At 49.8% G+C, this 114,284-nt stretch overlaps 3 protein-coding genes across 3 annotated transcripts; all 3 read left to right on the top strand.

Moving 5' to 3' along the window:
- Positions 1-1,711: 1,711 nt before the first annotated feature.
- LOC145348107 (class I histocompatibility antigen, F10 alpha chain-like) lies at positions 1,712-44,145 on the top strand. The gene is made up of 6 exons (XM_080196253.1): positions 1,712-1,879; positions 11,828-12,088; positions 41,720-41,995; positions 42,114-42,392; positions 42,748-42,867; positions 43,274-44,145. Exons 1-6 carry the CDS (start codon positions 1,828-1,830, stop codon positions 43,315-43,317), a joined length of 1,032 nt encoding a protein of 343 aa, XP_080052379.1. The 5' UTR covers positions 1,712-1,827; the 3' UTR covers positions 43,318-44,145.
- A 3,763-nt stretch (positions 44,146-47,908) lies between these two features.
- Positions 47,909-87,587, top strand: LOC145348099 (class I histocompatibility antigen, F10 alpha chain-like). Its single transcript, XM_080196243.1, has 6 exons — positions 47,909-48,011; positions 63,765-64,025; positions 85,165-85,440; positions 85,558-85,836; positions 86,187-86,306; positions 86,713-87,587. The coding sequence occupies exons 1-6, from the start codon at positions 47,960-47,962 to the stop codon at positions 86,754-86,756; spliced, it is 1,032 nt and encodes a 343-aa protein (XP_080052369.1). The 5' UTR covers positions 47,909-47,959; the 3' UTR covers positions 86,757-87,587.
- An 11,743-nt stretch (positions 87,588-99,330) lies between these two features.
- LOC145348101 (class I histocompatibility antigen, F10 alpha chain-like) lies at positions 99,331-113,547 on the top strand. The gene is made up of 6 exons (XM_080196244.1): positions 99,331-99,489; positions 109,907-110,167; positions 111,128-111,403; positions 111,521-111,799; positions 112,151-112,270; positions 112,677-113,547. The coding sequence occupies exons 1-6, from the start codon at positions 99,438-99,440 to the stop codon at positions 112,718-112,720; spliced, it is 1,032 nt and encodes a 343-aa protein (XP_080052370.1). The 5' UTR covers positions 99,331-99,437; the 3' UTR covers positions 112,721-113,547.
- The last annotated feature ends 737 nt before the right edge of the window (positions 113,548-114,284 follow it).

Genomic DNA, 114,284 nt, shown 5'->3' with positions numbered 1-114,284 from the left:
AATGCAATGAAGTTATTGTGAAAAATCCCGAGTCATCACACTCCGGTGCCTGTTCGGGTATACTGAGGGAGAATTTAGCATGGCCAATGCACCCAACCAGCAAATCTTTCGGACTGTGGGAAGAAACTAGAGCACCGGAGGAAACCCACACAGACACGTGGAGAACGTGCAAACTCCACACAGACAGTGACCCAAACCGGGAATCAAACCCAGGTCCCTGGCTCTGTGAGGCAGCAGTGCTACCGACTGTGCCAAATATTCAAAGCTTCTACTGCCTTGGAGGAGGAGTTTCAGACCTTTGTGACTCTCAGAGAAAACATTTTTCCTCATCTCTGTCTTAAACAGGAGCCCCCTTATTTTAAACACTGACCCCGATTTCTAGATTCTCCCACAAGAGGATACATCCTCTCCACATCCATCCTGTCAATATCCCTCAGGCTCTTACAGCTCACACCATGAACACTCACACTGAGCTCTGTGTTCCTGGGTACCCCTGTGCTCACTGACCTGTAAGTTCCCAGTCAAGCAACCTATATAACCAGAAGATATAGGATCAAGTGGAGTCCATTCAGCCCATCGGGTCACCTCCACCATTCAATGAGATCATGATAGACCCTGAAGTGATAATCCTCAGCTCCACTTTCCCACTTTATCCCCATAACCCTCCATTCCCGAACTCACTAACAATCTGTCTATCTCAGGCATGAACATACTTAATGGTACAGCCTCTACTGTCATCTGCGGTAAAGAATTGCAAAGAGACGCCACACACTGAGAGAAGAAATTCCTCCACATCTCTGTTTTAAATGGGTGACATCTTACTCTGAGGTTTTGCCATCCGATTCTAGACTCTCCCACAGGAGGAAACACCCTCTCAGCATCTACCCTGTCAAACCCCCTGAGAATCCGATATGTTTCAATAAGGTCACATCTCATTCTTCTAAACTCCAGTGAGTATAGGACCAACCTACTCAACCTCTCCTCATAATAAAATCCCTCCATCCCCAGGATCAACCTGGTGAACTTTCTCTGGACTGCTTTCAAAGCCAGTATATTTTCTCTTAGATAAGGGGACTAAAACTGATCACAGTTTTCCAGATGTGGTCTAACTGGTGCCTTGTATAGTTTTAGCAAGCTTTCCCTACTTTTATATTCCATTCTCTTTGAATTAAAGGCACCATTCCCCCTGTCCTGTGTTTTAAAATTGAAATCTCTCCATGTCCTCACCCCTTCCTATTTCTGTAATCCCCTCCAGTTTCACAAACTCTGTGAGATCTCTGTGTTCCTCTCATTCTGACATCTCCAGTATCAGGGATTAGAATCTCCCCCACACTGGGGGCTGTGCCTTCAGTAACCTCAGTCCTTCACTCTGTAATCCCCTCCCTCCACCTCTCTGCAGCCTCTCTTTAAAACACTCCTTTAACCCTGGAATTTGGAGACAGTTTTTGTGCACTGAGCTGTGTGTGTCTCTGGGTCAATCTTTGTTTTATAAAGCTGTCCTTGGGGAGGTTTCACTTTGTGAAAGGCACTGGGTAAAGTTTAGATTTTTTTCAGCCTGAAACTGAACCTGTCTGAGTTTGATCTCCCTGGTAACGAGGAATAGACTGACTGTTGATCTCTTTAAGGGGATAATTTTCCGAGACGAACCAATCAGACATCCTCTGGTTCTGCAATAAGGAAATGAGCAAAGTCCGATTTTGATGGGAAAATGGAGTCTGGATAAAGTTTTTGTTTTTTCGTGTTTTCCCCCGAGTTTATAAAGTTGTTTTATCCTCAGAGTGTTTAATTCCCAGTCACTGATTGGAATTGGGACAGTGGATTCCCAGAATGTTGCTGATCCTTTTCTCCATCTCCCTGTGTTTTTCCTGGGTCTCTCCCGGTAAGTACAGAATTCCCTCTTCCATTCTCACTCTCTCTGTCTCTGGGGTGAATTTGAATCTTTTGGTGAGAGTTTGAAATGGGTGATATTTGCTCAGACATTATTGTGTATCTGTCAGATATAAATGTGAGATAACATCATGACTGACAAGGGAGTGAAAGTGTCCAGGGAGATAGAGAGGAAAGTAGAGTTCAGATCACAATCACATCACCACAGAATGGCAGAGCAGATTCGAGGGGCCGAATGGCCTACTCCTGCTCCATGTTTGTATGTTCAAAACACCCAGATCAGAGAAGCTTGGAGCAATGAAAGTGGAAAGGTCCAGAAACAGAGGGAAGAATGGAGGAACAGAAAGATTAAATTGCGATAAAGGACATGGGGAAAATGTGCAGGTAATATAAAGACTAATGGTAAAAGTTTATAGAAATATATTAACAGTAAATGAGTGACTCTGTGAGATATGGAACCATTAAAGATTGACAGGCAGAGCTGTAGATAACACGGGAGATTTATTACCCAAGTACTTTGTAATACCATAGAGGAAACAATAAAATATTAGCAGCAGAGAACAAGATCAGAAGATTCCAGGTTCGGCTCCTGGCCGGCTCACTGTTATATTTTTCCTGCACAGAGTGCTGTCTGACTGAGAGAAGTGCTTTCGGAGTTGGATGAACACGGAGTTAGGTGAAACAGGCAGCAGAGGCTACAAACGAGAGTGCAGATTGGGAAATATATTTTTCTTTTTGCTCTTGGCACTGTAGTTGTTGTACACTATTATCGTGTTTCTGTGTAATTTCTGTGGTTTATAGTTTGAAAAGGTTATACTCGGTAGTAACAAGGAGCAGGAAGGAAAGAAAATTGTATATCTCTGAAACAAAACATCTTTCAAAAGTTTAATTGAAAGGGGTAAGACATGACAGGAGAGCTCCAAGCAGTGGTTTACTCCTCTTGCTCCATGTGACAGACTGGGGACAGTTCCAGTCTCCTGGGTCAGCAGGTCTACAGGAAGTCTCTCCAGCTACAGCTCAAAGTTACCGATGTATTTTGACAAAAGGTGTGAGAGAGAAAGCAGATACAGAAAGACTTCACAACACCAGGATGCACCAAAGCTCTTTCCAGCCAATGAAATACCTTTTCTAGTCTCCTCACTGTTATGGTGCAGGAAACTCTGATTAGACACTCTACATGAATGATGTTGCCTCAGGAATCAGTATTGATCCAGTTTATGATCATCCTGCTCTGTCCCGGGATCTATTACATTAATCTGTGAGGAAAGTGACCCAAGCCGGGAATTGAACCTGGGTCCTTGATACTGTGATCTTTCCACCCTGCTGCACTGGTTGGTTGGTGTATCAGGGGAGGGAAATGGGCCGCGAGCCGAACAATCGAATTTGCGCCTGGTGTCAGGTGGTTCGGGATTCTCCCAGGCCATTTTTTCCGGCGGGATGTCAATTTCCATGCATTTGAATAGGTTTACATATCATTAGAGTTTGGCCCAGCCCTTTTCCCCCTCCCGTACCTTCCCCTCCTCTCCAGCGTGACGTCACTCCAGCATGAATCACAGATAGTTTATAAAAGTCTGGGCCTGGGGCAGCAATAGTGAAGGAGAGTGAGGAGGTAATTCCCATTGAGCGGCAGCCCCCGGAGTTCAGGGGGAGGGGGCACCGGATACTCAGGTGCTGGGATGGGGTGGGGGGCTTTTTGATTTGTCCATGGGATGTGGGTGTCAGTGGCTGGGCCAGCATTTATTACCCATTCCTCAGAGCATTTAAGACTCAACCACATTGCTGTGGGTCTGGAGTCACATGTAGGCCAGACCAGGTAAAGATGGGAGATTTTCTTTCCTAAAGGACATTAGTGAACAAGATGGGTATTTGTGACAATAGATTACAGTTTCATGGTCACCAATAGATTTTTAATTCCAGACTTCTATTGAATTCAAATTTCACCATCGCCATGGTGGGATTCGAATCCAGGTACCCAGAGTATTCCCCTGGGTCTCTGGATTAGTCCAGCAGCAATGCCACTACACCAGCACCTCCCCTGGGGGGACCAGTGCTGGGAGTCACCACTTGCAGCAGGTTCATGGTGCACACATTGCCCCTGGCTACACAGAGACCCCCGAAGGGTGTCACATGATGTTCATCACCAACCCACAAATATTAACCTGTTTGTTTTACTGTCTGTCTGCTGGACAGACACTGCGGCTGACACCAGACCTTGTATCCCAGGCCCCACTAACAGTAACAGACAGCAGCTCTGTCAGCTGCTGCTCCAAGCACGGGAGCTGTGCAGTTGTTAACACGGCTCTTCACACTGCCTGGACTCTGCACTGCTGCCTGCGATGGGAACCCATCCTGTGATAGTCACGAGGCTGCCCCTCCCCCCGTCTGTCTGTAATACCTGGAAGGCACTGCGGTGATAGCACTCATACCCAAGCTTCAAGGGTCCGCAATGGGTAGCTTGGCATCCCATTCCTGTGCCCTCCCTGCGTGCCAGAAGGCAGAAGCCACAGCAGGAGGGCAGGGGGCTGCCGGTCAGCGCCAGGACATGGCAGCACATCCTGCCACAGGGGAGGGGGGCAGGGGAAGGAGGAGGTGGAGGCTCAGGGCGTACAGGAGTTGTAGATGTTTTGCAGGGATGATGGGAGCCACACGATGCTGCTGGCTCTGTCTAAGTAAGGAGACAGTGTGGCACCTGTTTCAGCTCCTCAGACCTGGTAACTCGAGGCACAGGAGGACACCCACTCCCGGTGGCAGTGATGGTCACGGTGCCCTCAACTTCTACACCACCAGGTCCTTCCAGGAATCCAGCCAATTACATCCACTTCAACATGGGCCAGACCCAACAGGAAGCCCGGACTGCAGCTTCACCACCATCACTGCACTGCCCCATGTGCAGAGGGCTGTAGATGGCATTCACGTTATCCAGTGGATCCCACATGATCAGGGACTGCGCTTCATCAATAGGAAGGGGTTCCACTTCCTGAATGTGCAGATTGTCCGTGACCACAGGCTGAATATCATGCACTGTGTGTACAACACCCAGGGAGTGTGCACAACAGCTCCATCCTCCAGAGTTCGGACATCCCCGGACTCTTTCAGGACCAGTTCAGGCTGCCGGGATGGCTGGAGGGGGACAAGGGTCCAAATGGCATCAGACCAGGGTGATGGGAGTGGGCTGGGCATGCTAGCGAGTCCTTGGTTCAGTCAGGAGGGTGGTGATGACTCACTCTGTGGCACACTGTGATGCTGCCCTGGTGCCACACAAGTCTGAATCCTACCAAGAACAAAGAACAACACATCACGGGAAACAGGCCCTTCGGCCCAACGAGCCTGTGCTGCCATTTTAACATTGCGCCTTTCCTCTTCCACCCTTGACCCATGTCTATGCTTATGGCACCCACAGTGAAACCAGATTGAGGGGAGAATAATTTTGGGGCAATTTGTTACACCAATCAGCCTAACAGCACATCTTTGGGGTGTGGGAGGAAACCGGAGCACCCGCAGGAAACCCACACAACCACGGGGAGAATGCACAAACTCCCACAGACACTGGCCCAAATCCATGTATCTGCACAGCAATCAGTGATAGTCACTGAGCTGTCGTGGTGCCCATCAGCTGGTCCAGTTTAAGCGTACACAAACGACGTGAAGTACTAGGCTACTCTCGAAACATCCAAGAGCAGCCCACGCACGACCCACCGTGTGTATGCCCATCGTTAGACAACAAGGTGGACCGACACACCTGTGGATTCAAAGAGAAAAACATCAACAACATGTAGCATTAGATTTCCAGAAACGTCCCGAGTATCTGACCCTTACTTAAAACAGTCTCCTATTTCTCTCCATCCTTATTTTGCTCATGTGTCTATCTAAGTGTACCTTAAACAAGTTTAGCGTGCCTGCCTCCACCACCTTACTTGGCAGTGCATTCCATACCCCCACAACCCTCTGTGTGAAAAACCTCCCTCTAGCATCCAAATTATACCTCTCCCCCCTCATCCTAAGCCCGTGGCCCCTCGTGATATTTGTCTCCAATCTAGGAAAAAGCCTGCCACTGTATCTATCTATCTATACCCTTCATAATCTTATACACCTCTATTAGATCCCCCCTCAATCTTCCTCTTTCTAAGGAAAACAGCCCCAATTTACCCAATCTTTCCTCATAACCCAGTCCTTCCATACCAGGCAGCATCCTGGTAAACCTCCTCTGCACTCTCTCCAGGGTCTCCACGTCCTTCCGGTAGTAAGGTGACCAGAACTGGATGCAGTACTCCAAATGCAGTCTAACCAACGTTCTGTACAACCGTAGCATTAGACGCCAGCTCTTGTACTCTATACCCCTTCCTATAAAGGCGAGCATACCATAAGCTTCCTTCACAACCTTCTCCACCTGTGTTGCCACCTTCAAAGACTTGTGCACTTGCACCCCCAGGTCCCTCTGTATTTCTATACTCTTAATAGGTCTATCCTTTATCATATAACTCCCCTCTACATTATTCCTTCCAAAATGTATCACCTCGCATTTATCAGGATTAAATTCCATCTGCCATTTGTCTGTCCAATATACCAGCCTATCTATATCCTGCTGTGTCACCTGACACTCCTCCTCACTGTCCGCCAAACCTGCCATCTTTGTGTCATCTGCAAACTTGCAGATCACCTACTACCTGCCCTCTCTGTCTACACTGGCACCTAGGCACACATATGAGTGTGGGTCTCGCACATAAACGTGCAGGCAATGGGCTGTGTGGGGTTAAGGGGGGAACAGAACCCTGTGGGGCGTGGATGTTGCCACAGGGTGCGGTGGGTGTTGGAGATACCAGGGCAGGCGGTCTGTGCCTACTGGCCAAAGGGCCTCTGTCACACAGCATGACGTTCTGTGCCTCTTTGTGTGCGGTCAGGATACGGTCATCCCTGTAGGGCAGGAATCACAGAAAGATTAGTCACAGCTGGGGGTGCAGTAATATTTCTCGGTGAAACTAACAGTGCAAATAGCATGAAAGGATGATATTTAATGGTGCGATATAACAGGTGTATGTCATTCTAAACAGTATCTCGTGTCCTTTTTTTGACTAGTGCAAACCTTAACTTCTGCCCTCCTGATGACACTGGAACTTCTGAATTTTTTGTGGCCTTTTACTGCACCTGGGTGACCCCCCAGGATGCACATTGGATGGGGAGGCACCCTGCTGCGTTCCACACCCCGGGGACTGTGATCCCCTTGGTGGGAGACCCCTGGGGGGCTGAGACCTACAGGTCTCTGGCTGACTTGCGGATGACACTGGTGTAGCCGTGCCACCCTGTTCATCCCGCTGCCCGTGAGATGCTCCGGTGTCAGGAAAGAGTGGGAGGGGGTGGAACCAGAAGGTTTAGGGATGTCTGGTGTCTCCTGGCATGGGCTCCAAGCCTTCCTCCTCCCTCAGGGTGCCCATATGTACCGGGGACACTCAATGGGACAGTGGGCCAGCCTCAGCATCACCTGGCTCTGTCAGTCCTGGAATCCCAACTACATCTGCCCCATGCTGTGCAAGCCCTCAGCGATGCCCCCTGAGACCGGACCAAGTTTGAGGCTCGCAGTCATGGCCGTGTCTCCAGGATGGTCTACATCCTGTCAGCCATGGTGACCAATCCTTGCCCCAGGCTTTCCACTGTGGATGTGACCCTTGCAGTGTTAGCCTGAGTGCCACACTGTACCGGTACCACCTCCTGTGACAGAAATCTGTTCGACTCCTCCAAAAGCCTCACAGTTGATGCAGTGTTGCTGACAGCCCCTCCACCATTGCTGCTGATGTATCTCCAGCAGTTTCGGGATGACTGATCCCAGAGGCCTAGCACTTGGCTTGGGGCCGGATGCATCCTGAGCCCCAGAAGAACTCCGTGTGCCCGAACCCTCGATGTTCCCGCCTTCACCCGATGTAGATCAAAGGCTGTGTGGTGCCCACCAGTAAGTGACCCAGAAGCCTCAGCACGAACTTGTCCCACTGAGGTGATCGTGTCTGCTCTGAGGGATTGTGTGGTGGAAGCTGGTGTCGATTGACAAATGCTAAGCTTGGTTCTTTCCTCAGGGCTTTCCTCCGAGGTTTTCTTCCAGCTGCCGTTCTGCATCTTAGGAGGAGCAGAGTGGGGGGGGTTTAATGCATCTGGATCATTTCCTGTAACAGATAACAAAAGGTTCAGTGCAAGAGAACAAAGAACAAAGAAAATTACAGCACAGGAACAGGCCCTTCGGCCCTCCAAGCCTGCACCGACCATGCTGCCCGACTGAACTAAAACCCCCGACCCTACCAGGACCATATCCCTCTATTTCTATCCTTTTCATGTATTTGTCATGATGCCCGTTAAAAGTTACTACCGTATCTGCTTCCACTACCTCCCCCGGCAATGGGTTCCAGGTACCCACTACTCTCTGTGTAAAAAAATCTGCCTCGTACATCTCCTTTAAACATTGCCCCTTGCACCTTAAACCTGTGCCCTCTAGTAATTGACTCTTCCACCCTGGGAAAAAGCTCCTGACTATCCACTCTGTCCATTCATCTCATAATCTTGTAGACTTCTATCAGGTCTCCCCTCAACCTTTGTGTTTCCAGTGAGAACAAACCAAGTTTCTCCAACCTCTGATAGCTAATGGTCTCCATACCAGGCAACATCCTGGTAAATCTTTTCTGTTCCATCTCCTAAGCTTCCACATCCTTCTGGTAGTGTGGCGACCAGAATTGAACACTGTATTCCAAGTGCGGCCTAACTAATGTTCTATAAAGCGTCAACATGACTTGCCAATTTTTAAACTCAATGCCCCGTCCGATGAAGGCAACCATGTCATTTGTCTTCCTGACCACCTTCTCTACTTATGTTGCCACTTTCAGTGAGTGACCTGTGTACCTGTACATCCAGATCCCTTTGCCTATCACTCCTCTTCACGGTTCTGCCAATTACTGTATATTTCCTATCCGTATTAGACCTTCCAAAATGCATGACCTCACATCTGTCTGGATTAAACTCCATCTGCCTTTTCTCCGTGCAATTCTCCAACTGAACTGTATCCTGCTGTATCCTCTGATGGCCCTCATCGCTATCCTCAAAACCACCAACATTTGTGTCATCTGCAAACTTTCTAATTGAATCAGTTACATTTTCCTCCAAATCATTTATATATATTACAAACAGCAAAGGTCCCAGCACTGATCCCTGAGGAATGCCACTTGTCTCAGCCCTCCATTCAGAAACACATCCTTCCACTGCTACCCTCTGTCTTCTTTGACCGAGCCAGTTTTGTATCCACCTTGCCAGCTCACCTCTGATCCCATGCAACTCCACCTTCTGCACCAGTCTGCTATGAGGGACCTTGTCAAAGGCCTTACTGAAGTCCATGCAAAGAGCATCCACTGCCCTACCCTCATCAATCATCTTCGACACTTCCTCAAAAAACTCGATCAAGTTAGTGAGACATGACCTCCCCTTCACAAAACCATGTTGCCTCTCACTAATACGTCTACTTGTTTCCAAGCAGGAATAAATCCTGTCTCGAAGAATCCTCTCCAATAATTTCCCTCCACTGATGATCCAGCCAATAGTTACCTGGATTATTCTTGCTCCCCTTCCTAAACAAAGGAACAACATTGGCTATTCTCCAATCCTTTGGGACCTCTCCTGTAGTCTGTGAGGATACAAAGATTTCTCTCAAGGCCCCAGCCATTTCCTCCTTGCCTAACTCAGTATTCTGGGGGATATCCCATCAGGCCCTGGGGACATGTCTACCATAATACCTCTCAGGAACCCAATAGCTCCTCCTTTTTGATCTCAACATGACTCAAACTATCTACACATCCTTTCCCAGACTCATCATCCCTGAAGTCGTTCTCTTTGTTGAACACTGATAGAAAGTATTCATTAATATCTCATCCAATTCCCCTGGATCCCCACATAGATTCCATCCCTTGTCCTTGAGTGGGCCAACCCTTTCCATGGCGACCCTCTTGCTCTTTACATACGTGTAAAAAGCCTTGGGATTTTCCTTAATCCTGCCGGCCAGTGCTTTACGTGACCCCTTTTAGCTGTCCTTATTCCTTGCTTAAGTTTCTTTCTAATTTTTAAAGTAGAAAAGGACAAGTGTCTGGGCAGTTTGCCACTTACCTGGAATGAGTCATGTGAACTCAGGTTTTGGGAATGCTCACTTCCATGGTGAACCCTGACCTGACCGTCAGTGACCATTCCCTCTTCACCCTTCCCTGCTAGCCCCATAGTGCTCCTCAGAGGTATTGAGGAGATGCAGCTCGGAGACCCCACCTCCAGTCTTGGCATTCTCCCACAGGAGGAAACACCCTCTCAGCACCTACCCTGTCAAAGACCCTGAGAATCCGATATGTCTCAATAAGGTTGCCTCTCTTTCTGCTCAACTCCAATGAGTACAGGCCCAATCTACTCAACATCTCAAAAGAAAATCCCTTCATACCTGGGATCAACCTGGTGAACTTTCTCTGGACTGCTTCCAATGCCAGTATATTTTCCCTTTGATAAGGGGACTAAAATTGTTCACAGTTTTCCAGATGTGGTCTAACTGGTGCCTTGTATAGTTTTAGCAAGGTTTCCCTACTTTTATATTCCATTCTCTTTGAAATAAAAGCACCATTCCCTCCTCACCTTTCCCTGCTAGCTCCATAGGACACCTCAAAGGTAGTGAGGAGATGCAGCTTGGAGACCCCACCCCCAGTCTTGACATGTTCCTGGTGGTTATGGGCCCTCTTATCCTATGGGGATAAAGGAGGGATTGAAAATCTGATGGCTGTGAGGACACAGGGTGTAGGGGGTGGGGGTGATAGGGTGGGGTTTATCGGGGCTGTGCCTTGGCAGTCTGTGGTTGTGACTGGGGCGGGGACAGAGGGATTGGAGGAATATCCTTGGAGGCCGGGTGCTGGGAGGCTGCAGAGTGTCAGGCGGGTGGCTCGACATTGCAGGTACGACAGACGGGACCGATATCAGGATGGGATGGACACTGACCCTTCCTGCCTGACAACCGCTTACACAGCCTCCAGACCATATTACTGGCCCGTTCGGGGTGGTGTTCGGGGGGTGGCTGTGATGGTGATTGGGAGGAGGGGATGGTGATTGCGGGGGGTGGTTATCGGGGAGAGACGGTGTGGTGACTGGGAGGAGGAGGAGGAGGGGATGGTCATTGGGAGGTAGGGGTAGTGAACGGGGGGGGATGGTGATCGGGGAGTGGGTAGTAATTAAGAGGGAGGGTGGTGATCGGGGCGAGGGTTTGGTGATTGGGGGAGAGGGTGGTGATCGGGGGAGGGGGTGGTGATCGGGGAAGGGGATGGTGATCGGGGGAGGGGGTGGTGATCGGGGAAGGGGGTGGTGATCGGGGGAGGGGGTGGTGATCGGGGAAGGGGATGGTGATCGGGGGAGGGGGTGGTGATCGGGGAAGGGGGTGGTGATCGGGGGAGGGGGTGGTGATCGGGGAAGGGGATGGTGATCGGGGGAGGGGGTGGTGATCGGGGGAGGGGGTGGTGATCGGGGGAGGGGGGTGGTGATCGGGGGAGGGGGGTGGTGATCGGGGGAGGGGGGTGGTGATCGGGGGAGGGGGGTGGTGATCGGGGGAGGGGGGTGGCGATCGGGGGAAGGGGTGGCGATCGGGGGAGGGGATGGTGATCGGGGGAGGGGGTGGTGATCGGGGAAGGGGGTGGTGATCGGGGGAGGGGGTGGTGATCGGGGGAGGGGGTGGTGATCGGGGAAGGGGGTGGTGATCGGGGAAGGGGGTGGTGATCGGGGGAGGGGGTGGTGATCGGGGAAGGGGATGGTGATCGGGAGTAGGGGATTGTATATGGGGGGCTCTGTCGGGGGGGTGATTGGGGACGTGGGGAGAGGGGATGGTGAAGGCCAGTGAGATTGTTCTGATGATCAGATGGTGTTCATTGGCCAATCCCTTTAACTGTTTCTTTTACAGACACGAACACACTCACGGTGATGCGAACTGTTGTCTCTGGGACAGAAGATTTTCCTGAGATCACGAGCACTGCAATGGTCAATGGTGTCCAAACAGGGTATTATGACAGTAATATCCGTCGCTGCATTCCCAGGCAGAGGTTCATGGCTGAAAATATCGACTCTGAATTCTGGGATTATATCACAGAACTGGTGAACTCACACTCAGACATGGCAAAGGAGAATCTGAATACAGTCCTGAAGATGACAAACCAGACATCCGGTAAGATCAGGCAGAGAGAATCCGCGTGTCAATGTACAACCTTACAGTAAACTCAGTCCCCCAGCACTGACCCCTGGGACACTGAACTCAGTCCCCCAGCACTGACCCCTGGGACACTGAACTCAGTCCCCCAGCACTGACCCCTGGGACACTGAACTCAGTCCCTCAGCACTGACCCCTGGGACACTGAACTCAGTCCCCCAGCACTGACCCCTGGGACACTGAACTCAGTCCCCCAGCACTGACCCCTGGGACACTGAACTCAGTCCCCCAGCACTGACCCCGGGACACTGAACTCAGTCCCCCAGCACTGACCCCTGGGACACTGAACTCAGTTGCCCAGCACTGACTCCTGGGACACTGAACTCAGTCCATCTCCAAGCACTTGACCCCTGGGACACTGAACTCAGTCCCCCAGCACTGACCCCTGGGTCACTGAACTCAGTCCCCCAGCACTGACCCCTGGGACACTGAACTCAGTCCCCCAGCACTGACCCCTGGGTCACTGAACTCAGTCCCCCAGCACTGACCCCTGGGACACTGAACTCAGTCCCCCAGCACTGACCCCTGGGACACTGAACTCAGTCCCCCAGCACTGACCCCTGGGTCACTGAACTCAGTCCCCCAGCACTGACCCCTGGGACACTGAACTCAGTCCCCCAGCACTGACCCCTGGGACACTGAACTCAGTCCCCCAGCACTGACCCCTGGGACACTGAACTCAGTCCCCCAGCACTGACCCCTGGGTCACTGAACTCCGTCCCCCAGCACTGACCCCTGGGTCACTGAACTCAGTCCCCCAGCACTGACCCCTGGGACACTGAACTCAGTCCCCCAGCACTGACCCCTGGGTCACTGGACTCAGTCCCCCAGCACTGACCCCTGGGACACTGAACTCAGTCACCCAGCACTGACCCCTGGGACACTGAACTCAGTTGCCTAGCACTGACTCCTGGGACACTGAACTCAGTCCAAGTCCCAGCACTGACCCCTGGGACACTGAACTCGGTCCCTCAGCACTGACCCCTGGGACACTGAACTCCGTCCCCCAGCACTGACCCCTGGGACACTGAACTCAGTCCCCCAGCACTGACCCCTGAGACACTGGACTCAGTCCCCCAGCACTGACCCCTGGGACACTGAACTCAGTCCCCCAGCACTGACCCCGGGACACTGAACTCAGTCCCCCAGCACTGACCCCTGGGACACTGAACTCAGTCCCCCAGCACTGACCCCTGGGACACTGAAGTCCGTCCCCCAGCACTGACCCCTGGGACACGGAACTCGGTCCCTCAGCACTGACCCCTGGGACACTGAACTCAGTCACCCAGCACTGACCCCTGGGACACTGAACTCCATCCCCCAGCACTGACCCCTGGGACACTGAACTCAGTCCCCCAGCACTGACCCCTGGGACACTGAACTCAGTCCCCCAACACTGACCCCTGGGAGACTGAACTCAGTCCCCCAGCACTGACCCCTGGGACACTGAACTCAGTCCCCCAGCACTGACCCCTGGGTCGCTGAATCAGTCCCCCAGCACTGACCCCTGGGTCACTGGACTCAGTCCCCCAGCACTGACCCCTGGGACACTGAACTCAGTCCCCCAGCACTGACCCCTGGGACACTGAACTCAGTCCATCTCCCAGCACTGACCCCTGGGACACTGAACGCGGTCCCTCAGCACTGACCCCTGGGACACTGAACTCAGTTGCCCAGCACTGACTCCTGGGACACTGAACTCAGTCCATCTCCCAGCACTGACCCCTGGGACACTGAACTCGGTCCCTCAGCACTGACCCCTGGGACACTGAACTCCGTCCCCCAGCACTGACCCCTGGGACACTGAACTCAGTCCCCCAGCACTGACCCCTGAGACACTGGACTCAGTCCCCCAGCACTGACCCCTGGGACACTGAACTCAGTCCCCCAGCACTGACCCCTGGGACACTGAACTCACTCCCCCAGCACTGACCCCTGGGACACTGAACTCAGTCCCCCAGCACTGACCCCTGGGACACTGAACTCAGTCCCCCAGCACTGACCCCTGGGACACTGAAGTCCGTCCCCCAGCACTGACCCCTGGGACACTGAACTCGGTCCCTCAGCACTGACCCCTGGGACACTGAACTCAGTCCCCCAGCACTGACCCCTGAGACACTGGACTCAGTCCCCCAGCACTGACCCCTGGGACACTGAACTCAGTCCCCCAGCACTGTAATCCCCTCCAGTTTCACAAACTCTGTGAGATCTCTGTGTTCCTCTCATTCTGACATCTCCAGTATCAGGGATTCGAATCTCCCCCACACTGGGGACTGTGCCTTCAGTAACCTCAGTCCTTCACTCTGTAATCCCCTCCCTACACCTCTCTGCAGCCTCTCTTTAAAACACTCCTTTAACCCTGGAATTTGGAGACAGTTTTTGTGCACTGAGCTGTGTGTGTCTCTGGGTCAATCTTTGTTTTATAAAGTTGTCCTTGGGGAACATAGAACATAGAACACTACAGCACAAACAGGCCCTTCGGCCCACAAGTTGCGCCGATCACATCATCACCTACCAACCTACAGACCTATCTATAACCCTCAATCTCATTAAACCCCATATACTCATCCAGAAGTCTTTTAAAAGACCCCAGCGAGTTCGCCTCCACCACCACTGACGGCAGCCGATTCCATTCACTCACCACCCTCTGAGTGAAAAACTTACCCCTAACATCACTTCTGAACCTCCCTCCCCGCACCTTAAATCTGTGTCCTCTCGTAGCGACCATTTCAAACCGGGGAAATAGCCTCTGAGAGTCCACCCTATCTATTCCTCTCAACATTTTGTAAACTTCTATCAGGTCGCCTCTCAACCTTCGTCTCTCCAGGGAAAAGAGTCCCAGCTCCCTCAACCTAACTTCATAAGGCATGCCTCCCAGTCCAGGCAACATCCTTGTAAATCTCCTCTGCACCCTTTCAATAGCTTCTACATCCTTCCTATAGTGAGGCGACCAGAACTGCGCACAATACTCCAAATGAGGCCTGACAAGGGTCTTATAAAGTTCCAGCATTACCTCCCGACTCCTAAACTCACTCCCTCGATTAATGAAGGCCAGTACACCATACGCCTTCTTAACCACCTCCTCCACCTGCGAGGCCGATTTAAGAGTCCTGTGGACCCGGACCCCAAGATCCTTCTGCTCCTCAACACTACTCAGACTTCTGCCCTTGATAGTGTACTCGTTCATCCCGTTGGTTCTGCCAAAATGGACGACTATACATTTATCCGCATTGAAGTCCATCTGCCACTTCTCCGCCCAGTCCTGCATCCTATCTATGTCCCGCTGCAACTTTTGCCATCCTTCCAGATCATCCACAACACCACCGACCTTCGTGTCATCAGCAAACTTACTTACCCATCCCTCCACTTCCTCATCCAGGTCATTTATGAAAATGACAAACAACAAGGGTCCCAGAACAGATCCTTGAGGCACTCCGCTGGGAGGTTTCACTTTGTGAAAGGCACTGGGTAAAGATTAGATTTTTATCAGCCTGAATCTGAACCTGTCTGAGTTTGATCTTCCTGGTAACTAGTGACAGGCTGGCTGTTTATCTCTTTCATTGGTTAATTTTCTGAGACAAACCAATCAGACATCCTCTGGTTCTGCAAGAAGGAAATGCTCGATACAGACAGGAAAATGGAGTTTGGATAAGGTTTTGGGTTTTTATTTCATGTTTTCCCCCAGTTTATAAAGTTGTTTCATCCTCAGAGTGTTTAATTCCCAGTCACTGATTGGAATCGGGACAGTGGATTCCCAGAATGTTGCTGATCCTTTTCTCCATCTCCCTGTGTTTTTCCTGGGTCTCTCCCGGTAAGTACAGAATTCCCTCCTCCATTCTCACTCTCTCTCTCTCCGGGGTGAATTTGAATCTTTTGGTGAGAGTTTGAAATGGGTGATATTTGCTGAGACATTATTATGTATCTGTCAGATATAAATGTGAGATAACATCATGACTGACAAGGGAGTGAAAGTGTCCAGGGAGATAGAGAGGAAAGTAGAGTTCAGATCACAATCACATCACCACAGAATGGCAGAGCAGATTCGAGGGGCCGAATGGCCTACTCCTGCTCCATGTTTGTATGTTCAAAACACCCAGATCAGAGAAGCTTGGAGCAATGAAAGTGGAAAGGTCCAGAAACAGAGGGAAGAATGGAGGAACTGAAGGATTAAATTGCGATAAAGGACATGGGGAAAATGTGCAGGTAATATAAAGGTTCGTTCGTCAGGTGAATGGAGAGTTCTCCACTCAGAACTCTGCAATCACCTGACGAAGGAACAGCTTTCCAAAAGCTAGTGACGTTTACTATCAAATAAACCCGTTGGACTTTAATCTGGTGTTGTGAGATTTCTTACTGTGTTTACCCCAGTCGAACACCGGCATCTCCACATCATATTTTTCCTGCACAGAGTGCTGTCTGACTGAGAGAAGTGCTTTGGGAGTTGGATGAACACAGGGAGTAGGTGAAACAGGCAGCAGAGGCTACAAACGAGAGTGCAGATTGGGAAATATATTTTCTTTTTGCTCTTGGCATTGTAGTTGTTGGACACTACTGTAGTGTTTCTGTGTAATTTCTGTGGTTTATAGTTTGAAAATGTTATACTCGGTAGTAACAAGGAGCAGGAAAGAAAGAAAATTGTATATATCTGAAACAAAACATCTTTCAAAAGTTTAATTGAAAGGGGTAAGACATGACAGGAGAGCTCCAAGCAGTGGTTTACTCCTCTTGCTCCATGTGACAGTCTGGGGACAGTTCCAGTCTCCTGGGTCAGCATGTGTACAGGAAGTGTCTCCAGCTACAGCTCCTGGAAGCTCGAGTTTCAGAACTGGAGCGGCGGCTGGAGACACTGTGGAGCATCCACGAGTCAGAGAGTATTGTGGATAGCATGTATAGAGAGTTGGTCACACCGCAGGCTCAGACTCCACAGGCAGGAAGAGAATGGCATGAGAGACAGGCAGGTAGTGCAGGAATCTCCAGTGACCATTCCCCTGCAAAACAGATATACCGCTTTGGATACTGTTGGGGGGAATGATCTCTCGAGGGAAAGCAGCAGCAGCTAAACTTTTACACCTAGGTTGGTTCTGTTGCAAAGGGGAAGGGTTAAAAGTGTGTCAGTGGAATAGTTATAGGGGATTCAATTGTAAGGAGAATAGACAGGCGTTTCTGTGGCTGCAGACAAGACTCCAGGATAGTATGTTGCCTCCCTGGTGTTAGGGTCAAGGATGTCTCGTAGCACCTGCAGGACATTGTGAAGGGGGAGGGTGAACAGCCCATGGTTATATTACATGTTGGTACAAGCGACATAGGTTAAAAAAGGGATAAGGTCCTGAAAGCAGAATATAGGGAGCGAGGAAAAAAGATAAGAAATTGGATCTTAAAGGTAGTGATTTCAGGATTACTAGCGGTGCCACGCGTTAGTCAGAGTAGAAATGAGAAGAGATATCAGATAAATACGTGGCTGAAGAGATGGTATCAGGGAAAGGGTTTCATATTCCTGGGGCATTGGGACCGGTTCTGGGGGAGGTGGGACCTGTACAAATTGGATGGGTTACACCTGGACAGGACTGGGACTGATGTCCGAGGGGGAGTGTTTGCCCGAGCGGTTGGGGAGGGTTTAAACTAATAATGCCAAGGGGATGGGAACCTATGTAAGGAGTTCGAGAAGGAGGGAGCAAGGAGAAAAGAAGAAGGGGAGAAGGTTCCAACTACGTCAAAAATCAGGAGAAAAATTAAAAGGAAGGAGAACGGAGGAGATGTTATTAATGGAAGTGTTAGAATTCAAAAAGAAGGTACAAAAACTAGCGTAAGGCCGCTTTATCTGAATACTAGCAGCATTTGAACCAAGGTAAATGAGTTGACACCACAAATCATTGTGAACGAGTATGATTTGGTGGCCATTACAGAGACAGAGTTGCAGGATGGTCACGGCTGGGAGTTGAACATCCAGGGGTATCAAACTGTTCAGAGGGACAGACAGGAAGGTAACGGAGGTTAGTGTAACTCTGATATTTAAGGATGATATCACGGCAGTAGTGAAAGATGTTCTCGGTTCTATGGAAAAAAGGTTGAATCCATTTGGGTGGAAATTAGTAATAGTAAGGAGAAAAATCACTGACTGGTGTAGACCAGCAAATAATAACATCATGGTGGGGTGAGAAATAAACAAAGAAATAACTGATGCATGTAAAAATGGTATAGCAATTATCATGGGGGATTTTAATCTACATATCAATTGGTCAAACCAGGTCAGTCAAGGCAGCCTTGAGAAGGAGTTCATAGAATGTTTCCCTGACAGCTTCCTTGAACAGTATGTAATGGAACCGATAAGGGAGCAAGTTCTCCTAGATGTGGTCCTGTGAAATGAGTCGGGAATAATTAATGATCTTGTAGTTGGGGATCTTCTCGGAAGAAGCGATCACAGTATGGTTGAATTTAAAATATAGATGGAGCGTGAGGAGGACTTTCAAAGCGATCTTTCACAGTGCTCAGCAAAAGTATATACCAGTGATAAGGAAGGACTGTAGAAAAAGAGATAATCAGCCATGGATATCTAAGGAGATAAAGGACAGTATCAAATTGAAAGAAAATGCATACAAAGTGGCAAAAATTAATGGGAACCTAGAGGATTGAGAAATCTTTAAAGGTCAGCAGAAAGCCATGAGAAAAGCTAAAGAAAGGTAAGATGGAGAATGAGAGTAAACTAGCTCAGAATATTAAAAACAGAGAGCAAAAGTTTCTACAAATATAAAAACGAAAAAGAGTGGCGAAAGTAAACATGAGTCCTTTCGAGGGCGAGAAGGGAGATGTAATAACTGGAAATGAGAAAATGGCTGAGGCATAGAGCAGATATTTTGTGTGGGTCTTCACAGTGGAAGACACAAATAACACGCCAAAAATTGATGACAGGAAGGCTGTGGCAGGTGAGAACCGAGAAACTATCATTAACACGAAAGAGATGGTGTTGGGCAAGTTAATGGGGCTAAAAGTAGACAAGTCTCCTGATCCTGATGGAATGCATCCCAGGGTACTAAAAGAGATGGCAAGAGAAATAGCAAGTGCACTAGTCGTAATTTACCAAAATTCACTGGACTCTGGGATGGAACAGCAAATGTGACGCCATTGTTCAAAAAGGGAGTAGACAAAAGGCAGGTAACTATCAGCCGGTAAGCTTAACTTCCGTAGGACGAAAAATGCTTGATCTTGCTTGAATCTATCATCAAGGAAGAAATAGCAAGACATCTGGATATAAATGGTCCCACTGGTGAGACACAGCATGGGTTCATGAAGAGCAGGTCATGTTTGACTAATTTGGTGGAATTCTTTGAGAACATTACATGTGCAGTGGACAATGGGGAACTCGTGGATGTGATGATCTGCATTTCCAGAAGGCATTTGATAAGGTGCCGCACCAAAGACTGCTACGCCAGATAAAGGTGCACGGTGTTACGGGTATTAGCATGGATAGAGGATTGCTTAACTAACAGAAAGCAAAGAGTGGGGGTAAATGGGTGTTTTTCTGGTGATCAGTGTCTAGTAGTGTGCCTCAGGGATCAGTGTTGCGACTGCAATTGTTTACAATTCACATAGATGATTTGGATGATTTGACACTAAGATGGGTGGAAGAGCAAAGTGTGCAGAGGATGCTGAAAGTCTGCAAAGGGATATAGATAATCTCAGTGAGTGGGCAAGGGTCTGGCAGATGGAGGACAATGTTGGTAAATGTGAGGTCAGCCATTTTGGTGGAATAACAGCAAAATGGACTGTTATTTAGATGGTAAAAAATTGCAACATGCTGTTGTACAGAGGGACCTGGGTGTCCTTGTGCAGGAATCTCAAGTTGGTTTGCAGGGAATTAAAAAGGTAAATGGAATTTTGTCTTTCATTGCTGGAGGGATGGAGGTTAAAAATGGGGAGATTGCATTGCAGCTGTATAAGGTGCTGGTGAGGCCACATCTGGAGTACGGTGTATAGTTTTGGTCTCCTTACTTGAGAAAGGATATACTGGCACTGGAAGGGGGTACAGAGGAGATTCACTAGGTTGATTCCAGATTTGAGAGGGTTGGCTTATGAGGAGAGACTGAGTAGACTGGGGCTCTACTCGCTGGAGTTCAGAAGAATGAGGGGAGATCAGAGAGAAACATATAAGATTATGAAGGGAATAGATAAGATAGAAGCAGGGAAGTTGTTTCCACTGGCAGGTGAAACTAGAACTAGGAGGCGTAACCTCAAAATAAGGGGAAGCAGATTTAGGATTGAGTTGAGGAGGAACTTCTTCACACAAAGGGTTGTGAATCTGTGGAATTCCCTGCCCAGTGAAGCAGTTGAGACTACCTCATTGAATGTTTTTAAGACAATGATAGATAAATTTTTGAACAGGAAAGGAATTAAGGGTTATGGTGAGCGGGCGGGTAAGTGGAGCTGAGTCCACAAGAAGATTGGCCATGATCTCATTGAATGGCGGAACAGGCCTGAGGGACCAGATGGCCAACTCCTGCTCCTGGTTCTCATGTTCTCAACAAATTAAAATCCGTACTTTGATTTGGGAGCAGTGATGTTAGATTGCAAAGTTACCGATGTATTTTGAGAAAAGGTGTGAGAGAGAAAGCAGATACAGAAAGACTTCACAACACCAGGATGCACCAAAGCTCTTTCCAGCCAATGAAATACCTTTTCTAGTCTCCTCACTGTTATGGTACAGGAAACTCTGATTAGACAATCTACATGAATGATGTTGCCTCAGGAATCAGTATTGATCCAGTTTATGATCATCCTGCTCTGTCCCGGGATCTATTACATTAATCTGTGAGGAAAGTTCTCCCTCAGGACTGATCCTCTGACAGTGCAGCATTCTGTCAGTAATACACTGTGTGTGCAGCCCAGTCTCTGGAATGGGAGCTTCAATCCGGAACATTCTGAGTCAGAGGTGAGAGTGTTTCCAGGCAGCTACAGCTGGGAGTGAAATTTAAATCGGAATATTCCTGCCTGGTGATTCCTAGACTTTTCCAAACTGAGGGTATACTCGTGACCATGTATAAAGGGGGATTAAAAAGCTCTGTGAAGTTCAGTGGAGATCCTGCTCTGGATTATCCATCTCCCTCATAGAATCATAGAATCCCTACAGTGTAGAGGGAGGCCATTCAGCTCATCAAGTCTACACTGATCACAGTCCACACAGGCCCTATCCCCATAACCCCATGCATTTACCCTGGTGAGTACCCCTGACACTAAAGGGCAATTTACCATGGCCATTCACTAACCCGCACATTTCGGTCTGTGGGAGGAAACCGGAGCACCCGGAGGAAACCCACACACACCCGAGGAGAACATGCAAATTCCACACAGACAGTGACCCAAGCCGGGAATTGAACCTGGGTCCTTGATACTGTGATCTTTCCACCCTGCTGCACTGGTTGGTTGGTGTATCAGGGGAGGGAAATAGGCCGCGAGCCAAACAATCGAATTTGCGCCTGGTGTCAGGTGGTTCGGGATTCTCCCAGGCCATTTTTTCCAGCGGGATGTCAATTTCCATGCATTTGAATAGGTTTACATATCATTAGAGTTTGGCCCGGCCCTTTTCCCCCTCCCGTACCTTCCCCTCCTCTCCAGCGTGACGTCACTCCAGCATGAATCACAGATAGTTTATAAAAGTCTGGGCCTGGGGCAGCAATAGTGAAGGAGGGTGAGGAGGTAATTCCCATTGAGCGGCAGCCCCCGGAGTTCAGGGGGAGGGGGCACCGGATACTCAGGTGCTGGGATGGGGTGGGGGGCTTTTTGATTTGTCCATGGGATGTGGGTGTCAGTGGCTGGGCCAGCATTTATTACCCATTCCTCAGAGCATTTAAGACTCAACCACATTGCTGTGGGTCTGGAGTCACATGTAGGCCAGACCAGGTAAAGATGGGAGATTTTCTTTCCTAAAGGACATTAGTGAACAAGATGGGTATTTGTGACAATAGATTGCAGTTTCATGGTCACCAATAGATTTTTAATTCCAGACTTCTATTGAATTCAAATTTCACCATCACCATGGTGGGATTCGAATCCAGGTACCCAGAGTATTCCCCTGGGTCTCGGGATTAATCCAGCAGCAATGCCACTACACCAGCACCTCCCCTGGGGGGACCAGTGCTGGGAGTCACCACTTGCAGCAGGTTCATGGTGCACACATTGCCCCTGGCTACACAGAGACCCCCGAAGGGTGTCACATGATGTTCATCACCAACCCACAAATATTAACCTGTTTGTTTTACTGTCTGTCTGCTGGACAGACACTGCGGCTGACACCAGACCTTGTATCCCAGGCCCCACTAACAGTAACAGACAGCAGCTCTGTCAGCTGCTGCTCCAAGCACGGGAGCTGTGCAGTTGTTAACACGGCTCTTCACACTGCCTGGACTCTGCACTGCTGCCTGCGATGGGAACCCATCCTGTGATAGACACGAGGCTGCCCCTCCCCCCGTCTGTCTGTAATACCTGGAAGGCACTGCGGTGATAGCACTCATACCCAAGCTTCAAGGGTCCGCAATGGGTAGCTTGGCAAACCCACTCCTGTGCCCTCTCTGCGTGCCGTGGCCAGGATGTCAACGGTAGGCAACCCATTTCGATGACACATGGCACTGTGTTGAGTTGCCAGCGCCCAGACCCATGGGGATGCTGGTTACTGGGAGGGGGTGGGGGGGCCTGGGGTGGATAACTGTACTAAATATTTCTATCTCCCTGTCACTGTACAACTTGACCCCCCACCCCGCAGCGCAGTGCAGATATGGATTTTGGATTGGCAGCGATAGAAATGGCCATCATTGTAGCGGCCACTGAGGAGGGAGGAGGAGGGAAATGTCCAACCACTCAAGGCCAAACAGAGCCAGAAGCCACAGCAGGAGGGCAGGGGGCTGCCGGTCAGCGCCAGGACATGGCAGCACATCCTGCCACAGGGGAGGGGGGCAGGGGAAGGAGGAGGTGGAGGCTCAGGGCGTACAGGAGTTGTAGATGTTTTGCAGGGATGATGGGAGCCACACGATGCTGCTGGCTCTGTCTAAGTAAGGAGACAGTGTGGCACCTGTTTCAGCTCCTCAGACCTGGTAACTCGAGGCACAGGAGGACACCCACTCCCGGTGGCAGTGATGGTCACGGTGCCCTCAACTTCTACACCACCAGGTCCTTCCAGGAATCCAGCCAATTACATCCACTTCAACATGGGCCAGACCCAACAGGAAGCCCGGACTGCAGCTTCACCACCATCACTGCACTGCCCCATGTGCAGAGGGCTGTAGATGGCATTCACGTTATCCAGTGGATCCCACATGATCAGGGACTGCGCTTCATCAATAGGAAGGGGTTCCACTTCCTGAATGTGCAGATTGTCCGTGACCACAGGCTGAATATCATGCACTGTGTGTACAACATCCAGGGAGTGTGCACAACAGCTACATACTCCGGAGTTCGGACATCCCCGGACTCTTTCAGGACCAGTTCAGGCTGCCGGGATGGCTGGAGGGGGACAAGGGTCCAAATGGCATCAGACCAGGGTGATGGGAGTGGGCTGGGCATGCCAGTGAGTCCTTGGTCCAGGCAGGAGGGTGGTGATGACTCATTCTGTGGCACACTGTGATGCTGCCCTGGTGCCACACAAGTCTGAATCCTACCAAGAACAAAGAACAACACAGCACGGGAAACAGGCCCTTCGGCCCAACGAGCCCGCGCCGTCATTTGAACATTGTGCCTTTCCTCCTCCACCCTTGACCCATGTCTATGCTTACGGCACCCACAGTGAAACCAGATTGAGGGAAGAATACTTTTGGGACAATTTGTTACACCAATCAGCCTAACAGCACATCTTTGGGGTGTGGGAGGAAACCAGAGCACCCGGAGAAAACCCACGCAAGCACAGGGAGAATGCACAAACTCCCACAGACACCGGCCCAAATCCATGTATCTGCACAGCAATCAGTGATAGTCACTGAGCTGTCATGGTGCCCATCAGCTGGTCCAGTTTAAGCGTACACAAACGACGTGAAGTACTAAGCTACTCTCGAAACATCCAAGAGCAGCCCAGGCACGACCCACCGTGTGTATGCCCCTCGTTAGGCAACAAGGTGGACCAACGCACTTGTGAAGAAAAAGAGAAAAACATCAACAACATGTAACAGTTGATTTCCAGGAACGTCCCGAGTCTCTGACCCTTACTTAAAACAGTCTCCTATTTCTCTCCATCCCTATTTCGCTCATGTGTCTATCTAAGTAAACCTTAAACAAGTCCAGTGTGCCTGCCTCCACCACCTTACTTGGCAGTGCATTCCATACCCCCACAACCTTCTGTGTGAAAAACCTCCCTCTAGCATCCAAATTATACTTCTCCCCCCTCACCCTAAGCTCGTGGCCCCTCGTGATATTTGTCTCCAATCTAGGAAAAAGCCTGCCACTGTCTACTCTATCTATACCCTTCATAATCTTATATACCTCTATTAGATCCCCCGTCAATCTTCCTCTTTCTAAGGAAAACAGCCCCAATTTACCCAATCTTTCCTCATACCCCAGTCCTTCCATACCAGGCAGCATCCTGGTAAACCTCCTCTGCAGTCTCTCCAGGGTCTCCACGTCCTTCCGGTAGTAAGGTGACCAGAACTGGACGCAGTACTCCAAATGCAGTCTAACCAACATTCTGTACAACTGCAGCATTAGACACCAGCTCTTGTACTCTATACCCCTTGCTATAAAGGCTAGCATACCATAAGCTTCCTTCACAACCTTCTCCACCTGTGTTGCCACCTTCAAAGACTTGTGCACTTGCACCCCCAGGTCCCCCTGCATTTCTATACTCTTAATAGGTCTACCCTTTATCATATAACTCCCCTCTATTCCTTCCAAAATGTATCACCTCGCATTTATCAGGATTAAATTCCATCTGCCATTTATCTGCCCAAAATACCAGCCTATCTATATCCTGTTGCCTGACACTCCTCCTCACTGTCCGCCAATCCTGCCATCTTTGTGTCGTCTGCAAACTTGCTGATCACCTACTACCTGCCCTCTCTGTCTACACTGGCACCTGGACACACGTATAAGTGTGGGTCTCGCACATAAACATGCAGGCAATGGGCTGTGTGGGGTTAAGGGGGGAACAGAACCCTGTGGGGCGTGGATGTTGCCACAGGGTGCGGTGGGTGTTGGAGATACCAGGGCAGGCGGTCTGTGCCTACTGGCCGAAGGGCCTCTGTCACACAGCATGACGTTCTGTGCCTCTTTGTGTGCGGTCAGGATACGGTCATCCCTGTAGGGCAGGAATCACAGAAAGATTAGTCACAGCTGGGGGTGCAGTAATATTTCTCGGTGAAACTAACAGTGCAAATAGCATGAAGGGATGATATTTAATGGTGTGATATAACAGGTGTATGTCATTCTAAACAGTATCTCGTGTCCTTTTTCCGACTAGTGCAAACCTTAACTTCTGCCCTCCTGATGATACTGGAACTTCTGAATTTTACGTGGCCTTTTACTGCACGTGGGTGACCCCCCAGGATGCACATTGGATGGGGAGGCACCCTACTGCGTTCCACACCCCGGGGCCTGTGATCCCCTTGGTGGGAGACCCCTGGGGGGCTGTGACCTACAGGTCTCTGGCTGACTTGCGGATGACACTGGTGTAACCGTGCCACCCTGTTCATCCCGCTGGCCGTGAGATGCTGCGGTGTCAGGAAAGGGTGGGAGGGGGTGGAACCAGAAGGTTTAGGGATGTCTGGTGTCTCCTGGCTGGAAGGTCCCAGCATGGGCTCCAAGCCTTCCTCCTCCCTCAGGGTGCCCATATGTACCGGGGATACTCCATGGGACAGTGGGCCAGCCTCAGCATCACCTGGCTCTGTCAGTCCTGGAATCCCAACTACATCTGCCCCATGCTGTGCAAGCCCTCAGCGATGCCCCCTGAGACTGGATCAAGTTTGAGGATCGCAGTCATGGCCGTGTCTCCAGGATGGTCTGCATCCTGTCAGCCATGGTGACCAATCCTTGCCCCAGGCTTTCCACTGTGGACGTGACCCTTGCAGTGTTAGCCTGAGTGCCACACTGTACCGGTACCACCTCCTGTGACAGAAATCTGTTCGACTCCTCCAAAAGCCTCACAGTTGATGCAGTGTTGCTGACAGCCCCTCCACCATTGCTGCTGATGTATCTCCAGCAGTTTCGGGATGACTGATCCCAGAGGCCTAGCACTTGGCTTGGGGCCAGATGCATCCTGAGCCCCAGAAGAACCCCATGTGCCCGAACCCTCGATGTTCCTGCCTTCACCCGATGTAGATCAAAGGCTGTGTGGTGCCCACCAGTAAGTGACCCAGAAGCCTCAGCACGAACTTGTCCCACTGAGGTGATCGTGTCTGCTCTGAGGCATTGTGTGGTGGAAGCTGGTGTCGATTGACAAATGCTAAGCTTGGTTATTTCCTCAGGGCTTTCCTCCGAGGTTTTCTTCCAGCTGCCGTTCTGCATCTTAGGAGGAGTGGAGTGGGGGGGGTTTAATGCATCTGGATCATTTCCTGTAACAGATGACAAAAGGTTCAGAGCAAGAGAATAAAGAACAAAGAAAATTACAGCACAGGAACAGGCCCTTCGGCCCTCCAAGCCTGCACCAACCATGCTGCCCGACTAAACTAAAACCCCCTCCCCTTCCGGGACCATATCCCTCTATTTCTATCCTCTTCATGTATTTGTCATGATGCCCGTTAAAAGTTACTACCGTATCTGCTTCCACTACCTCCCCCGGCAATGGGTTCCAGGCACCCACTGCTCTCTGTGTAAAAATATCTGCCTCGTACATCTCCTTTAAACATTGCCCCTTGCATCTTAAACCTGTGCCCTCTAGTAATTGACTCTTCCACCCTGGGAAAAAGCTCCTGACTGTCCACTCTGTCCATTCATCTCATAATCTTGTAGACTTCTATCAGGTCTCCCCTCAACCTTTGTGATTCCAGTGAGAACAAACCAAGTTTCTCCAACCTCTGATAGCTAATGGTCTCCATACCAGGCAACATCCTGGTAAATCTTTTCTGTTCCATCTCCTAAGCTTCCACATCCTTCTGGTTGTGTGGCGACCAGAATTGAACACTGTATTCCAAGTGCGGCCTAACTAAGGTTCTATAAAGAATCAACATGACTTGCAAATTTTTAAACTCACTGCCCCGTCCGATGAAGGCAACCATGTCATTTGCCTTCCTGACCACCTTCTCTACTTATATTGCCACTTTCAGTGAGTGACCTGTGTACCTGTACATCCAGATCCCTTTGCCTACCACTACTCTTAAGGGTTCTGCCATTTACTGTATATTTCCTATCCATATTAGACCTTCCAAAATGCAATACCTCTCATCTGTCTGGATTAAACTCCAAATGCCTTTTCTCCGTGCAATTCTCCAACTGATCTATATCCTGCTGTATCCTCTGATGGCCCTCATCGCTATCCTCAAAACCACCAACATTTGTGTCATCTGCAAACTTTCTAATCGAATCAGTTACATTTTCCTCCAAATCATTTATATATATTACAAACAGCAAATGTCCCAGCTCGGATCCCTGAGGAACAGCACTTGTCACAGCCCTCCATTCAGAAACGCACCCTTCCACTGCTACTCTCGGTCTTCTTTGAGCCAGTTTTGTATCCACCTTGCCAGCTCACCTCTGATCCCATGCAAGTTCACCTTCTGCACCAGTCTGCCATGAGAGACCTTGTCAAAGGCCTGACTGAAGTCCATATAGACAACATCCACTGCCCTACCCTCATCAATCATCTTCGACACTTCCTCGAAAAACTCGATCAAGTTAGTGAGACATGACCTCCCCTTCACAAAACCATGTTGCCTCTCACTAATACGTCCACTTATTTCCAAGCAGGAATAAATCCTGTCTCGAAGAATCCTCTCCAATAATTTCCCTCCACTGATGATCCAGCCTATAGTTACCTGGATTATTCTTGCTCCCCTTCCTAAACAAAGGAACAACATTGGCTACTCTCCAATCCTTTGGGATCTCCCCTGTAGTCAGTGAGGATACAAAGATTTCTCTCAAGGCCCCAGCCATTTCCTCCTTGCCTAACTCAGCATCCTGGGGTATATCCCATCAGGCCCTGGGGACATGTCTACCGTAATACCTCTCAAGAACCCAATAGCTCCTCCTTTTTGATCTCAACATGACTCAAGCTATCTACACATCCTTTCCCAGACTCATCATCCCTGAAGTCATTCTCTTTGTTGAACACTGATAGAAAGTATTCATTAATATCTCATCCAATTCCTCTGGATCCCCACATTGATTCCATCCCTTGTCCCTGAGTGGGCCAACCCTTTCCATGGCGACCCTCTTGCTCTTTACATACATATAAAAAGCCTTGGGATTTTCCTTAATCCTGCCGGCCAGTGCTTTACGTGACCCCTTTTAGCTGTCCTTATTCCTTGCTTGAGTTTCTTTCTAATTTTTAAAGTAGAAAAGGACAAGTCTCTGGGCAGTTTGCCACTTACCTGGAATGAGTCATGTGAACTCAGGTTTTGGGAATGCTCACTTCCATGGTGAACTCTGACCTGACCGTCAGTGACCATTCCCTCTTCACCCTTCCCTGCTAGCCCCATAGCGCTTCTCAGAGGTATTGAGGAGATGCAGCTTGGAGACCCCACCTCCAGTCTTGGCATTCTCCCACAGGGGGAAACACCCTCTCAGCACCTACCCTGTCAAAGACCCTGAGAATCCGATATGTCTCGATAAGGTCGCCTCTCTTTCTGCTCAACTCCAATGAGTACAGGCCCAATCTACTCAACATCTCCTCATAAGAAAATCCCTTTATACCCGGGATCAACCTGGTGAACTTTCTCTGGACTGCTTCCAATGCCAGTATATTTTCCCTTTGATAAGGGGACTAAAATTGTTCACAGTTTTCCAGATGTGGTCTAACTGGTGCCTTGTATAGTTTTAGCAAGGTTTCCCTACTTTTATATTCCATTCTCTTTGAAATAAAAGCACCATTCCCTCCTCACCTTTCCCTGCTAGCTCCATAGGACACCTCAAAGGTAGTGAGGAGATGCAGCTTGGAGACCCCACCCCCAGTCTTGACATGTTCCTGGTGGTTATGGGCCCTCTTACCCTATGGAGATAAAGGAGGGATTGAAAATCTGATGGCTGTGAGGACACAGGGTGTAGGGGGTGGGGGTGATAGGGTGGGGTTTATCGGGGCTGTGCCTCGGCAGTCTGTGGTTGTGACGGGGGCGGGGACAGAGGGGTTGGAGGAATATCCTTGGAGGCCGGGTGCTGGGAGGCTGCAGAGTGTCAGGCGGGTGGCTCGACATTGCAGGTACGACAGACGGGACCGATATCAGGATGGGATGGACACTGACCCTTCCTGCCTGACAACCGCTTACACAGCCTCCCAGACCATATTACTGGCCCATTCGGGGTGGTGTTCGGGGGGTGGCTCTGATGGTGATTGGGAGGAGGGGATGGTGATTGCGGGGGGTGGTTATCGGGGAGAGAGGGTGTGGTGACTGGGAGGAGGAGGAGGAAGGGATGGTTATTGGGAGGTAGGGGTAGTGATCGGGGGGGGAATGGTGATCGGGGAGTGGGTAGTAATTAAGAGGGAGGGTGGTGATCGGGGGAGGGGATGGTGATCGGGGGAAGGGGTGAAAATCAGGGGAGGGGGTGGTGATCGGTGATCGGGGAGAAGATGGTGATCAGGAGTAGGGGATTGTATATGGGGGGCTCTGTCGGGGTGGTGATTGGGGACGTGGGGAGAGGGGATGGTGAAGTCCAGTGAGATTGTTCTGATGATCAGATGGTGTTTAGTGACCAATCCCTTTAACTGTTTCTTTTACAGACACTGACATACACATGGTGATGCATACTGTTGTCTCTGGGATAGAAGATTTTCCTGAGACCACGAGCACTGCAGTGGTCAATGGTGTCCAAACAGGGTATCATGACAGTAATATCCGTCGCTGCATTCCCAGGCAGAGGTTCATGGCTGAAAATATCGACTCTGAATTCTGGGATTCTATCACAGAACTGGTGAACTCACGCTCAGACATGTTAAAGGAGAATCTGAATACAGTCCTGAAGATCACAAACCAGACATCAGGTAAGATCAGGCAGAGAGAATCAGCGTGTCGATGTACAACCTTACAGTGAACTCAGTCCCCCAGCACTGACCCCAGGGACACTGAACTCAGTCCCCCCAGCACTGACCCTGGGACACTGAACTCAGTCCCCCAGCACTGACCCCTGGGACACTGAACTCAGTCCCCCAGCACTGACCCTGGGACACTGAACTCAGTCCCCCAGCACTGACACCTGGGACACTGAACTCAGTCCCCCAGCACTGACCCCTGGGACACTGAACTCAGTCCCCCAGCACTGACCCCTGGGACACTGAACTCAGTCCCCCAGCACTGACCCCTGGGACACTGAACTCAGTCCCCCAGCACTGACCCCTGGGACACTGAACTGTCCCCCAGCACTGACCCCTGGTACACTGAACTCAGTCCCCCAGCACTAACCCCTGGAACACTGAACTCAGTCCCCCAGCACTGACCCCTGGGACACTGAACTCAGTCCCCCGGCACTGACCCCTGGGACACTGAACTCCGTCCCCCAGCACTGACCCCTGGGACACTGAAATCAGTCCCCCAGCACTGACCCCTGGGACACTAAACTCAATCCCTCAGCACTGACCCCTGGGACACTGAACTCAGTCTCCCAGCACTGACCCCTGGGACACTGAACTCAGTCCATCTCCCAGCACTGACCCCTGGGACACTGAACTCAGACCCCCAGCACTGACCCCTGGGACACTGAACTCCGTCCCCCAGCACTGACCCCTGGGACACTGAACTCCGTCCCCCAGCACTGACCCCTGGGTCACTGAACTCAGTCCCCCAGCACTGACCCCTGGGACACTGAACTCCGTCCCCCAGCACTGACCCCTGGGTCACGGAACTCAGTCACCCAGCACTGACCCCTGGGACACTGAACTCAGTCCCCCAGCACTGACCCCTTGGACACTGAACTCAGTCTCTCAGCACTGACCCCTGGGTCACTGAACTCCGTCCCCCAGCACTGACCCCGGGACACTGAACTCAGTCCATCTCCCAGCACTGACCCCTGGGACACTGAACTCAGACGGCCAGCACTGACCCCTGGGACACTGAACTCAGTCCCCCAGCACTGACCCCTGGGACACTGAACTCAGTCACCCAGCACTGACCCCTGGGACACTGAACTCAGTCACCCAGCACTGACCCCTGGGACACGGAACTCAGTCCCTCAGCACTGACCCCTGAGACACTGAACTCAGTCACTCAGCACTGACCCCTGGGACACTGAACTCAGTCCCCCAGCACTGACCCCTGGGACACTGAACTCAGTCACTCAGCACTGACCCCTGGGACACTGAACTCAGTCCCCCGGCACTGACCCCTGGGACACTGAACTCAGTCCCCCAGCACTGACCCCTGGGACACTGAACTCAGTCCCCCAGCACTGACCCCTGGGACACTGAACTCAGTCCCCCAGCACTGACCCCTGGGACACTGAACTCAGTCCCCCAGCACTAACTCCTGGGACACTGAACTCAGTCCCCCGGCACTGACCCCTGGGACACTGAACTCAGTCCCCCAGCACTGACCCCTGGGACACTGAACTCAGTCCCCCAGCACTGACCCCTGGGACACTGAACTGTCCCCCAGCACTGACCCCTGGGACACTGAACTCAGTCCCCCAGCACTAACCCCTGGGACACTGAACTCAGTCCCCCAGCACTGACCCCTGGGACACTGAACTCAGTCCCCCGGCACTGACCCCTGGGTCACTGAACTCAGTCCCCCAGCACTGACCCCTGGGACACTGAACTCAGTCCCCCGGCACTGACCCCTGGGACACTGAACTCAGACCCCCAGCACTGACCCCTGGTACACTGAACTCAGTCCCCCGGCACTGACGCCTGGGACACTGAACTCAGTCCATCAGCACTGACCCCTGGGACACGGAACTCAGTCCCCCAGCACTGACCCCTGGGACACTGAACTCAGTCTCCCAGCACTGACCCCTGGGGCACTGAACTCAGACCCCCAGCACTGACCCCTGGGACACTGAACTCAGTCCCCCAGCACTGACCCCTGGGTCACTGAACTCCGTCCCCCAGCACTGACCCCTGGGACACTGAACTCAGTCCCCCAGCACTGACCCCTGGGACACTGAACTCAATCCCTCAGCACTGACCCCTGGGACACTGAACTCAGTCTCCCAGCACTGACCCCTGGGACACTGAACTCAGTCTCCCAGCACTGACCCCTGGGACACTGAACTCAGTCCATCTCCCAGCACTGACCCCTGGGACACTGAACTCAGACCCCCAGCACTGACCCCTGGGACACTGAACTCCGTCCCCCAGCACTGACCCCTGGGACACTGAACTCCGTCCCCCCGCACTGACCCCTGGGTCACTGAACTCAGTCCCCCAGCACTGACCCCTGGGACACTGAACTCCGTCCCCCAGCACTGACCCCTGGGTCACTGAACTCAGTCACCCAGCACTGACCCCTGGGACACTGAACTCAGTCCCCCAGCACTGACCCCTGGGACACTGAACTCAGTCACTCAGCACTGACCCCTGGGTCACTGAACTCCGTCCCCCAGCACTGACCCCGGGACACTGAACTCAGTCCATCTCCCAGCACTGACCCCTGGGACACTGAACTCAGACCGCAAGCACTGACCCCTGGGACACTGAACTCAGTCCCCCAGCACTGACCCCTGGGACACTGAACTCAGTCACCCAGCACTGACCCCTGGGACACGGAACTCAGTCCCTCAGCACTGACCCCTGGGACACTCAACTCAGTCCCCCAGCACTGACCCCTGGGACACTGAACTCAGTCCCCCAGCACTGACCCCTGGGACACTGAACTCAGTCCCCCAGCACTGATCCCTGGGACACTGAACTCAGACCCCCAGCACTGACCCCTGGGATACTGAACTCGGTCCCTCAGCACTGACCCCTGGGACACTGAACTCCGTCCCCCAGCACTGACCCCTGGGACACTGAACTTAGTCACTCAGCACTGACCCCTGGGACACTGAACTCAGTCCCCCAGCACTGACCCCTGGGAGACTGAACTCAGTCCCCCAGCACTGACCCCTGGGACACTGAACTCAGTCCCCCAGCACTGACCCCTGGGGCACTGAACTCAGTCCCCCAGCACTGACCCCTGGGACACTGAACTCAGTCCCCCAGCACTGATCCCTGGGACACTGAACTCAGTCCCCCAGCACTGACCCCTGGAATACTGAACTCGGTCCCTCAGCACTGACCCCTGGGACACTGAACTCCGTCCCCCAGCACTGACCCCTGGGAGACTGAACTCAGTTCCCCAGCACTAACCCCTGGGACACTGAACTCAGTCCCCCAGCACTGACCCCTGGGACACTGAACTCAGTCCCCCAGCACTGACCCCTGGGACACTGAACTCAGTCCCCCAGCACTGACCCCTGGGACACTGAACTCAGTCCCCCAGCACTAACCCCTGGGACACTGAACTCAGTCCCCCAGCACTGACCCCTGGGACACTGAACTCAGTCCCCCGGCACTGACCCCTGGGACACTGAACTCAGTCCCCCGGCACTGACCCCTGGGGCACTGAACTCAGTCCCCCAGCACTGACCCCTGGGACACTGAATTCAGTCCCCCAGCACTGACTCCTGGGACACTGAACTCAGTCCCCCAGCACTGACCCCTGGGACACTGAACTCAGTCCCCCAGCACTGACCCCTGGGACACTGAACTCAGTCCCCCAGCACTAACTCCTGGGACACTGAACTCAGTCCCCCGGCACTGACCCCTGGGACTCTGAACTCAGTCCCCCAGCACTGACCCCTGGGACAGTGAACTCAGTCCCCCAGCACTGACCCCTGGGACACTGAACTGTCCCCCAGCACTGACCCCTGGGACACTGAACTCAGTCCCCCAGCACTAACTCCTGGGACACTGAACTCAGTCCCCAGCACTGACCCCTGGGACACTGAACTCAGTCCCCCAGCACTGACCCCTGGGACACTGAACTCAGTCCCCCAGCACTAACCCCTGGGACAGTGAACTCAGTCCCCCAGCACTGACCCCTGGGACACTGAACTCAGTCCCCCAGCACTGACCCCTGGGTCACTGAACTCAGTCCCCCAGCACTGACCCCTGGGACACTGAACTCAGTCCCCCGGCACTGACCCCTGGGACACTGAACTCAGACCCCCAGCACTGACCCCTGTTACACTGAACTCAGTCCCCCGGCACTGACGCCTGGGACACTGAACTCAGTCCATCAGCACTGACCCCTGGGACACGGAACTCAGTCCCCCAGCACTGACCCCTGGGACACTGAACTCAGTCTCCCAGCACTGACCCCTGGGGCACTGAACTCAGACCCCCAGCACTGACCCCTGGGACACTGAACTCAGTCCCCCAGCACTGACCCCTGGGTCACTGAACTCCGTCCCCCAGCACTGACCCCTGGGACACTGAACTCAGTCCCCCAGCACTGACCCCTGGGACACTGAACTCAATCCCTCAGCACTGACCCCTGGGACACTGAACTCAGTCTCCCAGCACTGACCCCTGGGACACTGAACTCAGTCTCCCAGCACTGACCCCTGGGACGCTGAACTCAGTCCATCTCCCAGCACTGACCCCTGGGACACTGAACTCAGACCCCCAGCACTGACCCCTGTGACACTGAACTCCGTCCCCCAGCACTGACCCCTGGGACACTGAACTCCGTCCCCCAGCACTGACCCCTGGGTCACTGAACTCAGTCCCCCAGCACTGACCCCTGGGACACTGAACTCCGTCCCCCAGCACTGACCCCTGGGTCACTGAACTCAGTCACCCAGCACTGACCCCTGGGACACTGAACTCAGTCCCCCAGCACTGACCCCTGGGACACTGAACTCAGTCTCTCAGCACTGACCCCTGGGTCACTGAACTCCGTCCCCCAGCACTGACCCCGGGACACTGAACTCAGTCCATCTCCCAGCACTGACCCCTGGGACACTGAACTCAGACCGCAAGCACTGACCCCTGGGACACTGAACTCAGTCCCCCAGCACTGACCCCTGGGACACTGAACTCAGTCACCCAGCACTGACCCCTGGGACACGGAACTCAGTCCCTCAGCACTGACCCCTGGGACACTGAACTCAGTCCCCCAGCACTGACCCCTGGGACACTGAACTCAGTCCCCCAGCACTGACCCCTGGGACACTGAACTCAGTCCCCCAGCACTGATCCCTGGGACACTGAACTCAGACCCCCAGCACTGACCCCTGGAATACTGAACTCGGTCCCTCAGCACTGACCCCTGGGACACTGAACTCCGTCCCCCAGCACTGACCCCTGGGACACTGAACTTAGTCACTCAGCACTGACCCCTGGGACACTGAACTCAGTCCCCCAGCACTGACCCCTGGGAGACTGAACTCAGTCCCCCAGCACTGACCCCTGGGACACTGAACTCAGTCCCCCAGCACTGACCCCTGGGGCACTGAACTCAGTCCCCCAGCACTGATCCCTGGGACACTGAACTCAGTCCCCCAGCACTGACCCCTGGAATACTGAACTCGGTCCCTCAGCACTGACCCCTGGGACACTGAACTCCGTCCCCCAGCACTGACCCCTGGGAGACTGAACTCAGTTCCCCAGCACTAACCCCTGGGACACTGAACTCAGTCCCCCAGCACTGACCCCTGGGACACTGAACTCAGTCCCCCAGCACTGACCCCTGGGACACTGAACTCAGTCCCCCAGCACTGACCCCTGGGACACTGAACTCAGTCCCCCAGCACTAACCCCTGGGACACTGAACTCAGTCCCCCAGCACTGACCCCTGGGACACTGAACTCAGTCCCCCGGCACTGACCCCTGGGACACTGAACTCAGTCCCCCGGCACTGACCCCTGGGGCACTGAACTCAGTCCCCCAGCACTGACCCCTGGGACACTGAACTCAGTCCCCCAGCACTGACCCCTGGGACACTGAACTCAGTCCCCCGGCACTGACCCCTGGGACACTGAACTCAGTCCCCCAGCACTGACCCCTGGGACACTGAACTCAGTCCCCCAGCACTGACCCCTGGGACACTGAACTCAGTCCCCCAGCACTAACCCCTGGGACACTGAACTCAGTCCCCCGGCACTGACCCCTGGGACACTGAACTCAGACCCCCAGCACTGACCCCTGGGACACTGAACTCAGTCCCCCAGCACTGACCCCTGGGTCACTGAACTCCGTCCCCCAGCACTGACCCCTGGGACACTGAACTCAGTCCCCCAGCACTGACCCCTGGGACACTGAACTCCGTCCCCCAGCACTGACCCCTGGGTCACTGAACTCAGTCACCCAGCACTGACCCCTGGGACACTGAACTCAGTCCCCCAGCACTGACCCCTGGGACACTGAACTCAGTCCCCCAGCACTGACCCCTGGGACACTGAACTCAGTCCCCCAGCACTGACCCCTGGGAGACTTGAACTCAGTCCCCCAGCACTGACCCCTGGGACACTGAACTTAGTCACTCAGCACTGACCCCTGGGACACTGAACTCAGTCCCCCAGCACTGACCCCTGGGACACTGAACTCAGTCCCCCAGCACTGATCCCTGGGACACTGAACTCAGACCCCCAGCACTGACCCCTGGAATACTGAACTCGGTCCCTCAGCACTGACCCCTGGGACACTGAACTCCGTCCCCCAGCACTGACCCCTGGGTCACTGAACTCAGTCCCCCAGCACTGACCCCTGGGACACTGAACTCGGTCCCTCAGCACTGACCCCTGGGACACTGAACTCCGTCCCCCAGCACTGACCCCTGGGAGACTGAACTCAGTCCCCCAGCACTGACCCCTGGGACACTGAACTCAGTCCTCCAGCACTGACCCCTGGGACACTGAACTCAGTCACTCAGCACTGACCCCTGGGACACTGAACTCAGTCCCCCAGCACTGACCCCTGGGTCACTGAACTCAGTCTCCCAGCACTAACCCCCGGGACACTGAACGCAGTCCCCCAGCACTGACCCCTGGGTCACTGAACTCAGTCCCCCAGCACTGACCCCTGGGACACTGAACTCAGTCCCCCAGCACTGATGCCTGGGACACTGAACTCAGTCCCCCAGCACTGACCCCTGGGACACTGAACTCAGTCCCCCAGCACTGACCCCTGGGACACTGAACTCAGTCCATCTCCCAGCACTGACCCCTGGGACACTGAACTCAGTCCCCCAGCACTGACCCTGGGACACTGAACTTAGTCCATCTCCCAGCACTGACCCCTGGGACACTGAACTCAGACCCCCAGCACTGACCCCTGGGACACTGAACCCCGTCCCCCAGCACTGACCCCTGGGACACTGAACCCCGTCCCCCAGCACTGACCCCTGGGACACTGAACTTAGTCCATCTCCCAGCACTGACCCCTGGGACACTGAACTCAGACTCCCAGCACTGACCCCTGGGACACTGAACCCCGTCCCCCAGCACTGACCCCTGGGACACTGAACTCCGTCCCCCAGCACTGACCCCTGGGACACTGAACTCAGTCCCCAAGCACTGACCCCTGGGACACTGAACTCCGTCCCCCAGCACTGACCCCTGGGAGACTGAACTCAGTCCCCCAGCACTGACCCCTGGGACACTGAACTCCGTCCCCCAGCACTGACCCCTGGGTCACTGAACTCAGTCCCCCAGCACTGACCCCTGGGACACTGATCTCGGTCCCTCAGCACTGACCCCTGGGACACTGAACTCGTCCCCCAGCACTGACCCCTGGGAGACTGAACTCAGTCCCCCAGCACTGACCCCTGGGACACTGAACTCAGTCCTCCAGCACTGACCCCTGGGACACTGAACTCAGTCAGTCAGCACTGACCCCTGGGACACTGAACTCAGTCACTCAGCACTGACCCCTGGGTCACTGAACTCAGTCTCCCAGCACTGACCCCCGGGACACTGAACGCAGTCCCCCAGCACTGACCCCTGGGTCACTGAACTCAGTCCCCCAGCACTGACCCCTGGGACACTGAACTCAGTCCCCCAGCACTGATGCCTGGGACACTGAACTCAGTCACTCAGCACTGACCCCTGGGACACTGAACTCAGTCCCCCAGCACTGACCCCTGGGACACTGAACTCAGTCCCCCAGCACTGACCCCTGGGACACTGAACTCAGTCCATCTCCCAGCACTGACCCCTGGGACACTGAACTCAGTCCCCCAGCACTGACCCTGGGACACTGAACTTAGTCCATCTCCCAGCACTGACCCCTGGGACACTGAGCTCAGACCCCCAGCACTGACCCCTGGGACACTGAACCCCGTCCCCCAGCACTGACCCCTGGGACACTGAACTCCGTCCCCCAGCACTGACCCCTGGGACACTGAACTTAGTCCATCTCCCAGCACTGACCCCTGGGACACTGAACTCAGACTCCCAGCACTGACCCCTGGGACACTGAACCCCGTCCCCCAGCACTGACCCCTGGGACACTGAACTCCGTCCCCCAGCACTGACCCCTGGGACACTGAACTCAGTCCCCAAGCACTGACCCCTGGGACACTGAACTCCGTCCCCCAGCACTGACCCCTGGGAGACTGAACTCAGTCCCCCAGCACTGACCCCTGGGACACTGAACTCTGTCCCCCAGCACTGACGCCTGGGACACTGAACTCAGTCACTCAGCACTGACCCCTGGGACACTGAACTCAGTCCCCCAGCACTGACCCCTGGGACACTGAACTCAGTCTCCCAGCACTGACCCCGGGACACTGAACTCAGTCCCCCAGCACTGACCCCTGGGACACTGAACTCAGTCCCCCAGCACTGACCCCTGGGACACTGAAATCAGTCCCCAAGCACTGACCCCTGGGACACTGAACTCAGTCCCCCAGCACTGACCCCTGGGACACTGAACTCAGTCCCTCAGCACTGACCCCTGGGACACTGAACTCAGTCCCCCAGCACTGACCCCTGGGACACTGAACTCAGTCCCCCAGCACTGACCCCTGGGACACTGAACTCAGTCCATCAGCACTGACCCCTGGGACACTGAACTCAGTCCCCCAGCACTGACCCCTGGGATACTGAACTCAGTCCCCCAGCACTGACCCCTGGGACACTGAACTCAGTCCCCCAGCACTGACCCCTGGGACACTGAACTCAGTCCCCCAGCACTGACCCCTGGGACACTGAACTCAGTCCCCCAGCACTGACCCCTGGGACACTGAACTCAGTCCCCCAGCACTGACCCCTGGGACACTGAACTCAGTCCCCCAGCACTGACCCCTGGGACACTGAACTCAGTCCCCCAGCACTGACCCCTGGGACACTGAACTCAGTCCCCCAGCACTGACCCCTGGGACACTGAACTCAGTCCATCTCCCAGCACTGACCCCTGGGACACTGAACTCAGTCCCCCAGCACTGACCCCTGGGACACTGAACTGTCCCCCAGCACTGACCCCTGGGACACTGAACTCAGTCCCCCAGCACTGACCCCTGGGACACTGAACTCAGTCCCCCAGCACTGACCCCTGGGACACTGAACTCAGTCCCCCAGCACTGACCCCTGGGACACTGAACCCAGTCCCCCAGCACTGACCCCTGGGACACTGAACTCAGTCCCCCAGCACTGACCCCTGGGACACTGAACTCAGTCCCCCAGCACTGATCCCTCGGACACTGAACTCAGACCCACAGCACTGACCCCTGGGACACTGAACTCAGTCCCCCAGCACTGACCCCTGGGACACTGAACTCAGTCCCCCAGCACTGACCCCTGGGACACTGAACTCAGTCCCCCAGCACTGATCCCTCAGACACTGAACTCAGACCCCCAGCACTGACCCCTGGGACACTGAACTCGGTCCCTCAGCACTGACCCCTGGGACACTGAACTCCGTCCCCCAGCACTGACCCCTGGGAGACTGAACTCAGTCCCCCAGCACTGATGCCTGGGACACTGAACTCAGTCCCCCAGCACTGACCCCTGGGACACTGAACTCAGTCCCCCAGCACTGACCCCTGGGACACTGAACTCAGTCCCCCAGCACTGACCCCTGGGACACTGAACTCAGTCCCCCAGCACTGACCCCTGGGACACTGAACTCAGTCCCCCAGCACTGACCCCTGGGACACTGAACTCAGTCCCCCAGCACTGACCCCTGGGACACTGAACTCAGTCCCCCAGCACTGACCCCTGGGACACTGAACTCAGTCCATCTCCCAGCACTGACCCCTGGGACACTGAACTCAGTCCCCCAGCACTGACCCCTGGGACACTGAACTCAGTCCCCCAGCACTGACCGCTGGGACACTGAACTCCGTCCCCCAGCACTGACCCCGGGACACTGAATTCAGTCCCCCAGCACTGACCCCTGGGACACTGAACTCAGTCCCCCAGCACTGACCCCGGGACACTGAACTCAGTCCCCCAGCACTGACTCCATCTAATTTAGTCCCCTCACCGCTCAGCTTCCTGTTACTAATGGCAGAGGAAGATTCCATCCATTTCTATCTCAGACTCAATCCCCTTTCACCACTGAAAAGATTGTCTATGGATTATTGATCCCTGTTTAGTTTCTGACAGGAATTCACATTCTTCAGTGGATTTGGTCTGTTGAGGTCAAATGCATCACCTCGCATTTGCCTCAGTTAAACTCCATCTGCCATTCGTCAGCCCACTGACCCAATTGATCAAGATCCCATTGCAATTGGAGATAACTTTCTTCACTGTCCACGATGCCACCAGTCGGGATCATGGAGGAGGGAGGAAGGCCAACGACCAGGGCTGGCCATCGGGGTGGGTGTGGGGTCAGCGTGCTGGAGGTGGGGGGTAGTGGAGCTGCCTTAAATGGGGGGGACGTTGGCACTGCGGAGTGTGGGGTTGTTGGCACTGTGGGGACGGGGTAATTGTCAAGAGCATGTGGGATCAGGGGGTTACTGGAGATCAGGGTGGGCTGGAAGGGCTGTGGGTGGGTTTGGGGGTGGTGCGCGAATGTTCGGGGGACCAGCGATTGGGCCGTGGGGAGGTGGAGGGCCGGCGTTGCGGGGATTGCAGATCTGGCCAGCGATGGAGCCGGCCAGCAATTGGGAGGCCGACAGACAGGGGCTACAGAGCATGCACCAATCTGACTGATTGGCACATGTGCAGTGGCCCATTCAGCACTTTGCTGTCAGTCTCTCCAGCTGGAATAGGCCCCACCTACAGCTTTTCAGTGTGAACCATGCTACTGCTCTCTGCAATGTACAGATTGTGGGAGATTCATTTTGAAACTCCCACTGTAAAAAAAACGTGATTTACTCCAGGTTTCAAACAAATTCAACAGTTGAATTTTTTTGGGGAGAATCCCGGCCACTCTGTTTCCGATCCATTCGGCAAGTTTGTTTACATTCTGATGCTGCTTATTTTATTCCAGGGATTTCAGTTTTGCTGACAATTCTATCACAAGATCATTTCTCCACTTTATTGATTAACAAAGCAATATTTCCAATCCTCCAGTTCACTGAATATTGATCATCATTTGCTCTCTGACAGGAATCCATATTTTCCAATGGATACACTTTGTCGAGGTCACTGAAGACGGCTCCATTAAGAGATCGATGCGGTTTGGATTTGATGGAAAGGACTATATTAGTTTAGAGCCAGACAGAATGAGATGGGTCGCATCCAATCACTTTGCAGTGAAGACTAAAGAGAAATGGGATTCAGATCAATCCTGGAATAATTACTGGGAAGAACATCTGCAGGGAGAATTTGTTCAACATTTAAAGAAATATTTGGAAGCAGGAAAGGAATATTTTGGACAGAAAGGTATTGAATTTAGTTTTGAGCCCATGTTCTGATCTAACTTCACTGATCTATCAAACCGTTCTCCCATTCCATTCAGTGTGGGGTTTATTGTTTGTGTTTTCACCCTTTCCCATTACAGTTCAGCCTGAAGTCTTCATCTCCAGAAGTGAGCCCAATAGTCAGTACAAGCCCCTCACTCTCTCCTGCCTGGTTACTGGCTTTTATCCTGTACACATCGAGGTGAACTGGCTAAGGAATGGAGAGGTAATGTCTGAGACACTATCCTCGGGGATTCGACCGAACCACGATGGGAGCCATCAGATCCAGAAAGAGATTGAAATAAATGCTGGGGATGAGGATCAATACTCCTGTCAAATTGAACACAGCAGCCTGGCAGAGCCCAAGCTCCATCAGTGGGGTAAGGAACTGTACTGGATATGTGCATGCATTTGTATGGGAGCACATTCCCATTCTCCCCATTCCCTCTCTCCCAACCAATTTTCACCCCATGACAAAGATTCCCTTCAATTCCAAACACTCTGATTATTGTCAAGAATCTCTTGTGTGGAACTTTATCAATGACCTTCTGGAAGTCCATCCAGAGCTGGTCCGTAGACAGTCCCTTCTCCACCATGGGGCCAGTGTAAAAGCAAAGCTTCAACCAATCCCATTTGGGCTGGGGCGACTTCAGTTCAAATTGTCCCCAATGAACACAGAACTGGGAATGGATCCGGGAACAGAGACAATCCTCATATTATTCAAATATGTTTCAGAAATCCCGGGAAACAGTGGGGGACGGTCCCATCTTGGAATTCTGGTTGGATTCGTGATCCCAGCACTGGCTGTTATATCTGGGATAATCGGAATAATCATCTGGAAAAGACAACAGAGAGGTAAGAGTCAGAGAGAGGGAAATGTAGAACTGAGGGGACAGAGTGTGTGTGGGGAATCTCCAGTACTGGGAGTACAGGACACTGTGTTGAATGAACTGATTTAATTCCCCCACACAGATACACACGTATAAACACATCTTGTTCCCTGTCTGATCTTCCTTTGTGTGATCAGCCCAGGCCAGGTGTAATATTGATCATTAAAGCCACCGCACACACTCACATCCTCACCTACTGAATATGGATGGAATGGAAGAGATCTACAGGATCTCCATAAAGTGTAAGGATGGAGGGGAGTGTGAGAATGAGTATTTCTCACACAATCTCCATTCCCTCACACTTGTTGTGTTCTCACTCTCTGAGAATGGATTATTCCCCATTCTAACTGATATTTATTTTACTTCTGCAGATTCACCAAGTGGGACGTACACAACAGCTCCAGTAAGTGACTGAGGGACAGATCGTTGGGAATGAAATACTCACGTTTTCTGACTTTTCTCTCTTTCTGATTGCTCAGAGTTTTAAATACCTTTAAATGTTTGCGGGTTTTGATCAAGACTTTTTGGAATCAGTATAAAAGATTATGTGAAATATCCGATAATGGAGAAGACAATCAGGATGTTGGAAACATTTTTCTGGTGCTGGGCAGTTTTCCCCTTCACTTTATAAGTTGTCTGAGATGAAGGAAAATGAAATTTGATCTGATGAATTCCCACACAGTCACAGAGTGTTCACCCGACAGCTCCTTTATACAGGACTGGACACTGTACAGGCTGTTCCCAGGAACACACACTGAGATAAACACTGTCTCCTGGAGGACCATCAACTCAGTGAAAATCAACCTGAAACTCACAGTCTTCCAGGACAAAGGGTTCTCCATGACTGAGGGTTTCAGACTGTCGCAATGCAAGGTCCAGGAATACTGGTGAGGGACACAACACAGCTTGGGGCAGCTACTGGAGACACTCAATGGGGAAAGACCTCCCATCATAGTTACAGGAAGTGGCTGAAAAACATGTCAAATCTCTCGGTGTGAATATTGCTGAGATATTAATATTACCAATCTAAATTGTAACTCTGAGTGTAGTGAGACACTACAGAATGTCAGAATTTAAATTATTACACACTGGCCCATTTTGCTCTTTATGTAATATCATATTTGATGTGTTCTAAGATTGTTTATTTTGATGATATAACACATTCATGGAGGAAAATCTATAATCAGGATCACAGTGAAACATCATAACTGTGGATTGTAATCAATAAATAATTGTCAGTGTTTGCCTTGTCTGAATTCTTCTTCACTGATTTCACAGGAAAGGTTTAATTCATTCACTCAGCAGCTTGTGATGATTGGAATGGACAGTTGGTGATGTTCAATCCAATATGAACTGGCTGAGTTCAGACCAAATGTCAGCATCATTCACTGTTTTCCATCAGCATTGATTGACTTGTTAACAGAAAAGAAGATGTCAGTGCGAGAGACAGAGGAGAGGAAGCTGTGTCCTAACTTTAGAGAATCAAACTTCAACACATTTCCCAGTGAGCTGGAGGTGAAGGCTCACCAGCTTCTCAGTAATGAGAAGTGTAGGGAAGCTCAAAGTGAGTGTGCTGGTGTGGAAGGACAATATCTCGGCAATAGTGTTGAAGACTTGTGCTCCAGAACTTGCTGCTCCCCTAGCCAAGCTGTTCCAGTACAGCTACAACACTGGCAATGGAGAAAATTGCCCAGGCATCTGCTGTACACTAGGATTAGGACAAATTTAATCCAGCCAATAACTACCCCATCAGCTTACAGTCAATCATCAGTAAAGTGATGAAGGGGTTATTAACAGTGCCATCAAGCGGGAATAACCTGCTCAGTGACACCCAGTTTGGGTTCCTCCAGGGTCACTCAGCTCCTGACCTCATTACAGGTTTGATTCAAACATGGGCAAAAGAACTGAGTTCCAGAGGTGAGGTGACATCAAAGCTGCATTCAACCGGGTTATGGCACCAAGGAGCCCTTGTAAAACCGGTATAATAGGTATCAGGGGGAACGCTCTCCACTGGTTGGATTCATAAATAGTACAAAAAATAGTGGTTGTGTGGTTGGAGGTCAATTATCTCAGTCTCTGGGCATCACTGCAGGAATTCCTGAGGGAATTTGTGTCCCAGTCCCAACCATCTTCAGCTGCTTCACCAATGACCTGCCTTCGATGATAATGTCAGAAGTGGGGATGTTCACTGATGATTACACAATGTTCAGCTGCTTTATGTCTCCTCAGATATTGAAGCAGTCCGTGTCCAAAATGCAGCAGCACCTGAACAATATCCAGGCTTGGACTAACAAGTGGCAAGTAATATTTGGGCCACACAAGTGCCAGGTAATAACCATCTCCAACAAGAGAGAATTGAACCACCATCCCTTGAATTGAATTGTATTACCATGACTGAATCCCCCATGAGCAATGTCCTGGGGCCTCCCATTGGCCAGGAACAAAACTGGATTAGCCATATAAATACAGTAGTTACAAGAACAGGTCAGAGATTAGGAATCCTGTAGTGGGTAACCACCTCCTGACTCCCCAAAACCTGTCCACCATCTACATGGCACAAGTCAGGAGGGTGAGGACTGTATTCATTGGAGTTTAGAAGAGTGAGAGGGGATCTCATTGAGACTTATAAAATTCTCACAGGATTAGACAGGGTAGATTCAGAAAGAATGTTCCAAATGTGGGGGAGTCCAGAACTAGGGGTCATAGTTTGAGGTGAGGAGAAATTTCTTTACCCTGAGAATGATGAATGTGTGGAATTCAGTACCACAGAAAGTAGGTGAGGCCAAAACATTATCTGACTTCAAGAATAAATGAGATGGAGCTTTTGGGCCTTTTGGGATTAAGGGTTATGGGGGAAAGGGGATCAGGATATTGAATTTGATGATCAGCCATGATCATAATGAATGGTGAAAAGTCTCGAAGGGTGGAATAACCTACTCCTACTTCTGTTTTCTATGTTTCTGTGTAATGGAATTCTCTCCACTTGCCTCGATAAGTGCAGCTCTAAAAACACTCAAGAAACTCAACAGACACTATTCAGGATAAAGCAGCACACTTCATTGCTACCCATTCCACAAGGAACTGCATGGTGGAACAGTGGTTAGTACTGCTGCCTCACAGCACCCAGGGACCCGGGTTTGATTCCCGTCTTGGATCACTCTCTGTGTGAAGTTTGCACATTCTCCCCGTGTCTGCATGTGTTTCCTCCAGGTGCTCTGGTTTCCTCCCACACCCCAAAGATGTGCTATTAGGCTGATTGGTGTTAACAAATTGTCCTAAATTAGTCTTCCCTCAATCTTCCCCAATAGGCGTAGACAAAGGTTATAGGTATAGGAGGGCACTGACAATGTTAAAATGGCAGCGCGGGCTCGTTGTGCCGAAGGGCCTGATTCCCACGCTGTGTTGTTCTCTGTTCTTTGTTCTTTGTTCCACTCCAAGCCACACACCACCCTAACTTGGAAATATATCTGTTGTTCCTTCACCATCACTGGGTCAAAACCCTGGAACTCCCACTTTAACAGTATTGTGAAGGGCAACTTGGGATGGGCAATAAATACTGGCCTGGCCAGTAATTTTCACATCCCATTGAGACTAAAAAAGAAGCAACTGGAAAGAAATTGAATAATTTAGCAGTTTTACAGGGTTTGTAGAATTGTTGCAAGTTTTTCATTTAAATTGTAATTGATAATTGAATGGGTTATGGAGTGAGGATGCACATACACCCTCATGTAAGCATGTACATATACACCAGCACGCGCATGCACACACACACACACACACACACACATACACACACACTCACACACATATGTAAACACACACATGAACAGACATGCACATACAAACAGACACATGCAGACACACAGACACAAAGATACATACACACTCACAGGCACCAACACATATATACATACGTACACACACAGACATGCACACACAGGTGTGCAAGTAACACACACATGTTCATATGCACACACAAATACACACACTACGCTCATGTACACACACACTCACAGCTACAAAGAGAGGTGTACACACACAGATGCAGGTCACAGTTAAGGATTTTCTGTGGGGGAACATTTATAATTGGCATGGAAACCATTTCCCTTACAATTAAGAGTAGTGGGCAGGCTCCCGAACAGCCAATTCGGATTCCTCCAGCTTTCGACAAGCTGCAGTACAAGGTGTGTAACTGAGAAACTGCTTCAACAGGAAGGTCCATGTTAGTCACTTCAGAAAAACATCAAAATAAACCAGGAAAGAAGCCAGGCCTCCATAATTGGGGTGAGGGGGAATGTGGTGAGGGGAGGGGAATGTCCATCTACAGGGCAAACTGTGTCTGCTCTTACAGCCAGGCAAGCTGAAAGGGACTGTGGGAGGACTGTCCTCCCTGGCCAACTGCTGGGCGCTCACACCAGACCATTCGTCTGCTCAATTTCAAATTGAGAAACCTAAAGCGGATTCGAAAAATTTCAGTTTAACAAGGTTTTTAATGAGTCTAACAGTCTGTACCCTTGTCGGGGCAGGTGGCCTGACTGGGCCCAAAGCCTGCAGAGGCTAAAATGATGGTTGTCTGCAGTGTGGCTTCTTCGTAATTTTCAAGCCCCTTTTCATGTCCATTCCTGATGGGGGAGGAAACTCAACATGGAAGTGTCGGAACTGGAAATGGACAATTTCCTGATAACTGGTCACAGGACAGGTGAATTAGCCATGCTAAATTCTCCCTCAGTGTACCTGAACAGGTGCTGGACTGTGGCAGCTCAGGGATTTTCGCATTAACTTCATTGCAGTATTAATGTAAGCCTACTTGTGAAAAATAAATAAACGTTAGAAATTCTTTCCCTTTCATCAGCACTTTTTGCAACACTAATCAATCATTCAGCCTATGGTTGTGTGGCTAAACTTCAGGGAACTGATCACATTTTAATGAAGACAGGAAACTGGATCCTTATCAACATTTTTTTTGTGTTTTCCAATCACAATAAACAATATTATTTTCCTCCTTCGAATGTTTAATTCCCAGTCACTGATTGGAATTGGGACAGTGGATTCCCAGAATGTTGCTGATCCTTTTCTCCATCTCCCTGTGTTTTTCCTGGGTCTCTCCCGGTAAGTACAGAATTCCCTCTTCCATTCTCACTCTCTCTCTCTCTGGGGTGAATTTGAATCTTTTGGTGAGAGTTTGAAATGGGTGATATTTGCTCAGACATTATTATGTATCTGTCAGATATAAATGTGAGATAACATCATGACTGACAAGGGAGTGAAAGTGTCCAGGGAGATAGAGAGGAAAGTAGAGTTCAGATCACAATCACATCACCACAGAATGGCAGAGCAGATTCGAGGGGCCGAATGGCCTACTCCTGCTCCATGTTTGTATGTTCAAAACACCCAGATCAGAGAAGCTTGGAGCAATGAAAGTGGAAAGGTCCAGAAACAGAGGGAAGAATGGAGGAACAGAAAGATTAAATTGTGATAAAGGACACAGGGAAAATGTGCAGGTAATATAAAGGTTCTTTCGTCAGGTGAATGGAGAGTTCTCCACTCAGAACTCTGCAATCACCTGACGAAGGAACAGCTTTCCAAAAGCTAGTGACGTTTACTATCAAATAAACCCGTTGGACTTTAACCTGGTGTTGTGAGATTTCTTACTGTGTTTACCCCAGTCGAACACCGGCATCTCCACATCATATTTTTCCTGCACAGAGTGCTGTCTGACTGAGAGAAGTGCTTTGGGAGTTGGATGAACACAGGGAGTTAGGTGAAACAGGCAGCAGAGGCTACAAACGAGAGTGCAGATTGGGAAATATATTTTCTTTTTGCTCTTGGCACTGTAGTTGTTGTACACTATTATAGTGTTTCTGTGTAATTTCTGTGGTTTATAGTTTGAAAATGTTATACTCGGTCGTAACAAGGAGCAGGAAGGAAAGGAAATTGTATATATCTGAAACAAAACATCTTTCAAAAGTTTAATTGAAAGGGGTAAGACATGGCAGGAGAGCTCCAAGCATTGGTTTACTCCTCTTGCTCCATGTGACAGACTGGGGACAGTTCCAGTCTCCTGGGTCAGCATGTGTACAGGAAGTGTCTCCAGCTACAGCTCCTGGAAGCTCGAGTTTCAGAACTGGAGCGGCGGCTGGAGACACTGTGGAGCATCCACGAGTCAGAGAGTATTGTGGATAGCATGTATAGAGAGTTGGTCACACCGCAGGCTCAGACTCCACAGGCAGGAAGAGAATGGCAAGAGAGACAGGCAGGTAGTGCAGGAATCTCCAGTGACCATTCCCCTGCAAAACAGATATACCGCTTTGGATACTGTTGGGGGGAATGACCTCTCTAGGGAAAGCAGCAGCAGCTAAACTTTTACACCAAGATTGGTTCTGTTGCAAAGGGGAAGGGTTAAAAGTGTGTCAGTGGAATAGTTATGGGGGATTCAATTGTAAGGAGAATAGACAGGCGTTTCTGTGGCTGCAAATGAGACTCCAGGATAGTATGTTGCCTCCCTGGTGTTAGGGTCAAGGATGTCTCAGAGCGCCTGCAGGACATTGTGAACGGGGAGGGTGAACAGCCCATGCTTATATTATATGTTGGTACAAGCGACATAGGTTAAAAAAGGGATAAGGTCCTGAAAGCAGAATATAGGGAGCGAGGAAAAAAGATAAGAAATTGGATCTTAAAGGTAGTGATTTCAGGATTACTAGCGGTGCCACGCGTTAGTCAGAGCAGAAATGAGAAGAGATATCAGATAAATACGTGGCTGAAGAGATGGTATCAGGGTAAGGGTTTCATATTCCTGGGGCATTGGGACCGGTTCTGGGGGAGGTGGGACCTGTACAAATTGGATGGGTTACACCTGGACAGGACTGGGACTGATGTCCGAGGGGGAGTGTTTGCTCGAGCGGTTGGGGAGGGTTTAAACTAATAATGCCAAGGGGATGGGAACCTATGTAAGGAGTCCGAGAAGGAGGGAGCAAGGACAAAAGAAGAAGGGGAGAAGGTTCCAACTACATCAAAAATCAGGAGAAAAATTAAAAGGAAGGAGAACGGAGGAGATGTTATTAATGGAAGTGTTAGAATTCAAAAAGAAGGTACAAAAACTAGCATAAGGCCACTTTATCTGAATGCTAGCAGCATTTGAACCAAGGTAAATGAGTTGACAACACAAATCATTGCGAATGAGTATGATTTGGTGGCCATTACAGGGACAGAGTTGCAGGATGGTCACGGCTGGGAGTTGAATATCCAGGGGTATCAAACTGTTCAGAGGGACAGACAGGAAGGTAACGGAGGTTAGTGTAACTCTGATATTTAAGGATGATATCACGGCAGTAGTGAAAGATGTTCTCGGTTCTATGGAAAAAAGGTTGAATCCATTTGGGTGGAAATTAGTAATAGTAAGGAGAAAAATCACTGACTGGTGTAGACCAGCAAATAATAACATCATGGTGGGGTGAGAAATAAACAAAGAAATAACTGATGCATGTAAAAATGGTATAGCAATTATCATGGGGGATTTTAATCTACATATCAATTGGTCAAACCAGGTCGGTCAAGGCAGCCTTGAGAAGGAGTTCATAGAATGTTTCCGTGACAGCTTCCTTGAACAGTATGTAATGGAACCGATAAGGGAGCAAGTTCTCCTAGATCTGGTCCTGGGTAATGAGATGGGAATAATTAATGATCTTGTAGTTGGGGATCTTCTCGGAAGAAGCGATCACAGTATGGTTGAATTTAAAATACAGATGGAGCGTGAGGAGGACTTTCAAAGCGATCTTTCACAGTGCTCAGCAAAAGTATATACCAGTGATAAGGAAGGACTGTAGAAAAAGAGATAATCAGCCATGGATATCTAAGGAGATAAAGGACGGTATCAAATTGAAAAAAAATGCATACAAAGTGGCAAAAATTAATGGGAACCTAGAGGATTGAGAAATCTTTAAAGGTCAGCAGAAAGCCATGAGAAAAGCTAAAGAAAGGTAAGATGGAGAATGAGAGTAAACTAGCTCAGAATATTAAAAACAGAGAGCAAAAGTTTCTACAAATATAAAAACGAAAAAGAGTGGCGAAAGTAAACATGAGTCCTTTCGAGGGCGAGAAGGGGTAGGTAGTAATTGGAAATGAGAAAATGGCTGAGGCATTGAGCAGGTATTTTGTGTGGGTCTTCACAGTGGAAGACACAAATAACATGCCAAAAATTGATGACAGGAAGGCTGTGGCAGGTGAGAACCTAGAAATTATCATTATCACGAAACAGATAGTGTTGGGCAAGTTAATGGGGCTAAAAGTAGACAAGTCTCCTGGTCCTGATGGAATGCATCCCAGGGTACTAAAAGAGATGGCAAGAGAAATAGCAAGTGCACTAGTCATAATTTACCAAAATTCACTGGACTCTGGGGTGGAACAGCAAATGTGACGCCATTGTTCAAAAAGGGAGTAGACAAAAGGCAGGTAACTATCAGCCGGTAAGCTTAACTTCCGTAGGACGAAAAATGCTTGATCTTGCTTGAATCTATCATCAAGGAAGAAATAGCAAGACATCTGGATATAAATGGTCCCACTGGTAAGACACAGCATGGGTTCATGAAGGGCAGGTCATATTTGACTAATTTGGTGGAATTCTTTGAGAACATTACATGCGCAATGGACAATGGGGAACTCGTGGATGCGGTGATCTGCATTTCCAGAAGGCATTTGATAAGGTGCCGCACCAAAGACTGCTACGCCAGATAAAGGTGCACGGTGTTACGGGTATTAGCATGGATAGAGGATTGCTTAACGAACAGAAAGCAAAGAGTGGGGGTAAATGGGTGTTTTTCTGGTGATCAGTGACTAGTGGTGTGCCTCAGGGATCAGTGTTGCGATTGCAATTGTTTACGATTTACATAGATGATTTGGAGTTGGGGACCACGTGTAGTATGTCAAAATTCACAGATGACACTAAGATGGGTGGAAGAGCAAAGTGTGCAGAAGATGCTGAAAGTCTGCAAAGGGATATAGATAATCTAAGTGAGTGGGCGAGGGTCTGGCAGATGGAGGACAATGTTGGTAAATGTGAGGTCATCCATTTTGGTGGAATAACAGCAAAATGAATTATTATATAAATGGTAAAAAATTGCAGCATGCTGCTGTGCAGAGAGACCTGGGTGTCCTTGTGCAGGAATCTCAAGTTGGTTTGCAGGTGCAGCAGGTAATTAAAAAGGTAAATGGAATTTTGTCTTTCATTGCTGGAGGGATGGAGGTTAAAAACGGGGAGATTGCATTGCAGCTGTATAAGGTGCTGGTGAGGCCACATCTGGAGTACGGTGTATAGTTTTGGTCTTCTTACTTGAGAAAGGATATACTGGCACTGGAAGGGGTGCAGAGGAGATTCACTAGGTTGATTCTGGAGTTGAGAGGGTTGGCTTATGAGGAGAGACTGAGTACTCTAGGGATATACTCATTGGAATTCAGAAGAATGAGGGAGATCTGAGAGAAACATATAAGATTATGAAGGGAATAGATAAGATAGAAGCAGGGAAGTTGTTTCCACTGGCAGGTGAAACTAGAACTAGGAGGCGTAACTTCAAAATAAGGGGAAGCAGATTTAGGATTGAGTTGAGGAGGAACTTCTTCACACAAAGGGTTGTGAATCTGTGGAATTCCCTGCCCAGTGAAGCAGTTGAGGCTACCTCATTGAATGTTTTCAAGGCAATGATAGATAAATTTTTGAACAGTTAAGGAATTAAGGGTTATGGTGAGCGGGCGGGTAAGTGGAGTTGAGTCCACAAGAAGATCGGCCATGATCTTATTGAATGGCGGAACAGGCTTGAGGGACCAGATGGCCAACTCCTGCTCCTGGTTCTGATGTTCTTAACAAATTAAAATCCGTACTTTGATTTGGGAGCAGTGATGTTCGATTGCAAAGTTACCAATGTATTTTGAGAAAAGGTGTGAGAGAGAAAGCAGATACAGAAAGACTTCACAACACCAGGATGCACCAAAGCTCTTTCCAGCCAATGAAATACCTTTTCTAGTCTCCTCACTGTTATGGTACAGGAAACTCTGATTAGACAATCTACATGAATGATGTTGCCTCAGGAATCAGTATTGATCCAGTTTGTAATCACCCTGCTCTGTCCCAGGATCTATTACATTAATCTGTGAGGAAAGTTCTCCCTCAGGACTGATCCTCTGACAGTGCAGCATTCTGTCAGTAATACACTGTGTGTGCAGCCCAGTCTCTGGAATGGGAGCTTCAATCCGGAACATTCTGAGTCAGAGGTGAGAGTGTTTCCAGGCAGCTACAGCTGGGAGTGAAATTTAAATCGGAATATTCCTGCCTGGTGATTCCGAGACTTTTCCAAACTGAGGGTATACTCGTGACCATGTATAAAGGGGGATTAAAAAGTTCTGTGAAGTTCAGTGGAGATCCTGCTCTGGATTATCCATCTCCCTCATAGAATCATAGAATCCCTACAGTGTAGAGGGAGGCCATTCAGCCCATCAAGTCTACACTGATCACAGTCCACACGGGCCCTATCCCCATAACCCCATGCATTTACCCTGGTGAGTACCCCTGACACTAAAGGGCAATTTACCATGGCCATTCACTAACCCGCACATTTCGGTCTGTGGGAGGAAACCGGAGCACCCGGAGGAAACCCACGCACACCCGAGGAGAACATGCAAATTCCACACAGACATAAGAACATAAGAACATAAGAAATAGGAGCAGGAGTAGGCCATCTGGCCCTTCGAGCCTGCCCCGCCATTCAATAAGATCATGGCTGATGTGTCGTGGCTCAGTTCCACTTTCCCGCCCTCTCCCCATAACCCTTAATCCCCTCTCTTATCAAAAACCCATCAACCCGCTTCTTAAAAATATCTAGCGAGGCAGCCTCCACCACTTCAAAGGGCAGAGAATTCCAGAGATTCACCACCCTTTGAGTGAAGAAGTTCCTCCTCAACTCCGTTCTAAACCGCCCCCCCTTTATCTTGAGGCTGTGCCCCCTAGTCCTACTGTCTTTTTTGAGCGGGAAGAGTCTCTCCACCTCTATCCTATCCATCCCATTCATCATCTTATACGTCTCAATGAGATCTCCCCTCATTCTTCTAAACTCCAACGAGTACAAGCCTAGTCTATTCAGCCTCTCCTCATAGCTCAACCCCCTCAACTCCAGTATCAGCCTAGTAAACCTCCTCTGCACTCCCTCCAAGGCCAAAATATCCTTGCGCAGGTGCGGCGCCCAAAACTGCACACAGTACTCCAGCTGCGGCCTCACCAATGCCCTATACAGCTGCAGCAAGACCTCCCTACTTTCATATTCAATCCCCCTCGCTATGAAGGCCAGCATCCCATTCGCCTTCCTGACCACCTGCTGCACCTGCAAGCTGGGTTTTTGCGACTCATGCACAAGGACCCCGAGGTCCCTCTGCACCGTCGCCTGCTGCAGTTTTTCGCCACGTAAGTAATAGTCCTTCCTACCATTCTTCCTACCAAAGTGGACCACCTCACACTTGCCAACATTAAATTCCATTTGCCATTTCCTGGCCCATTCGCCCAGCCTATCTAGATCCTTCTGCAGACTCTCCACACCCTCCGCACAATTTGCCTTTCCCCCAATCTTGGTGTCATCAGCAAATTTCGACACCCTGCACTCGGTTCCCTCCTCCAGATCATCTATATAAATGGTAAATAGCTGAGGCCCCAGCACCGACCCCTGGGGCACCCCACTAGTCACCAACCGCCAATCCGAATAGCACCCATTGACCCCCACTCTCTGCCTCCTATTTGACAACCAATCCTCTATCCACGCTAACACCCTACCCCCAACTCCATGCCCCCTTACCTTCTGCAGTAACCTCTTGTGAGGTACCTTGTCAAACGCCTTCTGGAAATCCAGAAAGACCACATCCACCGGCTCTCCTCTATCCACCGCCCTAGACACATCCTCATAGAACTCCAGTAAATTTGTCAGACACGACTTCCCTTTAATGAAACCGTGCTGCGTCTGCTCTATCAAGCAATTCCCTTCAAGATGCCTCGCAATTTCCTCCTTAATGACGGATTCTAACATTTTACCTACCACAGACGTTAAACTAACCGGCCTATAATTCCCCGCCTTTTGCCTGGCACCCTTCTTAAACAACGGTGTAACATTAGCCGTTTTCCAATCTTCCGGCACTTCCCCGGAATCCAGCGACGTCTGGAAAATAACCACCAAGGCATCCACTATCACCTCCGCCATTTCTTTCAGAATCCTCAGACAGTGACCCAAGCCGGGAATTGAACCTGGGTCCTTGATACTGTGATCTTTCCACCCTGCTGCACTGGTTGGTTGGTGTATCAGGGGAGGGAAATGGGTCGCGAGCCGAACAATCGAATTTGCGCCTGGTGTCAGGTGGTTCGGGATTCTCCCAGGCCATTTTTTCCGGCGGGATGTCAATTTCCATGCATTTGAATAGGTTTACATATCATTAGAGTTTGGCCCGGCCCTTTTCCCCCTCCCGTACCTTCCCCTCCTCTCCAGCGTGACGTCACTCCAGCATGAATCACAGATAGTTTATAAAAGTCTGGGCCTGGGGCAGCAATAGTGAAGGAGAGTGAGGAGGTAATTCCCATTGAGCGGCAGCCCCCGGAGTTCAGGGGGAGGGGGCACCGGATACTCAGGTGCTGGGATGGGGTGGGGGGCTTTTTGATTTGTCCATGGGATGTGGGTGTCAGTGGCTGGGCCAGCATTTATTACCCATTCCTCAGAGCATTTAAGACTCAACCACATTGCTGTGGGTCTGGAGTCACATGTAGGCCAGACCAGCTAAAGATGGGAGATTTTCTTTCCTAAAGGACATTAGTGAACAAGATGGGTATTTGTGACAATAGATTGCAGTTTCATGGTCACCAATAGATTTTTAATTCCAGACTTCTATTGAATTCAAATTTCACCATCACCATGGTGGGATTCGAATCCAGGTACCCAGAGTATTCCCCTGGGTCTCTGGATTAGTCCAGCAGCAATGCCACTACGCCAGCACCTCCCCGGGGGGGACCAGTGCTGGGAGTCACCACTTGCAGCAGGTTCATGGTGCACACATTGCCCCTGGCTACACAGAGACCCCCGAAGGGTGTCACATGATGTTCATCACCAACCCACAAATATTAACCTGTTTGTTTTACTGTCTGTCTGCTGGACAGACACTGCGGCTGACACCAGACCTTGTATCCCAGGCCCCACTAACAGTAACAGACAGCAGCTCTGTCAGCTGCTGCTCCAAGCACGGGAGCTGTGCAGTTGTTAACACGGCTCTTCACACTGCCTGGATTCTGCACTGCTGCCTGCGATGGGAACCCATCCTGTGATAGTCACGAGGCTGCCCCTCCCCCCGTCTGTCTGTAATACCTGGAAGGCACTGCGGTGATAGCACTCATACCCAAGCTTCAAGGGTCCGCAATGGGTAGCTTGGCATCCCATTCCTGTGCCCTCCCTGCGTGCCAGAAGGCAGAACCCTCAACAGGAGGGCAGGGGGCTGCCGGTCAGCGCCAGGACATGGCAGCACATCCTGCCACAGGGGAGGGGGGCAGGGGAAGGAGGAGGTGGAGGCTCAGGGCGTACAGGAGTTGTAGATGTTTTGCAGGGATGATGGGAGCCACACGATGCTGCTGGCTCTGTCTAAGTAAGGAGACAGTGTGGCACCTGTTTCAGCTCCTCAGACCTGGTAACTCGAGGCACAGGAGACACCCACTCCCGGTGGCAGTGATGGTCACGGTGCCCTCAACTTCTACACCACCAGGTCCTTCCAGGAATCCAGCCAATTACATCCACTTCAACATGGGCCAGACCCAACAGGAAGCCCGGACTGCAGCTTCACCACCATCACTGCACTGCCCCATGTGCAGAGGGCTGTAGATGGCATTCACGTTATCCAGTGGATCCCACATGATCAGGGACTGCGCTTCATCAATAGGAAGGGGTTCCACTTCCTGAATGTGCAGATTGTCCGTGACCACAGGCTGAATATCATGCACTGTGTGTACAACACCCAGGGAGTGTGCACAACAGCTACATCCTCCAGAGTTCGGACATCCCCGGACTCTTTCAGGACCAGTTCAGGCTGCCGGGATGGCTGGAGGGGGACAAGGGTCCAAATGGCATCAGACCAGGGTGATGGGAGTGGGCTGGGCATGCTAGCGAGTCCTTGGTCCAGGCAGGAGGGTGGTGATGACTCATTCTGTGGCACACTGTGATGCTGCCCTGGTGCCACACAAGTCTGAATCCTACCAAGAACAAAGAACAACACAGCACGGGAAACAGGCCCTTTGGCCCAACGAGCCTGTGCTGCCATTTTAACATTGCGCCTTTCCTCTTCCACCCTTGACCCATGTCTATGCTTATGGCACCCACAGTGAAACCAGATTGAGGGGAGAATAATTTTGGGGCAATTTGTTACACCAATCAGCCTAACAGCACATCTTTGGGGTGTGGGAGGAAACCGGAGCACCCGCAGGAAACCCACACAACCACGGGGAGAATGCACAAACTCCCACAGACACTGGCCCAAATCCATGTATCTGCACAGCAATCAGTGATAGTCACTGAGCTGTCGTGGTGCCCATCAGCTGGTCCAGTTTAAGCGTACACAAACGACGTGAAGTACTAGGCTACTCTCGAAACATCCAAGAGCAGCCCACGCACGACCCACCGTGTGTATGCCCATCGTTAGACAACAAGGTGGACCGACACACCTGTGGATTCAAAGAGAAAAACATCAACAACATGTAGCATTAGATTTCCAGAAACGTCCCGAGTATCTGACCCTTACTTAAAACAGTCTCCTATTTCTCTCCATCCTTATTTTGCTCATGTGTCTATCTAAGTGTACCTTAAACAAGTTTAGCGTGCCTGCCTCCACCACCTTACTTGGCAGTGCATTCCATACCCCCACAACCCTCTGTGTGAAAAACCTCCCTCTAGCATCCAAATTATACCTCTCCCCCCTCATCCTAAGCCCGTGGCCCCTCGTGATATTTGTCTCCAATCTAGGAAAAAGCCTGCCACTGTATCTATCTATCTATACCCTTCATAATCTTATACACCTCTATTAGATCCCCCCTCAATCTTCCTCTTTCTAAGGAAAACAGCCCCAATTTACCCAATCTTTCCTCATAACCCAGTCCTTCCATACCAGGCAGCATCCTGGTAAACCTCCTCTGCACTCTCTCCAGGGTCTCCACGTCCTTCCGGTAGTAAGGTGACCAGAACTGGATGCAGTACTCCAAATGCAGTCTAACCAACGTTCTGTACAACCGTAGCATTAGACGCCAGCTCTTGTACTCTATACCCCTTCCTATAAAGGCGAGCATACCATAAGCTTCCTTCACAACCTTCTCCACCTGTGTTGCCACCTTCAAAGACTTGTGCACTTGCACCCCCAGGTCCCTCTGTATTTCTATACTCTTAATAGGTCTATCCTTTATCATATAACTCCCCTCTACATTATTCCTTCCAAAATGTATCACCTCGCATTTATCAGGATTAAATTCCATCTGCCATTTGTCTGTCCAATATACCAGCCTATCTATATCCTGCTGTGTCACCTGACACTCCTCCTCACTGTCCGCCAAACCTGCCATCTTTGTGTCATCTGCAAACTTGCAGATCACCTACTACCTGCCCTCTCTGTCTACACTGGCACCTAGGCACACATATGAGTGTGGGTCTCGCACATAAACGTGCAGGCAATGGGCTGTGTGGGGTTAAGGGGGGAACAGAACCCTGTGGGGCGTGGATGTTGCCACAGGGTGCGGTGGGTGTTGGAGATACCAGGGCAGGCGGTCTGTGCCTACTGGCCAAAGCGCCTCTGTCACACAGCATGACGTTCTGTGCCTCTTTGTGTGCGGTCAGGATACGGTCATCCCTGTAGGGCAGGAATCACAGAAAGATTAGTCACAGCTGGGGGTGCAGTAATATTTCTCGGTGAAACTAACAGTGCAAATAGCATGAAAGGATGATATTTAATGGTGCGATATAACAGGTGTATGTCATTCTAAACAGTATCTCGTGTCCTTTTTTTGACTAGTGCAAACCTTAACTTCTGCCCTCCTGATGACACTGGAACTTCTGAATTTTTTGTGGCCTTTTACTGCACCTGGGTGACCCCCCAGGATGCACATTGGATGGGGAGGCACCCTGCTGCGTTCCACACCCCGGGGACTGTGATCCCCTTGGTGGGAGACCCCTGGGGGGCTGAGACCTACAGGTCTCTGGCTGACTTGCGGATGACACTGGTGTAGCCGTGCCACCCTGTTCATCCCGCTGCCCGTGAGATGCTCCGGTGTCAGGAAAGAGTGGGAGGGGGTGGAACCAGAAGGTTTAGGGATGTCTGGTGTCTCCTGGCATGGGCTCCAAGCCTTCCTCCTCCCTCAGGGTGCCCATATGTACCGGGGACACTCAATGGGACAGTGGGCCAGCCTCAGCATCACCTGGCTCTGTCAGTCCTGGAATCCCAACTACATCTGCCCCATGCTGTGCAAGCCCCCAGGGATGCCCCCTGAGACCGGACCAAGTTTGAGGCTCGCAGTCATGGCCGTGTCTCCAGGATGGTCTACATCCTGTCAGCCATGGTGACCAATCCTTGCCCCAGGCTTTCCACTGTGGATGTGACCCTTGCAGTGTTAGCCTGAGTGCCACACTGTACCGGTACCACCTCCTGTGACAGAAATCTGTTCGACTCCTCCAAAAGCCTCACAGTTGATGCAGTGTTGCTGACAGCCCCTCCACCATTGCTGCTGATGTATCTCCAGCAGTTTCGGGATGACTGATCCCAGAGGCCTAGCACTTGGCTTGGGGCCGGATGCATCCTGAGCCCCAGAAGAACTCCGTGTGCCCGAACCCTCGATGTTCCCGCCTTCACCCGATGTAGATCAAAGGCTGTGTGGTGCCCACCAGTAAGTGACCCAGAAGCCTCAGCACGAACTTGTCCCACTGAGGTGATCGTGTCTGCTCTGAGGGATTGTGTGGTGGAAGCTGGTGTCGATTGACAAATGCTAAGCTTGGTTCTTTCCTCAGGGCTTTCCTCCGAGGTTTTCTTCCAGCTGCCGTTCTGCATCTTAGGAGGAGCAGAGTGGGGGGGGTTTAATGCATCTGGATCATTTCCTGTAACAGATAACAAAAGGTTCAGTGCAAGAGAACAAAGAACAAAGAAAATTACAGCACAGGAACAGGCCCTTCGGCCCTCCAAGCCTGCACCGACCATGCTGCCCGACTGAACTAAAACCCCCGACCCTACCAGGACCATATCCCTCTATTTCTATCCTTTTCATGTATTTGTCATGATGCCCGTTAAAAGTTACTACCGTATCTGCTTCCACTACCTCCCCCGGCAATGGGTTCCAGGTACCCACTACTCTCTGTGTAAAAAAATCTGCCTCGTACATCTCCTTTAAACATTGCCCCTTGCATCTTAAACCTGTGCCCTCTAGTAATTGACTCTTCCACCCTGGGAAAAAGCTCCTGACTATCCACTCTGTCCATTCATCTCATAATCTTGTAGACTTCTATCAGGTCTCCCCTCAACCTTTGTGTTTCCAGTGAGAACAAACCAAGTTTCTCCAACCTCTGATAGCTAATGGTCTCCATACCAGGCAACATCCTGGTAAATCTTTTCTGTTCCATCTCCTAAGCTTCCACATCCTTCTGGTAGTGTGGCGACCAGAATTGAACACTGTATTCCAAGTGCGGCCTAACTAATGTTCTATAAAGCGTCAACATGACTTGCCAATTTTTAAACTCAATGCCCCGTCCGATGAAGGCAACCATGTCATTTGTCTTCCTGACCACCTTCTCTACTTATGTTGCCACTTTCAGTGAGTGACCTGTGTACCTGTACATCCAGATCCCTTTGCCTATCACTCCTCTTCACGGTTCTGCCAATTACTGTATATTTCCTATCCGTATTAGACCTTCCAAAATGCATGACCTCACATCTGTCTGGATTAAACTCCATCTGCCTTTTCTCCGTGCAATTCTCCAACTGAACTGTATCCTGCTGTATCCTCTGATGGCCCTCATCGCTATCCTCAAAACCACCAACATTTGTGTCATCTGCAAACTTTCTAATTGAATCAGTTACATTTTCCTCCAAATCATTTATATATATTACAAACAGCAAAGGTCCCAGCACTGATCCCTGAGGAATGCCACTTGTCTCAGCCCTCCATTCAGAAACACATCCTTCCACTGCTACCCTCTGTCTTCTTTGACCGAGCCAGTTTTGTATCCACCTTGCCAGCTCACCTCTGATCCCATGCAACTCCACCTTCTGCACCAGTCTGCTATGAGGGACCTTGTCAAAGGCCTTACTGAAGTCCATGCAAAGAGCATCCACTGCCCTACCCTCATCAATCATCTTCGACACTTCCTCAAAAAACTCGATCAAGTTAGTGAGACATGACCTCCCCTTCACAAAACCATGTTGCCTCTCACTAATACGTCTACTTGTTTCCAAGCAGGAATAAATCCTGTCTCGAAGAATCCTCTCCAATAATTTCCCTCCACTGATGATCCAGCCAATAGTTACCTGGATTATTCTTGCTCCCCTTCCTAAACAAAGGAACAACATTGGCTATTCTCCAATCCTTTGGGACCTCTCCTGTAGTCTGTGAGGATACAAAGATTTCTCTCAAGGCCCCAGCCATTTCCTCCTTGCCTAACTCAGTATTCTGGGGGATATCCCATCAGGCCCTGGGGACATGTCTACCATAATACCTCTCAGGAACCCAATAGCTCCTCCTTTTTGATCTCAACATGACTCAAACTATCTACACATCCTTTCCCAGACTCATCATCCCTGAAGTCGTTCTCTTTGTTGAACACTGATAGAAAGTATTCATTAATATCTCATCCAATTCCCCTGGATCCCCACATAGATTCCATCCCTTGTCCTTGAGTGGGCCAACCCTTTCCATGGCGACCCTCTTGCTCTTTACATACGTGTAAAAAGCCTTGGGATTTTCCTTAATCCTGCCGGCCAGTGCTTTACGTGACCCCTTTTAGCTGTCCTTATTCCTTGCTTAAGTTTCTTTCTAATTTTTAAAGTAGAAAAGGACAAGTGTCTGGGCAGTTTGCCACTTACCTGGAATGAGTCATGTGAACTCAGGTTTTGGGAATGCTCACTTCCATGGTGAACCCTGACCTGACCGTCAGTGACCATTCCCTCTTCACCCTTCCCTGCTAGCCCCATAGCGCTTCTCAGAGGTATTGAGGAGATGCAGCTCGGAGACCCCACCTCCAGTCTTGGCATTCTCCCACAGGGGGAAACACCCTCTCAGCACCTACCCTGTCAAAGACCCTGAGAATCCGATATGTCTCAATAAGGTTGCCTCTCTTTCTGCTCAACTCCAATGAGTACAGGCCCAATCTACTCAACATCTCAAAAGAAAATCCCTTCATACCTGGGATCAACCTGGTGAACTTTCTCTGGACTGCTTCCAATGCCAGTATATTTTCCCTTTGATAAGGGGACTAAAATTGTTCACAGTTTTCCAGATTTAGTCTAACTGGTGCCTTGTGTAGTTTTAGCAGGCTTTCCCTACTTTTATATTCCATTCTCTTTGAAATAAAAGCACCATTCCCTCCTCACCTTTCCCTGCTAGCTCCATAGGACACCTCAAAGGTAGTGAGGAGATGCAGCTTGGAGACCCCACCCCCAGTCTTGACATGTTCCTGGTGGTTATGGGCCCTCTTATCCTATGGGGATAAAGGAGGGATTGAAAATCTGATGGCTGTGAGGACACAGGGTGTAGGGGGTGGGGGTGATAGGGTGGGGTTTATCGGGGCTGTGCCTTGGCAGTCTGTGGTTGTGACTGGGGCGGGGACAGAGGGATTGGAGGAATATCCTTGGAGGCCGGGTGCTGGGAGGCTGCAGAGTGTCAGGCGGGTGGCTCGACATTGCAGGTACGACAGACGGGACCGATATCAGGATGGGATGGACACTGACCCTTCCTGCCTGACAACCGCTTACACAGCCTCCAGACCATATTACTGGCCCGTTCGGGGTGGTGTTCGGGGGGTGGCTCTGATGGTGATTGGGAGGAGGGGATGGTGATTGGTGGGGGTGGTTATCGGGGAGAGAGGGTGTGGTGACTGGGAGGAGGAGGAGGAGGGGATGGTCATTGGGAGGTAGGGGTAGTGAACGGGGGGGGATGGTGATCGGGGAGTGGGTAGTAATTAAGAGGGAGGGTGGTGATCGGGGCTAGGGTTTGGTGATTGGGGGAGAGGGTGGTGATCGGGGGAGGGGGTGGTGATCGGGGAAGGGGATGGTGATCGGGGGAGGGGGTGGTGATCGGGGAAGGGGGTGGTGATCGGGGGAGGGGGTGGTGATCGGGGAAGGGGATGGTGATCGGGGGAGGGGGTGGTGATCGGGGAAGGGGGTGGTGATCGGGGGAGGGGGTGGTGATCGGGGAAGGGGATGGTGATCGGGGGAGGGGGTGGTGATCGGGGGAGGGGGGTGGTGATCGGGGGAGGGGGGTGGTGATCGGGGGAGGGGGGTGGTGATCGGGGGAAGGGGTGGCGATCGGGGGAGGGGATGGTGATCGGGGGAGGGGGTGGTGATCGGGGGAGGGGGTGGTGATCGGGGAAGGGGGTGGTGATCGGGGAAGGGGGTGGTGATCGGGGGAGGGGGTGGTGATCGGGGAAGGGGATGGTGATCGGGAGTAGGGGGTGGTGATCGGGGGAGGGGGTGGTGATCGGGAGTAGGGGATTGTATATGGGGGGCTCTGTCGGGGGGGTGATTGGGGACGTGGGGAGAGGGGATGGTGAAGGCCAGTGAGATTGTTCTGATGATCAGATGGTGTTCATTGGCCAATCCCTTTAACTGTTTCTTTTACAGACACGAACACACTCACGGTGATGCGAACTGTTGTCTCTGGGACAGAAGATTTTCCTGAGATCACGAGCACTGCAATGGTCAATGGTGTCCAAACAGGGTATTATGACAGTAATATCCGTCGCTGCATTCCCAGGCAGAGGTTCATGGCTGAAAATATCGACTCTGAATTCTGGGATTATATCACAGAACTGGTGAACTCACACTCAGACATGGCAAAGGAGAATCTGAATACAGTCCTGAAGATGACAAACCAGACATCCGGTAAGATCAGGCAGAGAGAATCCGCGTGTCAATGTACAACCTTACAGTAAACTCAGTCCCCCAGCACTGACCCCTGGGACACTGAACTCAGTCCCCCAGCACTGACCCCTGGGACACTGAACTCAGTCCCCCAGCACTGACCCCTGGGACACTGAACTCAGTCCCTCAGCACTGACCCCTGGGACACTGAACTCAGTCCCCCAGCACTGACCCCTGGGACACTGAACTCAGTCCCCCAGCACTGACCCCTGGGACACTGAACTCAGTCCCCCAGCACTGACCCCTGGGACACTGAACTCAGTCCCTCAGCACTGACCCCTGGGACACTGAACTCAGTCCCCCAGCACTGACCCCTGGGACACTGAACTCAGTCCCCCAGCACTGACCCCTGGGACACTGAACTCAGTCCCCCAGCACTGACCCCGGGACACTGAACTCAGTCCCCCAGCACTGACCCCTGGGACACTGAACTCAGTTGCCCAGCACTGACTCCTGGGACACTGAACTCAGTCCATCTCCCAGCACTGACCCCTGGGACACTGAACTCGGTCCCTCAGCACTGACCCCTGGGACACTGAACTCAGTCCCCCAGCACTGACCCCTGGGACACTGAACTCAGTCCCCCAGCACTGACCCCTGGGACACTGAACTCAGTTGCCCAGCACTGACTCCTGGGACACTGAACTCAGTCCATCTCCAAGCACTTGACCCCTGGGACACTGAACTCAGTCCCCCAGCACTGACCCCTGGGACACTGAACTCCATCCCCCAGCACTGACCCCTGGGACACTGAACTCAGTCCCCCAACACTGACCCCTGGTACACTGAACTCAGTCCCCCAGCACTGACCCCTGGGACACTGAACTCAGTCCCCCAGCACTGACCCCTGGGACACTGAACTCAGTCCCCCAGCACTGACCCCTGGGTCACTGAACTCAGTCCCCCAGCACTGACCCCTGGGACACTGAACTCAGTCCCCCAGCACTGACCCCTGGGTCACTGAACTCAGTCCCCCAGCACTGACCCCTGGGACACTGAACTCAGTCCCCCAGCACTGACCCCTGGGACACTGAACTCAGTCCCCCAGCACTGACCCCTGGGTCACTGAACTCAGTCCCCCAGCACTGACCCCTGGGACACTGAACTCAGTCCCCCAGCACTGACCCCTGGGTCACTGAACTCAGTCCCCCAGCACTGACCCCTGGGTCACTGAACTCCGTCCCCCAGCACTGACCCCTGGGTCACTGAACTCAGTCCCCCAGCACTGACCCCTGGGACACTGAACTCAGTCCCCCAGCACTGACCCCTGGGTCACTGGACTCAGTCCCCCAGCACTGACCCCTGGGACACTGAACTCAGTCACCCAGCACTGACCCCTGGGACACTGAACTCAGTTGCCTAGCACTGACTCCTGGGACACTGAACTCAGTCCAACTCCCAGCACTGACCCCTGGGACACTGAACTCGGTCCCTCAGCACTGACCCCTGGGACACTGAACTCCGTCCCCCAGCACTGACCCCTGGGACACTGAACTCAGTCCCCCAGCACTGACCCCTGAGACACTGGACTCAGTCCCCCAGCACTGACCCCTGGGACACTGAACTCAGTCCCCCAGCACTGACCCCGGGACACTGAACTCAGTCCCCCAGCACTGACCCCTGGGACACTGAACTCAGTCCCCCAGCACTGACCCCTGGGACACTGAAGTCCGTCCCCCAGCACTGACCCCTGGGACACGGAACTCGGTCCCTCAGCACTGACCCCTGGGACACTGAACTCAGTCACCCAGCACTGACCCCTGGGACACTGAACTCCATCCCCCAGCACTGACCCCTGGGACACTGAACTCAGTCCCCCAGCACTGACCCCTGGGACACTGAACTCAGTCCCCCAACACTGACCCCTGGGAGACTGAACTCAGTCCCCCAGCACTGACCCCTGGGACACTGAACTCAGTCCCCCAGCACTGACCCCTGGGTCGCTGAATCAGTCCCCCAGCACTGACCCCTGGGTCACTGGACTCAGTCCCCCAGCACTGACCCCTGGGACACTGAACTCAGTCCCCCAGCACTGACCCCTGGGACACTGAACTCAGTCCATCTCCCAGCACTGACCCCTGGGACACTGAACTCGGTCCCTCAGCACTGACCCCTGGGACACTGAACTCAGTTGCCCAGCACTGACTCCTGGGACACTGAACTCAGTCCATCTCCCAGCACTGACCCCTGGGACACTGAACTCGGTCCCTCAGCACTGACCCCTGGGACACTGAACTCAGTCCCCCAGCACTGACCCCTGGGACACTGAACTCAGTCCCCCAGCACTGACCCCTGGGACACTGAACTCACTCCCCCAGCACTGACCCTTGGGACACTGAACTCAGTCCCCCAGCACTGACCCCTGGGACACTGAACTCAGTCCCCCAGCACTGACCCCTGGGACACTGAAGTCCGTCCCCCAGCACTGACCCCTGGGACACTGAACTCGGTCCCTCAGCACTGACCCCTGGGACACTGAACTCAGTCCCCCAGCACTGACCCCTGAGACACTGGACTCAGTCCCCCAGCACTGACCCCTGGGACACTGAACTCAGTCCCCCAGCACTGTAATCCCCTCCAGTTTCACAAACTCTGTGAGATCTCTGTGTTCCTCTCATTCTGACATCTCCAGTATCAGGGATTCGAATCTCCCCCACACTGGGGACTGTGCCTTCAGTAACCTCAGTCCTTCACTCTGTAATCCCCTCCCTACACCTCTCTGCAGCCTCTCTTTAAAACACTCCTTTAACCCTGGAATTTGGAGACAGTTTTTGTGCACTGAGCTGTGTGTGTCTCTGGGTCAATCTTTGTTTTATAAAGCTGTCCTTGGGGAACATAGAACATAGAACACTACAGCACAAACAGGCCCTTCGGCCCACAAGTTGCGCCGATCACATCATCACCTACCAACCTACAGACCTATCTATAACCCTCAATCTCATTAAACCCCATATACTCATCCAGAAGTCTTTTAAAAGACCCCAGCGAGTTCGCCTCCACCACCACTGACGGCAGCCGATTCCATTCACTCACCACCCTCTGAGTGAAAAACTTACCCCTAACATCACTTCTGAACCTCCCTCCCCGCACCTTAAATCTGTGTCCTCTCGTAGCGACCATTTCAAACCGGGGAAATAGCCTCTGAGAGTCCACCCTATCTATTCCTCTCAACATTTTGTAAACTTCTATCAGGTCGCCTCTCAACCTTCGTCTCTCCAGGGAAAAGAGTCCCAGCTCCCTCAACCTAACTTCATAAGGCATGCCTCCCAGTCCAGGCAACATCCTTGTAAATCTCCTCTGCACCCTTTCAATAGCTTCTACATCCTTCCTATAGTGAGGCGACCAGAACTGCGCACAATACTCCAAATGAGGCCTGACAAGGGTCTTATAAAGTTCCAGCATTACCTCCCGACTCCTAAACTCACTCCCTCGATTAATGAAGGCCAGTACACCATACGCCTTCTTAACCACCTCCTCCACCTGCGAGGCCGATTTAAGAGTCCTGTGGACCCGGACCCCAAGATCCTTCTGCTCCTCAACACTACTCAGACTTCTGCCCTTGATAGTGTACTCGTTCATCCCGTTGGTTCTGCCAAAATGGACGACTATACATTTATCCGCATTGAAGTCCATCTGCCACTTCTCCGCCCAGTCCTGCATCCTATCTATGTCCCGCTGCAACTTTTGCCATCCTTCCAGATCATCCACAACACCACCGACCTTCGTGTCATCAGCAAACTTACTTACCCATCCCTCCACTTCCTCATCCAGGTCATTTATGAAAATGACAAACAACAAGGGTCCCAGAACAGATCCTTGAGGCACTCCGCTGGGAGGTTTCACTTTGTGAAAGGCACTGGGTAAAGATTAGATTTTTATCAGCCTGAATCTGAACCTGTCTGAGTTTGATCTTCCTGGTAACTAGTGACAGGCTGGCTGTTTATCTCTTTCATTGGTGAATTTTCTGAGACAAACCAATCAGACATCCTCTGGTTCTGCAAGAAGGAAATGCTCGATACAGACGGGAAAATGGAGTTTGGATAAGGTTTTGGGTTTTTATTTCATGTTTTCCCCCAGTTTATAAAGTTGTTTCATCCTCAGAGTGTTTAATTCCCAGTCACTGATTGGAATCGGGACAGTGGATTCCCAGAATGTTGCTGATCCTTTTCTCCATCTCCCTGTGTTTTTCCTGGGTCTCTCCCGGTAAGTACAGAATTCCCTCTTCCATTCTCACTCTCTCTCTCTCTGGGGTGAATTTGAATCTTTTGGTGAGAGTTTGAAATGGGTGATATTTGCTGAGACATTATTATGTATCTGTCAGATATAAATGTGAGATAACATCATGACTGACAAGGGAGTGAAAGTGTCCAGGGAGATAGAGAGGAAAGTAGAGTTCAGATCACAATCACATCACCACAGAATGGCAGAGCAGATTCGAGGGGCCGAATGGCCTACTCCTGCTCCATGTTTGTATGTTCAAAACACCCAGATCAGAGAAGCTTGGAGCAATGAAAGTGGAAAGGTCCAGAAACAGAGGGAAGAATGGAGGAACAGAAAGATTAAATTGCGATAAAGGACATGGGGAAAATGTGCAGGTAATATAAAGGTTCTTTCGTCAGGTGAATGGAGAGTTCTCCACTCAGAACTCTGCAATCACCTGACGAAGGAACAGCTTTCCAAAAGCTAGTGACGTTTACTATCAAATAAACCCGTTGGACTTTAACCTGGTGTTGTGAGATTTCTTACTGTGTTTACCCCAGTCGAACACCGGCATCTCCACATCATATTTTTCCTGCACAGAGTGCTGTCTGACTGAGAGAAGTGCTTTGGGAGTTGGATGAACACAGGGAGTTAGGTGAAACAGGCAGCAGAGGCTACAAACGAGAGTGCAGATTGGGAAATATATTTTCTTTTTGCTCTTGGCATTGTAGTTGTTGGACACTACTGTAGTGTTTCTGTGTAATTTCTGTGGTTTATAGTTTGAAAATGTTATACTCGGTAGTAACAAGGAGCAGGAAAGAAAGAAAATTGTATATATCTGAAACAAAACATCTTTCAAAAGTTTAATTGAAAGGGGTAAGACATGACAGGAGAGCTCCAAGCAGTGGTTTACTCCTCTTGCTCCATGTGACAGTCTGGGGACAGTTCCAGTCTCCTGGGTCAGCATGTGTACAGGAAGTGTCTCCAGCTACAGCTCCTGGAAGCTCGAGTTTCAGAACTGGAGCGGCGGCTGGAGACACTGTGGAGCATCCACGAGTCAGAGAGTATTGTGGATAGCATGTATAGAGAGTTGGTCACACCGCAGGCTCAGACTCCACAGGCAGGAAGAGAATGGCATGAGAGACAGGCAGGTAGTGCAGGAATCTCCAGTGACCATTCCCCTGCAAAACAGATATACCGCTTTGGATACTGTTGGGGGGAATGATCTCTCGAGGGAAAGCAGCAGCAGCTAAACTTTTACACCTAGGTTGGTTCTGTTGCAAAGGGGAAGGGTTAAAAGTGTGTCAGTGGAATAGTTATAGGGGATTCAATTGTAAGGAGAATAGACAGGCGTTTCTGTGGCTGCAGACAAGACTCCAGGATAGTATGTTGCCTCCCTGGTGTTAGGGTCAAGGATGTCTCGTAGCACCTGCAGGACATTGTGAAGGGGGAGGGTGAACAGCCCATGGTTATATTACATGTTGGTACAAGCGACATAGGTTAAAAAAGGGATAAGGTCCTGAAAGCAGAATATAGGGAGCGAGGAAAAAAGATAAGAAATTGGATCTTAAAGGTAGTGATTTCAGGATTACTAGCGGTGCCACGCGTTAGTCAGAGTAGAAATGAGAAGAGATATCAGATAAATACGTGGCTGAAGAGATGGTATCAGGGAAAGGGTTTCATATTCCTGGGGCATTGGGACCGGTTCTGGGGGAGGTGGGACCTGTACAAATTGGATGGGTTACACCTGGACAGGACTGGGACTGATGTCCGAGGGGGAGTGTTTGCCCGAGCGGTTGGGGAGGGTTTAAACTAATAATGCCAAGGGGATGGGAACCTATGTAAGGAGTTCGAGAAGGAGGGAGCAAGGAGAAAAGAAGAAGGGGAGAAGGTTCCAACTACATCAAAAATCAGGAGAAAAATTAAAAGGAAGGAGAACGGAGGAGATGTTATTAATGGAAGTGTTAGAATTCAAAAAGAAGGTACAAAAACTAGCATAAGGCCACTTTATCTGAATACTAGCAGCATTTGAACCAAGGTAAATGAGTTGACACCACAAATCATTGTGAACGAGTATGATTTGGTGGCCATTACAGAGACAGAGTTGCAGGATGGTCACGGCTGGGAGTTGAACATCCAGGGGTATCAAACTGTTCAGAGGGACAGACAGGAAGGTAACGGAGGTTAGTGTAACTCTGATATTTAAGGATGATATCACGGCAGTAGTGAAAGATGTTCTCGGTTCTATGGAAAAAAGGTTGAATCCATTTGGGTGGAAATTAGTAATAGTAAGGAGAAAAATCACTGACTGGTGTAGACCAGCAAATAATAACATCATGGTGGGGTGAGAAATAAACAAAGAAATAACTGATGCATGTAAAAATGGTATAGCAATTATCATGGGGGATTTTAATCTACATATCAATTGGTCAAACCAGGTCACTCAAGGCAGCCTTGAGAAGGAGTTCATAGAATGTTTCCCTGACAGCTTCCTTGAACAGTATGTAATGGAACCGATAAGGGAGCAAGTTCTCCTAGATGTGGTCCTGTGAAATGAGTCGGGAATAATTAATGATCTTGTAGTTGGGGATCTTCTCGGAAGAAGCGATCACAGTATGGTTGAATTTAAAATATAGATGGAGCGTGAGGAAGACTTTCAAAGCGATCTTTCACAGTGCTCAGCAAAAGTATATACCAGTGATAAGGAAGGACTGTAGAAAAAGAGATAATCAGCCATGGATATCTAAGGAGATAAAGGACAGTATCAAATTGAAAGAAAATGCATACAAAGTGGCAAAAATTAATGGGAACCTAGAGGATTGAGAAATCTTTAAAGGTCAGCAGAAAGCCATGAGAAAAGCTAAAGAAAGGTAAGATGGAGAATGAGAGTAAACTAGCTCAGAATATTAAAAACAGAGAGCAAAAGTTTCTACAAATATAAAAACGAAAAAGAGTGGCGAAAGTAAACATGAGTCCTTTCGAGGGCGAGAAGGGAGATGTAATAACTGGAAATGAGAAAATGGCTGAGGCATTGAGCAGATATTTTGTGTGGGTCTTCACAGTGGAAGACGCAAATAACACGCCAAAAATTGATGACAGGAAGGCTGTGGCAGGTGAGAACCGAGAAACTATCATTAACACGAAAGAGATGGTGTTGGGCAAGTTAATGGGGCTAAAAGTAGACAAGTCTCCTGATCCTGATGGAATGCATCCCAGGGTACTAAAAGAGATGGCAAGAGAAATAGCAAGTGCACTAGTCGTAATTTACCAAAATTCACTGGACTCTGGGATGGAACAGCAAATGTGACGCCATTGTTCAAAAAGGGAGTAGACAAAAGGCAGGTAACTATCAGCCGGTAAGCTTAACTTCCGTAGGACGAAAAATGCTTGATCTTGCTTGAATCTATCATCAAGGAAGAAATAGCAAGACATCTGGATATAAATGGTCCCACTGGTGAGACACAGCATGGGTTCATGAAGAGCAGGTCATGTTTGACTAATTTGGTGGAATTCTTTGAGAACATTACATGTGCAGTGGACAATGGGGAACTCGTGGATGTGATGATCTGCATTTCCAGAAGGCATTTGATAAGGTGCCGCACCAAAGACTGCTACGCCAGATAAAGGTGCACGGTGTTACGGGTATTAGCATGGATAGAGGATTGCTTAACTAACAGAAAGCAAAGAGTGGGGGTAAATGGGTGTTTTTCTGGTGATCAGTGTCTAGTAGTGTGCCTCAGGGATCAGTGTTGCGACTGCAATTGTTTACAATTCACATAGATGATTTGGATGATTTGACACTAAGATGGGTGGAAGAGCAAAGTGTGCAGAGGATGCTGAAAGTCTGCAAAGGGATATAGATAATCTAAGTGAGTGGGCAAGGGTCTGGCAGATGGAGGACAATGTTGGTAAATGTGAGGTCAGCCATTTTGGTGGAATAACAGCAAAATGGACTGTTATTTAGATGGTAAAAAATTGCAACATGCTGTTGTACAGAGGGACCTGGGTGTCCTTGTGCAGGAATCTCAAGTTGGTTTGCAGTACAGCAGGGAATTAAAAAGGTAAATGGAATTTTGTCTTTCATTGCTGGAGGGATGGAGGTTAAAAACGGGGAGATTGCATTGCAGCTGTATAAGGTGCTGGTGAGGCCACATCTGGAGTACGGTGTATAGTTTTGGTCTCCTTACTTGAGAAAGGATATACTGGCACTGGAAGGGGGTACAGAGGAGATTCACTAGGTTGATTCCAGATTTGAGAGGGTTGGCTTATGAGGAGAGACTGAGTAGACTGGGGCTCTACTCTCTGGAGTTCAGAAGAATGAGGGGAGATCAGAGAGAAACATATAAGATTATGAAGGGAATAGATAAGATAGAAGCAGGGAAGTTGTTTCCACTGGCAGGTGAAACTAGAACGAGGAGGCGTAACCTCAAAATAAGGGGAAGCAGATTTAGGATTGAGTTGAGGAGGTACTTCTTCACACAAAGGGTTGTGAATCTGTGGAATTCCCTGCCCAGTGAAGCAGTTGAGGCTACCTCATTGAATGTTTTTAAGACAATGATAGATAAATTTTTGAACAGGAAAGGAATTAAGGGTTATGGTGAGCGGGCGGGTAAGTGGAGCTGAGTCCACAAGAAGATCGGCCATGATCTTATTGAATGGCGGAACAGGCTTGAGGGACCACATGGCCAACTCCTGCTCCTGGTTCTCATGTTCTCAACAAATTAAAATCCGTACTTTGATTTGGGAGCAGTGATGTTAGATTCCAAAGTTACCGATGTATTTTGAGAAAAGGTGTGAGAGAGAAAGCAGATACAGAAAGACTTCACAACACCAGGATGCACCAAAGCTCTTTCCAGCCAATGAAATACCTTTTCTAGTCTCCTCATTGTTATGGTACAGGAAACTCTGATTAGACAATCTACATGAATGATGTTGCCTCAGGAATCAGTATTGATCCAGTTTATGATCATCCTGCTCTGTCCCGGGATCTATTACATTAATCTGTGAGGAAAGTTCTCCCTCAGGACTGATCCTCTGACAGTGCAGCATTCTGTCAGTAATACACTGTGTGTGCAGCCCAGTCTCTGGAATGGGAGCTTCAATCCGGAACATTCTGAGTCAGAGGTGAGAGTGTTTCCAGGCAGCTACAGCTGGGAGTGAAATTTAAATCGGAATATTCCTGCCTGGTGATTCCTAGACTTTTCCAAACTGAGGGTATACTCGTGACCATGTATAAAGGGGGATTAAAAAGCTCTGTGAAGTTCAGTGGAGATCCTGCTCTGGATTATCCATCTCCCTCATAGAATCATAGAATCCCTACAGTGTAGAGGGAGGCCATTCAGCTCATCAAGTCTACACTGATCACAGTCCACACAGGCCCTATCCCCATAACCCCATGCATTTACCCTGGTGAGTACCCCTGACACTAAAGGGCAATTTACCATGGCCATTCACTAACCCGCACATTTCGGTCTGTGGGAGGAAACCGGAGCACCCGGAGGAAACCCACGCACACCCGGGGAGAACATGCAAATTCCACACAGACAGTGACCCAAGCCGGGAATTGAACCTGGGTCCTTGATACTGTGATCTTTCCACCCTGCTGCACTGGTTGGTTGGTGTATCAGGGGAGGGAAATGGGCTGCGAGCCGAACAATCGAATTTGCGCCTGGTGTCAGGCGGTTCGGGATTCTCCCAGGCCATTTTTTCCGGCGGGATGTCAATTTCCATGCATTTGAATAGGTTTACATATCATTAGAGTTTGGCCCGGCCCTTTTCCCCCTCCCGTACCTTCCCCTCCTCTCCAGCGTGACGTCACTCCAGCATGAATCACAGATAGTTTATAAAAGTCTGGGCCTGGGGCAGCAATAGTGAAGGAGAGTGAGGAGGTAATTCCCATTGAGCGGCAGCCCCCGGAGTTCAGGGGGAGGGGGCACCGGATACTCAGGTGCTGGGATGGGGTGGGGGGCTTTTTGATTTGTCCATGGGATGTGGGTGTCAGTGGCTGGGCCAGCATTTATTACCCATTCCTCAGAGCATTTAAGACTCAACCACATTGCTGTGGGTCTGGAGTCACATGTAGGCCAGACCAGGTAAAGATGGGAGATTTTCTTTCCTAAAGGACATTAGTGAACAAGATGGGTATTTGTGACAATAGATTGCAGTTTCATGGTCACCAATAGATTTTTAATTCCAGACTTCTATTGAATTCAAATTTCACCATCACCATGGTGGGATTCGAATCCAGGTACCCAGAGTATTCCCCTGGGTCTCTGGATTAGTCCAGCAGCAATGCCACTACGCCAGCACCTCCCCGGGGGGGACCAGTGCTGGGAGTCACCACTTGCAGCAGGTTCATGGTGCACACATTGCCCCTGGCTACACAGAGACCCCCGAAGGGTGTCACATGATGTTCATCACCAACCCACAAATATTAACCTGTTTGTTTTACTGTCTGTCTGCTGGACAGACACTGCGGCTGACACCAGACCTTGTATCCCAGGCCCCACTAACAGTAACAGACAGCAGCTCTGTCAGCTGCTGCTCCAAGCACGGGAGCTGTGCAGTTGTTAACACGGCTCTTCACACTGCCTGGACTCTGCACTGCTGCCTGCGATGGGAACCCATCCTGTGATAGTCACGAGGCTGCCCCTCCCCCCGTCTGTCTGTAATACCTGGAAGGCACTGCGGTGATAGCACTCATACCCAAGCTTCAAGGGTCCGCAATGGGTAGCTTGGCATCCCATTCCTGTGCCCTCCCTGCGTGCCAGAAGGCAGAACCCTCAGCAGGAGGGCAGGGGGCTGCCGGTCAGCGCCAGGACATGGCAGCACATCCTGCCACAGGGGAGGGGGGCAGGGGAAGGAGGAGGTGGAGGCTCAGGGCGTACAGGAGTTGTAGATGTTTTGCAGGGATGATGGGAGCCACACGATGCTGCTGGCTCTGTCTAAGTAAGGAGACAGTGTGGCACCTGTTTCAGCTCCTCAGACCTGGTAACTCGAGGCACAGGAGACACCCACTCCCGGTGGCAGTGATGGTCACGGTGCCCTCAACTTCTACACCACCAGGTCCTCCCAGGAATCCAGCCAATTACATCCACTTCAACATGGGCCAGACCCAACAGGAAGCCCGGACTGCAGCTTCACCACCATCACTGCACTGCCCCGTGTGCAGAGGGCTGTAGATGGCATTCACGTTATCCAGTGGATCCCACATGATCAGGGACTGCGCTTCATCAATAGAAGGGGTTCCACTTCCTGAATGTGCAGATTGTCCGTGACCACAGGCTGAATATCATGCACTGTGTGTACAACACCCAGGGAGTGTGCACAACACCTCCATCCTCCAGAGTTCGGACATCCCCGGACTCTTTCAGGACCAGTTCAGGCTGCCGGGATGGCTGGAGGGGGACAAGGGTCCAAATGGCATCAGACCAGGGTGATGGGAGTGGGCTGGGCATGCTAGCGAGTCCTTGGTCCAGGCAGGAGGGTGGTGATGACTCATTCTGTGGCACACTGTGATGCTGCCCTGGTGCCACACAAGTCTGAATCCTACCAAGAACAAAGAACAACACAGCACGGGAAACAGGCCCTTTGGCCCAACGAGCCTGTGCTGCCATTTTAACATTGCGCCTTTCCTCTTCCACCCTTGACCCATGTCTATGCTTATGGCACCCACAGTGAAACCAGATTGAGGGGAGAATAATTTTGGGGCAATTTGTTACACCAATCAGCCTAACAGCACATCTTTGGGGTGTGGGAGGAAACCGGAGCACCCGCAGGAAACCCACACAAGCACGGGGAGAATGCACAAACTCCCACAGACACTGGCCCAAATCCAAATCCATGTATCTGCACAGCAATCAGTGATAGTCACTGAGCTGTCGTGGTGCCCATCAGCTGGTCCAGTTTAAGCGTACACAAACGACGTGAAGTACTCAGCTACTCTCGAAACATCCAAGAGCAGCCCACGCACGACCCACCGTGTGTATGCCCCTCGTTAGACAACAAGGTGGACCGACACACCTGTGGATTCAAAGAGAAAAACATCAACAACATGTAGCATTAGATTTCCAGAAACGTCCCGAGTATCTGACCCTTACTTAAAACAGTCTCCTATTTCTCTCCATCCTTATTTCGCTCATGTGTCTATCTAAGTATACCTTAAACAAGTTTAGCGTGCCTGCCTCCACCACCTTACTTGGCAGTGCATTCCATACCCCCACAACCTTCTGTGTGAAAAACCTCCCTCTAGCATCCAAATTATACCTCTCCCCCCTCGCCCTAAGCCCGTGGCCCCTCGTGATATTTGTCTCCAATCTAGGAAAAAGCCTGCCACTGTTTATCTATACCCTTCATAACCTTATACACCTCTATTAGATCCCCCCTCAATCTTCCTCTTTCTAAGGAAAACAGCCCCAATTTACGCAATCTTTCCTCGTAACTCAGTCCTTCCATACCAGGCAGCATCCTGGTAAACCTCCTCTGCACTCTCTCCAGGGTCTCCACGTCCTTCCGGTAGTAAGGTGACCAGAACTGGATGCAGTACTCCAAATGTGGTCTAACCAACGTTCTGTACAACTGCAGCATTAGACTCCAGCTCTTGTACTCGATACCCCTTCCTATAAAGGCGAGCATACCATAAGCTTCCTTCACAACCTTCTCCGCCTGTGTTGCCACCTTCAAAGACTTGTGCACTTGCACCCCCAGGTCCCTCTGTATTTCTATACTCTTAATAGGTCTATCCTTTATCATATAACTCCCCTCTACATTATTCCTTCCAAAATGTATCACCTCGCATTTATCAGGATTAAATTCCATCTGCCATTTGTCTGCCCAATATACCAGCCTATCTATATCCTGCTGTGTCACCTGACACTCCTCCTCACTGTCTGCCAATCCTGCCATCTTTGTGTCATCTGCAAACTTGCTGATCACCTACTACCTGCCTTCTCTGTCTTCACTGGCACCTGGGCACCCGTACGAGTGTGGGTCTCGCACATAAACGTGCAGGCAATGGGCTGTGTGGGGTTAAGGGGGAACAGAACCCTGTGGGGCGTGGATGTTGCCACAGGGTGCAGTGGGTGTTGGCGATACCAGGGCAGGCGGTCTGTGCCTACTGGCCGAAGGGCCTCTGTCACACAGCATGACGTTCTGTGCCTCTTTGTGTGCGGTCAGGATACGGTCATCCCTGTAGGGCAGGAATCACAGAAAGATTAGTCACAGCTGGGGGTGCAGTAATATTTCTCGGTGAAACTAACAGTGCAAATAGCATGAAGGGATGATATTTAATGGTGCGATATAACAGGTGTACGTCATTCTAAACAGTATCTCGTGTCCTTTTTCTGACTAGTGCAAACCTTAAATTCGGCCCTCCTGATGACACTAGAACTTCTGAATTTTTCGTGGCCTTTTACTGCACCCAAGATGCACATTGGATGGGGAGGCACCCTACTGTGTTCCACACCCCGGGGCCTGTGATCCCCTTGGTGGGAGACTCCTGGGGGGCTGAGACCTACAGGTCTCTGGCTGACTTGCGGATGACACTGGTGTAGCCACCCTGTTCATCCCGCTGCCCGTGAGATGCTCCGGTGTCAGGAAAGGGTGGGAGGGGGTGGAACCAGAAGGTTTAGGGATGTCTGGTGTCTCCTGGCTGGAAGGTCCCAGCATGGGCTCCAACCCTTCCTCCTCCCTCAGGGTGCCCATATGTACCGGGGATACTCCATGGGACAGTGGGCCAGCCTCAGCATCACCTGGCTCTGTCAGTCCTGGAATCCCAACTACATCTGCCCCATGCTGTGCAAGCCCTCAGCGATGCCCCCTGAGACCGGACCAAGTTTGAGGCTCGCAGTCATGGCCGTGTCTCCAGGATGGTCTACATCCTGTCAGCCATGGTGACCAATCCTTGCCCCAGGCTTTCCACTGTGGATGTGACCCTTGCAGTGTTACCCTGAGTGCCACACTGTACCGGTACCACCTCCTGTGACAGAAATCTGTTCGACTCCTCCAAAAGCCTCACAGTTGATGCAGTGTTGCTGACAGCCCCTCCACCATTGCTGCTGATGTATCTCCAGCAGTTTTGGGATGACCGATCCCAGAGGCCTAGCACTTGGCTTGGGGCCAGATGCATCCTGAGCCCCAGAAGAACTCCGTGTGCCCGAACCCTCGATGTTCCCGCCTTCACCCGATGTAGATCAAAGGCTGTGTGGTGCCCACCAGTAAGTGACCCAGAAGCCTCAGCACGAACTTGTCCCACTGAGGTGATCGTGTCTGCTCTGAGGGATTGTGTGGTGGAAGCTGGTGTCGATTGACAAATGTTAAGCTTGGTGATTTCCTCAGGGCTTTCCTCCGAGGTTTTCTTCCAGCTGCCGTGCTGCATCTTAGGAGGAGTGGAGTGGGGGGGGTTTAATGCATCTGGATCATTTCCTGTAACAGATGACAAAAGGTTCAGAGCAAGAGAATAAAGAACAAAGAAAATTACAGCACAGGAACAGGCCCTTCGGCCCTCCAAGCCTGCACCAACCATGCTGCCCGACTGAACTAAAACCCCCGACCCTACCAGGACCCTATCCCTCTATTTCTATCCTCTTCATGTATTTGTCATGATGCCCGTTAAAAGTTACTACCGTATCTGCTTCCACTACCTCCCCCGGCAATGGGTTCCAGGTACCCACTACTCTCTGTGTAAAAATATCTGCCTCGTACATCTCCTTTAAACATTGCCCCTCACACCTTAAACCTGTGGCCTCTAGTAACTGACTCTTCCACCCTGGGAAAAAGCTTCTGACTATCCACTCTGTCCATTCATCTCATAATCTTGTCGACTTCTATCAGGTCTCCCCTCAACCTTTGTGGTTCCAGCCAAACCAAGTTTCTCCAACCTCTCATTGCTAATGCCCTCCATGCCAGGCAACATCCTGGTAAATCTTTTCTGTTCCCTCTCCAAAGCCTCTACATCCTTCTGGTAGTGTGGCGACCAGAATTGAACACTGTATTCCAAGTGCGGCCTAACTAAGGTTCTATAAAGCGTCAACATGACTTGCAAATTTTTAAACTTGTTGTAGGTAATGATACCTCTGAGACTAATTGTGAGTCAAAGTACAGCAAGTTTATTCAAAAGTTTTTGGGAGATACACCTGGCACCTAACAGCGGTTCCCCAGGCATCTCTCTGAACATAAGTTAAGAGCGCTTATTTATACCCCCCGAGTCACGTACGCATCTTCTCATTCTCAGCAGGATCCCAGGCTGTGGGTTATCCTCCATTGTGAAACCAAGGCTGCCTCGGCATTACTTCATGGTTATCTCAAGGCCGCAATTGACGTGTGTGATTAGCTTTTAGCTAACGTACAGGCTGACAAGACAAGTTAAAATTAACGGGCCGGTATAACAATCTGTGCTCACAAGTTATATTATACATATATTATGTATAATATGTTAGTACATGACACATAAGCAGTATATAACGAATATATATATATGTGAATATATTTAGGACATGCAAGCTTCACAATGTTAGATGAAAGTCCACGAAATTAAAGACACAACTTAACTACAAGCTGGGTCAGCTACATTTCTGAGCGAGCTTATCATAAACTTGTGTACAACAGCAAGAGCAGCTGCAGCCTGGGCACACGAAAACAAAGTTACATTTATCTGAAATATATGAAAACGGGCTGCATATGGACTACTGGATTTTTTTTCCATTCTCCCAAGTATTACAAAGGTCATTAACTCATTTCCGACTGCAAACTCAATACCCCGTCCAAAGAAGGCAAGCATGTCATTTGCCTTCTTGACCACCTTCTCTACCTCTTTTGCCACTTTCAGTGAGTGACCTGTGTACCTGTACACACAGATCCCTTTGCCTATCACTAATCTTAACGGTTCTGCCATTTACTGTATATTTCCTATCCGTATTAGACCTTCCAAAATGTATTACCTCACATTTGTATGGATTAAGCTCCATCTGCCTTCTCTCCGTGCAATTCTCCAACTGATCTGTATCCTGCTGTATCCTCTGATGGCCCTCATTGCTATCCTCAAAACCACCAACAATTGTGTCGTCCGCAAACTTTCGAATCGAATCGAATCAATTACATTTTCCTCCAAATCATTTCATATATATTACAAACAGCAAATGTCCCAGCTCGGATCCCTGAGGAACAGCACTTGTCACAGCCCTCCATTCAGAAACACATCCTTCCTCTGCTACCCTCTGTCTTCGTTGACTGAGCTAGTTTTGTATCCACATTGCCAGCTCACCTCTGATCCCATGCAACTTCACCTTCTGCACCAGTCTGCCATGAGGGACTTCGTCAAAGGCCTTACTGAAGTCCATGTAGACAACATCCACTGCCCTACCCTCATCAATCATCTTCATCACTTCCTCAAAAAACCCGATCAAGTTTGTGAGACACGACCTCCCCTTCACAAAACCATGTTGCCTCTCACTAATACGTCTACTTGTTTCCAAGTCAGAATAAATCCTGTCTCGAAGAATCCTCTCCAATAATTTCCCTACCACTGATGATCCAGCCTATAGTTAACCTGGATTATTCTTGCTCCCCTTCCTAAACAAACGAACAACATTGGCTATTCTCCATTCCTTTGGGACCTCCCCTGTCGCCAGTGAGGATACAAAGATTTCTCCCAAGGCCCCAGCCATTTCCTCCTTGCCTAACTCAGTATTCTGGGGTATATCCCATCGGGCCCTGGGGACTTGTCTACCGTAATATCTCTCAAGAACCCAATAGCTCCTTTTTGATCTCAACATGACTCAAACTATCTACACATCCTCTCCCAGACTCATCATCCCTGAAGTCATTCTCTTTGGTGAATACTGATGCAAAGTATTCATTTAATATCTCGCCCATTTCTTCTGGCTCCACACATAGATTCCATCCCTTGTCCTTGAGTGGGCCAACCCTTTCCATGGCGACCCTCATGCCCTTTACATATGTATAAAAAGCCTTGGGATTTTCCTTAATCCAACTGGCCAGTGATTTTTGGGGCCCCTTTTAGCCCTCCTTACTCCTTGCTTAAGTTTCTTTCTAATTTCCTTGTATTTGGAAATGCTCACTTCCATGGTGAACCCCTGACCTGACTGTCAGTGACCATTCCCTCCTCACCCTTCCCTGCTAGCCCCAAATAGCTCCTCAAAGGTAGTGAGGGGATGCAGCTCGGGAACCCCACCCCCAGTCTTGACATGTTCCTGGTGGTTATGGGCCCTCTTACCCTATGGGGATAAAGGAGGGATTGAAAATCTGATGGTTGTGAGGACACAGGGTGTAGGGGGTGGGGGTGATAGGGTGGGGTTTATCGGGGCTGTGCCTCGGCAGTCTGTGGTTGTGACTGGGGGGGTGGGGACAGAGGGGTTGGAGGAATATCCTTGGAGGCCGGGTGCTGGGAGGCTGCAGAGTGTCAGGCGGGTGGCTCGACATTGCAGGCACGACAGACGGGACCGATATCAGGATGGGATGGACACTGACCCTTCCTGCCTGACAACCGCTTACACAGCCTCCCAGACCATATTACTGGCCCGTTCGGGGTGGTGTTCGGGGGGTGGCTCTGATGGTGATTGGGAGGAGGGGATGGTGAATTGGGGAGAGGATGATCGGGGAGAATTGGAGAGAGGGAGCGATGATCGGAGAGAGAGGGTGTGGTGACTGGGAGGAGGAGGAGGCGATGATTATTGGGAGGTAGGGGTAGTGATCGGGGGGGAATGGTGATCGGAGAGTGGGTGGTAATTAAGAAATAGGGTAGTGATCGGGGCGAGGGGTGGTAATCCTGAGAGAGGATGGCGATCAGGTGTCGGGGGAGGGGGTGATAATCAGGGGAGGGGATGGTGATCGGGGGAGGGGGTGGCGATCGGGGGAGGGGGTGGTGATCGGGGGAGGGGGTGGCGATCGGGGGAGGGGTGGTGATCGGGGGAGGGGGTGGCGATCGGGGAGGGGGTGTTGATCGGGGGAGGGGGTGGTGATCGGGGGAGGGGGTGGTGATCGGGGGAGGGGATGGTGATCGGGGGAGGGGGTGGCGATCGGGGGAGGGGGTGGTGATCGGGGGAGGGGGTGGCGATCGGGGGAGGGGTGGTGATCGGGGGAGGGGGTGGCGATCGGGGAGGGGGTGTTGATCGGGGGAGGGGGTGGTGATCGGGGGAGGGGGTGGTGATCGGGAGTAGGGGATTGTATATGGGGGGCTCTGTCGGGGGGGTGACTGGGGACATGGGGAGAGGGGATGGTGAAGTCCAGTGAGATTGTTCTGATGATCAGACAGTGTTTATTGACCAATCCCTTTAACTGTTTCTTTTACAGACACGAACACACTCACGGTGTTTTACACTGCTTTCTCTGGGATAGAACATTTTCCTGACGTTGCAAGCACTGGAATGGTCAATGGTGTCCAAATAGGATATTGTGACAGTAATATCCGTCGCAGCATTCCCAGGCAGAGGTTCGTGGCTGAAAATATCGACTCTGAATTCTGGGATTATATCACAGAACTGGTGAACTCACACTCAGACATGGTAAAGAAGAATCTGAATACAGTCCTGAAGATCACAAACCAGACATCAGGTAAGATCAGGCAGAGAGAATCAGCGTGTCAATGTACAACCTTACAGTGAACTCAGCCCCCCAGCACTGACCCCTGGGACACTGAACTCAGTCCATCTCCCAGCACTGATCCCTGGGACACTGAACTCAGTCCCCCAGCACTGACCCCTGGGACACTGAACTCGGTCCCCCAGCACTGGCCCCTGGGACACTGAACTCAGTCCCCCACCACTGACCCCTGGGTCACTGAACTCAGTCCCCCAGCACTAACCCCTGGGACACTGAACTCAGTCCATCTCCCAGCACTGACTCCTGGGACACTGAACTCAGTCCCCAGCACTGACCCCTGGGACACTGAACACAGTCCTCCAGCACTGACCCCTGGGACACTGAACTCAGTCCCCCAGCACTGACCCCTGGGACACTAGGCTCAGTCCCCCAGCACTGACCCCTGGGACACTGAACTCCGTCCCCCAGCACTGACCCCTGGGACACTGAACTCAGTCCCCCAGCACTGACCTCTGGGACACTGAACTCAGTCCATCTCCCAGCACTGACCCCTGGGACACTGAACTCAGTCCCCCAGCACTGACCCCTGGGACACTGAACTCGGTCCCCAGCACTGGCCCCTGGGACACTGAACTCAGTCCATCTCCCAGCACTGACCCCTGGGACACTGAACTCAGTCCCCAGCACTGACCCCTGGGACACTGAACTCTGTCCCCCAGCACTGACCCCTGGGACACTGAACTCAGTCCCCCAGCACTGACCCCTGGGACACTGAACTCGGTCCCTCAGCACTGACCCCTGGGACACTGAACTCAGTCCCCCAGCACTGACCCCTGGGACACTGAACACAGTCCTCCAGCACTGACCCTGGGACACTGAACTCAGTCCCCAGCACTGACCCCTGGGACACTGAACTCAGTCCCCCAACACTGGCCCCTGGGACACTGAACTCTGTCCCCCAGCACTGACCCCTGGGACACTGAACTCAGTCCCCCAGCACTGACCCCTGGGACACTGAACTCGGTCCCTCAGCACTGACCCCTGGGACACTGAACTCAGTCCCCAGCACTGACCCCTGGGACACTGAACACAGTCCTCCAGCACTGACCCTGGGACACTGAACTCAGTCCCCAGCACTGACCCCTGGGACACTGAACTCAGTCCCCCAACACTGGCCCCTGGGACACTGAACTCAGTCCATCTCCCAGCACTGACCCCTGGGACACTGAACTCAGTCCCCCAGCACTGACTCCATCTAATTTAGTCCCCTCACCGCTCAGCTTCCTGTTACTAATGGCACAGGAAGTTTCCATCCATTTCATTCTCAGACTAACACCCCTTTCACCACTGAAAAGATTGTCTATTGATTATTGATCCCTGTTTAGTTTCTGACAGGAATTCACATTCTTCAGTGGATTTGGTCTGTTGAGGTCAAATGCATCACCTCGCATTTGCCTCAGTTAAACTCCATCTGCCATTCGTCAGCCCACTGACCCAATTGATCAAGATCCCATTGCAATTGGAGATAACTTTCTTCACTGTCCACGATGCCACCAGTCGGGATCATGGAGGAGGGAGGAAGGCCAACGACCAGGGCTGGCCATCGGGGTGGGTGTGGGGTCAGCGTGCTGGAAGTCGGGGGTAGTGGGGCTGCCTTAAATGGGGGGGATGTTGGCACTGCGGAGTGTGGGGTTGTTGGCACTGTGGGGACGGGGTAATTGTCAAGAGCGTGTAGGATCAGGGGGGTACTGGAGATCAGGGTGGGCTGGAAGGGCTGTGGGTGGGTTTGGGGGTGGTGCGCGAATGTTCGGGGGACCAGCGATTGGGCCGTGGGGAGGTGGAGGGCCGGCGTTGCGGGGATTGCAGATCTGGCCAGCGATGGAGCCGGCCAGCAGTTGGGAGGCCGACAGACAGGGGCTACAGAGCATGCACCAATCTGACTGATTGGCACATGTGCAGTGGCCCATTCAGCACTTTGCTGTCAGTCTCTCCAGCTGGAATAGGCCCCACCTACAGCTTTTCAGTGTGAATCATGCTACTGCTCTCTGCAATGTACAGATTGTGGGAGATTCATTTTGAAACTCCCACTGTAAAAACAAACGTGATTTACTCCAGGTTTCAAACAAATTCGACAGTTGAATTTTTTGGGGGAGAATCCCGGCCACTCTGTTTCCTATCCATTCGGCAAGTTTGTTTACGTTCTGATGCTGCTTATTTTATTCCAGGGATTTCAGTTTTGCTGACAATTCTATCACAAGATCATTTCTCCACTTTATTGATTAACAAAGCAATATTTCCAATCCTCCAGTTCACTGAATATTGATCATCATTTGCTCTCTGACAGGAATCCATATTTTCCAATGGATTCGGTCTGTCGAGGTCACTGAAGACGGCTCCATTAAGAGATCGATGCGGTTTGGATTTGATGGAAAGGACTATATTAGTTTAGAGCCACACAGAATGAGATGGGTTGCAACCAATCACTTCGCAGTGAAGACTAAAGAGAAATGGGATTCAGATCAATCCTGGAATAATTACTGGGAAAAATATCTGCAGGAAGAATTTGTTCAACATTTAAAAAAATATTTGGAAGCAGGAAAGGAATATTTTGGACGGAAAGGTATTGATTTCAGTTTTGAGCCCATGTTCTGATCTAACTTCACTGATCTATCAAACCGTTCTCCCATTCCATTCAATGTGGGTTTATTGTTTGTGTTTTCACCCTTTCCCATTACAGTTCAGCCTGAAGTCTTCATCTCCAGAAGTGAGCCCAATAGTCAGTACAAGCCGCTCACTCTCTCCTGCCTGGTTACTGGCTTTTATCCTGTAGACATCGAGGTGAACTGGCTAAGGAATGGAGAGGTAATGTCTGAGACACTATCCTCGGGGATTCGACCGAACCACGATGGGACCCATCAGATCCAGAAAGAGATTGAAATAAATGCTGGGGATGAGGATCAATACTCCTGTCAAATTGAACACAGCAGCCTGGCAGAGCCCAAGCTCCATCAGTGGGGTAAGGAACTGTACTGGATATGTGCGTGTGTTTGTATGGGAGCACATTCCCACTCTTCCCATTCCCTGTCTCCCCCCATCAACCAATTTTCACCCCATGGCAAAGATTCCCTTCAATTCCAAACACTCTGATTATTGTCAAGAATCTCTTGTGTGGAACTTTATCAATGATATTCTGGAAGTCCATCCAGAGCAGGTCCGTAGACACTCCCTTATCCACCATGGGGCCAAAGCTTCAACCAATCCCATTGGGACTGGGGCGACTTCAGTTCAAATTGTCCCCAATGAACACAGAACCGGGAATGGATCCGGGAACAGAGACAATCCTCATATTATTCAAATGTGTTTCAGAAATCCCAGGAAACAGTGGGGGATGGTCCCATCTTGGAATTCTGGTTGGATTCGTGATCCCAGCACTGGCTGTTATATTTGGGATAATCGGAATAATCATCTGGAAAAGACAACAGAGAGGTAAGAGTCAGAGAGAGGGAAATGTAGAACTGAGGGGACAGAGTGAGTGTGGGGAATCTCCAGTACTGGGAGTACAGGACACTGTGTTGAATGAACTGATTTAATTCCCACACACAGATACACACGTATAAACACATCTTGTTCCCTGTCTGATCTTCCTTTGTGTGATCAGCCCAGACCAGGTGTAATATTGATCATTAAAGCCACCGCACACACTCACATCCTCACCTACTGAATATGGATGGAATGGAAGCGATCTACAGGATCTCCATGAAGTGTAAGGATGGAGGGGTGTGTGAGACTGAGTATTTCTCACACAATCTCCATTCCCTCACACTTGTTGTGTTCTCACTCTCTGAGAATGGATTATTCCCCATTCTAACTGATATTTATTTTACTTCTGCAGATTCACCAAGTGGGACGTACACAACAGCTCCAGTAAGTGACTGAGGGACAGATTGTTGGGAATGAAATACATTCACATTTTGTGGACATTTCTCACTTTCTGATTGCTCAGAGTTTTAAATATCTTTAAATGTTTGTGGATTTTGACCAAGACTTTTTGGAATCAGTATGAGAGACTCTGTGATACACCTGACAATGGAGAAGACAATCAGGATGTTGGAAACATTTTTCTGGTGCTGGGCAGTTTTCCCCTTCACTTTATAAGTTGTCTGAGATGAAGGAAGATGAAATTTGATCTGATGAGTTCCCACACAGTCACAGAGTGTTCACCCGACAGCTCCTTTATACAGGACTGGACACTGTACAGGCTGTTCCCAGGAACACACACTGAGATAAACACTGTCTCCTGGAGGACCATCAACTCAGTGAAAATCAGCCTGAAACTCACAGTCTTCCAGGGCAAAGGGTTCTCCATGACTGAGGGTTTCAGATTGTCGCAATGCAAGGTCCAGGAATACTGGTGAGGGACACAACACAGCTTGGGGCAGCTACTAGAGACACTCAATGGGGAAAGACCTCCCATCATAGTTACAGGAAGTGGCTGAAAAACATGTCAAATCTCTCAGTGTGAATATTGCTGAGATATTAATATTACCAATCTAAATTGTAACTCTGAGTGTAGTGAGACACTACAGAATGTCAGAATTTAAATTATTACACACTGGCCCATTTTGCTCTTTATGTAATATCATATTTGATGTGTTCTACGATTGTTTATTTTGATGATATAACACATTCATGGAGGAAAATCTATAATCAGGATCACAGTGAAACATCATAACTGTGGATTGTAATCAATAAATAATTGTCAGTGTTTGCCTTGTCTGAATTCTTCTTCACTGATTTCACAGGAAAGGTTTAATTCATTCACTCTGCAGCTTGTGATGATTGGAATGGACAGTTAGTGAGGTTCAATCCAATGTGAACTGGCTGAGTTCAGACCAAATGTCAGCATCATTCACTGTTTTCCATCAGCATTGATTGACTTGTTAACAGAAAAGAAGATGTCAGTGTGAGAGACAGAGGAGAGGAAGCCGTGTCCTAACTTTAGAGAATCAAACTTCAACACATTTCCCAGTGAGCTGGAGGTGAAGGCTCACCAGCTTCTCAGTAATGAGAAGTGTAGGGAAGCTCAAAGTGAGTGTGTTGGTGTGGAAGGACAATATCTCGGCAATAGTGTTGAAGACTTGTGCTCCAGAACTTGCTGCTCCCCTAGCCAAGCTGTTCCAGTACAGCTACAACACTGGCAATGGAGAAAATTGCCCAGGTATGTGCTGTACACTAGGATCAGGACAAATTTAACCCAGCCAATAACTACCCCATCAGCTTACAGTCAATCATCAGCAAAGTGAAGGAGGGGTTATTAAGAGTGCCATCAAGCAGGAATAACCTGCTCAGTGACACCCAGTTTGGGTTCCTCCGGGGTCACTCAGCTCCTGACCTCATTCCAGGTTTGAATCAAACATGGACAAAAGAGCTGAGATGAGAGTGATAGCTTTTGACATCAAGGCCGCATTTGAGCAAACATGACATCAAGCAGCCCTCGTAAAACCGGAATCGATGGGTATTGGGGAACAGAACGTAAGAACATCAGAAATAGGAGCAGGAGTAGGCCATCTAGTCCCTTCGCGCCTGCCCCGCCATTCAATAAGATCATGGCTGATCTGAAGTGGATTAGTTCCACTTTCCCGCTTTCTTCCCATAACCCTTAATTCCCTTGTCTATCAGAAACCAATCTACCCATGACTTAAATATATTCAACAAGGTAGCCTCCACCACTTCAATGGGCAGAGAATTCCAGAGACTCACCACCCTTTGAGTGAAGAAGTTCCTCCTCAACTCCGAACTAAACTGCACCCCCTCCCCCTTATCTTAAGGCTGTGCCCTCTAGTTCTGCTATCCTTTCGAAGCGGGAAGAATCTCTCTAAATCTACCTTATCTATCCCCTTCATTATCTTTTCTGTCTCTATAAGATCCCCCTCAGCCTTCGAAACTCCAACGAGTACAGACCCAGCCTATTCAATCTCTCCTCGTAGGCTAACCCCCTCATTTCCAATATCAGCCTAATGAACCTTCTCTGTACTCCCTCCAAGGCCAAAATATCCTTGCACAAGTGCGGTGACCAAAACTGCACACACTACTCCAGTTGCAGCCTCACCAGTACCCTGTACAGTTGCAGCAAGACCTCCCTGCTTTTATACTCTATCCCCCTCGCTATAAAGGCCAGCATCCCATTCGCCTTCTTGATCACCTGCTGCACCTGCAGACTGGGTTTTTGCGACTCGTGCACAAGGACCCCCAGGTCCCTCTGCACCATAGCATGCTGCAGCTTTTTGCCCTTTAAATAATAATCCCTCCTACTATTATTTCTACCAAAGTGGATAACCTCACACTTGCTAACATTATACTCCATCTGCCAGGTCCTCGTCCACTCACTCAGCCTTTCCAGGTCTCTCTGCAGGCTTTCCGCGCCTTCCGCGCAATTTGCTTTTCCACTCATTTTCATGTCACCAGCAAATTTTGTTACCCTAAACTCAGCCCCCTCCTCCAGATCATCTATGTAAATGGTAAACAGATGAGGCCCCAGCACCAATCACAGCGGCACTCCACTAGTCGCCAACTGCCAACCATAATAGCACCCATTGATTCCAATTCTCTGCTTCCTATTAGACAGCCAATCTTCTATCCACGCTAACACCTTACCCCCAACTCCGTGCACCCTAACCTTCTGCAGCAACCTTTTGTGCGGCACCTTACCAAACGCCTTCTGGAAATCTAAAAACACCACATCTACCAGTTCCCCTCTGTCTACCGCACTAGTCACATCCTCATAGAAATCCAATAAATTTGTTAAACACGACTTCCCCTTAACGAATCCGTGCTGTGTCTGCTCGATCAAACCATTCTTTTCTAGGTGTCTCTCTATTTCTTCTTTGATGACGGATTCTATTATTTTTCCAACTACGGACGCTAAACTAACCGGCCTATAATTCCCTGCCTTTTGTCTGCTACCTTTTTTAAACAGCAGCGTAACATTAGCCGTTTTCAAATCTTCCGGCACTTCCCCAGAGTCCAGCGAAGTTTGGTAAATAATCACTAAGGCATCCAATATCACCCCTGCCATTTCTTTCAGATCCCTGGGATGCATTCCATCCGGTCCTGGGGACTTGTCTACCTTCAGTCCTGTTAGTCTATTAAGCACTACCTCTCTAGTGACAGTAATCGCATTCAGGACCTCATCTCCAACCAACCCTCTATCTTTAATATTCGGCAATCTATTTGTGTCCTCCTCCGTGAAGACCGACACAAAAAACTTATTTAAAGTCTCAGCGATTTCCTCGTCACCCACCGCTAAATCCCCCCTCTCGTCCTCCAAGGGTCCAACATACACTCTAGCCAGTCTCTTCTTCTTTATATGTTTGTAAAAACTTTTACTGTCATTTTTTATATTTAGAGCTAGTTTAGCTTCATACTCTATCTTTCCTTTGTTTATCACTTTCTTAGTCATTCTTTGTTGTTTTTTAAATCTTTCCCAATCTTCTAATTGCCCACTACTTTTAGCCGCTCTGAACACATCAGCTTTTAATTTAATAGTCTCCTTTATTTCCTTCAATAACCACGGCTGGTTATCTCTTCTCCTACAGTCCTTCTTTACCATCGGAATATATTTCTGCTGAGCACCGAAAAAGATATCCTTAAAAATCCTCCACTGTTCCTCAGCTGTCCTACCAACCAATCCGCGCCCCCAATCTACATTTGCCAATTCCGCCCTCATCTTATCATACTCCCCTCTGTTCAAACAGGGGACACTGGTCCGGGACCCTACTTTCTCATCCTCCATCAGCATCAGAAATTCAACCATACAATGATCACTCGTCCCAAGAGGATCCCTCACAAGAAGATCCCTAATTCTACCTGCCTCGTTACACAGTACCAGATCTAAGATAGCTTGATCCCTCATAGGTTCCATTACACACTGTTCAAGGAAACTATCCCAACAGCATTCCAAGAACTCTTCCTCAAGCCCACCGCGTCCAACTCGGGTCATCCAATCAATATGCAGATTAAAATCCCCCATAATTATCGCCATTCCGTTTTTGCACACATCAATTATCTGTTTGTTTCTAGCCCACCCCACCTCAAAGTTATTATTTGGGGGCCTGTAGACCACACCCACCAGCGTCTTCCTCCCTTTGCTGTTCCTTATCTCCACCCACAACGATTCCACATTTTGCTCTTTGGATCCTATATCTTCCCTGACTACCGCCCTGATATTATCCTTAATTAACAGAGCTACCCCACCCACTTTTCCTTCCTGTCTATCCTTCCTAAATACCTAATACCCCTGGATATTCAGTTCCCAGCCCCTACAACCACGTTTCCGTAATGGCCACTAGATCATATCCATTTGTGCTGATTTGCACCACCAGCTCATTCACTTTGTTCCGAATGCTTCGTGCACTCAGGTAAAGTGTCTTTATACCAGCCTTTATCTGGACCTTGTTTGTAGAAACACTACTAACCTCTCTCGTGCCCCCGACTCATTTAATTAGTGGAACATCCTCAACATTTACCTGCACACATACCCCCTCCTTGAATTTAGATTTTGTAATTTCCCCCACCCCTGCACCCTCCCCCCCACTAATTAGTTTAAAGCCCTATCTACAGTCCTAGTTATACGATTCGCCAGGACTCTGGTCCCAGCTCGGTTCAGACGAAGACCATCCCATTTGAACAGGTCCCATCTGCCCCAATACTGGTGCCAATGCCCCATAAATTCAAACCCATTCCTCCCACACCAATCCCTGAGCCACGCATTCATCTCCTTAATCCGATTTACCCTGCACCAATTTGCACGCGGTTCAGGTAGTAATCCAGAGATAACCACCTTGTCAGCTCTGCTTTTTAATTTAGTTCTCAGATTATCATACTCCCTCTGCAGATCCTTCATTCCTATTTTGCCCATGTTGTTGGCACCCACATGAACCGTGACGACCGGATTCTCACCCTCCCACTCCAGGTTCCTCTGCAACCCAGATGAGACACCAGGCAGGGAACACACCCTTCGGTGTTCTTTATCCTTGTCACAAAGGGCAGTGTCTATGCCCCAAAATACACCATCCCCAATTACCATTACATTTCTCTTTACTTATTCTGCTTTGACCTCGGTTTGCACCACTGTACCATGGACAGTTTGCTTGTCCACCTTGCAGCCCTCGTTCTTGTCCACACTGAGAGCAAGAACCTCAAACCTGTTGTGCAGCTTCAGGGGCTGAGGCTTTTGGGTCCCCCCCTCCTTCCTCCCCACACCCCCCTCCTTCCTCTCACCCTTCCTCCCCACACCCCCTCCTTCCCCTTACCCTTCCTCCCCACACCCCCCTCCTTCCCCTCAGCAAACCTCTCTTGTTCCTGACCCTCAGAGTTTGTCAGTTTAGAGGGTTTGACTTTGTCTTGTAACACATTGTCCAGGTAACACTCACCCTCCCTGATGTGTCACAGTGTCTGGAGCTCAGAGTTCAGTTCGTCTACTTTGAGCTGGAGCTCTTCAAGCAACCAGCACTTACTGCAGACATGGTCACTGGGAATGACCTTGGGGTCCACCAGCTCCCACATCATGCAGAAACAGCACATCACACGTCCCTCCATCTCAGTCACCTAGTGTATTCTAAACCCAGCAAACAATTTAAACTTACCTTGCCCTTTCCGCCCAAGCCCTGTGAGCCAAAGCCCTTACAGCTCACTCCGCTCCCTTCTCACTCCGCTGCCCGCTGTCTACTGCAACCCTCCTTTTATACTTTGCGCGGTAAAAATCTCTTCCCAGAAGACCCTGCAGCCCACTTCCTGTTTAACTTTTAAAGCTGGATTTCCGTTAAAAAACCCACGAAAATCTTTACAAAGTCAATCACTTACCTTTACTCTCTTCTCTCCGCTCTCCGCTCGCTCCAACGAACAAACTCTCCATTGGTTGCAATCATAACTAGCACAAAAAATAGTGGTTGTGTGGTTGGAGGCCAATTATCTCAGTCTCTGGGCATCACTACAGGAATTCCTGAGGGAATTTGTGTCCCAGTCCCAACCATCTTCAGCTGCTTCATCAATGACCTGCCTTCGATGATAATGTCAGAAGTGGGGATGTTCACTGATGATTACACAATGTTCAGCTGCATTATGTCTCCTCAGATATTGAAGCAGTCCGTGTCCAAAATGCAGCAGCACCTGGACGAACAAGTGACAAGTAATATTTGGGCCACACAAGTGCAAGGCAACAATCATCTCCAACAAAACAGAATCTTCACAGTACAGGACACAAATAGCTTACCAAAAATTGACAGTCATGGGACTGTAGGGGGTGAGGTCCTTAAAACAATTACTATTACTAAAGAGGGAGTGCTTGGTCGGCTAATGGGGCTAAAGGTAGACAAGTCCCCGGGACCAGATGGAATGCATCCCAGGGTACTGAAGAAATGGCAGAAGTAATAGCAGATGCATTAGTTGTAAGTTGTCAAAATTTGCTGGACTCTGGGGAAGTGCCGGCTGATTGGAAAACAGCTAATGTGACGCCACTGTTTAAAAAATGAAGTAGACAAAAGGCGGGTAACTACAGGCCGGTTAGCTTAATGTCCGTAGTTGGGAAAATGCTTGAATCCATCATTAAAGAAGAAATAGCAGGACACCTGGAGAAGAATGGTTCCATCAAGCAGACGCAGCACGGATTCACGAAGGGAAAGTCGTGTTTGACGAACTTACTGGATTTTTATGAAGATGTAACAAGTGCAGTTGACAAAGGGGTGGATGTGGTGCTTTTAGATTTCCAGAAGGTGTTCGATAAGGTATCACAGTGGTTAGCACTGCTGCTTCACAGCTCCAGGGTCCTGGGTTCGATTCCCAGCTCAGGTCACTGTCTGTGTGGAGTTTGCACATTCTCCTCGTGTCTGCATGGGTTTCCTCCGGGTACTCCGGTTTCCTCCCACAGTCCAAAGATGTGCGGGTTAGGTTGTTTGGCCATGCTAAGAAATTGCCCCTTAGTGTCCAAGGATGCATGGGTTAAAGGGATTAATGGGTATAATTTGTGGGGATATGGGGGTAGGGCCTGGGTGGGATTGTTCGGTGTGAACTCGATGGGCCGAAGGGCCTCTTTCTGCACTGTAGGGTTCTATGGATTCTATGAAGGTGCTGCAGAAGGTTAGGGTACACAGAGTTGGGGCTAAAGTGGTAGGTTGGATTGAGGATTGGCTATCTAACAGGAAGCAGAGAGCTGGAATAAATGGGTGCTTTTCTGGTTGGCAGTTGGTGACTAGTGATGTGCTGCAGGGATCGGTGCTGGGGCCTCAACTGTTTACCATATACATAGACAACCTGGAGGGGGGCGCTGAGTATAGGGTAACAAAATTTGCTGATGACACGAAGATGAGTGGGAAAGCGAATTGCATGGAGGACGCAGAAAGTCTACAGAGAGATTTGGATAGGCTGAGTGGGTGAGGATCTAGCATTTGGAGCATAAGAGAGGTTATCCATTTTGGAAGGAATAAGAGTAAAACAGACGATTATTTAAATGATGAAAAATTACAACATGCTACGGTGCAGAGGGACCTGGGGGTCCTTGTGCTCGAATCGCAAAAACTTTGTCTGCAGGTGCAGCAGGTGATCAAGAAGGCAAATGGGATATTGGTCTTTATCGCGAGGGGGATGGAATATAAAAGCAGGGAGGTCTTACTGCAATTGTACAAGTCACTGGTGAGGCCGCAACTGGAGTACTGTGCGCAGTTTTGATCCCTATTTGCGAAAGGATATATTGACATTGGAGGGAGTGCAGAGAATGTTCACCAGGTTGATACCGGATATGAGGGGGTTAGATTATGAGGAGAGATTGAGTAGATTGGGCCTGTACTCGTTGGAGTTTAGAAGGCTGAGGGGAGATCTGATAGAGACATATAAAATAATGAAGGGGCTAGATAGGGTAGAGGTAGAGAGATTCTTTCCACTTCGAAAGGAAACAAGAACTAGAGGACACAGCCTCAAAATAAGGGGGAGTCAGTTTAGAACAGAGTTGAGGAGGAACTTCTTCTCTCAGAGGGTAGTGAATCTCTGGAATTCTCTGCCCATTGAAGTGGTGGAGATTACCTTGTTGACTATGTTTATGTCACAGGTAGATAGATTTGTGATCAATAAGGGAATTAAGGGTTATGGGGAGAAAGTGGGAAAGTGGAACTGATCCACTTCAGATCAGCCATGGTCTTATTGAATGGTGGGGCAGGCTCGAGGGGCTAGATGGCCTACTCCTGCTCCTATTTCTTATGTTCTTATGTTCTTATCTAACTTTCATCCCTTGAATTCAATGGTATTACCATGACTGAATTCCCCATGAACAATGTCCTGGGGCCTCCCATTGACCAGGAACAAAACTGGATTAGCCATATAAATACAGTAGTTACAAGAACAGGTCAGAGATTAGGAATCCTGTAGTGGGTAACCACCTCCTGACTCCCCAATACCTGTCCACCATCTACCTGGCACAAGTCAGGAGGGTGAGGACTGTATTCATTGGAGTTTAGAAGAGAGAGAGGGGATTTCATTGAAACTTATAAAATTCTAACAGGATTAGACAGGGTAGATTCAGAAAGAATGTTCCAAATGTGGGGGAGTCCAGAACTAGGGGTCATAGTTTGAGGTGAGGAGAAATTTCTTTACCCTGAGAATGGTGAATGTGTGGAATTCAGTACCACAGAAAGTAGGTGAGACCAAAACATTATCTGACTTCAAGAATAAATGAGATGGAGCTTTTGGGCCATTTGGGATTTAGGGTTATGGGGGAAAGGGGATCAGGATATTGAATTTGATGATCAGCCATGATCATAATGAATGGTGAAAAGTCTCGAAGGGTCGAATAACCTACTCCTACTTCTGTTTTCTATGTTTCTGTGTAATGGAATTCTCTCCACTTGCCTCGATAAGTGTAGCTCTAAAAACACTCAAGAAACTCAACAGACACTATTCAGGATAAAGCAGCACACTTCATTGCTACCCTTTCCACAAGGAACAGCATTGTGGAACAGTGGTTAGTACTGCTGCCTCACAGCACCCAGGGACCCGGGTTTGATTCCCGTCTTGGGTCACTCTCTGTGTGAAGTTTGCACATTCTCCCCGTGTCTGCATGTGTTTCCTCTGGGTGCTCCAATTTCCTCCCATAGTCCAAAGATGTGCAGGTGAGCTGGACTGGCCAGGCTAAATAACCCCTTTGTGTCATGGGGATTACTGCAGCTAAATGCATGAGTTAATGGGGATGGGGCCAGTGTGGGATTGCATTTGGTGCAGACTCAATGGGCCAAATGGCCTCCTTCTGCACTGGAGGATTCTATGATTCAAACCCTCCACCACTGATACACAGTGGAGCTGTGTGAATCATCTATAAGATTCACTGCAGGAACTCACCAAGGCTCCCTGGGCAGCATCTTTTAAACCCACTAGCACCTTGAAGGACAAGGACAGCAGATACTTGGGAACACACACTACCTGGAGTGCCGGATTAGGCAGGAACTTACAGATACTGATTGGGAGAGGTTGTTAGCGGGTAAGTCCACATTCAGCAACTGAAAAGGTTGCAGGAAAGACATGTGCCGGTTAAGAGGAAGGATGGGAAAAGAAGGATTAGAGAGCCATGGATAACTAGGGATATTGAGGACTTGGTCAGGAAGAAAAGAGAGGCGTATGTTAGGTCTAAGCATCTGGGAACAGAGACAGCATTGGAGGAATACAGAGAGAGTAGGAGGGAGCTCAAACGGGGAGTTAGAAGGGCAAAAAGGGGGCATGAAATGGTCTTGGCAGACAGGATTAAGGAAAATCCAAAGGCATTTTACTCCTATGTTAGGAACAAAAGGTCAGTTAGAGGAAAAATCGGTCCTGTCAGGAACAGAGGAGGGGAACTTTGCTTAGAGACCGAGGGAATGGAGGAGATCCTGAATGAATACTTTGCGTCAGTATTCACAAAGGAGAGGGGCTTGTTGTCAGGTACTGTCTTGGAGGGAGTAGTAGACCCATTGCAGGAAATATCTATTACAAGGGAGGAAGTAGCGAAGAGTAGTGGGCGAGAAGAGGATTGGGAGAGGTTTAAATGTCAACAAAGATTGACAAAGAAGTTGATAAAGAAGGGTAGGAGAAACTATGAAGCTGGGCTAGCGCTTAATATAAAAAAGGATAGCAAGAATTTTTATAAATATATAAAAAGGAAGAGGCTGGCTAGGGTGAACGTTGGACCCTTAGAGGATGAGAGGGGGGACCTAGTGGTAGGGGATGGGGAAATGGCTGAGGTCTTGAATAACTTTTTTGTTTCTATCTTCACGGAGGAGGACGTGAATAATTTGCCGGGTGTTAGCGACGGAAAGCTGGTAGGACTGGAGGATCTTAATGACATTATTGTTACTAGAGAGGCGGTGCTTGACAGACTGGAGGGGCTGATTGTGGACAAGTCCCCAGGACTGGATGGAATGCATCCGAGGGTTCTGAAAGAAATGGCGGAGGTGATAGTGGATGCCTTGGTGGTTATTTTCCAGACGTCGCTGGACTCCGGGGAAGTGCCGGAAGATTGGAAAACGGCTAATGTTACACCGTTGTTTAAGAAGGGTGGCAGGCAAAAGGCAGGGAATTATAGGCCAGTTAATTTAACGTCTGTTGTAGGTAAAATGTTAGAATCCGCCATCAAGGAGGAAATAGCGAGGCATCTTGAGGGGAATTGCTTGATAGAGCAGACGCAGCATGGTTTCGTTAAGGGGAAGTTGTGTCTGACAAATTTATTGGAGTTCTTTGAGGATGTGTCTAGGGCGGTGGATAGAGGAGAGCCGGTGGATGTGGTCTTTCTTGATTTTCAGAAGGCGTTTGACAAGGTACCTCACAAGAGGTTATTGCAGAAGGTAAGGGGGCATGGAGTTGGGGGTGGGGTGTTAGCGTGGATAGAGGATTGGTTGTCAAATAGGAGGCAGAGAGTTGGGGTTAATGGGTGCTATTCGGATTGGCGGTTGGTGACTCATGGAGTGCCCCAGGGGTCGGTGCTGGGGCCTCAGCTATTTCCCATTTATATAGATGATCTGGAGGAGGGAACCGAGTGTATGGTGTCGAAATTTGCTGATGACACCAAGATTGGTGGAACGGCAAATTGTGCGGAGGGTGTGGAGAGTCTGCAGAAGGATCTAGATAGGCTGGGCGAATGGGCCAGGAACTGGCAAATGGAATTTAATGTTGGCAAGTGCGAGGTGGTCCACTTTGGTAGGAATAATGGTAGGAAGGACTATTACTTATGTGGCGAAAAACTGCAGCAGGCGACGGTGCAGAGGGACCTCGGGGTCCTTGTGCATGAGTCACAAAAACCCAGCTTGCAGGTGCAGCAGGTGGTCAGGAAGGCAAATGGGATGCTGGCCTTCATAGCGAGGGGGATTGAATATAAAAGTAGGGAGGTCTTGCTGCAGCTGTATAGGGCATTGGTGAGACTGCAGCTGGAGTACTGTGTGCAGTTTTGGTCGCCGCACTTACGCAAGGATATTTTGGCCTTGGATGGTGTGCAGAGGAGTTTTACTAGGCTGATACCGGAATTGAGGGGGTTGAGCTATGAGGAGAGGCTGAATAAACTAGGCTTATACTCGTTAGAGTTTAGAAGAATGAGGGGAGATCTCATTGAGACGTATAAGATGATGAATGGGATGGATAGGATAGAGGTGAAGAGACTCTTCCCGCTCAGAAAGGACAGTAGGACTAGGGGGCACAGCCTCAAGATAAAGGGGGGGGTGGTTTAGAACGGAGTTGAGGAGGAACTTCTTCACTCAAAGGGTGGTGAATCTCTGGAATTCTCTGCCCGTTGAAGTGGTGGAGGCTGCCTCGCTAAATATTTTTAAGAAGCGGGTTGATGGGTTTTTGATAAGAGAGGGGATTAAGGGTTACGGGGAGAGGGCGGGAATGTGGAACTGAGCCACGACAGATCAGCCATGATCTTATTGAATGGCGGGGCAGGCTCGAAGGGCTAGATGGCCTACTCCTGCTCCTATTTCTTATGTTCTTATGTTCTTAAAATTGAAATCTCTCCATGTCCTCACACCTCCCTATTTCTGTAATCCCCTCCAGTTTCACAAACTCTGTGAGATCTCTGTGTTCCTCTCATTCTGACATCTCCAGTATCAGGGATTAGAATCTCCCCCACACTGGGGACTGTGCCTTCAGTAACCTCAGTCCTTCACTCTGTAATCCCCTCCCTACACCTCTCTGCAGCCTCTCTTTAAAACACTCCTTTAACCCTGGAATTTGGAGACAGTTTTTGTGCACTGAGCTGTGTGTGTCTCTGGGTCAATCTTTGTTTTATAAAGATGTCCTTGGGGAGGTTTCACTTTGTGAAAGGCACTGGATAAAGATTAGATTTTTTCAGCCTGAATCTGAACCTGTCTGAGTTTGATCTTCCTGGTAACTAGTGACAGGCTGGCTGTTTCTCTCTTGGTTGGTCTCAAAAAATTAACCAATCAGTCATCCTCTGGTTCTGCAATAAGGAAATAAGCAAAGCTCGACATCGACAGAAAAATGGATAAAGTTTTTGTTGTTTTTTCATGTTTTCCCCCAGTTTATAAAGTTGTTTCATCCTCAGAGTGTTTAATTCCCAGTCACTGATTGGAATTGGGACAGTGGATTCCCAGAATGTTGCTGATCCTTTTCTCCATCTCCCTGTGTTTTTCCTGGGTCTCTCCCGGTAAGTACAGAATTCCCTCTTCCATTCTCACTCTCTCTCTCTCTGGGGTGAATTTGAATCTTTTGGGGAGAGTTTGAAATGGGTGATATTTGCTCAGACATTATTATGTATCTGTCAGATATAAATGTGAGATAACATCATGACTGACAAGGGAGTGAAAGTGTACAGAGAGATAGAGAGGAAAGTAGAGTTCAGATCACAATCACATCACCACAGAATGGCAGAGCAGATTCGAGGGGCCGAATGGCCTACTCCTGCTCCATGTTTGTATGTTCAAAACACCCAGATCAGAGAAGCTTGGAGCAATGAAAGTGGAAAGGTCCAGAAACAGAGGGAAGAATGGAGGAACAGAAAGATTAAATTGTGATAAAGGACATGGGGAAAATGTGCAGGTAATATAAAGACTAATGCTAAAAGTTTATAGAAATATATTAACAGTAAATGAGTGACTCTGTGAGATATGGAACCATTAAAGATTGACAGGCAGAGCTGTAGATAACACGGGAGATTTAGTAACCAAGTACTTTGTAGAACCACAGGGGAAACAATAAAATATTAGCAGCAGAGAACAAGATCAGAAGATTCCAGGTTCAGCTCCTGGCTGGTTCACCGTTATATTTTTCCTGTAAGAAGTCTCACAACACCAGTTTAAAGTCCAACAGGTTTATTTGATAGTGAACACCACTAGCTTTCAGAACACTGTTCTTTCGTCAGGTGAATGGAGAGTTCTCCACTCAGAACTCTGCAATCACCTGACGCAGGAACAGCTTTCCAAAAGCTCGTGACGTTTACTATCAAATAAACCCGTTGGACTTTAACCTGGTGTTGTGAGATTTCTTACTGTGTTTACCCCAGTCAAACACCGGCATCTCCACATCATATTTTTCCTGCACAGAGTGCTGTCTGACTGAGAGAAGTGCTTTGGGAGTTGGATGAACACAGGGAGTTAGGTGAAACAGGCAGCAGAGGCTACAAACGAGAGTGCTGATTGGGAAATATTTTTTCTTTTTGCTCTTGGCATTGTAGTTGTTGGACACTATTATAGTGTTTCTGTGTAATTTCTGTGGTTTATTGTTTGATAATGTTATACTCGGTAGTAACGAGGAGCAGGAAAGAAAGAAAATTGTATATATCTGAAACAAAACATCTTTCAAAAGTTTAATTGAAAGGGGTAAGACATGACAGGAGAGCTCCAAGCAGTGGTTTACTCCTCTTGCTCCATGTGACAGACTGGGGACAGTTCCAGTCTCCTGGGTCAGCATGTCTACAGGAAGTGTCTCCAGCTACAGCTCCTGGAAGCTTGAGTTTCAGAACTGGAGCGGCGGCTGGAGACACTGTGGAGCATCCACGAGTCAGAGAGTATTGTGGATATCGTGTATAGAGAGTTGGTCACACCGCAGGCTCAGACTCCACAGGCAGGAAGAGAATGGCAAGAGTAATAGGCAGGCAGTGCAGGAATCTCCAGTGACCATTCCCCTGCAAAACAGATAAACCGCTTTGGATACTGTTGAGGGGAATGACCTCTCTAGGGAAAGCAGCAGCAGCTAAACTCGTTGCACCAAGATTGGTTCTGTTGCAAAGGGGAAGGGTAAAAAGTGTGACAGTGCAATAGTTATAGGGGATTCAATTGTAAGGAGAATAGACAGGCGTTTCTGTGGCTGCAGATGAGACTCCAGGATGGTATGTTGCCTCCCTGGTGTTAGGGTCAAGGATGTCTCGGAGCGCCTGCAGGACATTGTGAAGGGGGAGGGTGAACAGCCTGTGGTTATATTACATGTTGGTACAAGCAACATAGGTTAAAAAAGGGATAAGGTCCTGAAAGCAGAATATAGGGATCTGGGAAAAAAGTTAAGAAATCGGATCTTAAAGGTAGTGTTTTCAGGATTACTAGCGGTGCCACGCATTAGTCAGAGTAGAAATGAGAGGATATATCGGATAAATACATGGCTGAAGAGATGGTATCAGGGAAAGGGTTTCATATTCCTGGGGCATTGGGACCGGTTCTGGGGGAGGTGGGACCTGTACAAATTGGATGGGTTACACCTGGACAGGACTGGGACTGATGTCCGAGGGGGAGTGTTTGCTCGAGTGGTTCGAGAAGGTTTAAACTAATAATGCCAGGGGGATGGAAACCAATGTAAGGAGTCCGAGAAGGAGGGAGCAAGGAGAAAATGTGGGGAGAACGTTCCAACTACATCAAAAATCAGGAGAAAAATTAAAAGGAAGGAGAACTCAGGGGATATTATTAATGGAAGTGTTAGAATTCAAAAAGAAGGTACAAAAACTAGCATAAGGGCACTTTATCTGAATACTAGCAGCATGTGAAACAAGGTAAATGAGTTGACAGCACAAATCATTGCGAACGAATATGATTTGGTGACCATTACAGAGACAGAGTTGCAGGATGGTCACGGCTGGTAGTTGAATATCCAGGGGTATCAAACTGTTCAGAGGGATGGACAGGAAGGTAAGGGAGGTTAGTGTAACTCTGATATTTAAGGATGATATCAGGGCAGTAGTGAAAGATGTTATAGATTCTATGGAAAAAAAGATTGAATCCATTTGGGTGGAAATTAGAAATAGTAAGGAGAAAAATCACTGACTGGTGTAGACCAGCAAATAATAACATCATGGTGGGGTGAGAACTAAACAAAGAAATAACTGATGCATGTAAAAATGGTATAGCAATTATCATGGGGGATTTTAATCTACATATCAATTGGTCAAACCAGGTCAGTCAAGGCAGCCTTGAGAAGGAGTTCATAGAATGTTTCCCTGACAGCTTCCTTGAACAGTATGTAATGGAACCGATAAGGGAGCAAGTTCTCCTAGATCTGGTCCTGGGTAATGAGTCGGGAATAATTAATGATCTTGTAGTTGGGGATCTTCTCGGAAGAAGCGATCACAGTTTGGTTGAATTTAAAATACAGATGGAGCTTGAGGAGGACTTTCAAAGCGATCTTTCACAGTGCTTAGCAAAAGTATATACCAGTGATAAGGAAGGACTGTAGAAAAAGAAATAATCAGCCATGGATATCTAAGGAGATAAAGGACGGTATCAAATTGAAAAAAAATGCATACAAAGTGGCAAAAATTAACGGGAACCTAGAGGATTGAGAAATCTTTAAAGGTCAGCAGAAAGCCATGAGAAAAGCTAAAGAAAGGTAAGATGGAGAATGAGAGTAAACTAGCTCAGAATATTAAAAACAGAGAGCAAAAGTTTTTACAAATATAAGAACGAAAAAGAGTGGCGAAAGTAAACATGAGTCCTTTAGAGGGCGAGAAGGGAGATGTAATAACTGGAAATGAGAAAATGACTGAGGCATTGAGCAGGTATTTTGTGTGGGTCTTCACAGTGGAAGACACAAATAACATGCCAAAAATTGATGACAGGAAGGCTGTGACAGGTGAGAACCTAGAAACTATCATTAACACGAAAGAGATGGTGTTGGGCAAGTTAATGGGGCTAAAGGTCTCCTGGTCCTGATGAAATGCATCCCAGGGTACTGAAAGAGATAGCAAGAGAAATAGCAAGTGCACTAGTTGTAATTTACCAAAATTCACTGGACTCTGGGATGGAACAGCAAATGTGACGCCATTGTTCAAAAAGGGAGTAGACAAAAGGCAGGTAACTATCAGCCGGTAAGCTGAAATTCTGTAGTACGAAAAATGCTTGATCTTGCTTGAATCTATCATCAAGGAAGAAATAGCAAGACATCTGGATATAAATGGTCCCACTGGTAAGACACAGCATTGGTTCATGAAGGGCAGGTCATATTTGACTAATTTGGTGGAATTGAGAACATTACATGTGCAGTGGACAATGGGGAACTGGTGGATGTGGTGATCTGCATTTCCAGAAGGCATTTGATAAGGTGCCGCACCAAAGACTGCTACATAAGATAAAGGTGCACGGTGTTACGGGTATTAGCATGGATACAGGATTGCTTAACTAACAGAAAGCAAAGAGTGGGGGTAAATGGGTGTTTTTCTGGTGATCAGTGTCTAGTGGTGTGCCTCAGGGATCAGTGTTGCGACTGCAATTGTTTACGATTTACATAGATGATTTGGAGTTGGGGACCGTGTAGTGTGTCAGAATTTGCAGATGACACTAAGATGGGTGGGAGAGCCAAGTGTGCAGAAGATGCTGAAAGTCTGCAAAGGGATATAGATAATCTAAGTGAGTGGGCAAGGGTCTGGCAGTTGGAGGACAATGTTGGTAAATGTGAGGTCATCCATTTTGGTGGAATAACAGCAAAATGGATTATTATTTGAATGGTAAAAAATTACAGCATGCTGCTGTGCAGAGAGACCTGGGTGTCCTTGTGCAGGAATCTCAAGTTGGTTTGCAGGTGCAGCAGGGAATTAAAAAGGTAAATAGAATTTTGTCTTTCATTGCCAGAGGGATGGAGTTTAAAAACAGCGAGATTATGTTGTAGCTGTATAAGGTGCTGGTGAGGCCACATCTGGAGTACGGTGTATAGTTTTGGTCTCCTTCCTTGAGAAAGGATATACTGGCACTGGAAGGGGTGCAGAGGAGATTCACTAGGTTGATCCTGGAGTTGAGAGGGTTGGCTTATGAGGAGAGACTGAGTAGACTGGGGCTCTACTCACTGGAGTTCAGAAGAATGAGGGAGATCTTATAGAAACATATAAGATTATGAAGAGAATAGATAAGATAGAAGCAGGGAAGTTGTTTCCACTGGCGGGTGAAACTAGAACTAGGAGGTGTAACCTCAAAATAAGGGGAAGCAGATTTAGGATTGAGTTGAGGAGGTACTTCTTCACACAAAGGGTTGTGAATCTCTGGAATTCCCTGCCCAGTGAAGCAGTTGAGGCTACCTCATTGAATGTTTTTAAGACAATGATAGATAAATTTTTGAACAGTAAAGGAATTAAGGGTTATGGTGAGCGGGCGGGTAAGTGGAGTTGAGTCCACAAGAAGATCGGCCATGATCTTATTGAATGGCGGAACAGGCTTGAGGGGCCAGATGGCCAACTCCTGCTCCTGGTTCTTATGTTCTTAACAAATTAAAATCCGTACTTTGATTTGGGAGCAGTGATGTTAGATTCCAAAGTAACCCATGTATTTTGACAAAAGGTGTGAGAGAGAAAGCAGATACAGAAAGACTTCACAACACCAGGATGCGCCAAAGCTCTTTCCAGCCAATGAAATACCTTTTCTAGTCTCCTCACTGTTATGGTACAGGAAACTCTGATTAGACAATCTACATGAATGATGTTGCCTCAGGAATCAGTATTGATCCAGTTTGTAATCACCCTGCTCTGTCCCAGGATCTATTACATTAATCTGTGAGGAAAGTTCTCCCTCAGGACTGATCCTCTGACAGTGCAGCATTCTGTCAGTAATACACTGTGTGTGCAGCCCAGTCTCTGGAATGGGAGCTTCAATCCGGAACATTCTGAGTCAGAGGTGAGAGTGTTTCCAGGCAGCTACAGCTGGGAGTGAAATTTAAATCGGAATATTCCTGCCTGGTGATTCCTAGACTTTTCCAAACTGAGGGTATACTCGTGACCATGTATAAAGGGGGATTAAAAAGCTCTGTGAAGTTCAGTGGAGATCCTGCTCTGGATTGTCCATCTCCCTCATAGAATCATAGAATCCCTACAGTGTAGAGGGAGGCCATTCAGCCCATCAAGTCTACACCGATCACAGTCCACACAGGCCCTATCCCCATAACCCCATGCATTTACCCTGGTGAGTACCCCTGACACTAAAGGGCAATTTACCATGGCCATTCACTAACCCGCACATTTCGGTCTGTGGGAGGAAACCGGAGCACCCGGAGGAAACCCACACACACCCGGGGAGAACATGCAAATTCCACACAGACAGTGACCCAAGCCGGGAATTGAACCTGGGTCCTTGATACTGTGATCTTTCCACCCTGCTGCACTGGTTGGTTGGTGTATCAGGGCAGGGAAATGGGCCGCGAGCCGAACAATCGAATTTGCGCCTGGTGTCAGGAGGTTCGGGATTCTCCCAGGCCATTTTTTCCGGCAGGATGTCAATTTCCATGCATTTGAATAGGTTTACATATCATTAGAGTTTGGCCCGGCCCTTTTCCCCCTCCCGTACCTTCCCCTCCTCTCCAGCGTGACGTCACTCCAGCATGAATCACAGATAGTTTATAAAAGTCTGGGCCTGGGGCAGCAATAGTGAAGGAGAGTGAGGAGGTAATTCCCATTGAGCGGCAGCCCCCGGAGTTCAGGGGGAGGGGGCACCGGATACTCAGGTGCTGGGATGGGGTGGGGGGCTTTTTGATTTGTCCATGGGATGTGGGTGTCAGTGGCTGGGCCAGCATTTATTACCCATTCCTCAGAGCATTTAAGACTCAACCACATTGCTGTGGGTCTGGAGTCACATGTAGGCCAGACCAGGTAAAGAGGGGAGATTTTCTTTCCTAAAGGACATTAGTGAACAAGATGGGTATTTGTGACAATAGATTGCAGTTTCATGGTCACCAATAGATTTTTAATTCCAGACTTCTATTGAATTCAAATTTCACCATCGCCATGGTGGGATTCGAATCCAGGTACCCAGAGTATTCCCCTGGGTCTCTGGATTAGTCCAGCAGCAATGCCACTACACCAGCACCTCCCCGGGGGGGACCAGTGCTGGGAGTCACCACTTGCAGCAGGCTCATGGTGCACACATTGCCCCTGGCTACACAGAGACCCCCGAAGGGTGTCACATGATGTTCATCACCAACCCACAAATATTAACCTGTTTGTTTTACTGTCTGTCTGCTGGACAGACACTGCGGCTGACACCAGACCTTGTATCCCAGGCCCCACTAACAGTAACAGACAGCAGCTCTGTCAGCTGCTGCTCCAAGCACGGGAGCTGTGCAGTTGTTAACACGGCTCTTCACACTGCCTGGACTCTGCACTGCTGCCTGCGATGGGAACCCATCCTGTGATAGTCACGAGGCTGCCCCTCCCCCCGTCTGTCTGTAATACCTGGAAGGCACTGCGGTGATAGCACTCATACCCAAGCTTCAAGGGTCCACAATGGGTAGATTGGCATCCCATTCCTGTGCCCCCCCTGCGTGCCAGAAGGCAGAAGCCACAGCAGGAGGGCAGGGGGCTGTCGGTCAGCGCCAGGACATGGCAGCACATCCTGCCACAGGGGAGGGGGGCAGGGGAAGGAGGACGTGGAGGCTCAGGGCGTACAGGAGTTGTAGATGTTTTGCAGGGATGATGGAAGCCACACGATGCTGCTGGCTCTGTCTAAGTAAGGAGACAGTATGGCACCTGTTTCAGCTCCTCAGACCTGGTAACTCGAGGCACAGTAGGATACCCACTCCCGGTGGCAGTGATGGTCACGGTGCCCTCAACTTCTACACCACCAGGTCCTTCCAGGAATCCAGCCAATTACATCCACTTCAACATGGGCCAGGCCCAACAGGAAGCCCGGACTGCAGCTTCACCACCATCACTGCACTGCCCCATGTGCAGAGGGCTGTAGATGGCATTCACGTTATCCAGTGGATCCCACATGATCAGGGACTGCGCTTCATCAATAGGAAGGGGTTCCACTTCCTGAATGTGCAGATTGTCCGTGACCACAGGCTGAATATCATGCACTGTGTGTACAACACCCAGGGAGTGTGCACAACAGCTACATCAGAAGGTCTAAGGATGTTTAGTGTTTCCTGGCTGGAAGGCCCCAGCAGGGGCTCCAAGCCTTCCTCCTCCCTCAGGGTGCCCATATGTACCGGGGACACTCCATGGGACAGTGGGCCAGCCTCAGCATCATCTGGTTCTGTCAGTCCTAGAATCCCAGCTACATCTGCCCCATGCTGTGCAAGCCCTCAGCGATGCCCCCTGAGACTGGACCAAGTTTGAGGCTCGCAGTCATGGCCGTGTCTCCAGGATGGTCTACATCCTGTCAGCCATGGTGACCAATCCTTGCCCCAGGCTTTCCACTGTGGACGTGACCCTTGCCGTGTTAGCCTGAGTGCCACACTGTACCGGTACCACCTCCTGTGACAGAAATCTGTTCGACTCCTCCAAAAGCCTCACAGTTGATGCAGTGTTGCTGACAGCCCCTCCACCATTGCTGCTGATGTATCTCCAGCAGTTTTGGGATGACCGATCCCAGAGGCCTAGCACTTGGCTTGGGGCCGGATGCATCCTGAGCTCCAGAAGAACTCCATGTGCCCGAACCCTCGATGTTTCTGCTTTCACCCAAAGTAGATCAAAGGCTGTGTACACTCCGAGCCCTTTGCCGATCAGTACTCCTAAGGTTTCTGCCATTTACTGTCCATTTCCTGTCTGTATTAGACCTTCAAAAATGTATTACCTCACATTTATCCAGATTAAACTCCATCTGCCTTCTCTCCACACAAGTCTCCAACTGATCTACATCCTCTGATTGTCCTCATCACTATCCACAAATCCACCAACCTTTGTGTTGTCCACAAATTTACTCATCAAACCAGTTACATTTTCCTCCAAATCATTTATATATATTACAAACAGCAAAAGTCCCAGCACTGATCCCTGAGGAACAGCACTTGTCACCGCCCTCCATTCAGAAACACACCCTTCCACTGCTACCCTCTGTCTTTTTTGACGAAGCCAATTTTGTACCCACCTTGCCAGCTCACCTCTGATCCCATGCAACTTCACCTTCTGCACCAGTCTGCCATGAGGGACCTTGTCAGAGGTCTTAGTGAAGTCCATGTAGACAACGTCCACTGCCTTACCCTCATCAATCATGTTCGACACTTCCTCGAAAAACTCGATCAAGGACGACCTCCCCTTCACAAAACCATGTTGCCTCTCATTAATACGTCCACTTATTTCCAAGTGGATATAAATCCTGTCTCGAAGAATCCTCTCCAGTAATTTCCCTGCCAGTGATGATCCAACCTGTAATTACCTGGATCATTCTTGGTAACCTTCTTAAACAAAGAAACAACATTGGGAATGCTCCAATCCTCTGGGACCTCCCCTGTAGCCAGTGAGGATACAAAGATTTCTCTCAAGGCCCCAGCAATTTCCCCCCTTGCCTCTCTCAGTTTTCTGGGGTATATCCCATCAGGCCCTGGGGACATGTCTACTTTAATGTTTCTCAAGAACCCCAATAGCTCCTTCTTTTTGACCTCAACATGACTCAAACTATCTACACATCTTTTCCTAGATTCATCATCCACCGAGTCATTCTCTTTAGTGAATACTGATGCAAAGTTTTCATTAAATATCTCGCCCATTTCCTCTGAATCCACGCATAGATTCCCTCCCTTGTCCTTGAGTGGGCCAACCCTTTCCATGGCGACCCTCTTGCTCTTTACATATGTATGAAAATCCTTGGGATTTTCCTTAATACAACTGGCCAGTGATTTTTGGGGCCCCTTTTAGCCCTTCTTACTCCTCGCTTAAGTTTCTTTGTACTTCCCTTATATTCTAGTGGAATAATAAGGGACAAGTGTCTGGGCAGTTTGCCACTTACCTGGAATGAGTCATGTGAACTCAGGTTTTGGAAATGCTCACTTCCATGGTGAACCCTGACCTGACCGTCAGTGACCATTCCCTCTTCACCCTTCCCTGCTAGCCCCATAGTGCTCCTCAAAGGTAGTGAGGAGATGCAGCTTGGAGACCCCACCTCCAATCTTGACATGGTGGTTATGGGTCACTTTATCCTATGGGGATAAAGGAGGGATTGAAAATCTGATGGCTGTGAGGACACAGGGTGTAGGGGGTGGGGGTGATAGGGTGGGGTTTATCGGGGCTGTGCCTCGGCAGTCTGTGGTTGTGACTGGGGTGGGGACAGAGGGGTTGGAGGAATATCCTTGGAGGCCGGGTGCTGGGAGGCTGCAGAGTGTCAGGCGGGTGGCTCGACATTGCAGGTATGACAGACGGGACCGATATCAGGATGGGATGGACACTGACCCTTCCTGCTCAAAGAAGGTTGTTCATCTTCTTCTGACACTGGTCCCTGGTTCTTTGTGCTAGTACGCGGACACTGACGGCCTCCCAGACTGAGGGGAGGGGGTGGTGATCGGGGGAGGGGGTGGTGATAGAGGAGGGGATGGTGATAGAGGAAGGGGTGGTGATTGGGGGAGGGGGTGGTGATTTGGGGAGGGGGTGGTGATCGGGGAGAGGATGGTGATCGGGGGGGGGTGGTGATCGGGGGAGGGGCTGGTGATCGGGGGAGGGGCTGGTGATCGGGGGAGGGGGTGGTGATCGGGGGAGGGGGTGGTGATCGGGGGAGGGGGTGGTGATAGAGGAGGGGGTGGTGATCAGGGGAGGGGGTGGTGATCGGGGGAGGGGGTGGTGATCGGGGGAGGGGGTGGTGATCGGGGGAGGGGGTGGTGAAGTCCAATGAGATTGTTCTGATGATCAGACGGTGTTTATTGACCAGTCCTATCGACTGTTTTTTTTACAGACATGAACACATTCACAGTGTTAGAAACTGTTGTCTCTGGGATACCAGATTTTCCTGAGTTCACAAACACTGCAATGGTCAAAGGTGTCCAAACAGGATATTGTGACAGTCATACCCATCGCTGCATTCCCAGGCAGAGGTTCATGGCTAAAAATATCGACTCTGAATTCTGGGATTATATCACAGAACTGGTGAACTCACACTCAGACATGGCAAAGGGGAATCTGAATACAGTCCTGAAGATGACAAACCAGACATCCGGTAAGATCAGGCAGAGAGAATCAGCGTGTCAATGTACAACCTTACAGTGAACTCAGTCCCCCAGCACTGACCCCTGGGACACTGAACTCAGTCCCCCAGCACTGACCCCTGGGGCACTGAACTCAGTCCCCCAGCACTGACCCCTGGGACACTGAACTCAGTCCCCCAGCACTGACCCCTGGCGCACTGAACTCAGTCCCCCAGCACTGACCCCTGGCGCACTGAACTCAGTCCCCCAGCACTGACCCCTGGGACACTGAACTCAGTCCCCCCAGCACTGACCCCTGGGGCACTGAACTCAGTCCCCCAGCACTGACCCCTGGGACACTGAACTCAGTCCCCCAGCACTGACCCCTGGCGCACTGAACTCAGTCCCCCAGCACTGACCCCTGGCGCACTGAACTCAGTCCCCCAGCACTGACCCCTGGGACACTGAACTCAGTCCCCCAGCACTGACCCCTGGGACACTGAACTCAGTCCATCTCCCAGCACTGACCCCTGGGACACTGAACTCAGTCCCCCAGCACTGACCCCTGGGTCACTGAACTCAGTCCCCCAGCACTGACCCCTGGGACACTGAACTCAGTCCCCCAGCACTGACCCCTGGGACACTGAACTCAGTCCCCCAGCACTGACCCCTGGGACACTGAACTCAGTCCCCCAGCACTGACCCCTGGGACACTGAACTCAGTCCCCCAGCACTGACCCCTGGGACACTGAACTCTGTCCCCCAGCACTGACCCCTGGGACACTGAACTCTGTCCCCCAGCACAGACCCCTGGGTCACTGAGCTCAGTCCATCTCCCAGCACTGGCTCCATCTAATTTTGTAACCTAACCACTCAGCTTCCTGCTACTAATGGCACAGGAAGATTCCATCCATTTCTATCCCAGGCTAAATCCCCTTTCACCACTGAAAAGATTGTCTACGGATTATTGATCTTTGTTTGGTTTCTGACAGGAATTCACATTTTTCAATGCATTCGGTCTGTCGAGGTCACTGAAGACGGCTCCATTAAGAGATCGATGCGGTTTGGATTTGATGGAAAGGACTATATTAGTTTAGAGCCAGACAGAATGAGATGGGTCGCATCCAATCACTTTGCAGTGAAGACTAAAGAGAAATGGGATTCAGATCAAGTCTGGAATAATTACTGGGAAAACGTTCTGCAGGAAGAATTTGTTCAACTTTTAAATAAATATTTGGAAGCTGGAAAGGAATATTTTGGACAGAAAGGTAATGAATTCAGTTTTGAGCCCACGTTCTGATCTAACGTCACTGATCTATCAAACCGTTCTCCCATTCCATTCAGTGTGGGTTTATTGTTTGTGTTTTCACCCTTTCCCATTACAGTTCAGCCTGAAGTCTTCATCTCCAGAAGTGAGCCCAATACTCAGTACAAGCCCCCCACTCTCTCCTGCCTGGTTACTGGCTTTTATCCTGTAGACATCGAGGTGAACTGGCTAAGGAATGGAGAGGTAATGTCTGAGACACTATCCTCGGGGATTCGACCAAACCACGATGGGAGCCATCAGATCCACAGAGAGATTGAAATAAATGCTGGGGATGAGGATCAATACTCCTGTCAAATTGAACACAGCAGCCTGGCAGAACCCAAGCTCCATCAGTGGGGTAAGGAACTGTACTGGATATGTGCATGCATTTGTATGAGAGCACATTCCCATTCTCCCCATTCCCTGTCTGTCCCCTGCCAACCAATTTTCGCCCCATGGCAAAGATTCCCTTCAATTCCAAACACTCTGATTATTGTCAAGAATCTCTTGTGTGGAACTTTATCAATGACCTTCTGGAAGTCCATCCAGAGCAGGTCTGTAGACACTCCCTTATCCACCATGGGGCCAAAGCTTCAAACAATCCCATTTGGACTGGGGCGACTTCAGTTCAAATTGTCCCCAATGAACACAGAACCGGGAATGGATCTGAGAACAGAGACAATCCTCATATTATTCAAATGTGTTTCAGAAATCCCGGGAAACAGTGGGGGACATTCCCATCTTGGAATTCTGGTTGGATTCGTGATCCCAGCACTGGCTGTTATATTTGGGATAATCGGAATAGTCATCTGGAAAAGACAACAGAGAGGTAAGAGTCAGAGAGAGGGAAATGTAGAACTGAGGGGACAGAGTGAGTGTGGGGAATCTCCAGTACTGGGAGTACAGGACACTGTGTTAAATCAACTGATTTAATTCCCACACACAGATATACACGTATAAACACATCTTGTTCCCTGTCTGATCTTCCTTTGTGTGATCAGCCCAGACCAGGTGTAATATTGATCATTAAAGCCACCGCACACACTCACATCCTCACCTACTGAATATGGATGGAATGGAAGAGATCTACAGGATCTCCATAAAGTGTAAGGATGGAGGGGAGTGTGAGAATGAGTATTTCTCACACAATCTCCATTCCCTCACACTTGTTGTGTTCTCACTCTCTGAGGATGGATTATTCCCCATTCTAACTGATATTTATTTTACTTCTGCAGATTCACCAAGTGGGACGTACACAACAGCTCCAGTAAGTGACTGAGGGACAGATTGTTGGGAATGAAATACATTCACATTTTCTGACTTTTCTCTCTTTCTGATTGCTCAGAGTTTTAAATATCTTTAAATGTTTGTGGATTTTGATCAAGACTTTTTGGAATCAGTACAAGAGACTCTGTGATACACCTGATAATGGAGAAGACAATCAGGATGTTGGAAACATTTTTCTGGTGCTGGGCAGTTTTCCCCTTCACTTTATAAGTTGTCTGAGATGAAGGAAAATGAAATTTGATCTGATGAATTTCCGCACAGTCACAGAGTGTTCACCCGACAGCTCCTTTATACAGGACTGGACACTGTACAGGCAGTTCCCAGGAACACACACTGAGATAAACACTGTCTCCTGGAGGATCATCAACTCAGTGAAAATCAGCCTGAAACTCACAGTCTTCCAGGGCAAAGGGTTCTCCATGACTGAGGGTTTCAGATTGTCGCAATGCAAGGTCCAGGAATACTGGTGAGGGACACAACACAGCTTGGGGCAGCTACTGGAGACACTCAATGGGGAAAGACCTCCCATCATAGTTACAGGAAGTGGCTGAAAAACATGTCAAATCTCTCAGTGTGAATATTGCTGAGATATTAATATTGCCAATCTAAATTGTAACTCTGAGTGTAGTGAGACACTACAGAATGTCAGAATTTAAATTATTACACACTGGCCCATTTTGCTCTTTATGTAATATATTTGATGTGTTCTAAGATTGTTTATTTTGATGATATAACACATTCATGGAGGAAACTCTATAATCAGGATCACAGCGAAACGTCATAACTGTGGATTGTAATCAATAAATAATTGTCAGTGTTTGCCTTGTCTGAATTCTTCTTCACTGATTTCACAGGAAAGGTTTAATTCATTCACTCAGCAGCTTGTGATGATTGGAATGGACAGTTGGTGATGTTCAATCCAATGTGAACTGGCTGAGTTCAGACCAAATGTCAGCATCATTCACTGTTTTCCATCAGCATTGATTGACTTGTTAACAGAAAAGAAGATGTCAGTGCGAGAGACAGAGGAGAGGAAGCTGTGTCCTAACTTTAGAGAATCAAACTTCAACACATTTCCCAGTGAGCTGGAGGTGAAGGCTCACCAGCTTCTCAGTAATGAGAAGTGTAGGGAAGCTCAAAGTGAGTGTGTTGGTGTGGAAGGACAATATCTCGGCAATAGTGTTGAAGACTTGTGCTCCAGAACTTGCTGCTCCCCTAGCCGAGCTGTTCCAGTACAGCTACAACACTGGCAATGGAGAAAATTGCCCAGGTATGTGCTGTACACTAGGATCAGGACAAATTTAACCCAGCCAATAACTACCCCATCAGCTTACAGTCAATCATCAGCAAAGTGATGGAGGGGGTTATCAACAGTGCCATCAAGCGGGAATAACCTGCTCAGTGACACCCAGTTTGGGTTCCTCCGGGGTCACTCAGCTCCTGACCTTATTACAGGTTTGAATCAAACATGGACAAAAGCGATAAGATGAGAGTGATAGCTTTTGACATCAAGGCCACATTCGACCAAATATGGCATCAAGCAGCCCTCGTAAAAC

The sequence above is a fragment of the Carcharhinus amblyrhynchos genome, chromosome 9 (genome assembly GCF_965287045.1).
Source record: "Carcharhinus amblyrhynchos chromosome 9, sCarAmb.v2.hapA, whole genome shotgun sequence".
Taxonomy (NCBI): Eukaryota; Metazoa; Chordata; class Chondrichthyes; order Carcharhiniformes; family Carcharhinidae; genus Carcharhinus; species Carcharhinus amblyrhynchos.
This window is presented reverse-complemented; position numbering and strand designations above follow the sequence as displayed.

Coding starts and splice junctions, on each gene's coding strand:
- LOC145348107 (XM_080196253.1), top strand. CDS start 1,828: ATGTTGCTGATCCTTTTCTCCATCTCCCTGTGTTTTTCCTGGGTCTCT. Junction 1,880..11,827: donor TTTTTCCTGGGTCTCTCCCG/GTAAGTACAGAA, acceptor TTTCTTTTACAG/ACACGAACACACTCACGGTG. Junction 42,393..42,747: donor GCCCAAGCTCCATCAGTGGG/GTAAGGAACTGT, acceptor AATATGTTTCAG/AAATCCCGGGAAACAGTGGG.
- LOC145348099 (XM_080196243.1), top strand. CDS start 47,960: ATGTTGCTGATCCTTTTCTCCATCTCCCTGTGTTTTTCCTGGGTCTCT. Junction 48,012..63,764: donor TTTTTCCTGGGTCTCTCCCG/GTAAGTACAGAA, acceptor TTTCTTTTACAG/ACACGAACACACTCACGGTG. Junction 64,026..85,164: donor GATGACAAACCAGACATCCG/GTAAGATCAGGC, acceptor GCTCTCTGACAG/GAATCCATATTTTCCAATGG.
- LOC145348101 (XM_080196244.1), top strand. CDS start 99,438: ATGTTGCTGATCCTTTTCTCCATCTCCCTGTGTTTTTCCTGGGTCTCT. Junction 99,490..109,906: donor TTTTTCCTGGGTCTCTCCCG/GTAAGTACAGAA, acceptor TTTTTTTTACAG/ACATGAACACATTCACAGTG. Junction 111,404..111,520: donor GGAATATTTTGGACAGAAAG/GTAATGAATTCA, acceptor TTCCCATTACAG/TTCAGCCTGAAGTCTTCATC.